This window comes from Peromyscus maniculatus, chromosome 2 (genome assembly GCF_049852395.1).
Source record: "Peromyscus maniculatus bairdii isolate BWxNUB_F1_BW_parent chromosome 2, HU_Pman_BW_mat_3.1, whole genome shotgun sequence".
Classification (NCBI taxonomy): domain Eukaryota; kingdom Metazoa; phylum Chordata; class Mammalia; order Rodentia; family Cricetidae; genus Peromyscus; species Peromyscus maniculatus.
This window is the reverse complement of record NC_134853.1, coordinates 139,981,810-140,093,112: the sequence shown is the minus strand read 5'-3', so window position 1 is coordinate 140,093,112 and position 111,303 is coordinate 139,981,810. Positions and strand designations below refer to the sequence as shown.

Below are 111,303 nucleotides of genomic sequence, written 5' to 3'. Positions count from 1 at the left end.
TGATCCCCAGCTCAGCATAAACTGGCTATAAATAGTACACACCTGTAATTTCAGCAGCTGGAAGGTGAAGATGGGTATCAGAAGTTCAAGGTTGCCAGGCGGTGGTGGCATGTCTTTGATCCCATTACTTGGGAGTCAGAGGCAGGAAGATCTCTGAGTTCTAGGCCATCCTGGTCTACAAAGCATACAGGACTGTATGCAGAGAAACCCTACCTCGAAAAAAAACAACAAACAAAAAAAAAAAAAGTTCAAGGTTATTCTTGGCCACATAGCAAGTTTGAAGTCAGTCTGGGCTATATGAGACCCTGAGTCCAAAACAAATGAAGGAAGGAAGGAAGGAAGGAAGGAAGGAAGGAAGGAAGGAAGGAAGGAAGGAAGGAAGGAAGGAAGGAAGGAAGGAAGGAAGGAAGGAAGGAAAGCTTGGTATTACATTGATTCACATTTCATCATCATCATCATGGGGGTGAGCAATCTCCCCCATTTTATAAGGAAGAAACTGAGGCACAAAGAAGTTAAGAAATTGCTCAAGGGCATCAGCTGGCTGTCAGTCTTGTGACCTGTCCTCCACTGGTCTTGTCCCTTTCCACAGCACTAGCTGCCTGTAGGGCTTTCTGAGGTGACATCTAAGCTGTCTAGAGAAGACCCTTCAGTGGTCAAGTACCCAGTCATATGAGTAGCTTGGGCATGGCCTCTTCAAGGCCCCAGAGCCAGGCCAGTGATATCACCCCTAGCTTGGGTATCATGCCATTACCACAGCCCAGAAAGAGGGGACGAGAAGAGAGCAGGACTGGCATTCAAGAGGGGAAAATCTGAGCTGGGCAGGCTGGCCTGGGTTCCTCTGTCTGGCTGGTGCTGAGGCAAGATCCAAAACAGCTCTTGCTGCCCTGCATGTCAAAGCCTCCTGCCCCTTCTTGGAGACCTGGCCTCCACCAAGCCTCTTGGCACCTGTGAGCTCCTAGCCCCTCCCCCTGGGCCCTTCACCCCGCCCCCCCCCAGGAAGTTTGTGGGACAGAAGCTTTCTAAGACAATGTACATGTCCAAATGTCTTCATTTTGCCCTTTGATTTCAAAGACAGTTTGGCAATAGATGGAAATGAAGGTTCCCAGTTCTTTGCCCTCAGCACTCTGAAAGATGCTCTTTTGTCTTTTGGCATCTGTTGTTGCTGATGAGAAGTTTACTGTCAATTCAATTATTGGACCTTTGTAGATAAGCCATCTTTTCTCTCTGGTGGCTTTTAGAATTTCCTCTTTATTCTTGATATTCCACACTTTTGACTAAAAGGTGTCTAGATGTAGTTTTTTTGTAATGTCTTACTAGGCAGTCTGTAGACTTCCTAACTAGAAATTCATGTTTTCCGTTCTGGAAAGAGCTTGGTTACTCATCAATATCTGCTGAGTAATGATACATACACTCGAGATTCCCATTCATTCTGTGATACTTCTCCTTTCACATGTTTATTTCCCTTATTCTGCACTTCATTCTGAAGGATTTCCCCAATTCTAGCTTCTAAGCCAGTGATTCTCTCTTCAGCTCTATTTACTAATTTGCCTATTGAGTTTGTTATTTTTCATTGTCAGTAACTTCTGTTTCTTAAAAATTCTAGATAGTTGGGTTCATTTCTGCTATATATGTCTGCTTGGTATCCTTCAGGTTTTATTCATAGATGCTGATTCTTCCTTTATATTTTTGAAGATTTTAACTGTATCAAGATTTTTAGACTTTCATTTTTTCTAGGTCTTTAGGTATGAATTCTCCCATGGCAGGAAATGTTCCTCAAGTTATTGTACTACTCGTTTGTTATGAAGTTTGTTCTCTGGGTTACTTTCAGCACATTTTCCTGACTGTGCCAGAGTGTAGCCATCATCCTGAGAAGTGATTTCTTGAATTGATGTGCCCAAGCCATGTGGGAGTAGCACCTACCTCAAGTGTCTTGGCTTAGAGTATTTGCATACCATGGATCTGAGTCTCCAATGCATATGGACCAGCTGAGGTGTCCCATTCACATGGGACTCTTTCTACCTAAAGCTGTGGCCGACAGGAAGAGATGGATTAGCACTACCCCAGATCTAGCCTAGGCGAGCAGTCTACTGTAGGCCCTCATTCTGCTCATGTGGGCCAGCTATACGGCTGTCCTCCTTAGAACAAAGAATCCTCTAAGGTACAGCTTCCACTCTTGTTCACAGGAAGGGGATGTCCTCTTACCTTTGCTCTTAAGGAGTTCTCAATTTTGCTTTAATGCTTGGATAACTATTGTTAAAAAGAAATACCCCAGGACTCTATTTCTGAGAAGCCCACATCCATGCTCTAGGTTGTATCTTTCTTCCCAACCATCTTTCTCTTAACCTTTGTGCTGAAGATGTATATTTAAAATGCCTTTTAATACCCCCCTAAATTGATAATCCAAAGCTGGATGTAGTGGCTCCTAACTGTAATCCCAGCCTTTAGGAGGCAGAGACATTATAGTAATTTGGAGGCTAGCCCAATTTATGGTGAATTTCAGACCAGTCATGGATACATAGCAAGGTCCTGTCTAAAATAAATAATAAATAAACAAACAAAAATAAAAATCCAGCATTTGTCTCCCATACCTAATATTTCAAGAAAAGGCTTCTACTGATATCTGATGAGGTTTGAGGACAGAGACAGGAAGGCTCCAGAAGCCTGAGATAGTTTAAGAGCAAGCTTGACCTGGAGGTACTATTCTCTGTGCCTCTCAACATTGCCACTCAGCCTCGTGCTTCTTGTAAGACCCCCTGAACTCCCCACCTGCCTTACCAAGTACTAACCATCTTCCCTCTGAATCCCTTCCCCTGCCACTCAAGGTCTTCAGTCCCGCCTACTATCAAAAATCTGCCTCCTAATATAAGTTTATTTTGTCAGGAGAGCTAGCTAGCTTGCTTGTTTTATTTGTTTGTACTGGGGATTGAACTTAGGTCCGTGTACATGCTAGCAAGCACTCTCCCACTGAATACATCCTCAGTCCTGTTTTATTTGGAGACAAGGTCTCACAAAGTTGCCCAAGCTTGCTGGCACTATTAGGAGGTGTGGCCTTGTTGAAGTAGGTATGGCCTTGTTGGAGGAAGTGTGTCACTGTGGGGATAGTCCCATATATGCTCAAGCCAGACCCAGTGTTTCAGACCACTTCCTGTTGCCTGCATGTCAAGATGTAAACTCTCAGCTCCTTCTCCAGCACCATGCCTTGCCTGCACGCCACCATGTTCCACCATGGTGATAATGAACTGAACCTCTAAAACTGTAAATTGCCCCATTAAATGTTTTCCTTTATAAGAGTTGCCATGGTCACGGTATCTTTTCACAGCAATAGAAACCCTAAGTAAGACAGAAGTTGGTACCAGAGACAGGGGTATTACTGTGATAAGCTAGACCATGTTTTTGTTTGGAGGAATATGGACCTTGGGATTGTGGAACAGAAAAGCAGCTGAAGGCTTTAAGTGCTGCTTAACTGGCCATCCTAGTAGAAACATGGAAGACATTGGTTCCGAGTGTGATTTGAACTGTGGGTACCTGGCTCAAGAAGTTTCAGAGGAGAAGAATGTTGCCTAGAGATCATTCTTGTAATATTTTGGTGAAGAATGTGATATTTTGGTGAAGAAAGACAATTTTGCCCTTGTCTTTGAAGAGTCTGCCTAAGGCTAAAGTGAAGAGTTTTGGATTAATTCTGTTGGCAGAGAAAAAATTTCAAAACAGCCTACTATTGACTCTGTCGTGTGGTTATTAGTGGTAATTCTAATGATGATGTATAGTAAAAAGGAGCAAGCTGAGCAGGGTAAATTACAAAATGTAATAGTTGAGGAGAAAAGGAGCACCAGGAAGTGGAATGGAACTAAGTCCTGTGTTCAAGGAGATAAACAGATTAAGAAATGGAATAAAGGGAGTCATGACCTCAGGGCAAGATTGTACCCAGCTAAATTTCCAGCTTGTGAAAGGAATTAAAGAAAAGCTTAGAGCCAGGTGTGGTGGTGCATGTCTTTATTCCAACACTCCAGAGGCAGAGGCTGGCTGATTTCTAAGTTTGAGGCCACCCTGGTCTACAGGGTAAGTTCCAGAACAGCCACGCTTAGGCAGTGAAGGAAACCATTGAAAACTGGAAGCTGGTAAAGATGTAATTGAATGAGAGGGGTCATGTTCCAGCCCCAGCAAGCAGCAGAACTTGGCAGCTTTGGCCACGTGGTTATGGCTGTAGAGTCAAGGATAGAACAAAGGCATTATGGAACCTTCCTCTGAGACTAAGGAGAGCCACTGAGGCCAGGCATGTGTCAGGGGTGTCCCTGAATGGAGGCCCAAAGAATCCATTCTGTGAAGCTGTGAAACCTGGATTGCCTTGGACACCCCAAAATGGTAGAGATGCCAGAGCCGAGGGATACCAGCCGAGGAGAGCTACTAACGGAGTGGAACCAGCCCAGGAGAAAGAAGTGTGTTGCAGTCAACAAAACTGAAAGGAGTTGGAGATCTGAAGAGCCTTTTGACACTATACATGAAGATGCAGAGTTTGGAGTTTGCCCAGCTGTTTTGCAGTCTTGCTTTGGTCCTGTATTTCCTCACTATGCTCCCTTCCCTATGTTTTGGAATGGTAATGTATATTTTGTGCCATTATATGTTGGAACGATGTGATCTGCCTTTTGATTTTGATTTTACAGGTGATTACAATTAAGAAATTGCATGAAGCCAGGCAGGGGTGGCGCACGCCTTTAATTCCTTTTTAATCAGGAAGCAGAGCCAGGCGGATCTCTGTGAGTTTGAGGCCAGCCTGGTCTACAGAGCGAGATCTATGACGGGCACCAAAACTACATGGAGAAACCCTGTCTCAAAAAACAAAAAACAAAACAACAACAACAAAAAAAAACAAAACAAAACAAAAAAAAAAGATTGTATGAACCTCAGAAGAGACTTTGAACTTTAGACTTTTTTTTTTTTTTTTTTTTTTTTTTTTTTTGGTTTTTGGTTTTTCGAGACAGGGTTTCTCTGTGTAGCTTTGCGCCTTTCCTGGAACTCACTTGGTAGACCAGGCTGGCCTCGAACTCACAGAGATCCACCTGGCTCTGCCTCCCGAGTGCTGGGATTAAAGGCGTGCGCCACCACCGCCCGGCTGAACTTTAGACTTTTAAATAAGTTTGAGACTATTATAGACTATAGGGACTTTTGAAGTTGAACTGAATGCATTTTTGTATTATGATATAAGTGTTTGGGTGCCAAGGAGTGAAATGTAATGGTTTAAAAGAAAATGCCCCCCAAAGGGAGTGGCACTATTAGGAGGTGTAGCTTTATTAGAGTAGTTATGGCCTTGTTGGAGAAAGTGTGTCACGTGGAGGGCAGCTTTAGATCTCATATATGCTCAAGCCATACCCAATGTCTCAGACCACTTCCTGTTGCCTGCATATCAAGCTGTAAAACTTTCAGCTCCTTCTCCAGCACCATGTCTGCCTGCATACCACCATGTTGATAATGGACTGAACCTCTAAAACTGTAAATCACCCCATTGAATGTTTTCCTTTATAAGAGTTGCCATGGGGCAGGAGAGGAGAGATGGCTCAGAGTTTAAGAGCACTGGCTATTCTTCCAAAGGTCCTGAGTTCAATTCCCAGCAACTACATAGTGGCTCACAACCATCTGTAATGAGATCTGGTGCCCTCTTCTGGCCTGCAGGCATACATGCAGGCAGAATACTGTATACATAATAAATTAAAAAAAAAAAAAAAAAAAAAAAAAAAGAGCACTGGCTGCTCTTCCAGAGGTCCTGAGTTCAATTCCCAGCAACCACATGGTGGCTCACAACCATCTGTAATGAGATCTGGCACCCTCTTCTGGTGTGCAGGCAGAACACTGTATACATACATACATACATCTTTTTTTTTTTTTTTAAGAGTTGCTTAAGAGTGGTCATGTTGTCTCTTCACAGCAACAGAAACCCTAAGTAAGATACTTGCCTTGAACTCCAGTGCTTGTGATCTCTCTGCATCAGCCTCCTGAGCAGCTGGGATGACGGATCTGAGCCTCCAGAAGACACTTGATGACTCAACACAGCCCTTCCTCTGTACTCCAACAGTTCTACTGTTTTTGTGACCCTTGCTGAGACCAGGGACCTGCCAGGAGACCCCAGGACCACACTCATCTGCATGGCCAGCCCTCCCCCACCTAGGGAAGGAGGAAGAGCCCCAAGGGTAGAGGAGTCCTGCACGTTTGGAATGAATTTGACTTTGTTTCCACACCCCTTCCCCTTCTTTCTCTTCTTCAGGTAACCCCACCACCCCAGGCCTGAAGATCAGTGGGCATTTACTTTTGCTGAGCTCAGAGATACTCCTCCCTCTCCACTTCTGTGACTCTTACCTGTCTGGCCAGACAAGCAAGGTCCAGCGGGGGAGCAGGCAAGTGACACACTCAGGCCCAGGGCCATCGGCTCCCGAGCTGGTTCTTCTGACCCCTGGGCAGCTTAATCCTTCTGTCCATTCTTGGCTGTATAGGGAACAGAGAGAAGGCTTCCACATCCCTCAGTGGCTTCCAAAGGCAACGATGCGACACTATCATCCTGTGAGCACCGTCTGCCACTTCTCACCTGCACAGTAAGATAAATGCCTCCTATTTGTACAACCCCAGCAGACCTGGGGCTTCATGAATTATTGTGTCTAGCCCTCCCGAGTCCTCCTCCGCTCTGGGCCTAACTCAGGCCCCCGGTCTGCTATCTGGACTCTTCAGTCTGGTGTTCAAGGCCTCTGCCCTGCTAGCCACGCTCCTTCCTCCCCTGTGCCCTAGAACACCGCCCCATCCCAGACCTACCTACTCACACACTGTAGCCTGGTGCTCCGCTGGGCAAGTCTTCGCCCAGCCTGAGGCTGCCTGACAGGTCTGAGCCTCGTGAGCTCCCAGCGTGTTTGGGAGATGCTGAAAGGGGAGCCGCAGAGGTCTTGTTCAGGCAAAGGTGATGAAGGCTGCTCTTCAAGCCCTCGCCACTCCTGTCCCCAAAGAAGGCTCCCTGTCATTGCCAGCCGCAGCTTCTCTGTTCTCGGGCCTCCAGCAATCCGGCAACCATAAGAAAACCCAGGGGAAAGCCAGGTGAGGTGGCACACACTGATAATCCCAGCACCGGGTGATGGGCAGGTGGATTGCCATGAATTCAGGACAACCTGGACTATGTAGCCAGCTGTGCGGGGAGACCAGCCAGAGATCAGGGAGAAACAGGCAGGTGGGCGGGGCCTGGAGCCCCTTGCCCCGGTCATTCTTTACCACCTTATGATTCTGTCTGTTAAAACAGGACTCCTGGTGCTGACAACGGGCTGGAAACTGCTGAGTGAAGCTAACCCTCCCACTCCAGCAAGGAATCCGAGCCGTGAAATGACCTGAGGTCATGGCAGGAGTCAATACCAGCCTTGAACCTAGCCTCAAGAACCAAGGTGCCAGCTACTTGATCCTTTCAGATCTGGGCATCCTACCCCCTGGCAGGAGCCAGTGCTAGAGACCCAGAATCAACTCTTACAATTCCTTCCCCGCCGGCACTCAGGGCCCAGCATGCAAGTGCTGGGAAAACTCAGGGCACTGGCTATCCTTAGGTGTGTCTCCCTACCTCTCAGCCCATTTCCCACAAAGCACAGGACTGTATTCTTTGCAAAGGATAGGACCTGACCCACAGCTAGTGCTCAGCAAATGGGAACATTCACCCTCCCCACCCTTCCTCTCAATCAATATCTGCTCCATTGATGGATGATGGGGACAGTGATGGATTACAGCAGCTCGGAGAGTTGGCCTGTTCTTATACAGCCATGGAAACTCAGAGCCAGGGAGAAACATGGGGCAGGGGATGAGTAAAGAGAGCTGGGAAGAGGGGCGGGGTTGCCAAGGAGCTGGGGCGGTGGTGAGAAAGTTGCTGAGGATGGAGTGAAGGGGATAGAGGGGGAAGGCAGAGGATGGGGTGTGGGAGACCACAGCACTCGTTACCCCATCCCCCTCCATCAGGGAGGCCAGACCTGGGATCGAGAGACAGCTGTCTGCTCAGAAAAGTGTCTTAGTCACTAAAGGCTGCCTGGGGAAAGTCCATTCTCTGTCATGTCCTGGGAATCCGGATGGGCACAGGAAGGCCACCAAGTGACTCTCAGAGTGGCCACCTGTCCTCTCTGGACTCTCTCTTCTGCCTCCTACACACACACACACACACACACACACACACACACACACACACACCACACCACACCATACCACACCAGCTCAACTTTGCCAGGCCCTCCTATTACCACCCCCCACACCTCAGGAAAAACTACCCCCCACCTCAGTACATATGACCCTCCATGCAGAGGTATGCCTACCTGCAGAGATGGCCTCTGGGACCCTGGAAGGTGCTTCTGAGCAGCCTCTTACCTCCCCCCAGCCAGCGATGGGTAATCTACAGCATGAGTTGGAAAAGCTAAGGAGACCCTCTCTCTGAAGAGAGCAGTTTACTCCAGGAGGAAAAGGAAGCTCAGCCGTCCCCCACATGCGAAGAGAGGCATGGGTTCATAGGTGATGCTGAACTGGAGGATCGGATTTCCCGGAACAGACCCAATTTTAGATGTTCCGAGTGCTGATAGGGACAACCTGAATTCAAGTTCCATTTCATCCAAGATCAAAACCTCAAAAGACTCCCAGCGACCACTTTCCATTGTGCAGTTTGAATCCCAGACTTGAGTCCCACCCCTGGGCCCCTGATGGAGGACTGCCAGTTACAGTCAGGAGAGGCAATGCCATATATGGGAAGGGGGATATACTGGTTTCAGCTTATAGGGAGAGGATGGCTCCATCTAGCTCTGGCACGGCATCCATAGTGGAGCCCTGAGATCTAGAAACCTCCAGTCGTCAGTAGGTCAGACCATGACCTATGCACGAGCGCCTGGCCCCGTGCACTTGGAGCACCAGCCGCAGTGGGAGAGATCCAGGTCAGACCTTAGGATGCACCCCAGCCGGGCAGGAGGGGAAAGGGCCACTAGGGGTTGGGGGTACGGCTGGCTGCCAAGCCTAGCTTGGGGATCTCAGATCCTGCGCGCCCTCCCGGCCCACAGCCCTCCCTCCCGCCCTCCCCTACTGACGCTCAGCAGATCAATGCTGCCTTTGCTGACAGTTGAGAATCGAGCTTGCAGCCCGCCCCCTCCCCCGCCCCTCCGGCTAGCTGTGTCCCCCGAGATCCTCCCCGAGGGGGGAAGAGTTTGCTGCGGAAGCGTTTCACCCTGGGGCAGGGCCTGCGGAGAGAGCGGCTGGTTTGGCCACTGCTTTAGGCTGGGGAAGAGGGAAGGAGGGCCAGCAAACCCGAATCACCACCTAGCACAGGGCGAAGGGAAGGGGCCAGCCAGCCCACACCTGGGGATGGCGGTCAGGCACCGAGAACTTTCTGCCGGGGAGGGTTGCTCCTAGAGAAAGTACGAATAGGATACTATGGGCTTTTGGGAGGGCTCTGTCCAGTCCTCCTAACATTTGCTCCGTGCTTACTTCTATACTTCCTATCTGCCTTAAACAAGGTTCCCTGGATAAATTGGAGAGAGGGGTGGGGTGGGGGTGGAGATTTCCACGGAGGCGGGGACGAGCTGGGAAGACGAGGTCAGGTCTGTGTTCGGGGGAGCGCCCCCTCTGCTCAGGGTGGTCAGCTGGGGTCTCCTCCATCATCACCAAGAAGGGAAGCTTCGAGGAGAGACTCCTCTGGGCCCAGCTGTGAGCTACACCGCCCCACGTTTCTCAGTAGCTGTAGAGCACCAGACCCTTCAGGTAGCGGCGGGAGGAGCAAGCAGCAGCCGCTGTCCCAACCTCACTCAGCGAACTTTAAACACCCTGCACAACCCGATGGGCACACCTCTCGCTTACACCACCCGTCGTGTAGCACTGCCCGGCTCTGCATACCCATCTTCCCATCCATCCATCCATCCATCCATCCATCCATCCATCCATCCATCCATCCATCCATCCATCCATCCATCCGTCCACCCACTCACAGTGAACCCACACAGAACACACCGTAGCCTGCCAGCGTGCACAAGTAGGCACTTCGCTGGATACACACACCTTCCCTGTACAGTATGAGTAGTGTCCCTCGCGCAACCGCGGCCACAACTCCACACTCCACGCCCCACTTTCCACAACCACACACGAGGCGTCCCAATCTCCCTCCCGAGGGCCGGCCGGCTACCAGGGACACCACTAGTACACGCCCGGCCTCGAGGGCCCTCTCGCTGCCCGCGCCACGCGCTCGGGGCTAGCACACACCGACTGGCCGGACCGTGCGCCCTGCCCCGCCGCGTCGGGCGCGGGTCCCCCTCCCCGCGCTCGCCTCTCTCGCTCCCTCCCGATTTGGGAAGGCGGCCGCGGGGCGGGCGGGGGAGGGGCGGGGCGGGGCGGGGGAGGGTGACATGTGAGCGGCGCGCCGGCGGCAGGTGGAAAGGCGAGCGGCATGGAGCGCGTAATAAGAGAGTTGGAGTCGGAAAGAGCCGCCCCAGTCGCCGGGGAAGCGGGCGGTCAGTACGGGCTCCCGCGGCCCCGAGGCTCCGAGCGACCGCCCCCGGCCCCCGCACGGCCCCGGCCCGGCCCCTAGCCCCCGCCGACCCCGTGCGCGCCCAGGGTCGCCTCGCCGGCCCGGGGTTCGAGCCATGCGCCTCTGAGCGGCCCGAGTGCGCCCCCGCCCCGCAACGCCCCGGCCCCCCGCCCGGCGCCGCCCATGGCCGAGGCCCCCCCGCGCCGCCTCGGCCTGGGCCCCCCGCCCGGGGACGCCCCCCGCGCCGAGCTGGTGGCGCTCACGGCCGTGCAGAGCGAACAGGGCGAGGCGGGCGGGGGCGGCTCTCCGCGTCGTCTCGGCCTTCTGGGCAGCCCCCTGCCGCCGGGCGCGCCCCTCCCTGGGCCGGGCTCGGGCTCGGGCTCCGCCTGTGGCCAGCGCTCCTCCGCCGCGCACAAGCGCTACCGTCGCCTGCAGAACTGGGTCTACAACGTGCTCGAGCGGCCCCGCGGCTGGGCCTTCGTCTATCACGTCTTCATGTAAGTTGGGGACCCCGCGCCCCTTCGCGTGCCCCAGCGCTGACCCCGCGTGAGCCGGGCTCCTTGGGGACCGCCGCCCGGCGCTGGCTCCACCTCCTGCCCCCTGCCCCGCGGCAGTCCCTCAGCCCTCCCTCTAGGACCTGAACCCCCTTTTCGGTCCCCCAGCTTGACCCTAACCCCTGATCTCCCAGCGCTGACCCCTGCTGCCCTCGCGCCTGACCTCTTCTGCCTCTTCTCCTTACTTCCATCCTGATCGCAGAGCCCTGCCGCTCTGTCCCAGCTACTCTCGGCATTCAGCTTCTCTGCTCTACCGAGTCTGAAGCCACAAAAGTGAGGCTCTCCTTTTCTCCACCTCTCCCGCACTGTGTCCCAGACACAGAAGACCCTGGCCCCCACGTTCTCCTGCCATCTCCTCTCAGATTCAGTAGCTATGTTGTGCTCCCACCTCGTCCCCTTGGAGATTTCCCTCTTCAGAAACAGGCTGTCCCCAGCTCAGGGCTGGCCTCTGATTGTAGGTGTCTAGGGTCCCTATGGCCCTGACAGGCCTGTGTGCTGTTTCCAACTTTATCTGTGTCTTCATTAGCCTTGCCCTGCACCCTCAACTTCGAAGCAGCGGAGGCAGCAGGCTGCCCTGGCTGCCCTGGCCCGTCTTGTCCTGCCTTGCCCTGCAGGCTGGGCCCGGCTCTCCTGCCTTGCTGGCCGCTGTACTAGGCCTGGCTCTGGGCATGGGGAAAAAGAAAGAAGAGAGGGGTATGTTTGGAAACAATGACGCTGTGGGGCCCCTCCTTCCCTCAGCAGGCTCCTACAACTTTCAAAACACTGACCCCTCTTGGATGTAAAGAGTGAATTTTGGCAGCTCAGAAGGCGGTCTTGGGGGACGGCCTGGCCCAGCCAGGAACATGAGAGGCCCAGGCCATATCGGTTAATGGGCTGGGCCTGGTGCTGGGATGCTTAGGAGTGCCCGGGAGGGCTGCTCTTAAGCATACTGCCAGTCTTAGGGTCTCCTGGGCGGCCCACGTTATCCACCTGCTGGTCACTTTACACTCTGTCTGTCCCTCTGCTAGACTTGAGTTTCCCCGTGTGTGTGTGTGTGTGTGTGTGTGTGTGTGTGTGTGTGTGTGTGTGTGTGTGTGTGTGATAGCCTGTCTGTTCATCTCTCCACCTGTCTGTCCCACAGCCTTTCTGTTGGTCTGTTTCCATGCTATGTGGGACTGTCCAGTTATTTATTGTGATGTCTGTGTGTCTGTCATCTGTCTATCTACCTGTCCACCTGCCTGTCCACCCTTCTACCTGGCTCTTCTCACCTGTCTTTCTGCTTGCTTCGCTGGCGTATGCTCACCTGTCTCTGCCCCACGGGAATAGGGGCCACAGAACCTGGGGAGGGCGGGTGGGGAAGGTGGCTCAAAGAAGAACAGAGAAAGGGAACTTTCTGTCGATCATAAGATGTGGAGGTGGCAACCATGACTCGTGCAGAGACACCCCCCCCCCAGATTACGATTCTGCAGGCTGTAAGGTCAGGCTTTGGGTCCAGGTCAGTGACCAGGAGCAGCCCACATCTCAGTGCGTCCCAATAAGACCTGGATAAACATCTGTCGGATGTAGAGGACAGTGGAGCGGTACAGTTCAGTGCTGGTGGGCTAGGGTTCCGGTGCCCATTGAAAGTGAATGCACCAGACTCAAGGTAGAGCTGGCTGATAGAGCCCTGGGCGCCACTATCAAAAGAAGAAGAAAAAAGAAGCACTGTGTGTGTGTGTGTGTGTGTGTGTGTGTGTGTGTGTGTGTGTGTGTGTAAAGGAGTTGCATGGCATGGCGGGCCCCTCATGTGCCCGTGGAGGCTAAGACACAGGACACAGCTGTGCCTTCCACAGTTTCCTTCCTGGAGGTGACTTTTCCAAGGCAGAGCTGGGCAGAGACATCAGTTGGCTCCAAGCTGGGTTCCTCAGCCTGCAGGCCTGGCCTCTTAGTCCCCGGGACAGTCATTGGAGATGAGGGCAACCTAACCCAGACCAGCCACTACCATGGCTCCTTTGGAGGGGCCTCCCCTTCCTCCCAGGAGCTAAATCTGACGACACCTTTGCCCCACATCCGGCCCTTTCCGGATGCCAGGAATGCCCTGGCTAGAGGCACCTATGTCCTGAGCACTTGTCTCTAGGAGCTCAGTGTGAAGGCATTCCTTGGAGCTCTAGGGGAAGAAACATGGTGTGACAGTGTCTGGATGTTTAGGGATCTCGGAGAACTGGCCGTGGACCTTGGAGGTCAGGGAGACTGAGATGCCAGGAGCCTGTTGAGTGCTGAGTGTCACTGTTAGCTTTAGAGTCTCTCGGAGCCTTAGATATGTAGGTCATCAGAGCAAGTAGAGACCCCCCAGTTTGTCTTCATGGGTGGGCTAATGGTGGGAAAGAGCCGGGCGAACAGCTAGGGGCTGTCTGAGCGGGAGGAGTGGGTGCTAGTGGTGGGGGTCGGGGAAGGAGCCTACACAGAAGCGTCTCCTGTCTCTAAGGGTTCCACACATGGAGTTTCTCAGCCTCTAACTGTAGGGTCTTGCGTGTCCTTGTCAAGAATTGCTTGTAGTTGCACTTCTAGCTTAACTTGCACACTCTCCAAGTTGAGTGTGTATGTGTGTGTGTGTGTGTGTGTGTGTGTGTGTGTGTGTTTCCACGCATAGCTTCGGTTAGGGCCTGTTGTCAGAGACCCGGGCCAGCACGGGTGGGTTCCCACAGAAGAGCCTCGGAGAGAGGACTTGAGGAGGAGGGGGCTGAGACACCTCCCTCACACCAGCCAGCTAGCCCACCAGGACCAGCACCTCCCCTGGCATCTAGGCGTAAAGTCGGCTTCTCTTGTCCTCAACGGTGCCCCCAGGGAATGAACATTGCCTGTCCTGTTTTCTTCTTGTGAAGACCAGAATGAAGAAGGGTCACTGGACCCTTCTCGGGTCTTTCTGTCTCGAGGCCCTTCGATCTGCCACTTTGCCCTTTAACCCCGTGCCCCGGCCACTGGTCTGTATCCCCACCCTCCCCAGGCCCTGTCCTCATTGCTGAGTCCCTAGGGGCAGACTCACTTCTTGTGGTACCCTCTCAGATCACACTAGCACCTTCGGAGTCCCAGACCTGGGAGGGTCTACGACTTCAGAGCGAGTGCCCCTTCCCCCAACCCCTCGGTGCTTCCCCGGCCACTGGGACATTCTCACCACTTAACAGTCCTTGCTCCCAGCCCCCAGCAAACTTCTCTAAGTGAAGGTTTAAGGCTCTGTAAACATCCTCCCTCAGCCTTGTCCCTGGGGTCAGAAACTGTGGGAATGGGGAGGGGAGGAGGTGGCCACAGCTTCTGGGCCCTGTTCGCTCCTAACCCGGGAGTCCCCCACCCCAACCTCCTACCCCAAGCCTGTGAGACACAACGTGGCCTGGGCTGGATGTCATCCCCACACAGGACACCCAGGCCAGGTCAGTTCTCACATTCTGGCTGCCCCATTCCGCCTCTGAGAAAACCACGGCTCTGGAGACCAAGATCACGTGGCAAATCGGTAGCAGATGCGGAGGGCCAGACTTTTAAGTCCACGCTCCCTGTCCAGAACCATTCCTTCTGCTCTCTGGGGCCACCTGATGGGGCCCTTGGAGTTGGAACTGAGGTTTCTGACTTTGTGTAGATGCACACCCTTCCCAGCCTGGTGAGGTGGGCCCTGTGATTCTCCCCAGTTGACAGATGAGGAACATGAAACCCAGGAAAGGCCATGTCATTCACAAGGAGCAACCTCACCCCAGAACTGTCATCCCTCGACCTGGGCTGGATCAGGCCCCAGACCCCTCCAGAGCAGCGCTTTGTGTCCCTAGCACCCTGCGCAGCTGCAGCCAGGGGGCAGTGATAAGGTTTTACAGACTCAGGTGGAAAGGTCTCAGCTGCTCCCAGGGCAGTCAAGCTCACCACCACAGCCCACAGACGGCACAGATGCCCATGCAGCCTCATCCAGAAGGAACTAATGCCCCACCTTCACACTGGCTTCAGAGACGGACATCCGGACCGGGACAGACCAGGGGTGACTCCCTTCATGCAGTTTCTGCCTTTCCTCTCCTAGGGCTTCAGATTACCCCCTGGTCAGCCTGGGGACCATGTGACTCAGCGGGGCCGGCTTGGGCTCCTCCCGTAGTGCCCCCTTTGCCTAACCCTGCAGCGTGTGGCTGTGAATACCCAGGCATGGAACGGGACACACTCCCATCCAAGGTCACACTTAGCCTCCCAGACAGCCCTGCAGAAACCTGATGCTCCAACACCTTCGCGCTGTGACTGGTGACTGACTTGGAGTGTGTGGTCCGTGGCACCTCAGTGCTTCTGTTTTTCCTCTGTGAGGAGTGGGAGAGTGACCCTCTTGAACGGCTTCTCCCTTTCGCTTCCCCTGGCACCTGCTGCTCCCCACGCCTTCTGGAGTTCTTCCTCTGGGTTAGTTCCTAGCACATTTCTTCTTCCCATTGACGAGGCCCTGCTGGATGGGATCGCAAGCCCCGCTGCTGAAGAAGCCCATGGCCACACAATGTTGGAGCCAGGCGCGCTTGAGGAGACGATTATTCTTTAGCTGGTGGCAGCACTTTGAGTGGGTGATTAATTTAAAGTTCTCTGAGCTATCAGAGTTACTGAAGTGGTCCGGGAGCAGGAGGAGAAGGCTCTGGGGCCCTGCCCCCAAAGGAGCCTGTGGGAAACTTTCCCCATTCCGGTTCTCCCCAGTGCTAGACCTGGACAGCCCTGCTGTGGAGATGGAGGGCTGGAGGGAAATGGGGGGCTTTTCATGTCCCCAGAGCTGGCCCCACGGGGACGTGAGAGTGTGGGCTCAGTCTGGCAGATAGGCTTTGTTTCTGCCGCTGCCCTTAGCTGTTCTGAAAGTTGCTTAGTCTCTGAGCCGCCTCGGGCCCTCCAGTCTGAACAGTGGGGATCACAGCCGCCTCCTGGGTGGCCAGAGCTGAAGAGGGACAGCAGCCAGTGCCGCACCAGGCATGAGTCCGCCGTCACCGTCGCCGTCGTCCTTGTGTGTATCATGTTCTGACTGTCGTCACTCTGTGCCTCCGATGGGAGGTCTGACCGAGGTCCTGGGCTCAGCAGCAGTGTGTGTACTGAGGAGGTTGTATGGACGGTATTGCCTTTGTCACTCATGTGTCTCCTGGGAGCCTGAGACTATGTCTTTGTGGCTTTCTGTGGAGCACCCTCCAGGCCCATTTGAGCCTTTTTTTTTTTCTTTTCTAGGACGAAGCTCCTTATGTAGCCCAGGCTAGCCTCAAAATCCTAGGCTCATGTTCTCCTGCCTCAGGTGGAGTCAGTGCCTCTCCCTCCCAGCTTCTTCCTTACATCATTCAGGCCTCACAGCACTGTGTCAGGGGACAGTCATCCTCACTTCACACTGAGTAGGGGACGTCACCCAGTTAGTAACTGGAGTCACTAGCCTGCGTCTCTGGCCTGCTTATGGATTTGTTTCTTCCTTTGTGTCATGAATGACATCAGCCAGCCCAGTGCTTTGCCAGGCTTGGGGAACCAGAGCCTTGCCTGCAGGGAGCAGATAGGGGGTGGGGTGGGCTATGGAGAAGCTGCTTGTCTTTAGGAACACTGGTCTCTAAGCCTCCTGGGGCCCGGGGTTCTGTCTGTCTGTCTGTCTGTCTGTCTCTCTCTCTCTCTCTCTTTCTCTGTGTTGTCTCTGCCCCAAAGTGCCATTGTGCAGTCAAGGTTTGGGTGTCATGGTTCATATCCCTCCCTCCCCGCCCCCAGCTAACTGACACCGTCAGAGAGGTACCCAGTAGCAGTGGTCTCTGGAACAAACCCAGGGACCCATCATGGGATGCCCATCCCCCTCTAATCCTCAGCCTCGTGTCCTCTTCTGCCAGATGGGCCTAGCAGGAAAGAGGACCCACTTAGTCAGGATTGCAGACACAGAGCTGTGCTCATGGAGAGGGGCTGCTGACTTAGGAGCTGGGATGTGAGAGGGGCATCTCATAATATCTTTTGCTGGGGCCCCTCAGAAGACAGGGGGACATTTAGAGGGGTACCCAGGAGGTTGCCAATCCCCTGGAGGCTCTGTGGGGGATGGGAAGAAGGTGTAGTCTGACCTATGGAACCCCCCAAGACTCTGGGCAGACTGGGCAACTCTGTCCCCAAGGCAGGATCTGTGTGCCCTGGAGCTTGGCGCCTGGGGGTGAAGAGCAGGGGGGGAGGGGGGTGGCGGGGGGGGGGGGGGCGCAGCCTCAGGCAACAGACTCATTGGGCTAAGAATCCGTGGGCTGTGCCTGAGGGAGGCAGGCAAAGAGAGCAGAGAACACAGTTATTCTTCTCTCTTCTTCTGTGGAGAATCGGGAACGGATGGTGGTCTGGGGGTCTCTGGCCTGGGGGCTGGAGGGAAATCCCCTGACTCCTCAGACCTCTGGTCCAGCTTGTGGTACAGGAGCAAGCTTGCTGGAGATGATAGAACTTGGTTCTCACAGAACCCAAAGGGAGAGAAGTCAGATAACAAGGAGGACTGCCAGATGAGGTTCTGTGGGATACACTTTCCAAAATGTGGGAAACCCTGTCTAAGCAGCGCCGCATGTGATTTATTCTAATCCTCCTCATCAGGCAAAGGGACAGCACCCCTCCACAGCATGGAGGACAGAGGGTAGATACCTGCTTCCTGTGAGCCCAATATTGGAAAGGAAATAAGATCAGGACCGGAAGGCTCTGGAGTAACGGAGGGGGGGGGGTCGCTACTGCTCTCACCCTCCCTCCCTTGCAGCTCCTCCCTGGAGTGTCCAGGTCTCTGCCTTTGGGTTTATTTTTTGCTGGGCTTGGCTGTCTCTGGGAGTTGGGGAGGGGGGTGGGAAGAGAAGAAGGGCAAGAAAGAATGGCTTTGTCAGCAAAACCCAGGTGCTGCTCCTCGGGCCCATCTGGGCGCAACCGCCACCCTCTGCCGGAGGGACAGCCCCCACCCAGGTGCAGTCTGGAGCCCCAGGGAGCATCCTCCTTTGGAGGGGCGGGCAGGGCATGCAGAGCCTCTGTGTAGTGTCTCCTTGCTACAGAGTATCGGAGCAGAGACCTCAGCGCTCCAGAGGCCCCGAACCTTGGGCAGACACATAGATAGCTTCATTTCACAGATGAGGAAATGGAGTCAGGAGACAGGACCCGATGGCCCAGGATACAGCTCCACAGATATCGTCATGGTGTGTGCCATATATCCCCGGGGAATGGAGCAGCCCCTGAGTACACATCCGCTCATCTCTTCTGCCAGCCTGTTTGGAGGCCACTGAGCAGGAGAGGTGGGATGGGGAGGAAAGGGGGACCCTTGGTCCAGCAGAAGGAGGAGGGAGGGCGCCTAAGCTAGGAACGGAGGGAGGCTGAGTGAACACATCAGCAGCTCCTTCAGGCACTCTTATTTTTGGTGTGTGTGTGTGTGTGTGTGTGTGTGTGTGTGTGTGTGTGTGTGTGTACATACAGGGTCTTTGTAACTGGCCTAGGCTGACCCTACTCTCTAGCTCCTCCTCCTTCCTCGTCTTAAGTGCTGGGATCACCACATCTGGCACTGTTTTTTGTAGGGGGTCTAGAATGGCTAGCAAGTGGTAGACGCAGCATTTGAACCCAGGACAAGACTCCTGGAACCATGTGCTTAGCCGTCTGAGTTTAGGGGCCCCTGTTATCCACTTCCTGTCCACCCAGGATGCAGGAGATCGAACTCAGGACCCTTGTGCTCCTAGGCAAGCACTCTGCCACTGGTATCCCGTCCCGCCCCCCGCCCCCACTCCTTGAGGCGGGGAGGGGCAGGGATGGCTCATGCCTCGTGCCTCTTCCCTCTGCCCCCTCTTCCTGTCCTTGAACTCTGGACTTCTGTCTTGGGCCCTTTCCTCCCCGTTTCATGGTGGGTTCAGAATCCCGCGACATGTTACCTTTTTGAGGACACTTTCGCCTTCAGGGTTTTAGCCCTTAACTCCCACATAGTACCCAGACTGTGAACACCTCAAAAAACGGTCTTCCTTCCTGGATCCAGTGGCTTTCACACCTCCAAACCCCAGGAGGTTCTCCCCAGAGACACCCTTTGTGCCTTCTCTTGGAAGTGACCACAGTGCGCTGTTAAGTGCTCCGTGTACTTTTCCTCGGGCTGGTCACTTACCCCCCCCCCACACACACACCCACTGCTGTGTTGCTGACGCCTATTCACCCTTCAAAGCCCAGTTTGAACATCATCTCTTCTTGGAAACACTCTCTGCCCGCTCTACTTCGGCTCTACTGGAGACCCTACAGTGTCCCCAGAGTTTAACTTCCGGCCCCATACATTCTTCCTTGGTTCTTCCTCCATGGGCTGTCAGACCTGGGTAGGGAGGGGCGAGCCCAGGGTGTGGCTCACACTTGGGAATGAGTTACTGCCCATGCATGAGAGAAGGATGGCGGCCAGGTTTTAAAGAGGAGAGGGGTTTTGCCCACTAGAGAGAAGTGGAGGACGGACCTCTTGGCCCTCCAAACGCTAGAAGCTCGCTCCTGCCGTTATCCTGAGGGCAGGGCTCCGACAGACAGGAATAGCCAGGATGAAGGTTTTGAGGCAGGCTTTCTGGGTCCCTTTGCCACAGGTTCTGCAGGGCCCTTGGTCACTGAGCCATGAAGGGGCCCCTACCCTTTGGTCCCCGGGAGCTGTAGGCGGGGCAGATGGGGGAAGGGCCCCACTGCTCTGCAGCCACAAGGCGTCCAGTCCCTGTGGCCAGCCCGGCTGTTATTCCCATTCTGCTGACGGGACGTGGAGGCACACCAAGTCGTGCAGCTTGTCTGTGGGCAGAGCCAGAATTCGAACCCATCTTCGTGACGCTCAAGCACCAAGCAGTTCTCAGATGTATAGGCAGACCCCAGGGTGGTTGTCAGTGGCCAAGGGAAAAACTGAGCACAATAAGGACAGCGTGGTGATTTTTTTCATTAAGCTAAATGCAGCCCATTTCAAAGACTGCCGTAGTCTGAGGTTATGTGCTTTCTTCTGTGAGGTGATAGGGCGGGGATTTTAAAAACTGTCCTTACTGGGCAAAATAAAAAGTTGACAGCCTTACATAGTCCCTAAAGTGTTTTTGGAAATTTGACCAAAACATGAAATCCCCAAGAGTTGGGGCCCTGTCCTGGCTCTGGGGCAATGGAGGCCAGAAGAGCTGGAAGACACCTGGCAGCTAGAAGGATTAGGGGGAGAGGAGGCCCAGGTCCTGCCCTCAGGCATCCCCCCCCCCCACTGTTTCCCAAGAGTGGCCTGAGGGGCTGGGCCTTAAACACTGGACCAGCAGTTTCCAGGCTGTGATTGGCTTCTGCCTCTGCATCCTGTGTAACAGCAACCAGGTCCAACTTTCCCGGGGTACTAGCCTCTTTCCACCCCAGGACTGCAGTCTCCTGCCCACCCATCAGGGCGGTCTGCTGTTTGAAGTCTGGTGAATTATTGGAGTGTTCTGAAAAACAGAGCGATATGATGACTTTCTTTTTTTCTTTATTTTTACATCTATCTATCTATCTATCTATCTATCTATCTATCTATCTATCTATCTATCTATCTATCTATCTATCTTTGGTTTTTCCAGACAGAGTTTCTCTGTGTAGCCCTAGCTGTCCTGGAACTCACTTTGTAGACCAGGCTAGACCCACCGGCCTCTGCCTCCTGAGTGCTAGGATTAAAGGCGAGCGCCACCACTGCCTGGCTGGTTTTCTCTTTTTTGTCTTCCCATCACAGGCTCCACTTCCCTGGAGCCTTGAAGCCCTCATCCATCTCTTGCTGACTCTAGTTTGAGCCTTGAGAAACTGCCATGGAGGAACAGATTGGCCCTGTAAGAACAGGTCAGCCATACTGGCAGTTCCTTTCTTGGGGAGCCCTGGACCACAGCTCAGAGATGCACCAGGCTGAGGTCCTCAGGGCCCATATTTAGTAACAAGGTCTTCGCCTGATGTGTAGCAGGAATTGTGTTAACTGGTTTCCACATAGTCCTTCATGAATCCCCACCAAGATCCCCATAAGGTAGCCATGTCACTGTGCCCATTGTTTAGAAAGGGAAGCTGCAGCTTGCGGGCTAAGGACAAGCCCTCATCACGACAAGAGGAAGTGGCAGGAAGGGGTGAGTGTCTGGAGGATGAGAATGTCCTAGGTTCATGCCGGACAGAGTGTCCAGGGAGTCTAAGTGTGCAGGAACCCTGTGCTGTGTCTGGGTAGGAACCCTGCGCATCGCTGCAGCAGGTCAGGCTTGCAGTGGGAAGACAAGAGACCCACGCCTGCTGGGCTGCAACCAGCAGCACCTCCCTTCCTGGGGCTCCTCCCCCTGCCCCAGCTCTCAGTAACAGTAAAGATAATAATAGCGAGTGTTTATTGAGTGCTTACCGAAAGCCAGACAGATGTTGCCCTGAGAACTTGCCTCTCAACAGCCCTGTGATTCGAGCCCTGTCAGTGGGCCCGTTTTCCAGATGAGGGCTGAGGCCCAAAGACGTTAGCAGGGCCAGGACCCAAACCCTGAGGTCCAGCTTTGGAGGCAGTGGCCTCGTGAACCTTCCTCATCCTCACAGTACCTGTTTCTCCAGGAGACTATCCTAAATAGCACTTCAGCCATCAAGGTCAAGATCCTGCTCCCACCCGCCTCTGCAGGGGACTCGTTCCTTCCCCTTTGTTCCTCTGCTTTCATTGAGAAGGAGCCACTGGCAGTTTCTGGGAGATGGTCCCTAAGCTATAAGCTGAGGATAGAGCAGTGAATCGGGACCCACACCCTATTTCCTGAGGGACATGGATGGGTCTCTGCACTGGGTGATAAGTGCCACTGTCCCTAGGTGCTGCAGATCCTGTGGGATCCCAGCATAGAGTGGTCCAGTGTAGCCCTAAACCAAGCCTTGGCAGGGAAGCCCTCCTGGAGGAGGCAGCTCACACTGCAACAGAAAAGTCCGATGGTGACAGGAGCCAGGCAGAGGGTCTGACACAGGCCAGGGGCCGGAGGTGAGACCAGCGTGGCTTTCGCCCAAGAGAGCAGAACATCACAACACAGGGAACTTAGCATGGTGTCCAGAGAAGAGGCTGGGACTTAAACTGTGCCTGGTTTGGTGGGGACAGTCCTGGCTGGGCAGCAGCTCCCGGGGGAAGAGGATGGAAGGGGCTGAGTGTGGGTGCAGGTGTGACAGGCAGAATTCTGTTAGAAATGCCTTTCTGGGACTGACCAGGACCTTGGTGGAGGAACGACTCCGAAAGGGACCCCAGGATGCCATCCCCATTGGCCTGTTCTTCCTCTGCTCGCCCCAGGACCCATATCCCAGAGCACGCTTCCACAGCTGCCAATGACTCTGTCTTGGGCCTGGCTGTCCCAGCCTGGCCTGCAGCCCTGGGAACTTTGCCTGTAGGGAAAGCTCCAGGCATGTATGCAAACCCTGCCCTGGGAGAGGCTGCAGAGCTGGGGCTGTGCTTGAAGCAGGAAGAGTGAGAGCAGGTCCAAAGACTGCTTGGAAAGAGCCAGAGGGTTTAGGATTGAGTCTGCGGGTATCCCCAGAGGAGTGGTCTTGAACAGTCCCGTGAGCACATGCAAGGATCGACTGAGACAAGTGTGGCATAGTCTGGAGGAAGAGTCAGGGCCTAGCTCCTCTTCCTCCTCCGGCCCCATAACTTAACAGGGCAGTGTCTACCCCCCCTACAGTACCCCACTCTGCCCTTCTGCTACTAAAGAAACCAGGGCTCCAAACTGGACAAAGGCTAAACTGAACTCAGCAGATGAGCTCAGACCAGAACTGAGGCTCGGCGTGAGTTTCAGTTATCCCTGGCAGTGGTAAGCCGGGGCGACGACAGCCTTCCTCCAAAGCCCCCCCACCCTCGGAGCTTCCCGTTGTGTTGGAAAGGAGGTCCCTGTCCCACGGGGACCCACAGAGCGCTTTGTGGTCAGCACCTAGCCTATTGTGGGCTTTAATTATTGTGTGTTCAACTAATCTCCCTGAATCCTGACGACAGAAATTCTCATGGTGGTATCTTCGGGAAGGAATGTTCCTACACCATTTCATCCTAAGGCTGGGAAAGGAGTTTAGGAATATAACTCAACGGTAGAACATTTGCCTAGCATGCACAGGGTCCTGTGTTTAAGACTTCAAAAATGAATGTGTGTGTGTGTGTGTGTGTGTGTGTGTGTGTGTGTGTGTGTGTGCGCGCGCGCGCGCGCGCACGCGTGCATGCCTGTCTGTCTGTCTGTCTATCTGTCTCAGATGATAGACTGGTCAGTAAAGTGAGTACCACCCAAGCATGAAGATTCAAGTTTGATCCTCATACACGTGTGTAATGGTACAAATTGTAACCCCAGCGTTGGAGAGCAGAAGCCTGAGGCTGGTCCATAGGTCTTGCCCAGTCAGCAGGCCCTAGACCCCAGTGAGAGAGATCTTGTCTAAAAAAATTAGGTGGGTGGCTCCTTAGGTTCTAGCCCCTCTAGACCCTCACCCTCACCCCAAATGCTGCAGACTGCACCTCTGTCCGTCCCAAGTACTCCAACATTTCCCTTCCCAAGACCTACTTCTCCTCAAAGTCTGCAAGGGTGGGAAGCATGAGAAGGGCAGGGGGGTCCCTGAGCAGAGAGCTGGGTGTGACTCTGAGGCTGACCTTCACACATAAGCACATATATGTGTGAGTGCATCTACACACACACACACACACACACACACACACACAGTCTATCTGCTCACACATGCACACAATTATTTAAAATAGAGTGACTTATACAAAATGGCTCAGCTAAGACTTAGCCCAGGTGTCTAAGCATGCTAAGATGGATACACTTCCTGAGTTAGCTGTTGTCCCAGGCAAGACCTACCAGACAGCTGCGCAGAGCTCTGTGAGAATGTGTGTGTGTGTGTGTGTGTGTGTGTGTGTGTGTGTGTGTGTGTGTGTGTGTGTTAGACTGGGCTGACCTGCTGACTGGAACTCACTCATCAACCCCAGCCCAGGCCTGGTGCAGCTGCTGTCCATGGGGAAAGACCCACTTGCCTGCTGCATCAATGGTCTTTGCCTTGGTCTGTGTGGCTGCCAGTGCATGATCAAGAGGGCACCTGCCAGCCCTCCCCATGACGGGTTTGGCCATCTAATGCTCTCACATGACAGGCATGGGATGAAGTGTGGGCTGGGGAAAGGGATTTGCACTCCCCTAATCTGGGGGCTGCCGCCCTCCCTGTGTCTTGGCCAGGGCCGTGGGAGAGGTTTGTCTCTGCTCTATACCCAGTGGCCCCAGCTAGATGCTGGCACACAGCCAGGGTTCTGCTCAAGGCCCTCCCTGCCCTTCTCATGATCCCCACCCTTTCAATCTTTGAGCAGAGTAGGTCTTGGTGGGGGGAGGCTGGAGCACTATGGGTGGGTAGAGATACAGCCTGCAGCATTTGGGGCTAGAGGAGGCCAGAAATGGCAGGGAGGTTTAGGGCCTCTGTCAGGCAGATGATCCATCAGGTGGGGTGTAAAGTTGGAGTGTTTAGGGCTAATCCTGGGCCACCCCTTCCTGGAGAAATTTGGCTACAAGTCAGGGAGGCAAATGTGTGGGTTGCCCGCCCCCACCCCCCCTCGCTGGGCAGTAAACACAGCCGTCGCCTGGGAGATGGGCCCAAACATCCCGGCCCCCCACTGTTATTTATACCAGGGCTCCCTTCCTTCTCTGGAGCCTGGTCCTGGCTCTTCAATCTATCTCTGAGCTGGGCAACCAGAGTTGAAGTCCGAGTCAAGGTCCCAGGTGCAAGCTCACTCACGCCTCACAGTCACTGCTGATGGCGCGGGTCTTACCAATCAGAAAAGTCTGCCTGGGAGGCAGGAGGGCTGGGATTGTGTGGTGAGTTTGTGCTTGCCTGTGGTTGCCTTGCTGTGGTGGCCCAGCCCTTACTTCCTCCTGCCTTCAACAGGCCAGGGGCTAGAGTAGCTGTTCAGCCTGTTTGAAGTGGTAGACCCGGTTCTCTGATAGGATCCTGAATGGTACACACACACACACACACACACACACACACACACACACATCAGATCAGAGTGGGGCTGGTTTGGGTGAACTCCAGGGTAAAGGCCTAGTATCCTGTCCATTCTGCCTATGTAGCCCTGCATGGGGACTTGTAACCTGCATGTGCTTCTCTCCCAGATAATCTGGCGGTGTTGGGGGGGGGGGGAGACTGCGGGGATACGAGGGTCTGCTGATTCCTAGTGAGTCCAGGCAGAGCCTGATGAGATAGATAGGCTCAGTGGGGGAAGAAAATGGGGATACACCATGCGCTGCCCAACCCTGCACTATTCCAGCACAGGACTCAAAAGAATCCCGGAACTGAAATTCAAACTTGGTCGTCCAGATCATTATGAAGGCAGACATGCCAGGAAGAACAGAACGCGTTTTATTTAACAGCTTGTTAACTTGATTTAAACTTGCAAATATTTAGACTTGCCATATGTGGGTCTCTCTCCATTTGAACTCTTTCTCCGCCCTGCCAGCATCAGAGGTATGCTCCCATCGCGTCGGCTCTCCCTCTACCCAGACCTCTCCGCAACAACTCCAAGGCAACTTTCCTCAGAACCCTCAGGTTCCACAAGGCTGGCCAAGTCCCAAGTCACCAAGGTTGAAGCCCTTGGCATCCCCTTGGACCAGCCTGGTGGACATGAAAGAACAGAACTGGGCTGCTTTAGAAAATCAGTGTCAGTGGGGTGGGACAGGGGAGCAGCTGACACAGTGCAGACCAGGCAGAGAAGACGGAGGGTGACGGAGGGTCCTGAGGGTGCCCAGCCGAGGCAGGCTTGAAATCCTAAGGGTCTTGAGGGGTACTTTTTCCCAAAGTAGAACAGGGATGCTTGGGAGTGGAGAGGAGTTTCCAAGGATGGCAGAGAGCCTCGAGGTCGCCAAGGTGGAAGTGTGGGGAGCAGATCAGGGCTGAGGGACTGACATGGGACAGGAGCACTCACACTGGGTTCCAAACCGCCTGGATGAGGGGCCACCTGACTCCTGGGAGGTTGGGAAGAACCAGCCGGAGGGACCAGACTGAGTCCTAGTGGGTAGTGGGGGTCAGGAGACAGACAATCTTAGCTCTGCCTCCCGAGAATGCCATCTCTCTTCTCTGTCTCCCTATCTGTCTCTCCTCCTGTCATGCCCCTTGCCCTGGGTTTCTGGGTGGGAGGGAACTCACCCTCCCTCCCTGCTCCCTTGACACAGGGGCTGCAGTTGTACGAGAGGCTTTCCCAGGCTCACTGGGCCTGCGCATTCATTCATTGATTCGATCACTCACTCAATCATTATTCACCGGGAACCTCCATCTCACCAAGCTTGTTCTAGGTGTTGGAGAGAGACAGCGAGCAAGATGAAGTTTTTGCATTCACAGAGCTTGCACTACAGGGAAAAGAGGACCAAAAACTCTCTAGAGTGTTCATCGCCTGTGCCAAGGCTCCAGGGAACAGGAAGTCTCTCTATTACCGCTCATACACTGAGCATCACGGAGATGCCCATGATGCAGGCCCAGCACTACTCCTCTCTGTAGGAGGAGCCCAGGCCTTCTCATTCAGCCAGTCTTTGAGCCCCTTACCAGGACCTTCCTGGCCTCGGGCTCTCCAAGGAGGCCCTGAGACCTTGGTCAGCACCCTTAGTTACGGTGAGAAGAAGAGGGGTACCTAGGAATTAGTACTACCACATCATTGTCAACACAGGTAATAGTTGCTACCTAGAGGTTTCTCTGTGAGCCAGCCTCCTTTATCTGTTCCGCACACGCTGCTTCTCTTCTCTCCATTTTCCAGATGAGGAAATCGAGTCTTGGCAAGGTGAAATGACTTGCTTGAGGTCACACGTGAAACTCCCTGACACTAGGAGCCTTTAAGGACGGTGCTATGAGGTGCTGCCTGGCACCTGCTGCTCGGGCTGGGCACTCAGCCTGTGAGTGGAAACCTAGCCCTAGCGCGCTCTCCCCTTCCCCCCCCTTCGTCCTCGCAGGGGTTGGCATTGTCCCGAGCCTGAGCACTGGGTGCTGCGACCCTGGCCAGAGCCGCACCGGGAGGGCTGCATCAGGCCAAGACTCCGCTGGGTCGCTGCCCTCTGGCCTTCATGGGTGGGCATTTGGTGGCGGGTCGGGGTGTCGAATGCTCTCTCACCGCCCCCCGGCCTCGGTGACGCGGCAGCACCTTCACACTTTCCGCTTGGCCCGCTGCTCGCCTTTCAGGCCGCCGCGTTTTCAATTGTTAATTTGGAAACGGAAAATAAGCCGGCCGGGCGGGGAGGCGGCGGGGAGGTAACCGGAGCCGCAGCGCGCCTGGAGCTTGCAGTGGCAAAGCCCCGCCCCCACAAGCCCCGCCCACCAAGGACCCCGCCCCTTCCACGACGTCTCGCCCTGGCCAAGATCTGGGGTCCGGTGGCTCGCACCCTAGAGCAGGTGGAGTTCCCCGTGGCAGAAAGCTCTCCTGGGCCAAAGGCTGAGCCGGGGAGGGGTCCCCAGGACCTTCCCCCAAGCACATCTTCCTCTCCCGAGGAGCCCCGCCTAGTGTCAGCCTCCTGTGTCCCCAGATGAACCTGAAAACCTTGCTCAGGCTTCATCCCAGGAGACCCCAACCTCCAGGCTGCAACATCTGGGATCATTGATCCCGCTGGACAGAGAGAGAAACTGAGTCCTAGAGAGGGACAGATCACGTGCTTTAGGCCCATCAGCCAACGCAGAGCTGAATTCAAGCTTGTTCTGGCGGTGATACTGGCAGGGTCTATCAGCAGAGGACGGCGCATCGGCACCAGAGACCAACAGCTGTCCCCTTTCTCCTTAATTTGCACAGCCCTGTGGCTAATGAAGTTCAGCTTTGGTCTACCCCACCCCTTCTTGAGGTCATTATTCAGTAACGGGAGAGTTCTGACGGCCCCATCTAGCTTCGGCAAGCAAATAAAATGTAAAAGACCCTCTTTTTGGGCGACCCCGGAGCACTCACTGACTTCCTAGAGAACAAGAAACAGGCAGCTTTAGAAGCTGACAGAGCCTCACTTCCTGTCCCGGAAGCCAGAGTAGCCAGCTGGACCAGCCACAAACAGGGCCCTTGATACCTTCCCTCCTGCAGAGGAGTACTGACACTTGGCTGATGGGTTAGCCCAGTTACCTAGGTTCCCGGCGCTCCCTATGCCCTCTGGTGCCCTCAATCCTGACACTTCTCAGAGCCACCAAGCAGGCTCTTGCCTTTTAGAGGACTCTGGTCGGCTGGAATAGTAGGCTGGGTGGTCCTCCGTTACCAAGAAGCTAAAGAAACCGAGACAGTGTCTGCAGATACCCTCCACCTTAAGACTCTCCCAACCCTCCTCCCACCTCAGCTATGGAACAGCCCACCCCAACCCCCAACCCCCCCACCCTGCTCTCAGCCTGAGCTCACAGGGCTTACTAGCTTCCTTCAGGCTGGTTCTGGCCTTGGGGTTCCTAGGGGGGGCACTCAGCTGCCCCGGGTGTGGCCTGTGAGTTTGCATGCTGCTTTGCTTATTCATACCCACAAACTTCGGTCTGGGTGGGGTCCTCAAAGGCTGAGTCTGCAGAACTACCAGGCTGGGCTCTGTCTTGGCACCTGAGCTCCCCAGGGGGCCCTGCCCTCCCCAAAGCTCCTGTTCCACCCTGTCAGCTCTTGCCAATGCAGTCTCAGCTTTGGGAGTACTGAGAACTAAGTGGCTGGGACTAAAATCCCCCCTCCCCTCAGCACAGACCTGCTGACTCGGAGAATAGAAGCTTCCTTAGAGGTGACCCTGACCCCTGTTAGACTCAAGTAGCTAGGGAACTGGGAAACCCTCAAACGGAGTGTCACCTGGGTCACGTGCTGCAGGAAGGGCCAGGACGGAACCATCCTGGCCCCTTGGTTTTTGGAAGGGTGGGTGGGGTGGGGCAAGTGCTGAGTCTTGCCTCTGCTGACATACACACACACACACACACACACACACACACACACACACACACACACACACACAAAGTTACCCTCAGGGCTGGAATATTCAGGCCCAGGCCCAGTACTGTGTCTGATCTACTGTAGGAGCACAGGTAGGCAGACCTCCTTCTGGGACTCAGTTTCCCCATCTAGAAATGAGAGGATTGGTAGCTTTCTAAGGGATCTTCAGTGCCAAAATTTAGCCCAGATCCAATCACATCACGGGAGGCTCCTGCTGGGATTGTACCTTTAGCCTCCCAGCCCAGGTGGGGCCAACATTTGCTGCTTCTCTCAGTGCGTCCCCAGTTCCCTGGGCCATGCTGCTCCTGCTCACACTCCTGTGTCTCCTGGGTGTGAGGAACCACATCTTCAGCTACCCAGAGACTGATACCTGCTTCCACCTCCCACCATCCCTTGCTTCTCCCTCTCCTTCCCTGATGGCCTGGAACACGCCCTGCAGGCTCAGGCCTTTTGCATTGGCTTTACCCTCTGCTCAGAGGCCTGCATGGCTCCCTACTTCCTCCACTGTGATCAAACGCCACCTTCCCAAGGCTGCTCTCCTGCCCCACTCTCTGTACAATAGCTTCCTCATTCCCACACTGGGACTTTTTTGTCCCTTAATTTTTTTCTCCACCATCATCTGATGACTTGAACCTTTACAAGTTTATTATCTCCTACCAAGAACGTAAGCTTGCTAAAGGCAGGGCTTGTGTGACTGTGCTTGGCTCATGAAGAGTCTTTAGTAAATGATCTCTGAATGAATAGTAAATGGTTACTGAATGAATGAATGAAAAAAATGAATGTGAGTGAATGAATGAATGAATGAATGAATGAATGAATACTTTGTGGATCTGGGCTGTGTCATTTCCCCACAATTCCTCCAGCTTCAGGGGGTGTTGAGGTGTGGAGTCAGGAGGGGCCAGTGTGCTGGAGAGGAGGGGCACGCCTTTCTTTTCTCAGGGAACTCACCCAGCATCTATTTGAGTCTGACTTGAGTTGATAAAAAGGATGGACGTCTGGGGCTGTGGCGGCAGCTATTTCAACAGAGGTTTTCACTCCACCATGGAAGGCCACAAGGAGATGGGAGTGGGGGAATCACGGGAGTATGAGGTGTCGTCCACCTAACCAGCTAGGTTAGAGGCACACGCATGCGAAGACGGTGAGGAGCGCGAGCAAAGCCCCGTGTGCTATGGTGGGGGAGCAGAGCATGCTAATGGAAAGGCTTGAGTCAGGCTGCCAGCCGGGGTCCGGAATAAGGTGGCTTGGTGGACAGGACCTGCCTTGCTACAGCACTTGAGCCTGAGTCAAAGGTCAATGGATTCACGTTAAAAAAACAAAACCAAAACAGCAGAGGTCTTCGATCTTCGTGCTAGTAAAACCTTGTGTCAAATACAGCTTGACTCAAAGCCAGCTGGGCCACGGAATACACAGGAACTATTTGATGGTGCCAGCGGGGACTTTCTACTGGCCGCCTTGCATACCTTCCTCAGATTTGGGCAGCTTGTGTTCCAGCCCTCAGTTCCTCTTCACCTAAAAGGCCTTAGCAGCTAGCTGTTAGAGAAGCCGGGGCTGCCTTGTTAGCCTCAGACAGCCCCCGTTTCCTCCTTGTTCCATGTTGTGCGGCTCCTTCACCTGCTGCCGAAGGTGCTCGGGCTGGTACCGCAGATAGAAGCAGAGAGAACAAGCAGAGGTTTGGTGGCTGGTCCAGCTGAGAAAAGAGGAGGCGATTCATTAAATTATTACCCCATTTTGTGTTACTATAACAAAATACTCAAAGCTAGGTGCTTCACATAGGAAAGAGCTGTTTTTAGCTCAGAATGCTGGAAGTTCAAGGGAGTGCCAGCAGCATTGGCTCAGGTCTAGTGAAGGCCTCATGGATGATAATATCACAGTCTTGGGAGTGAATGAGATTGGGTGATCAGGAAGGAAGGACAGGAAGCTTGGAGCTCAAGGAGAACTCTGTTAATGCCTCTAAGGTCACACTCTCAAGGGTCTAACAACCTCCCATCAGGCTCCCCTCTCACGATTGCCACACTGAGGACCAAGCTGGAGACCCGCAAATCCCTAGGAAATAACCACATTCCAAGCACGGCACTCAAGCGCCTTGTCCAGAAACCACCATTTCCCATGCCCTGTGCTCCAGAGGAGCTAGCTTAAGAAAGACTGGCCTAGCCGGGCAGTGGTAGTGCACGCCTTTAATCCCAGCACTTGGGAGATCTCTGGGATATCTCTGTGAGTTCAAGGCCAGCCTGGGCTACAGAGTGAGTTCCAGGAAAGGCATAAAGCTACACAGAGAAACCCTGTCTCAAAAAACAAAAACAAAAACAAAACAAACAAAGAAGAAAGAAAGAAAGAAAGAAAGAAAGAAAGAAAGAAAGAAAGAAAGAAAGAAAGAAAGAAAGAAAGAAAAAGAAAAGAAAGGAAGGAAGGAAGGAAGGAAGGAAGGAAGGAAGGAAGAAAGGAAGAAAGAAAGACTGGCCTAGGAGGTGGCGGGCAGTAAGAAAAGGGGATGTTACAGAGTCCTTGCAGCCACATGTGCATCTGGGATTCGTGGACTAGAGTGTGGGAGGTGCCATCGCTGCTGCTCTGGGCTCCTTCCCTCCACGGCTCATGGTTCCCTCTGGAGAGAGAAGCTGATGGAAGGGCGGATGAGATGGTTCAGTGAGTAGGAGAGGGCTTGCTGCACAGACATGACGACATGAGTTTGGATCCCCAGTACCCACAAGAAAAACACCTGGGCAAGGCCACATGTGCCTGTGACTCAAATGCTGGGCATGGGGCAGAGGCAGGAGGGTCTCTAGGGGCCTGCTGGCAGCAGCCTAGCTGAAAAATGGTGAGCCCTAGGTTCAGTGAGAGACCCCGTTTCAAGGGATTCAGGTGGAGAGTGACAGAGTAGGACATTTGAATGTCCTTTGATCTGTGCACATGCAGACCTGTGTGGGCACATGTAACATGCACATACCCTCCCACAGAAGCACACTAAAAAAAAAAAATCCTGTTGGCTCAGCCCAACCTCTGTTGTAAGTACACACACACACACCACCACCACCACCACCACCACCACCACCCTGATTTTATTTTTTGGAGACAAAGTCTGATGTACTTCAGACTGGCTTTGAACCAGCTATGTAGCTGACACTGGCCTTGAGCTCCCGATGCCCTTTCTCAACCTCCTAAGTGCTGGAATTACAAGCATGTGCCACCGTGCCCAGCTGGTGGACTCTTCTTGGTTCGAATTCCAGCCAGGAGAGGCTGTGAAGTCACCCCTGGGCTTTCCATGAGGTGCCCAGCTGAGCTGAGAGGACTCCAGTAGCTCAGGGGTGGGTCAGCCCACAGCAAGCAATTCCAGTTTCTAATGGAGCCAGCTCAAGGGGTCAAGTTTTTGCAACTTGTCCAACTAAAGGGAATGCATCTTCTAATTGGTCCTCCAAGAGGAGGCATTTTTTTCATAGTTTGCACTGTGTGCTGGCAGCTGCTGTCCCTCCAGGGACATCCTTGGAGAAAGTGAACTGAGCTGAGGGCTGCCTCTCTCCCCCCCCCTCCCCCCACTGCCCTGCTGGACAGTCATTAAGGGGAAGGACCCTTAGCCACTATTGGACTGCCTCTCCCTTTCGTGTTAGAGACAGGGAAACTAAGGCTCCTTTAAGACCTCGTCCCATCCCTGAGCCCCATTATGGACCTCTGGCCCAGAGATGCAGCCCTGCCAGCAGCAGCCTTGTGTGGGGCCCTGGGTCACGTGTTCTCACTCCCTCAGCCGTATTTAGAATCGCTGGATCAGGGGAAACTCTCCTCCCAGCCCTTGAGGATTCTTGGAAAGAATCGCTCTGAGGCCTGCTTAACGGCCCTCCCATCAAGACCCCAACCCACAAGATAAAGCAAGTGTTCACCCTCCTTAGAGGACGGTGGGACCCTTTGGGCTTTTCTACAACCCCCTTGTCAGGATGTGGGTGTCAAGTCTTTTGAAGTCCCTTCTCAGCATCAGTTCTGGTTTGGGGCTCAAGAAATACCTTTCTGCAGGCAGGTGGAATGGGGGTCATGGCCTCTGCCTTCCAGGAATCTTGGCTGAGTGGTGACACCCTGGCACCAGGTCCCATCCCCCCCCCCTCCACCCCTCACCCCTGCTGAGGGGAACAGAGCAGCCATGCTCAGGGGCCCTAGTCTGGAGAGCAAAGGAGTCACATATTTCCCAGGCCAGTGGCGAATATCAGGGATCTGGCTGCTAGGCAGGTCCCAGACACTGACTGGCAAGGCTCAGGCTGGGGGCCCGGACCTCGGAGGGAGGGAAAGAAGGAAGGAGGTTCTGGAGGAAAGAAGGCAGAGGGCCTGCGTCTGGTTTGGTGAGGGAAACATGCCCTGATTCCATCCACATAGGCTGTTTCCTCACTGGACAATCAAACGTGAAGAAACAGAAAAACCAGACCTGGACGGTGCAGGTTTTGACACCCATCAGCCCTCTCCGGCTCTACCCTGCAGCTCCTTTCTTAGCTCCTGGGCACCCACACTCAGTTCTCTCCTCTGACCCAGCCTGGTCTCCCACTGAACTGTCCCCTGCCTCCCTTCCCCTCACCCTGCCAACCTGGGAATCCATCCTGGGCTTACTCCACTCTCTCCAGGTCTTCAGCTTCCTGTTCTCCCGGCTCCTCCCACTCCTGCTCTCTCTTCTGAGAAAGATCCCTGCGTCCATCTTTCTCCAGCTCCTTGGCCTTTCTCCTTTGCAGTTCTGGCTTCACCCCTACTTATGTGCTCTCACTCCGGCTGGGCCTGCTCAGGTCCTTCTCTGCCTGTGAGGCTGCCCTGACCCAGGGACCCAGGGACCAACAAGTCCAATAGACATTTTTCAGGGTGAACACTGCGGTCCCCCCACCTCCTTCTTGCTGTCATCCACACTTGCTTCTCTTGGCTTCTGTGCCTCTCTTCTGGCTTCCTTTCCTGGGTCTACTCTTTTGGTCTGGACAGAGGGCTCCTCCCTTCACACTGCTAGATGTCACTGGGTTCTCCTCTAAATGTACATGCTCATTGGATTGTCACAGCTGTCCCCATGTCTACCCCAATATCTCCGCAACTGTTCTACCCAGCTCTGTCTTCTTACCCATCATGCCTTGTCCCCAGTCCCTGCATCTCCTCTGGGGTCTCCCACTTGCCATGTGCTACTCAGCACTTTCACCAGCCCAATGCCCTTTCCCCAAAAAGAGAGGTCATTCTTCCTCATTGTCCCCGAGTCCCCTTTCCTACGGTGCCGCCAGTCCATCCAGTTCCCTCTGTTCTCTGTTGCCACTTGCCGGTCCAGACCTCCGTCATTTCCCAGATGAGTTACCCTGGAGCCTTCTAGCGAGTGTTTCTTGTCTGCGTCTCCATCCTGCTCCATGGTCTATACTACCCAGGCGGTGGCCCTGAAACACAAGAGGGACATTGTCATTTCCTTTCCCTGAACTCCCCAATGGCTCCTGGTTGCCTTTAGGATCTCATTCCAGTACCAGAGGATGCTCTCATGGATCTCACCTCTGTTCCCTACGGGGTCAAGAACTGCTAGCCTTCTAGGCTGGCTTCCACAGATGCCCATATCTTTGCTGCTGGCATACCATGCGTCCTCTGTCTGGGTCACCCCCATCCCTGTCTGGTTACATCTCTACTTGGAGCAGCCTCACTCTCTTTAGGACAGTCACCAGCTCTCCTAGGGTGTCCCCACTGTTACACTCGCCAGTGTCTTGGGATCTGGATTATTTATTCCTGGCTTTACCATAAACCCACCTGAGTGCAGATGAGATTAGTGTTTCTGAAGTGAGTGTGGTTCAGATAACTCAGGGGGCAACCTCTTTCCTTCCTGCAGTGAGCTCCCCCTGTCATCCTCTTTCCCATCTGCCGTATGTCCATCTCTCTAGTCTCTGAACATCTTTCCTTCCAGGGATGTCTCTGGGGAATCTGGAACTGAGTTGATGGCTGTCTTCTCCCTCCCCATCCCACTACTGAAGAGTCACCAGGGTGATAAGAACCTGCTTATCGTTCAGTGTCCTCTACCTTTGTGTGGCGGGCTGGGAACTTGAAGCTCGGAGAAATAGTTTGACCTTGTGGTTCAGCTGGCCTTGGGCTCCGGTCTTGCATTATGACGTGGGGAAAGTTAACACCTCCCTCTCTCTCTCTCTCTCTCTCTCTCTCTCTCTCTCTCTCTCTCTCTCTCTCTCTCTCTCACACACACACACACACACACACACACACACACACACACAGAGTTTTGTTGAGAAGCAAGTCCCATTATATAGCCTAACTCCCGTTAAAGTGCATATTTCAGGACTCTGTGTGCACTCACAGACCGGCATAGCCATCCCTGGATACTTATATCTTATATCCTGTTACCTCACTTATGTGCTTGAGGAATCACAGTAGGGACTGGAGAGGATTTGATGGAGAACATGTGTGTGAAGGGGTTGATATTGTGCTGGACCAGTGGGATTGCACATCAGACCAGGGGTGATGCTGAGGTTGGCATGACACCTGCCTCCCTGACGGCCCCAGTCCTGGCCACTTCCGGTGGTGATGTGAGGAGGCGTGGAAGGGGAGACAGTAAGAACTGTCATTGTTGTAAAGGTGCTGACTTGGTGCCAAATGTGGAGGCTCATGCCTGTAACCCCAGCATTTAGAAGGTTGAAGGAGGGGTATCTTGAGTTCTAGGTTAGCCTGGATACATAGTGAGACCCTGTCAAAAGAAAAACAAATAAAACGCCGAGTTGGTTAGTAATCAAGCCCCATTTCCACCTTGAACTTTCTGAATCAGACATTGCCAAGGAAGTGCCCAGAAATCAGCATTTTTCTTTTCAAGACAAGGTCTGTGTAGTCAAGGATGACCTTGAGTTTCTGAACCTCTTGCTTACACCTTGTGAGTGCTGGGATTACAGGCATGTGCCACTATTAACAAGCCTTTGGGGAGTTCTGATGTTTTCTGTCGTTTGAGACCCACGGATCTAAGCAAATATCTACCTTTCTGTCCCTAATCTTCCTGAATGAGTAGGAGGAATAATTTCAGAATGGGGTATAGGGAAGAGGAAAGACCGTGATAGGCCTCCCGACAAGCCTACAGGCTGCCCCCATCTGCTACAGCTCTAACTCCAGGTTGGCTAAGAGGATACACGGGCCCACTTGCCCACAGATGGGATGCATAGAGATGTAGCAGAAAGGAGCCTCCAGTCTGGCGCTCTGCTAGGGAGGTAGCAAAGGCCCTGGCCAGCCAGCCCCTGTATACTATCTCTACTCTTGTAGCTGGAGAAACTGAGCCCCAGAGGGGCCGAAAACAATCCTCAGGTAATCCTATTTGTCATATAGTGAAGTCATACACCAGCGTGGCCAGACTTCCTCCATCTGCTAAGCTCTAAACATTGAGCTTGTGTTTCTCTGAGAGCATCTGGCATCTCTATGTGATGGCTAAGGCCAAGGCAGCATTGAGGCCAGAAGCTGAAGAGCATCTAGCCTCAGCCCTACCACTGAGGGATCTTTAACAAATCTGTCAGTCTTGGGTCTCATGTCTTCATTAAATTAGATTAAAGGGGTACACTGCCACTCCCAGCCGGTTCAAGGGAGCTGGGGTGTTGCAGTGAGTGTAGCAGAGAGGATCAGGTGCAGAGGTGGGCGAGCAGGGTTGAGGTGGGGGGCCTCTGAGGTGGGGGGCCTCTGAGGGCCTTGCTGGCAATGCTGAAGAGTTTGACCTTCACTTCCCAAGCGACACCTCCTAGTCCTTCCCAACAGTCCACCAACTGAGAACCAAGAATTCAACTATATGAGCCTATGTGGGCCAGTCTCATTCAAACCACCACGAGACCATAGGATCTGAGAATGGAGCCGGACAACTGAGCCCTTAATGGAGGGTACAAATAAATGGACGCAAATTAGTTTGTTATTATCTAAGCAGTCCATATTCATTCTTAAAAAAAAAAATCTTAGGAAGCACAGATAGGTAACAAAAGCAAAAACCCAATCACTTCATTTTTGCTCCACCAGAGATGAGCCTGCCACTTATTGGTGCCTATGTATCTTTTTAATCACCATGATCACATGACCGTTCAGGTTCTATAATCTGCTTTTTTGGCTTAGTCTACTGTGGATAGTTGATGCCCGTATAACTATTGGAATAGCAAGAAGAAAACAGAGGAAAGGAATTCTGGAGGTGCTCCACAGAGAACTACGGATGCCCACGGCAGCCCGAGGGCTTACCGACAGCTGGGGAAGGCAGTGGAGGAGCTGGGTTAGAGCAAAGGCCTGTGACGTTCCCACCGCAGCCCTGCCCAGCCCTACTCTGTGTCAGCTGCAGCTCCCATTCCAGGTAGCCTGGCTGCTGCTGGTCCTGCGGTTGGTACTGGAGCTGAGGGGTGGAGGGCGTGCCTCCCTCCCCCACTGGCCTTGTGTCTTTGCTGACTCAGCTCTGGGCTGGGACTGACCGCAGAGGTCTCCATCTTACTCATTCATCTCAAGTCCCTACCGACAGCTGCTTCTTGCCTCCTTGATCCAGGGGCATTTCCTGTGATGCAGCACCAGATCCTGCCCTTCAAGGAGTTGTAAGTGGGTCAGGGCCCAGCCAGACCCTACTCTCAATTGCCAATCAGCCCATGTAACAGAGAAGGAGACTGAGTAAAGAGGTCGGTGGTTTTCCTAGGTTACATACAATTCTCTCTCTCTCTCTCTCTCTCTCTCTCTCTCTCTCTCTCTCTCTCTCACACACACACACACACACACACACACACACACAAAGTGTACATGCATGCTTGGACTGGACATGGTGTTGCACACTTGTAATCCTAGTACTAGGAAGGCAGAGACAGGAGAGGAAGGTAAGAGTTCGAGGCTAGCCTGGGCTACATAGCAAGACCCTGTCTCAAAAATTAACGAAAGAAAGAGCAACCCCTGGGGCACACACAGGAAGGCAGGCTCTGGAAGGGGACTCTGAAGAGGAAGCCGTGAGCAGGAGTCAGAGGTTCTGGGGACAGGTAGAGTGTGTTAGGGCTGAAGGTGTGCAGGGGCTGTGCCGTGAGCAGGAGTCAGAGGCTCTGAGGACATGTGGGAAGGCTGGCGGGTCAGTGCATTGCGATGCGTTTCCAGGGAACAAGCTCCTTCCTTCTGGTGTTTTCTGGGGGCAAGTGCATGCTTAACACGCCTTGCTCCAAAGAACCCACATTCCCCTCGCTATACCTGCAGCCCGCCCGTGTGTGTATATACATGCCTCAAGGCACCTGCTTCTGGACTCTCCCCACTTCCTCTCAGCTGGGGACTCCCGGCTCCAATCTCAGGTCACCCCTGGAAACACTCAGCAACCTCGGGTGGACCCCTTTCCTGCTGTAGACTGTTGTTTCTTCATGGGCAGCTGACAGGGAAGTGTGGGATGAGTTCCATTCTAGAGTTCCCGTCTAACAGGGCCACTTGGTAGCTTCGTGCTGCCTATGGAGTCGTTCCAGGCCTTCGTCCCCAGCCCCTCCCTACCTGACCCCTCTTTCCTCTCCTTCATCCCTGTGTTGCTGCTCCTGTGCCCCTCGCTTTGTATTTGTGGTGTGTGTGTGTGTGTGTGTGTGTGTGTGTGTGTGTGTGTGTGTGGTCATGGGTGTGAGTGTCTACTTGTGGAGACCAAAGGAGGACATTGTATGCCCTATGATATCATTCTCTGCCTTATTCCCTTGGGTCGGGGTCTTTCAGTGATCCAGAAGCTCACTGTTTTAACTGAACTGACTGGCCCGTGAGCTGCTGTGCTCTGCGTGTCTCTGATCCCAACACTAGGGTTGTGGACACACGTGGTCACGCCCAGCCTTGTTACACGTGTATTCGGGGTTCAAAACAGGGGGCCTTAAGCCCTCACAGTAAGCGCTGTCACCGAGCCACCTCCCCAGCCCCTCTCTTCTCTAGCTGACTCACTATGAATTCCATAAAAACACGGAGGCAGAGCAGCTGTCCCTCTTCTTCAGTTGAGGCCGCAGCTTCTGAGCTCTGTTGACCTTTGGAACACTTTTCTTGGGCCATAAAATGGAGCCGGGAGCCAAGGCTAGTGGGTGGCTAAGCCCAGGGAAACACAGCCTCTCTGTTTTCTTGCTAGCCCAGACAAAACGGAGAGGCCTCCTCCCTAATCTCAGTCACATTAGTGTTGTCCGGGGAGGGCTTGGGAGGTGTCGGTGCTCAGCAGCCTGCAGCTTGCCTGTCCGTGACTCGACAGAGCTCTGCTCGGATTCTGTTTTCCAAAGAATTCCACCCAAATAGCGAGTCTCCTAGCTCGGCAGCCCCTGCCAGGGGACCCTCAGTTATTCTGTACCCCCAACCATCTAACCTTCCCCCATCATGCTCTAATTGCAGATTTTTGCTAGTCTTCAGCTGCCTGGTGCTGTCAGTGTTGTCCACTATCCAGGAGCACCAGGAACTTGCCAACGAGTGTCTCCTCATCTTGGTGAGTGCTGGGAGTCCCCTTTAGAGTCTCCTCCAAGGCCGAGCAGCATATGACGTAGCACCTCCCACCTGAGGAGAGAGGCTTCCTAGACTGCGGTCAGGGAGCAGATGGCTGCCCCTCTCTGGCCATCATTCCTGGTGCAGGGGGATCTCCTGTTCTAAGTGAGGCCTGAGGATGGGCCCAGGATAGACTAGGCGAGCAGGCTCCATTCTACACCAGAGCAGAAGCAAACCTCACGGTGTTAAACAAAAATACCCATAGAAGGCCCTTCCGCCAACGGAGAGCCGCCCTTAATGTCACTCAGCCAGGGCCAAGAGTATAGAATGGTTGGAAGGCTGCGGGCAGGGAGAAGAAATGCAGGCATCTTATGGAGCTAGACATTTGCGTATGGGGGCAGACTTGGGCTTCTCTTCTCCCTGGAGGACAAAGAGGAGGCCACCTCCCTTCTAGAATCCTCTCAAATCTTTCCAGGTATAAGAGGGACTTAACCAGGTGCTGGTGTTCCTAACATGGGGTTGGGCTCTGATCTGGGTCCTGGTCCCCCACAGGAATTCGTCATGATTGTGGTCTTTGGCTTGGAGTACATAATCCGCGTCTGGTCGGCTGGCTGCTGTTGCCGCTACAGAGGATGGCAGGGTCGCTTCCGCTTCGCCAGGAAGCCTTTCTGTGTCATCGGTATAAGCCTTCGCTACCCTGCCCACCCCAAGCCTCAGGGAGGCGTTTTAATCTCATCCTTGACCCCGATCCTGGCTTCTCATGAATTTAGCGGACCCTCCCAATCTGCACCCCCTCCCCCATTACGGTCCCAGGAGTCCCAGACCCCAGGTCTTGACGCGAGGTGGGCTGGTGACTTCGGCACCTCTGCCCTGCAGACTTCATCGTGTTCGTGGCCTCGGTGGCGGTGATCGCCGCGGGCACACAGGGCAACATCTTTGCCACGTCCGCGTTGCGCAGTATGCGCTTCCTGCAGATCCTGCGCATGGTGCGTATGGACCGCCGTGGCGGCACCTGGAAGCTGCTGGGCTCCGTGGTCTACGCACACAGTAAGGTGAGGCTGGGGAAAGGGGCGGGGGAACAAAGCTCCTGGAAACTACCCGAGGTGCAAGCAAGAGGCGGAGCTGGGGCGGGGCCAACGCTGGGGCAAGCGGGGCCTGGAGCCAGGCCGAGGAGTCCTACCTAGTCAAGGACTGATGCGGGATAGGCCTACTTTGAGCCAAGAACAATCGGGGCTTGGCAGGGGCGTGGCCTATCTGAAAAAGGGGCTGGAGCTGAGCAGGGGTGGGGCCTAATAATAAGAGACCTGAGGAGGGGGCGGGGCCTACGCTGGGGGGTGGGTGTCGACGCGGCTGGCGCCAGCAGGGGCGGGGCTTAGGCAGGGCCTGAGAGGTAGAGCTTAAGGATCGCATCAACAAGCACCTTGGTTTGGACAGGACCGCTCCCAATGGAGTGGGGGAACTGGGTAGTTTCTAAGGGTGCGTCTGGGAAGGGATCAGATGGGTTGAAACCTGAAAAGATTAAGGACAGGCCTGGGGTCTGGCTCTGGGGGTTCTGAGAAGGCCGGGCAGGGGCTCCATCCTTGAAGAAGGGGGGAGACTGGAGAAGTGTGTGCAGCTTTATGCCCTGACAGGCACCCCTCCTTTTTCCCTCAGGAGCTGATCACCGCCTGGTACATCGGGTTCCTGGTGCTCATCTTTGCCTCTTTCCTCGTCTACCTGGCTGAGAAGGATGCCAACTCTGACTTCTCCTCCTATGCCGACTCGCTCTGGTGGGGGACGGTGCGTGAGGGTCCGTGCAGGTCCGCCCTTCCCCCTAAGAACTTCCCTGGACACTTCCCAGGTTCTGTTCCCTTACCGCGGCCCGCCCCCCAACTCAGGCTTAGGTTGGCGCTTCTGAGACTAGTTCCTGTGCTTGCCCCCTAGCTACTCTGTTGGACCTGTCTGTGCCCCACATCCAGCCCTTCACTCAGCCCTTGTGCCCTGTACTGCTTTTCCTTAACTAGCGTGAGAACCCATCTGTACCCCTCCAGTCTCTCTGAGAAGTCCTTGAGATCAGTCCCTATGGTCGCTCTGTCGGGGAAAGCCCTTCTCTGGTCCTCAGTTTGCTGTATCTTCAAGTCCTTGTGGCTGGCCACTCTGCCCAGTCCTATGGGTAACCTGTTTCTATCTCCAGATTACACTGACAACCATTGGCTATGGTGACAAGACACCACACACATGGCTGGGCAGGGTTCTGGCTGCCGGCTTCGCCTTACTGGGCATCTCCTTCTTTGCCCTGCCTGCCGTGAGTTCTCTGCTGGTTGGAGAGGGAGGCTGGGACCAAGACCTAGCCAGCCTAACCTAAATTTGCCTTAGGCAGCCTGGGGTACCTCCGATGGGCAGGTATGGGAACGTTTTAGTCGTCTCTTGTCCCCCTTTCTACGTTACCTGCAGCCGTGCCCTATCCCCGTAGGGTATCCTGGGCTCTGGCTTCGCCCTGAAGGTCCAGGAGCAGCATAGGCAGAAGCACTTTGAGAAGCGGAGGATGCCAGCAGCCAACCTCATCCAGGTACATGGTGCTTAGGAGGCCCCGTGCTTGTCAGCCCTGTGGGCTGACCCATGTGTCCCAACTTAGGAACTACAAGTCTGCTTCAAAGCTCAGAGAGGGGCGGGACTTTGGGGGAGGCGGTGTCTTAGCCGGGGTTTTTATTGCTGTGACGAGACACATGACCACTGCAACTCTTTTAAAGGAAAAACATTTAATGAGGGTGGCTCACTTACCGTTTCAGAGGTTCAGTCCATTATCATCATGACGGGAGCATGGTGTTATGAAGGCAGATTGTAGCTGAGAATCCTACATCTTACAGGCAACAGGAAGTTGGCTGACTCCATGGGCGGGATCCTGAGCATAGGAAACCTCAAAGCCAGCCCCACAGCGACACACTTCCTCCAACAAGGCCACACCACTCCAACAAAGCCGCACCTCCTAATAGTGCCACTCCCTATGAGATTATGGGGGCCAGTTACATTCTAGCCTCCATGGGAGGGTCACATGCCACATTACAGAGCTGGGGTGCTGGCTGAATTATCAGTAATGTTCCCCTGCAGCAAATAGCTGGTTTCAAACTCCCTAGAGCCACCCTGTTGCCACCTGTGGCCATGACCTGGGATGGGGAGAGTCTGTACAAGAGCCCCCCATCTCCTAATGAAGACCTAACTCTGCCATCTTGAAACTGGGTCCTGTCGGCCTGCTCCACTCCTGGTTCCTTGATATATACTCGCTATGTCCTCAGGAAGTCGTACAATAAGAAGACGGTCCAAAGTTGGACTTTTAGTATTGCCAGCATTTAATGGGCAGGTGAGAAGGGAGCCAGCCAAGGAAATGGGAGTGGCCAGAGATGGGAGCAGGTGTAGGAAGCCAGGGTCATGTGACCTCAACTTCCCTCAGCGTGATGGCCGCGGTCTGAGTAGGCCCTGATCTGTGAGCCTGTCGCTGCCTTGGCTTCTCTCCAGGGTAGGGACGTGCAGGAGAACTCCCTGTAGGAAATAGCTGAGGAATCCTGACACAGCACACTTTTCTGCCTGCTCCCCAGCAACCTCTGACCCCCAAACCCAAGCCTGACTCGGCCCCTCCTTATCTCTCCTTCCCAGGGTACAGCCCCTTCTCCCCCCCTGCTATCTCCGACTACCAGCCCGGCCTTTTCTTCTTAGCATCCCTTGGGGCACAATGGCCACTGTCCTTTGGGAGCTGGCCTCCCTAGAGGCATTGTAGGGGCAAGCAGCTGGCCCTGTCCCTGCTGAGAGACAGCTGGTATTGTGGTACCCATAATTAATGAGAGCGCTGGCAGCTGCTGCTCCCCAGCCCATGCCAGGGACCCAGGCAAGCAGGAAGTAAAAATATTTCTGTCTTAGGAAGGCGCCAGGCTGGTGAGGTCACTCGTGGCAACCCCTTAAGGACAAGAGGCACCCAAAGGAGGGGAGGCATCTGGGGCTGCCCCAATTCTGCTTTGTCCTGCCTAACGGTCTCCATATCTCCCTGCCCTGGTGGATCAGTCCATTCACAGTCTTTCCCAGACTCTTTTTGCCTGGATAGAGAGAGGCAGTTTTTTCCCTGTCATCTAACTGTAGTTCCTTCTGCTGTAGAGCCCGTGACTGCCGAAGAGTTTGTGGTCAGTCATCTTCCCTGCTCCCCCTCAGGCCTTAGTAGTCCCATGGTAGCAGTAGGCGGCTGATGGAAATACAGCGGAGTCGCTGTTTGTAAAGCCATTCACTTAGTCAACATTTCCTCCCCAAACATTTGCAGAACCACCTGCGTGTGCCAGATACTGTACTTGGCACTGGGGATGCAGTGGTGCCCAAGACGAAGCTTATGAAGAAAGACACTAACCAGACACTGTGAATGTATACTTAGCTAAGGGAGCTAACGGGAGGGCTTAAAGGAGCCTGGCCCTAAGTGTGCCAGGCCCTGAGTTTGGCGTGGGGTAGACATCTGTCCATTTCATCCTCCTAACAGTTTGTTAGGTCAACAACGGTCAGCCTAGCCTGCATGGGAAAATGGGTTAGAAACCCATGCCTGCCTGACCACAGACCCCAGCTCTTACCCAGGGCTTGTAAGCCCCTGGCTCTGGTGCCAATTTACTGGGTCACCTTGAGGAAGTCACTTGTAGGTCTTGGTTTCTTGGCTGGCCCTGCTGGTCTATGGAATTAGACTTGGCCTCTGGTCCTGACATCATTCTCAGCTGGCCTGGGACTGGGTTTGCTCAGGGGCGGAGGGCTGGTGGGTGGCTAAGGACTCTATGGCACCCCATTCTCCCCACGCCTCCAGGCCGCATGGCGTCTGTACTCCACTGACACAAGCCGGGCCTACTTGACAGCCACCTGGTACTACTATGACAGTATCCTCCCGTCTTTCAGGTAGGTGCTGCTGGAGTGGGAGCGGGTAGGGACTGGCACTGATTCCCCTTGAGAAGATGCCCTCAGGGCTAAGAAAGGAGATTGCTCCCAACAGGGCATTTGGGGCTGGCGCTTCAGGTCCTGCATAATTTGGAGTCTGGTTGGTCCTCTCCCCAACTCCTCTGTGCCCACCGGGCTCAGGGTATTGGTGCAACTCTGCCCCTGAAGCTGAGCCCCACACATGGAGTGCTGCCAGACACGCCAATAGGCGATGCCACCCAGGGGAGCGACAGCCAGCTCACCCCGCCTCGGTCCTGAGTGGGGGTACATTAGCCCTGTACCAACCAATGTATTGATGGTTAGAGAGGATGCGATGGCAGAAACGTGTGCCTGCCCCAGAGCCCCTGTGTGTGACTGCGTGGCCTCCGTTACTGTTCTGGGCAGCAACCTCTGAGGCCAGCAGTGAGTCTGTTCTGCTGGCCCAGGCTGGGCTCAGGCTGAATGGGGGCGGCTCTGTGCCGGAGGTTATTAATAGCATCATCAAGGTGCGTGGAGCCAGGTGCCTGGCCAGGCCCTGGGGCAGGAGTGAAGACTGCAGAGCCGGCTTGGTTGGCTCAGTCCCACGGGCAGGGTGGCATGGAGTGCGTGCTAGTCCGGGCTGCTGTGCTCAGCGCTTCTCTCCATCGTCTTTGCCTCATTAGTTATCCTCCGGCAGCTGTTGCGTGATCCCACTTGCCCGCACCCGCACCTGGCCCCCTCTTCCTCCCTCCCTGTCCCACAGGCTTCCCAGGGGAGGAGCAGGAGGTAGAGGCTGGAAAGGGGGCTCCCCACATCACCCCTCCCTCTCCCCATCTCCACACCTGGGGGAGGCCAGCTCCTACCTCAGAGGCAGAGCTGGAGGCTGGATTTGAAGCAGCCCCTTTGGGGAGGAGGGGGATGTTGGAAGGGATCAAGGCCAAGCAAGAGAGGGAGCAGGGACTGGATGCTTAGAAGTTGCCGTGGAAGTGGGGGAACTCTGGATGGGGTAGCCTGGGTTTCCTGGTAAGAGGAACAGAGCCTGGTCTGGAGATTTGGGCTCCGCTGGAAAGGCAGGTGAGGGGTGAGGGGTGGATACCTTCCTTCCTGGTTATGGCAATAGGAAATGACAGAGTTAGCCAACCCAATCCCATTTCCAGGAACTCCGTGGTAGGAGGAACACCACAGGGCAGGGTGGCTGGACTGGCCACCCTATTAAATCTGTCTTCAGCTCCGGGTTCTCCTAAAATCCCAGTCAGGCTGGGAGACTAAGGATTTGAGAGCTGCTGATGGCCGCTGGGTAGGCACAGCTCCACGAAGAGGAGCAGCGTCAGCTAGATTCGAGCTCCCTCTCAGTGTGGGTGCTTTGGAGTTGTGCCCGACCTGCATAACCATACCTAGATTCCTTCCGATTTCCCAGAAACTCCTGCAAAGGGGGAGAAAGCTAGCCTCTCCACCCTGCCTGGTCTGACCTGGGGTTATTTGTGAGTGCCCTGAGGGGGTGGCTCAAGACTTGGCAGGATCTGAGCTCAGTAGCTCTGGGCCCACGGGGTGAGGTGGGTGGTGTCCCGGAAGCCCTGCCTGTAGCTGATGGCGCCCTCTCCTGCAGAGAGCTGGCCCTCTTGTTTGAGCACGTACAACGGGCCCGCAATGGGGGCCTACGGCCCCTGGAGGTGAGGCGGGCGCCGGTACCTGACGGAGCGCCCTCTCGCTACCCGCCCGTTGCCACCTGCCACCGGCCGGGCAGCGCCTCCTTCTGCCCTGGGGAAAGGTAGGGGCCCCCGGAGGCCACCACCTCCTCTTGCTTCTCCTCTTCCTTTTCCATTTTCTGTCTCACCCTCTCTCAGACCTCCTGCAGCCACCACACGGGTGTATGGACCTGTTTGGGGGAAATCTCTGGCATTGTTGTGAGGCCTGGTAGTTGTCGTCAGATGGCCAGACAGGTACAGACTGAGCGTCCTCTCTAGAGAGGCCACCCTGGACTTACCTTTCTGTTCTCTGGGTCTCCCAGGGTCTCAGAGGGAGAGCTGTCCGTACCATTCTCTCCTGTCATCTCCACCGTTCATACCATTGTCCTCTTTCTTTCTCTGTTTCCACGTCCGTCCCCCCACCCCCTTCCATCCCTGCACCCCCATCCCTCCCGGGAAGCTGGAGAGAGGAGGAGGCCGCTGGCCCCAGGTGCTTACGGCTCAGGTAATGGAGGGTGCTTTTTCTGTTCTGGGGTGTGAGGGCAGGGACCCCCTCCCCCGGCATGCTGCTGGAAGAGAGCTCTGTGACTAAGACGGCTACAGGACCTGCGTAAAACTCCACCAGTGTCTAACACGCTTATCTCTGCAGCTCTTCTCTGCAGCTTTGCTGGGCTGGGGAGGTCACCCCGGGGCTCTCTCCTTCTGGACTGAGACACTCTTTGCTGTCCCCAACCCTCTCTCCCAACTTGACCCGGAGCTTTGGCCTGTTGAAAGAAGAATCAAGACAGAACAGCGCTTGCTTCCTCCGCATGTTCCGAACTGGAGGAATCCCGGGCACGCTAGGATAATGGAAGCCCCTCCTCACGTCTTAGGAAAAAGCAGTTGCTTCTGTGAGGGTCTAGCTTTGAGGTCAAGGGTCAGCTTAGTCCCCTCATGCTCTCCCCAGCTTTGCCCATTTTTTTTCCTCTGCTTCACCCCACACATCATCCTCGAACTAGCCAGGTGGACACCGGCTCCCTGAATCTGGGGTTTCATTAAGCCCGGGTTCAACATTAGCAGCCAGGAAAGAGGCAAGTCCCTCTACACTCAGAGATGCTCACCTCGGCTGTGTGCCTGGAGAAAGTCCAGTAACTCTGCTCTTGGCAAAACATTGATGCTGGTCAGTGGTCAGGGTCGTGCCCAACCGGCATATGGTTATGCAGGCTGCTCAGGGGCTCTGGGTTCTCTGTTTGGGGCTGAAAGGGCTTGGAAAATGGATTGATGGGCATGGTTGCTCTCAGTGAGGGCTCTTACTGGCCAAGGGCTAGACAGGTCTGGAACTTCAGGGAGAGGAATGATTGGGCAAGCTAGACCGGGAGGGAGCTCCCTCTAAGAGAAGCCCATGGTGTAACCTGACGTGGGTTCTCCATCAGTGCCTGCAGGTACCGTGCCTGCCAAACCACAACTTACAGCCAGAAACTCACAACGTTTGGCATTCTGGCAACCCTGGGCAGGGCCAAATATGTGCTCTGAGCTTCCAGTTCATTCTTGTCTTCCTTCACCTGAATCAGAAGACACTAGGGATGGGTGAGGGCTTGGGCCCTGTGCCCCTTAATGATTCTGGGTCCCTGAGTCCTCAGAGGCCCGGGAACAGACAAACGCTGAAAGCCTGGCATTATTAACACTGTGTCTGTCTGTTCTGGAGTGTCTGTGTCTGTGTGTCTGATGGCGGAGGACTCAGGAACCTGTGGTGGGGCATTGAGCTGTGGCTTTTGGATCTGTCACCAGGCTCAAGCCAAGTGGCCATGTCCTTCATCTTGGCTATCTTGGCCCCAGGAAATGGGGTGTAACTCCTGCTAGGATATCCCCAAACACATGTGTGTACATATATATGTATACACACACATGTGTGTACTCTGCTACCTCCCACCCCCCACCCTGGTTTGGACACATGGAGCTTGGGGATGGCCCACACTGAGCATGTTTTCAGGAAGTGGGGCTCCAAGGAGCAGGACTTCCTGGGAGGTTTCCCTTTGAGGGTTATGGGATGAGTTCTAAAAGCCTGGCTTCCTGACCACCACATCCCATGGAGCATGTATTCAAAATGCAAAGGACAGGACTTCTCCATCCCACAGACTCGGTCACTGGAGAAGGGGCCCTGAGTTCTGCAGGCTCGACATACACCCAAGGGGTCGTATGCAGAGCCTGGGCACCTCTGCATCCTGGGGTTGGGACTGGGGGGTGGCTTGAGTGGGAATCCTTCTCTCCCTCCAGCCACAGGAGACCAGCCCCATCCTGGCAGCACTCCATGCTCTAACCACCTGTCTCTTTGTCACTAACCTCTGTTCGTGTCTTGTTCTCAACTTTCCAGCCAGATGTTTAGTAATAAGCGGAGTTTCTTTCGGATCCACGCCAGCTGGAGACCGAGGTACCCCCTCATCTGCTCCTCCTGTCCCCTTTCCTCCGTGCTCCCCCCCACTTTAGGGGCTGGAGAGGGGGACAGGATGGGCCAAGGACAAGGTGCATGTGCCTGCCGCCTGCAATCTGCCTTGGGGCCCTAAGCCCCCTTGCCTTCCTGGGGTTGCCTCTGCCAGGTTTAGGGCATGTGCCCAGTGCCAGGTTTAGGGCAAAGCACTCTCAGGGGCTTTGAGGATATGCTGGCTCTGCTGCTGACCCCTGCTCTCTTGACTTAATTACTTCTCTTCTTCAGACCTGTTTCCCTTCTGTGGGATGGACAGGTTGAACTAGAGGCTCTCTGAGGGCCCTTCCCACTCTGACCTGTGCCAGCCTTGGGATTGGTTCCCTGCCTCTCCCACCACCCACCTGGGAAGCCTGCAGGTACCTGAAGGGGCTGCGCCCAGCACCTGTGACACCAGTTTCAGAGCCCCGGCTCTTTCAGCTGCACCACGACTACATTTGTGGCACCTGCCCCATGCCAGGCCCTGCTCTGTGCACCGGGGAAATGGCGATGAATAAAACATGGTCCGCGGGGAGCTGCAAAGAGTAATTGTGGTTCAGTGCGTTGAGCACAACCCAAGAGGGGCTGTGGAGCCGAGGTCAGACATTTAGCCCAGAAGCAGTCCTGGAAGAGGTGGCTGCAGGGGGAGGGTGCCCCGGCCAGGGAGCTGCACAGATGGAGCTCGGGAGGGAAAGAGAAGGCGCAGCTGTGGGAGAGGAGCCTGCAGCCCAGTAGGGCGTGATCTGAGAGTGGCCCCTGGAGCCACTCTGGGGCAGGATGGGGTCAGGAAGACCCCAACCACCAGGATGAGCCTCATCCTGTTGGCACTGGGGTGGCCTAGGTTTGGGGAGCCTTGTGGTTGGAGACAGGGCCAGGGCCCCTACTAGGCTTCTGCTGAGAGGCAGCCCGTTCTTAGAATCGTCGTTTCAGGCCACCCTCTAGCTCCAATTTGCTAGCTATGTGTCCTTGCACACACCACCTAGCTTTCTAGGCCTCAGTTTCCTTCCATGTAAAATAAAGGTGCTAATGGGGTTTGCTTCTGCTAAAACTGACTGGCTTCTGTAAATGTAAGTTGGCCTCATTCAACCTAGTAGGCTTGTCAGTTAAGAAGGCCTTTGGGGTGTGGCTCAGTTGGTAGAGTGCTTGCCTAGCATGCATGAGTCTGCTTCCAAGTGCTGCATAAACTGGATGTGGTGGTGCATGCCTACTGTTATAGCACATGGGAGGTAGAGGCAGGAGGATCAGAAGTTCAAGGTTGTCCTTGGCTATATATCAAGTTTCAGGCCAGACTGGACTACACGAGGTCCTATCTTCTAAATGAATGAATGAATGAATAAATAAATAAATAAAATAATAAAATAAAAGCCATACTTTTGAAAAGTAGTTTGGAAGCTGAGAAGGATATAGCTTTATGGCAGACCTCTCAAGTTCTATTCCCAATCTTGGAAAAAGAAAAATCAAAAGCTTCTGAATATGTCTGTAGGAAATAGGGGCTCCCCGAAGGTGGCGCTGAGGAGGCTGGGTTAGACCTGCCCGGTGTAGGTTGGAGGTCAGGAATGTCCCAAGGTAGAGAGGCCAGTGGTAAGGCTGTTTCCTCATAGTCCTTGAAGAGGGGCTGTGTGGAATATCACAGGGTTGGGTGTCTGCCTTTCTCAGCCTGGGCTGTGGTGGGCAGAGTTCCCTATGGCTGGGTTTTCAGGGCACTTGGAGAGCAGCCGATGAAGGGTTTACTCCCTTCCTTCCCCTTCCCCTACATCTTTCCACCCCCATGCACTAGTGCAGCCACCCCCATCTGTCCAGGCACCAACAGCCCCCCTTTTTCTATCTCAACACTGTTGACGTTTTGAATCTGATGATTCTTTTTTCTGTGGCCTACGGCATGCATCTTGGGATGGTGGACAGAATTTCTGGCTTCCACCCAGGAGGTACCGGGAGAGCACCTTTACAGAGTGATAACCTACAGTATCTCCATTGTCAGGTGCCTCCTGGTGGGCAAGACCGCCCCCAGCCGAGGACCACTGCCATAGTTCCCACACTAAACCCTGGTCCTGGGAAAAGGCAGTTTCTAAAGACAGAGAAAATGGATCCTGATGTTGTTCTTGTTTTAGGTGAATCGTTTCTTTCTTTCTGCATCTATAAACTAGGGATGGCAAATTCAAGGACCATACCAGGGGAGGCTTAGAGACCTAAAGGCACCAAAGCCTGCAGATGGACCCTGTGTGCTCCTAGGGGCCTAGGAAGAAAAGAGCTCTTTGGTGCCTACCGTGTGCCAGGTTTCTTTCCATTTTCTTTGAGCTTTCAGGCTCCAGAGAGGCTGACGTGAGCCTTTTTCTGGTTCCTGCCCAAGGAATTGGAATCCAGGGCTGCTCCAGGGGAAAACAGTGTCTTCTTGCATTCAAGAGGAGCCAAGACCTTTGACTGGCTGGAAAGTTACAGAATCCCTAAATCAGGCCAGAAGCTCCCTCCACCACCAGGGAATTAGAGCCAGAAAGGGACTTTGTAAGCCCCAGTGCAAGCCTCGGTCTCCTTCCTCTGAGAGCTCTGCCAGGTGCAAGCATAGCCTTGTACACTCCAGTAATGGAGGCCACGCTTCCCCAGAACTTCAAGAAGCAATCTGGAGTTCCAGTCCTTGGGCCGAAGCCCAAGGACTCCTCAGTCTCCTCTCTCTCAACATTGGAGGAGCAGAGGACAGGGTGGTCCTGCATGGCCTGGGTGGGTATGGGTGCTTGCCAGCATGAGGAGAGCCCACAGGAATGGGGCTGCAGAGGCAAGTTTGGGAAAGCCACACTCAAACTTCTCTTAGAATCTTTGGGGTGTGTCAAAGAGATCCCAGGATTCCAAAGAACATGATGGATTCCTTCTAATAGCCCCAAGCTCCCAACTTGTGACCTATAACCTCTACCCCTAGGCAGGGACCCACCCTTCAGGTTGGCCCCACATCTGGGACACCTTTCCCAAGGTGGCCCTGGTTTGGTCCACTCCCCCACCTCACCACGCTGGCTCTGCTCTCTGCTCCATGCCCTAGGCATGGGGGCCCTGCCTCCCACCTAATACGGAAACCAGATTCTGTTATCTGCTCAGCCCTTGATCTGAAAGACCTCAGGCAGGGGCTAGGACCCCCTCTTCACCTCTGCCTCTTCTCCAGCCTTATCTGATGTTTTCCTGCACTATGGCTCTAGACACTTGGTGTGGGAACCCCTGGAGGTGTGTCAGCTGGGGTTCTCCAGCAGGGGAAATGCTGCAGGGTGTCGGGTGGAGGATGCTTGCTGAGGTCTTACCAACAGCATAGCATGGTTCTCGAACCTCTTGGACACAGAGTTGCTCTACCAGGTATTGGTTAACTGGGGCCTGTCTGAGGGAAATGGAGGCCTCCTTCTGTTTGTCCTCCAAGGTTTGGGGGAAGTGACGGGGAGCAGGGTGCAGGAAGAGAAGCGAGAGCAAGCTTTCTTGCACACACGTGTGTTCACAAGCACACAGGTGAGTAGGCAGAAAGATGAGCCTTCCAGGTGCTCCAAGACCATGTGGGTAGGATGTCAGTCTTGGAAAGCAGAACTCAGGCAGGGAAAACCACAGGAGAACAGGTTACCACACACAAATCCTCATGGAGGGGACCAGCACCTGGTGTGCCCTGGCCATGCAGAGCCTCAGCGGGCAATCATATCACACAGCCACCCAGCTAACAACACATGGAAATCTGGGATAGAGACCTACGTTTGCAGCGTCCTGTTTATGCAGTCGCTCCAGGTCCTGAAGCCGCCGTGACCTGACCAGTGTGGGATAAGATGGCTCCAGCGGTGGGGGGAGGAGGTGTCAATGGACACATGTATACACACTGTGTATACACATGGGGGGCTGTGTACCCGGGTACACATGTGCACACACTTTCGCTTCCACAAAGCCAACCCCTGGGTACAAGGAGGCCCGGAGCCTGGCTCTGTGTGCCTGACCAGTGAGCTCCTCCTACAGTGTATCTGTGCCCACAGGGTCTGCTACCTCCACTCCCCACCCACCTACCTGGGCTGGTCCGGGGTCCTCTGTCCTCCCGTCTCTCACTTCCTTCTGGTTTCTCTCACTGCTTTCACTCTGTCATCTGTCTCCTGTGTGACCCTTATGTGTCGGGGGATGGGGATGGGAAAGAGTGGGAGGTGGGGCTGGGGAAGGGATGTGTCCCCATTGACCTACTTAGCTTCCTGTAGGCATCAGGGCCCCCTCACCACACCCAAGGAAATGACTGGTGGGAAATCCAGACCCGATAGCTAGCCCCTAGGTCAGCTTTGTCCCCACCTGCCTGCCGACCTGCTTCAGCACCAGCTAACTTGACCCTTTCCCTGGCCCGCCATGCCCCGCCAGCAGCCGGATGGGCATCAAAGACCGCATCCGCATGAGCAGCTCCCAGAAGCGGACAGGTCCCTCCAAACAGCACCTGGCACCTCCGCCAATACCCACCTCGCCGAGCAGTGAGCAGGTGGGTGAGGCGTCCAGCCCCAGCAAGGTGCAGAAGAGTTGGAGCTTCAATGACCGCACCCGCTTCCGGGCCTCTCTAAGACTCAAGCCCCGCAGCTCTGCTGAGGGTAAGCCCCAGAGGTCAAGTGCATCTGCTGGAGGGGGCGGGGGTGTGGAGGTGGGGGTGGGGTGGGGAGGAGGCTGGCTCAGGTCATCTGCTCTAGAAAACGGGCATCAGAACTTCCTCTTCGCTATAACCCAGTCTCCAGACTGTAGGATAATCAAATGAGAATCTAGAGAGGGCTTTTTGGCAGAGCACAGGATTGGAACCAGGCTTCCAAGAACTGATTACTGGCTCTGTTAATTTTTTTTAAATTAAATTATATTTTACTTATTTATGGTGTGTATGTGTCCATGTCTGTGTGAGTGGAAGTCAGGGGACAACCTGTGGGAGTTGGCTCCCTCCTACGTGGGTCCTCCGGATCAAACTTGGTCATCAGCCTGCATGCCAATCACTCTTCTCCCTGGGCCATCTCACTGGCCCTCCGTCACCTGTTTTAGATAAGTGACCACATCACTCTGGGTCCCACTTTCCCCATCTGTAAAATGGAGGCCATAGCAGTATCTATTTCGGAGAAAGATTCTGAGGCGTAAGTGAGGTGATCCTCGGAAGTCGAACAGGAGGGTGGAATTCATAGTGAGTGCCCAGCAGCAGCCAGCTCTCGGGGCATCTGGAAGGAGTCATAACCCTGTGTGCAGCTGCCCACTGGACAGTCTCCATTGCTTCTCTCAGCTACTCCGTTTTGCCTCCACCCTGTAGACATGGAAACTGAGACTCTCAGCATGTGAGTGGGAGAGCTCTTATCCGAAGCAAGGCTGGCCAAAAGTGCCGTCTGCTGTCACCTGCACCAGCCTGGCCTGATGCCGCTGTGGCTAGGGGTCTGGCAGGGGCCATTTCTCCACTGTTAGAGGAAGATGGTCCCTTTGGGTTCTAGCTTTCACTGGAACTTAGGCAAGAGGCTGCTCTGTTCTATGCCTCAGTGTCCTCTTCTGGAAAATGGGAAGGATATATGGGGTCTCCTGACAGACTCCTTGCCCCTGCTGAATGTACTGTAGGCTCTTGGTACAGAAAGAAAGGGTAAGTATATCCAATGGCAGATGAAGACAGGAAGCTATGGAGGAGAGGACAGGAAGCTATGGAGGTTGAGGACAGGAAGCTATGGAGGATGAGGACAGGAAGTTATGGAGGATGAGGACAGGAAGTTATAGAAGAGAGGACAGGAAGTTATGGAGGATGAGGACAGGAAGCTATGGAGGATGAGGCAGGAAGTTATAGAAGAGAGGACAGGAAGCTATGGAGGATGAGGACAGGAAGTTATGGGGGATGAGGACAGGAAATTATGGAGGATGAGGACAGGAAGTTATGGAGGATGAGGACAGGAAGCTATGGAGGATGAGGACAGGATGCTCCTGTTGTTCTTGGAAGGAGAGATCAGCTCAAAGCGTCTGCCTGTGCTGTGCCAAGATGCTGAGGACGGAGAACTCAGCCTTTTCCTGGAAAGTTACTTAACACCACAAACCAGTGGTTCTTTGGGAGGCCCTGACCCATGGAAGTTGCCTGGGGTCACCTTCCTCCTGTGTGGTGAGCGAAGTACACCCTCCTGGAGCACAGGGTACCAGCCTCTGAGAAGCTGTTTTCCCATCCTCGCTTTAAGGGCCTTTCTTGTAGCAGATATTGGCAGGGGCACCAGCTGGAGTTCCTACCCTCCCAACCCACCTCACTCCCAACTGGAAGAGGAGACCATACAAGACTCTGTAAAGAGTATCAGATAAATGCCTTTTCCTTGGGGCTTCCGGCCCTGCAAGGAGTAGCACATGGCATGTCCTCCAAGGCTGTGTGCATCACCTTTGTCCCAGGCTAGACCATATGTCCTCTAAAGCAGCCACCTGTCACCAGGCAGATGTCTGCCCTGCCCAGCACTAGAAGAGGCAAAAGGACATGTAACACAGAGCGATGAGAACCACCAGCCAGGAAGGCAGGAACCTGGCCTGCCTTGAGCCTCAGGAAGGTTCTGGACCCTTTCTACCTCTCTGTCCTCTTATTAGCACTGCTAAAGGACATGGGGACTGGGGGTGCTTTCTTCTCCTACCCCTTGGCCCTCATGTACCATTCCTGTTTTTCCAGAGGGCCCCTCGGAGGAAGTGGCTGAGGAGAAGAGCTACCAGTGTGAGCTCACTGTGGATGACGTCATGCCTGCTGTGAAGACGGTCATCCGTTCTGTCAGGTGAGGCTGAAGCCCAAGGTGAGCAGCTCTCCCACCTGCTACCCGTCACTGCTCCCCATCTGGGCCTGTCCTCATGGCCAGGCCTGGCACAGCTCCCAGGGTGCCAGCTGCTACCTGCCTGGAGTGCAGGAGGTGTGGGCAGGGAGCATATGGCTTCCAGCACCGTTTGCTCCTACACGACACACAACGTGTCCAGAGGGCCTGGCTCTGGGGGCCAGTGGCACAGCTGCCCATCAGTCTCTGTCCTTACACATACCATGTCCTCCCCGTCATCCCAGCTCAGCCTCTCTGCTCCTCTTTTCCCGTTCTCCTTCTCCACCCGTGTGGCAGCCTCTTTCCTTCTCGCCCCAGAGCGGTGACAGAGACCCTTGACAGGCTCTACCTACTCTACACGTGTTTTTCTTCCCAAGCTCCTTCTGTCTCTATTTCACAAACTTTCTCCCTGGGTGTCTTGGCCTCTCTGTTGCTCCTAGGACATCCTCAAGAGCAGTACTCTTCATACCACAGGTCTAGAACTCAGTGATACTGCCAGTGTGTCATGGCAGCATTTAAAAACAAAAACAAAAAAACAAAAAAAAAAACCTGAAGCTGGGCATAGTGGCACAGTTCTGTGTTCCTAACACTTGGGAGGTAGAAGAAGGAGGCTTGGGAATTCAAGGTCATCCTTGGCTACATCGACAGTTTGAGGCTATCCTGGACTGCAGGAGTTCCTGCTTCAAAAATCAAATAAAAAGAAAAAAAATATGAGACTGAATGTCTCATACTCAGGGTGATAATGCTTATGAAATTTGTATTTCAATCTGTGTGTGTATGCGTACTAGTTTGCAGGATAAGGTGTGTTTTTTATGTAAGTCTTGGTCAAACAGTTTGAAAGCCATGATATATTGGCTGCTGTGATGATTCAGCAGGGACTGGTCTCCTGTGTCCTGTAGCCATTGCCCAGTGTGGATCTGGCCCCAGCTTCCTGGCGAGGAGTCCTGGCTAGGTCTCCATTCCTAGCCTGCAGCTGGGCTCCGGAGGCCACTGAAGCTCAGCTCCCTTGACCTGTGCCCTGGCTCATGCCCCTGCCTACCCACAGCCTCTTCTTGAATTCCTTTTCAGATCAGCCAGCTGGGTCCCCCTCCCAGCTCAGTCAGGCCTGTCCTCACCTCTTTCCATACATCCTGTTTCTCCCTTTCTGTGACCACCATCTTGGACACGGTATCTGAACTGTGAGGGCACAGCTCTCCTTGGCACCCTCACAGCACCCCCTCCCCCACACACACCCAGAATGCCCCCAAACTGCTCCTCTGTCCACCTCCCCAAGTCAGGCAGTTGATGATACCACTGCCTACCCTGTCTCCAGCCATAGGAGTCAACTTAGATTTGGACTCAGAAGTCTCTTGTCTGACCTCTGGGTTGCTCAAATCTGTCTCCTCCCAGCTCAGGCTCATCCTGAGAACTGGTCTTCGTGCCTAGACCACGGAGCACCCCGGCACATTCTCTCCAGGAGTTGGCAGAGCAAGCGTGTTGAGGCAGACTGATGACTCCTCCCCAGCCCGGTGCCTTCTCCACCCAGCCCCCGCCCCTTCCTCACACTTAGTCCTGTGCCAGGCTCCCCTGCCTGTTTCTGGGAAGCTCCTTTCTTCAAAGCAGGAGCAGCTTTCTTGCCCCTGGCTGGAAAACGCCACCCAAGGCTCTGCCTGCTGAGGCCTTCCCTTCTCATGGATCCGAGCTCTCCTTTCCTATTCTTTGAACCTGGCTCTAGTCTCCCCCAACTGCCTGTACCCTCCCAGCCTCCCACCCTAGGCCTGGGCTTTCTGTAGCCAGGGATCGAATCTCCCTTTGGGTGTCCAAAACCCTGCACGCAATTGCCAAGTATGTGTAGAGTGAATACAATGTTTCTTTCCTAAGCCGACAGCAGCAGTTGGTGTTCTAGAAGCTCCGTGTCCCACTGAGCTGAGAGACAAGGGGTCCATTCCCCGCCTCCTCTGTTAATGAGGCTGTAGAGGCAGGCATATGAGAGACACCAAGCCAGTCTGTGGGTGTGCAGGGCAAAGGGGAGCCTGGTGGTTAGGTAAGGAGGCTGGGGACCCAGCAGAGGTTGTTTGGAGTGGTCCAAGCAGATGACCTGGATCTGGACAAAGGGGCAGAGAAGGGATTGGAAAAGTGTCCCCTGCTGGAACAAGAGCAACTGCCAGAGATTCCCCCTCCTCTAACAGGATTCTGAAGTTCCTGGTAGCCAAAAGGAAATTCAAGGAGACACTGCGGCCATATGATGTGAAGGATGTCATCGAGCAATACTCTGCAGGGCATCTGGACATGCTGGGGCGGATCAAGAGCCTGCAAGCTCGGTGGGTATGCAGGCGTCGAGAAGGAAGTGGGAGGGAGTTGAGGGTTCCAGCCCAGGTGAGCCGTCTGTGCTTTCTAAGGGCACTGCCCAGGTGGGCAAGGTCCTCTAGGAGGCTCACTGTCCTACACCTGTAATCTCAGCACTGGGGAGACAAAGGCGGGAAGACCATGAGTTCTAGGCTAGCCTGGGCTATGAGATGCTGCTTCAAAAGAACAAAGAAATCAGAAATCCAATCCAAACCAAAAGAGCCCTGGCTTGCAGTTCCCAGGCTGCTTGGCAGCTGAAAAACAAAACAATCTCAGTTGTAGTTCTCCGGATGAGTCCAGTCCATATTCATGCCTTGACAGCTTCCTTAGGAGGCCTGTCTCCAGGTCTGGAAGTAACTGACCCACAGTAACCACTGACTTCCCGTCTCCCAAGTAGCAATGTGAAGCAAGTTACCTTTCGATTCTTGCCTCTAGAATCCTGCATGTCCCCTAGGTCCAGAATCAAGGAAGAACTTTTATATCCAGTCCCAAATCGCCTAGAGCTTTCTTTTCTCGTGTGCCCTATTTTCTCACTGTCTGCTCATTTATTAACTCAAAAAATAACATTCGAGGTGGGGCCTGGTGGGGCCTATCTTTCATCCCAGCACTGGAGAGGCAGAAGCAGGTGGATCTCTGTAAGTCTGAGGCCTGCCTGGTCTACAGAGAGAGTTCCAGGTCAGCCAGGGCAACACAGGGGGGCCCAGTCTTAACAACAACAGCAGTATTAGTGGGGAGGGGTGCTAGAGGCAGGAGGATCAGTGGTCCAGCCTTGGCTATTTAGAGAGGTCAAAGCCAGCCTGGGTCACAAGAGACCCTGTCTAAAAGGGGGGAGAAAAGAACAAATAAAGGATTGTGGGAAGAAAGAGTGATCAGATGTGACCTCTGCTGCTGTTGGGTCGAGTAAATAAGGACTGAGTATCACTGGATTTAGCAACATGGAGTTCACTTGGGGGAGGGGAAGTCTGACTAGAGTGGCTTCGGAGGGAAAGGAAGCAGGGCTGCGGGCAGAGGGTCAAGATAACACTTGCATTGCTGTGAACTAGCGAGCCTGGAAGAGGCTGGGATCCGCTCCGGCCTTGTCCACCTTCCAACATCCCCTTTCCCAGCCCGTCATTTCTCACCTCGGAGGCTCCGCTTGTTATTTGGAGAATTCTCAAAGCAAGGGACTGGTGTCTCCCAGGCTCAGCCTCCCTTGGGCAGGGAAGTGGCCTCTTCCCACCAGAACTTCAGTCTGTCTTCCCTGTCTGCGGTCAACCAAGGGTTCTGGAAGGGAGGCACAGTGCGACTCAGTCTCTTGGATAGTTTATTTTCTCTCCCAACAGGGTGGACCAAATTGTGGGTCGAGGGCCCGGGGACCGCAAGACTAGGGAGAAGGGCGATAAGGGGCCTTCGGACACGGAGGCAGTGGATGAAATCAGCATGATGGGGCGCGTAGTCAAGGTGGAAAAGCAGGTGAGTGTAGGAAGGACTTCCATTGCTGCACAGCAATGCTGCAGTGCCGAGCTTTGGCCCCTGGGGGCCCTAGCGGGGCCCACATGCTGAGTTCTGCTCCGCCAAGCTCCCTCCCACAAACAAGCCCGGCTCCAAGAAAGCCCACTCACCCCCATTCCTGAAGGATCCCCAAGGCGTAAGCCGGTCCTAACCACGCCTCCTACCTGGCGTCCTAATCGTTTCCAAGCCCCGCCTCCTATATATGCTCCGCCCCCGAGCTCCGGCCCCGCCCCGTCCCCAGCGGCGCCCCGCCCTCGGGTCCAACACCCTCTCTAGCCTCGCTCCTCATCCCCACCCCCACCCCCCCACCCCCCCCACCCCCGCCAGGTGCAGTCCATCGAGCACAAGCTGGATCTGCTGCTGGGCTTCTACTCCCGCTGCCTACGCTCTGGCACCTCGGCCAGCCTGGGGACCGTGCAAGTGCCGCTCTTTGACCCGGACATCACCTCGGACTACCACAGCCCTGTAGACCACGAGGACATCTCCGTCTCGGCACAGACCCTCAGCATCTCTCGCTCAGTCAGCACCAACATGGACTGAAGGGCTTCTCAGGGGCTGGGCAGCCTTCGGTCTGCCCCTCGGACTCACCCCGCGGCCTCACCCCTCATACTTGAACTCGCTCCCTGGCAGGGAGAGAGGCCATACACAGTATTGAGCTGTCTGGGTGGGCGAGATACCCGATGCCAGGTACCAGCGCCCCAGGAGCACGAAATGCCAGGCCACGTGGTGGGCCGCAGCAGTGGCTGCCCGGAGGCCTCTGGACACTCCCGGACCCTGCCGGCTCCATTAAGGTCCAATATGACCCGCCTGGCCGGGGCTCTGTCCCGGGAATGAGAGCAGGGCGCTGGGGCCCTGGTCCCTGAACCAGCTTCTAGCTATGCAAGGTGAGGTCTCCAGGCCCGCCCTTCCAGGCAGAGCAGGGAAGTCCTCCTGCCAAGCCCTGCCCCACTCGGGGATGGGCCCAAGGTGCCCCCACAGGTGCCCACAAAGCACAGGACTCTGCCATAAGGTAGATGGGCACCATATATGCAAACTATGTTAAATATGCAACTTTGGGGACCCCCATGGGGTTCCTCTGCCTCTCCCGCACTGGGAGATGGGCCCCAGCAGTAGCTGGCCTCAGGCTGCTTGGCCATACCCAGCCTCCATTCTTTGGCTTATCATCCACCCCCACCCAGCATGGGGCCTCAACTTCCCTGTCCTCTCCCAAGGACAGTGCCTGGGCCTTTCTGCTCTTTGCAGGTGTCACCCAGGGGCTCCCTCTTGCTGCTGGATGTCCTACTGGTCCTCCAGACAGTTCTGACAGCACAAATTCTTGTATTTTCCCCAAACCTACTAGTCAGTGGCCCACCCCCAGGAACACAAGCATGGCCCTTTTATTTCTCCATGAGAACGCCTCACACAGTGACACACACGACCACACACACCTGGAGGCGTGAGCACAAAGCCACTTGGTCTCCTGGGCAGGAAAGGGAGCATCCAGAGGTCTCCCCAGACCCAGCCTCAGAGTTTTTCTTGCTCCCGGACAGGAGTCCTCTGGCTGCCCTGAGGACTGCGTTGGCATCCTCACAGCATAACCCAGGCCTGGGCCTCCAGACCTTGCACACCACTGGAGAGAACCCAGGCACGCACGCCCTCTTCCTAGTCCCAGAGAGAACACACTGTCCAGTGCTATACCAAGTGCAGCTGGCTCTCACCTTCACCGGCCTCTGCCCCACCGGCTCACCCCAACCGGCATATCGGCACAACCGCCCAAACACGGCAGGCCTCAGCACCAGCTTTGGATCCCCCCCCCTTTGGTTCCTCTTATGCGAGGCCCGTGCAGGTGGCAAGGGAGTTGAGGTGGTGGACCAATGAGGACACTCTCGGGGGTGCGTGGGAACAAGGGGCTGAGGCCCAACTGTCTGCATCTCATACTGGGACCTGCATGTACCAGTGCCGGGGCCTGGGTGGAATCGTGCTCAGCCCAGTCTCTGCCCTACCATCTGCATGTACCATCATGCCCTGGATGGAGCCCATCCTGGCTCGTCTCACTCGCACTGCACCGTCCCCAGAGAGCCACTCCACCTCCTCAGAGACAGCTGCCCAGAGGGGCTGGAGAATAAGATTACCCTGTGACCAAAGGAGACATGGGAAGAAGAAGCCCTCCCTCCTTCCACGATCGAGGTTCCCCCACCAACCCCGTTCTCAGATGTGCAAGTACCTCACTTTGTTAACTTATTAACTTATTGGTTTCATTAAAGTTTTCAGTAGGAGGTGATTGGTCCTGGTTGTGGTCGGTGGCTGAGGGCTGAGGCTCCTGATTTGATGGTAGAAATGAGAACTGGAATTATTGTAAGCCATACAGGCCCAACTCCACACGGCCCAAGGAAAAAGAAAAGACACATTGTCCCGGATAACTGAAGCATCTAGGGGAATAGATTTGACTTCACGGACAGGTAAATTTAGGTGCTGGAACATTTGCTAATCCCTCTGCTCGGCCCTCCTCACAGCCAGGTGGACCACTTGTGAGGATCAGTGAGAAGTGAATACTACGTTCCTGGTGGTTTGTCCTGTCAGGAAACCAGAAACAGTGGTAGGGGACTTTTTGTTTGTGGGGGGTTGTTTATTTTTTTGTTTGTTTTTGAGACAGAGTCTCTGATCATATCTCAGCCTTATGGCAGATAGTAAGGTTTTCTCTTTGACTTCTAATAATTTACATAATTCATTTTGTTCATTTACACACAGAAGCACTGGTAATGAGGGAAAAAAGAATGTGGCTGTTTGTACATTTAGAATCAGGACACAGCCAGTGCACCCAGCCCTTTACTTTTTCAGACAGGGTATTTAGGTATTTATTCAGACAGGGTATGTAGCCCAGGCTGGCCTCAAACATGCATTCGACGCTACTCCAGCACACACAGCCTTTTGTTCGGTCGGCTCTGGGAAGAGAGAGGAACCAGTCACTGGAAGCGTTCACTGCTAGCATCACTTCAACTTCTAGGGAGATTTAGGCCAGATACCTAGGGCTCCTTAGCCACGGGATTCCCGTGGGGCGGGGGCATGATAAGCAGTGAACAATCCAAGTTATTGTCAATATTTCATCATGATTCTCCAAAAAGGCTCAGCGGTAGGAAAGTCATGTCCTTCCCCTTCTTCATAGAAGCAAAGGTCTCAATAAACTTAAGCCACCCGGGAAGCACCACCCTGGCGTTTATGGATCTTGCCAAATGATACTTACCACCCAGAGGGCTTCCTCCGGTCTATACCAGCTAGTCTCTAATTGTCAGAGTGACCCAGGTGATCTGAGAGATGGGATATTTCTTCCAAATTCACATCAGACCCAGAATGTTACTTATTCCACAAGGAGGATTTACAATGGAGAGCTGTGGTGCAGGCAGAGCAAGGAACAGAAAATCCAGGGTTACCTAGAGAAAGTTGTTGGACACAGCAACCCTTCCTGAAACAGCAAAAATGTAGGAAGCCATTGGGACCATCGAAACTCACAAGCGTGGTACTGGCGGTGTGGCCCAATGGTAGAGTCCTTGCTTGGCATGTTCTAAGTCCTGGTTCAGTTCCTAGCACTAACACACACACACACACAGACACACACAGACACACACACACACACACACACACACACACACACACACACACACACACACACACGGACAGACGGACAGACGGACGGAGGGAGGGAGGACAAGTTTTGGAGTTTGGAGATACGTAAAGGAAGTTCTGCTAAGGATACAGGGAGGCCTGCCTAGGCATGCACATCGACCACAGAGCCTTGTGGGAAAGAAAGTAAAAACGTCTCTGCATCTGCCTTCTGATCTTTCCCTGCTATTCCTTTTTTTAAAGTCATAGTGTCACAGAAGCTCTTGGAATCTAAGGATGACAACAGACCCCCCCTGAACAGTCAATAAAGGTACACATCAACCCACACGTATCAGACAGCCATATGACAGTGTCCACCACCAAATAAGACAAAACTATGCTTCACACAAACAAGATCCTTCTAACTCTCTCCCTGCAAAAGAAGACACAAAGTCCCACAGCCTTTTAAAAACTATTTTATGTATTTGTTTTATTTTTTACCTATATGTATGTGCCTGTCTCTGTGGGTGTGTGCATGTGAATGCCCCTTGGAGGGTAGAAACTCCAGATCCCCCTGGAACTGGCACCGAACTTGGGTCCTTTGGAAGAGCAGTGTACACTGGTAACGACTGAGCCATCTCTCCAGCTCCCAAACCTCAGTCTAACAAAACCGTCCATCTCCAGGAACTAGCCAGCCAATCTTATTGGGCTGGCGTTAGCTGCTCTGACTCAGTGGCAGCCCTAGTGCAACCAAGCACGGACCTCACACTACGATCTCTTAGAAGACTGTTCACAAAGGGACCACCCTTGTTCCAAAGGGAAAAAGAACTTATGCTGAGCCAAGTATAAGTGACCCTGGTTCAGGGATACAAATTCAGGTTGCCCTGAGTGACATCTTTATTGTGGAAGCGGTTACATGAACTTTTATAGTCATAGACCAAAAGACAGTCATAAATCAATGTGTTTGCCAGATCCATCCCTAGGGACAGCAGGTGGATGGGATACAGCGAAGCCGCGGGGACGTCTTTGCAGAGGTGTCAGATCTGATCTGATGTCATTCTTAACTTTTGAGTTGGTGGAAGCTACTTAGAGGTGACAGTTTGCAAAATTTTTACCTAACAGACACAACTTTCTTTTTCCTTCTTCTTCCTCTCTTAGTCTCCCTCTTCCCACTCCCTCTCCATTCTCCCCTGCCTCTCCTTCTCCCTCTCCCCTTCTTTCTTCCTCAAGCCCTCCCCTCCCCACTTCTATCCCCAGGGTTTCATGTATCCCAGGCTGGTCTCAAACTCATAGCTAAGAATGACCTTGACTTTTCTGATCCTGGTACCACTACTTCCCAGGATGCACCACTACACTCAGTTTATAAGGTACCTAAGCTTTTCATGTATGCTCGATAAGTACTCTGCCAATGGAATTAGTCCCCAGCCCAGAGGGCAGCAACTGTATTAGTTATTTTTCTCATCCTTTAAACTGCAGCTGCCAGAACAACTTAATAGAGGAGAAAAATTTAAAAAGAAGAATGGCGTATGGTTTCACACAGTGTAGTCTGTCCTGGTAGGGAAGACTTGGCTGAGTTCACAGCTTCCGGAGCATGTGTTTTTTTTTATATCTTGTCAGAGCAGTAACCAAAGACCTCAGGCTGGGAGCTGAGTTCTTATGACTTATAGCTTCTAACTCTCAAGCCCTGTTTCTGTGGCCGTGTGCGTCTGCAGCTAGGCTCCATGTCCAAAAGGTTCCACAATCCCGCCCCCAAACAGCGCCACCCTCTGGACCAAGTATTCAGACATACAAGCCTGTGCAGGGCATTTACATTCAAAGCGTAACAGTGATAAATGGCGATTAGATTAAGCGGACTAAAGATAGTACGAGATAATTGTGGCTCTTGGTCTGCAGCATTCCAAACTCCACAATCAGGGTTCTAGTCAGTCAGTCTGCAGAGTCTTCAACACAGATGTGGCTTTTAAAGGGAACTTTAGTTCATGGAATAGGGAGGGGGGGGCAGGAATAAATTAATGCTATTGAAAAATAAAACAAAAAAAAATTAATGCCACAACATCCCAAGCAAAGAAGAAAACATGAATAGCTATTATAGACTTTTTTCTTTTTTGGTGGTAACTGATCTTTCATAGAGACACGTTTCTTTATGCAAACTATGCCATAGCTGGCGTATAATTTATTAATCTTTACCTGCTCCCCCTCCTTTTTTTCCTTTGCCAATCTCTCTGTTGGTTAGGGGTTGATGGTTTTTTTTTTTATTTTATTTTTATTTCCTGTATTGCCTCTGTGTGCACCTATGTACCACACACATGTCTGGAGCCCACAGGGGCCAGAAGAGGGCACTGGATTCTCTGGAACCAGAGTTGCAGATGGTTGTGAACCATCATGTGCGTGCTGGGAACCAGGTCCTCTGCAAGGGCAATCAGTGCTCCTAACCACTGAGCCATCATCTCCAGCACCTGGTTAGGGTTCTCTATGTGATAAAGTGACCTAAATTATCTCTGAAGGGTCTGAATCCTTAGCGGTCCTGCATGGCTTGGGTGTCATAGCTTTTCGTTAACTTTTAGTGTTATCTATGGAAGTACAGTAATCATGATGGGTTGGCTGCAGGATCTACTCTAGAGACTAAAACTGTGGAAATTCAATTTTCATTATAAAAGAGTATAGCATGACTTACACACATCCTCCTGCATGCTTTAAATCACCTCTACCCTATAATCCCCAAATACAGTGTAAATGTTATATGAAATAGTTGCTATACCGTGTTGTTCATGGAGTGATGAGAGAAAATCCTGTACATAGCCAGTATAAATGCAATATCTAGCTACTTGTCATCTATCTATCTATCTATCCATCTATCTATCTATCTATCTATCTATCATCTATCTATCTATCTATCTATCTATCTATCATCTATCTCTGACACCGTCTACTCTGTGTATCTGTAGACAACCACCTACATACCTACCGTCTATTTATCAGTCATCTATTTATCATCCTATCTATCTACTCGTCATCTGTCTCCACAGTTGGTTGGAATTATGGATGCAGAACACACAGATACAGAAGACAGAGGGCTGACTGTCAGAGGGGCCTTAGTGCGTCCCCTGGATTCCAGACGTAGCCTGCCTTGCCCTGATGTGTAGCCCCTCAGCTTCCCCTTGTAGGGAGCAGGCCATGCAGCCAGGACATTAACTCTTCCTTTGATTGCTGGTTATGTGGCCTGAGGAAGTCAAATGACATGAAAACTCATCCCTCCCCTTGAAGATGAAAACTTCCCATGTAGCAGGGGCCAATATTATAGGAGCCAAATGGAGAAGCTTGGTAAATAGGTATAGTAGATTGAATAATGGCACCAAAAGGAGGAATTTCTAATCTGTGTAGACTGTCACCAAATAAGGAGAATAAGGAGAAGGGTGGGAGGGGGTATTAATAAAATTTTTTTGTTTGTTCAGTACCCCCCTCCCCCCGTCTCACTATGTAGCCCAGGGTGGTCTCAGAACTCTTTAAGGCTTTTAGAAAATAAAACATTTATTGACGTGTGTGTGTGTGTGTGTGTGTGTGTGTGTGTTTGTGCAGGAATGTACACACCCCATCCACAGCATGCATGTGAAAGTCAGAAGATAAATTACAGTAGTCACTTCTCTCCTTCCACCATGGGGATTGAACTCCTGTCATCAGGCTTGGTGCAAGCGCCTTTACCCACTGAGCCATCTCTCTGACCTAAAGCCTCAAACTCGTGATTTCCTTGCCTTAGCCTCTCTGGTGCTGGGATTGCACCCTGAAATTTAGGATCCTGACAGGAGAAAATTGTCCTTTGTTAAAGACAGACCATGAATGTAATTAAATAGTGTGCCTCTGTGTGTGTGTGTGTGTGTGTGTGTGTGTGTGTGTGTGAGGTGGCGGTAGTGGTGCTGCTGAGGACCAAATCCAGGGCCTCTCACATGCCAGGCAAGCACTCAGCCGCTAAGCCAGACCTGCAGTCCCATGACTGTCTTTAAGAGAGAGGTAGGAGGAGAGCGCACTCACAGAAGAGCAGGTGAGTTGAAGACAAACAGAGGCAGAATGATGAGGACGCCCTAGCAAAGGAAGGCTGGCAGCCACCAGCTGGAAGTCAAGGAGTGGATTCTCCCCCAGTGCTCTGGAGGGAGTACCCATGCTTTGGTTTAGACTCAGTGAAACTGGCCTTGGACTTCTGCCCCCAAGAACTGTGGGAGAATTTGTGGTGATGTTTCAAGCCACCAAGTGTAAAGTGTCTCATTGCAGTAACCACAGGAATCGATACTATGGCCTGGTGAGATGGCCATTCTCATGACCTTGTCTTCCTGGAAGCTAACATCCTGTGCTTGTCGGTGAGGATAAGCCAGGCCCCTCCATGACAAGAAGTGTCCAGTGGGACCCACATGACACCAGGTGTGGGGGGCCCACTGTGGAGGGGGGACATATTAGGTCTTTCATGTTTGCCTCTGCTGGTAACAGATGAGATGTGTTGGCGCTGGCCTCATGAGTCTTGGTGAGGTAAGTCCATGTGTTGGACCCACAGCCTGCATTCTGGCCACCGTGTCTGAATTGTACATGGCTGTACTGAGACAGCACAGGAAGGGTCTGGAGAAAGGTGGGTTGCTAGCCATGGAATGCGCCATCTTGTCTGGCTACCGAGAGCCCCCTCTGACATGAGTCCTTTTCAGTAAGATTTTCTTTGAAACACAAATATCTTTGAATTTTGTGCCACAGCTGAAAGCCAATCTGAATTCCTCTTCCCGTCTTCCTTATGGACAGTCCTTCAGTTCTGCACTTCCCCAAACCTGGACCATTCAATCTAACTGATATCCACTGTCCACAAATCAGTGTCCACCCATACTTCCTGTCATCTCTCAATCCAGACAAAATGGACAACCAAGCAGAAAGAAGGCAAACCTATAATCCCAGCACTTGGGATGTGGAGGCAGGAGGATCAGAAGTTCAAAGTCATCCTTAGCTATGGAGTAACTTCAAGGCCAGTCTTGGCTATATGAGATCCAATCTCAAACAAACAAACAAAAACAACAACAACAATAACAAACAAACAACAAAAAACAGGACCAGCAAGATGGCTCAGTAGGGCCAGATGTGGTGGCATCGATTATTCAGGAGACAGAGCCAGTGTATCTCTATGAATTTAAGGCCAGCCTGGTCTACAAAGTGAGTTCCAGTCCAGCCTGGGCTACATAGTTAGACCCCCATCTTGGAAAAAGAAAGGAAGGAAGGAAGGAAGGAAGGAAGGAAGGAAGGAAGGAAGGAAGGAAGGAAGGAAGTAGAAAGAAAGAAAGAATGCTCACCAGGTAAAGGCACTTGCCACCAAGCCTGATGACCTTAGTTCAATCCTAGAACCCACATAGTAGAGGGAGAGAACTAACTCACGCTGTCCTCAGATTGTCCACACCTGTGTCAAGGTTCACACACACACACACCCCTCCAAACATAAAACAAACAAAAACATTGCCAGACAAACAAGAACCCTGAAGAGTGAATGGGATCTAGCCAAGCATGGGAATGAGGTCGGTGGAGACTGTGCTAGCTGGTGGGTATAGCATGTGGAAAACCCAGACACACTAGAAAACGCGGCAATGGAAGAAACATAAAGAAAACCCCATGATAAGGCTCGGATTGTAGGGGAGGGGGCTGCTCAGGGAGGGAGGTCAGGATGGGACGTTAGAATTGGGGGTTGAGAACTTATGAGAGTTTGATATGGCCCTGCTGCACACTTGTGATTTAAGCACTGGGGAGGCAAAGGCAAAGGTGGGAGTTAGAGTCTAGCCTGTGCTACATAGCAAGGCCCTGTCTCAAGAACCCTAGGGCTGGGACTGTACGTAGCTTGGTCATAGAGCATTGCTTGGTGCAAGGCCTTGGGCACAGGCACACAGTCACACTCACAGATTTTCAGTTCATAAATCATCCCAAGGAAGCAGGAAGCGAAGGATTAGTTCGAGTAGGAGCCACACTGAGGTAGATTTGTACTTTTTAAAAAGTTTTCTCTCTAGGATGGCAGGTGGGTTTTCGGGAACAAGGCTGGGTGTGGGAGGTGGCAGTTAGGGACCGCTACAGGCATCCAAGCAGGGATGTTAGCAGCCTGAACAAGTCCCAAGGCGGGTCACTAATTGAGTAAATGCCTACTGGGCACCTGCTATATGCCAGACCCTGGCTCGGCACATATGCAGGATGAATGGGCGCAGGGGGATGAGTTCCAGCCCTGGGGTCACCCAGCTCCTGGGGGAGACAGCTGCTCCATTAGTCAAAGCACAGCTCGCTGTTTGCTGTTTCTCTTCTAGGTTTGTCTGGCTCAGCAAGGAGAGTTTGCAGGTGGCCATGGGAGTCCCTGAACTACCATCACCTGGAGAGCAGATACGATTTTTTAGCTCGGTGTGTCATTTATCTATTGCTGTGTAACACCGTGACTCTTAATGACTTAAAACGACGATTGCTTTATTTATTCTTGATTTCGTGGCTCAGCAGTTCCGTCTTGGAATCAGCTGAGCAGTCTTGCTGGCCTCACCTGGGATCACTAATGTTCTTGTAATCATCTGGCATCTAGCCCGAGGCTGGTTGCTTGCTGTGGTTTGACTACGTCCCCCAACGGTTCATCCACTGGAAGCTGCTCCAACTCTATGGCAGTGTAGAAGTGGTATAGAGCATTTTAGCAAGAGGGGCCTTTGTGGAAAGTAACTAGGTTCTAGGGAACCACCCTCAGAAGGGATTAGTGAAGGTTTTCTGGGATTGGATTAGTTCCTTCCAGATCTAATTAGAATTAGTTGGGAGCCTGCCATCTCCCCTGAATCCTTCTCCCACATAAGCAGCTAACATGCTCATGTGTATTCCCACTACCATGATGTCATTCCCAGTGAGGCCCTTGCCAGCATAGATGCCAACACTGTACTCTTGTGTATCCAAAACCCTGAGCTCCTTCTTTTATATAAGTTCCCCCTTCCTTTATACGGTATCTAGCACCCAGTATTTTGTTACAGCATCAGAATGGGCCAAGATGATGACCTAAGATGGTTTATATGTCCAGTGTTTCATGTACCCTCGTTGGTCCACAGGTTGGATTGTTTATCTGACCCCACATAGCTTCTCATCCTCTTGTAGGCTAGAGTGGGCTTTTGTTTTGTTTCATGGCCAGAGCGCAAAAGCAGATACCTCTCCAGTTGTACTAAGCAGCCTGGGATTGCAATGTGTTAGAGCTCAGCTCATGTGGATGGCCCTCTGAAAATGTTGCAATTTTCATGCTCTTGCAGAGCGATGAGAACCATACTGCATATTTCTTAAGTTAGATGACGTCATGCTCTTTTGACAGGCCCTGCGATAAAAGAGCATCTTTGTCTCCCCTGAGAAGCTGGAGAGCACACCTTGCCTTGCCACCCACCTCTTGTGGGCAACAGGATTGTGAAGGCTGCCACGGGGGTGCATTAGTCTCCATACCAGATAGCACAGATCTGGCAGATCTGGCAGCAGACCTTTATTTCCCCATGGTTCTGAAAGCTGGGAGTCTCAGATCTGGGGACAAGCAGAGTTGGCTTCATCCTTAAGCTTTCTTCCTGGGCTTGCAGTATTTTCAGTTGTTTCTGCAAGAGCCTTGCATTCTTGAGTGTCTGGTGCCTTTGGTCTCTGCTTCTTTTAAGGACACTATCCATGTGGCCCTTGAACCCATAACAACCCCACAGAGACTCAGTCACCTCCAAATCCTGTCTCCCAATACAGCTGCATTTTCAGGTTCTAGGGATTAGAACTTCAACTTGTGAGTCGTGGGGAGCTGCAAACTTCCCCATCCCACCTGGAGCGGCCTTAAATCCACCTTTGCGCAAATGTTCAGGGGCTGAGGGCTGCTTTGCGGCTTGCTCTTCTTGCCAAATGTGGACACATGAAGACATCATAAAGCCAACCATTTAAAAACCTTATTTGGGGGCCGGAGAGATGGCTTAGTGGTTAAGAGCACTGGCTGCTCTTCCAAAGGACCAGAGTTTGCTTCCCAGATCAGGTGGCTCACAACCTTCTGTAACTCCAGCTTCTGGCCTACCCCAGCACCTGTGTCTCACATGTATGTATCATGTGAAGGCACACACACACACACACACACACACACACACACACACACCCTATGTACAATAAACAATACAACTATTTGGGTGTGGTGGCACTTTAGTCCCAGCACAGAGGCAGAGGTTCCAGGCCAGCCTGATCTACACAGCAAGTTCTAAGCCAGCTAAGGCTACATACATAGGGAGACCCTGTCCCAAACAAACAAACAAACAAATGAAATAATGATAATAATAATAAAAGTACATCTTTAAAAACCTATTTGTTTAGACCTAGAACCTGTGCTATAACATTACATGTTTGGAGCCCCCATATATCACATGGTGTCAGTGCAAAGGTGGCCTCAGTTCTAACCATGCCACAGGCATGGAACATGCGCCCGGCATCTTATAGCTATCCAAATAAACCAGGTCTGTCTCCATGATGCATGGTTTACCTAGCGATTAGAGTAGTAGTCTACCAAATCTGAAAGTCTGTGCGAAATCTTCCACGGCTCCCCTTGTGGGGCAGGCAGCTGCTGATCTGTCTCATGGCAGATCTCCTGGAGAGTTCGGAGACCATGGTGTGTGGAAGGTACAGGGAGGAATGTGCTGGGAAGATCCACCCAGAAGGAAAGGGAGGGAGAGGGAAGGGCTGGCAGGGGGAGACATCAATCTTATCTGAGATAAGGAGTGGGCTTGTTTGGCAGTGTTATCAGAGGCCTGTCTGACAGTGAGGCAATTTTACTAGAAGCAGCGACAGGGGAAAACTCATATTGTACCTAATGAAAGATTTTTCCCAAAGCCTTCTACTCATCTTTGGTTTTGTCCCTAATGGCTTCTCTGTGCATTGGATACTTCTCCGCTCCCCCACCCCTTTCCCAAATAGCCTAAAAATGGGTGGAAGACATGGAGGATTTCCCAGGAGGGGAAGTTGCTGGGAGGAGGTACCCAAGGCTCGAGCCCAGACTGCTGCACCTGCTCAGAACTGAGTGGAATCTGCCTTACATCCCCCTCATGGCCCAAGACTCCCTCAGCTCCTCTCCTGGTACCAGGACCTCTCCACTTTCTCAGGTGTGATGTCAGCTAGATGGAGGACAAGAAACATCGATTATTTCCTAAGCTGTTATAACATTTGTCTATGGTGTGCGTTGCGGGGCCGGGGCAGACATGTGGAAGTGAGCTGACAACTTGCAGGACTTGGTTCTCTGGTTCTTCTTTCCATTGAGTGGGGTCTGGAGATCCAATTCATGTTTTCACTTGGTGGCAAGTGGACTCACCTGATGAATTGCCAACGTGTGTGTGTGTGTGTGTGTGTGTGTGTGTGTGTGTGTGTGTGTGTCACACACATGCATGTGCAGAGGTCAGAGAAGGTATCAAGTATTCTGCTCAATCACTCTCTACCTCGATTCTTTGAGACAGCTTGTCTTAATGATCCTGGAGCTGGATGGGTGGCCAGCAAGCCTTTGCAGTTCACCTTCAACAGTGCTGAGGTCACCCAGCTTTCTACGCAGATGCTGGGATCTGAACAGGTCCATAGTTACACAACAGCACTCTTACCCACCGAGTTCTCTCTCCAGTCCCTGAAAGATACATTTCTTGTTTGCAACCATCAACATACTCCACAGGAGACAAGGCAGGTAGCTGCAGGTAGATGCAGGTTGGAAGAGAGCGGAGCAAAGCCAGGTGGGAGTGATTGTCTGCTACCCAAGAAACATCCCCTAGTCCCTGTTATGTGTCCCCACGGCCACAAGGGGTCAGTAAAGACCTTGGGTGTCGCAGCACCAGCCCAGAGTTAGGAAACAAGCTGGGCTCTGGGGTCTCAGACACCCTACCTGGAAGGGTTAGAAGGTACGGGCTGTGTTCTCAGCCCTTCATTTTTATTCCAGTTGTTTGTTTTTCTCTGACACACATCCAGCACTGTTAGAGCCGCCGTGGTTGTGGTCCCAGCCCCTCTTGAGAACTCCCAAGTCCCTGCTTCCCCGGAGTCGGCAGTAGACTACTGTCTAGATAGAAATCAACAGCAGCAACAAAGCTGAGATAACTCAGAAGGTGATAAGAACATAAGTGAAATGAAATAGTGACAGTGTTGGGAGAGGCCTGGGAGTGAGGCCACCAGGAAGGTCCGAAGGCTTCCAAGGCCTCCAGGAGCCCTGGATCCAACCGACCCAGTCTGCAGAGGAGGACGCTGAGACTCCAAAAGCCAGTGCAGAGCCCAGAGAGGAGCCCGAGTCTCTTAACTTCCAGATGGGTCCCTGAACGGCTCTTCTTCCTTTGCTCCTTAGCTTGCCTTGTGTCATCTTGGAATGGGGTGGGAGAATAGATGTGGGGGTGCTTTGAGAATGTGTATGTTAACAGTGCAGTGTGTGTGTGTGTGTGTGTGTGTGTGTGTGTGTGTGTGTGTGTGTCTGTGTAAAAATTTCAGAAGCCTCAGAGCAAAAACTGCACAAAACCACACAGTGATAATAAAGCAGTCCCACGGAGTTCTGATTTTGGTCTCGTGATTCAACTTCAAGGCCTCTCCACATACTACACATTAAATTCTTTCCCAGATTTTGAGTTTGGTGCTTTGCCTATCTGAGGGTGTGGCCCTGGGAAAGTTATGTCCTCAGCTCCCTCATCTTTAAATGTGAACCCCAAAGTCACCTCCCTCTCCACACCTCGGGTCATTTGCATGACTGGGCACTGGGCTGAACCCTGCCTGCCTCCTGCTCCGGAACCCAGCCTGCTTGCACACACCAGCCCTAAGCCCGTCCACACAAATGTCAAACCCAGTCACGCTTGTTTAGACACTCACAGTGACGCTATGATGTAGGTTCGGGTGTGATCATCCTGTTTGCCAACTAGGAAGCAAGCTCCAGCAGGAGAGAACTTGTTCAAGGTCACACTGAGTAAGTGGCAGAGCCAGGATTCAAACATGTAGTCCCCTTCTCTTTCCCTACCCAGAGCTCCATCTAAGAGAACGGAAAACATCAAAGCTTTGGTGTTTGAGGGAATTAAGCTTCATTCCCCTAAAAATTATCTGCATAGGTGGTCCAGTAAGCCTCACTTGGTGTGGTACTGCCACCTTCAGAGCAAAGGGGGTTATTGCACCCTACATCAAGCAGGTGTCATCAGGCCATCATTGAGATTGCAGGATGATTATGTTAAATAACAAGAGAAGACGCTTGTCCATGGTGGACTGCAACATTCCCTAGTATAGAGAGAAAAATGTGCACTAATAGACATGCATTCATTCATTTCTCTTTGCTTTTGATTGTGGATGTGATGTGACTGTTTGAACTTCCTGTCACCTTGATTACTGCACTGCAGGGGACTAAAACCTGAAATAATAAGTTAAAATAAGCCCCTTCTTCTCTAAGTTGAGTATGGTGGACTGAAAGAAAATGGCCCCCAAAGGGAGTGGTGCTATTAGGTGGTGTGGCCTTGTTGGAGGAAGTGTGTCACTGTGGAGGCAGGCTTTTTAAGGTTTCATATATGCTCAAGCCGCACCCAATGTCTCAGACCACTTCCTGTTGCCTGCCAATCAAGATGTAGTACTCTCAGCTCCAGCCCCATGTCTGCCTGCACACTGCCATGTCCCACCATGATGATAATGGACCAAACCTCTAAAACTGTAAGCCAGCCCATTAAATGCTTTTCTTCATAAGAGTTGGCAGGGTCATGGTGTCTCTTCACAGCAATAGAAACCCTTACTAAGACTTTGAGTTTTTAATTGGTTATTATATCACAACAATAGGAAATGAGACTAGAACACCCATGAATGACAATCCTGTGTGTGTGTGTGTGTCTGTGTGTGTGTGTGTGTGTGTGTGTGTGTGTGTGTGTGTGTGTGTGAGGGGAGCAGCTAGGTACTGATACTATGGATAACACCACGAGTCCTGGACCCCACCTTGTTCATTATTCTCAAGCCACTGTATTTCATCACTGAAAGTCACATAGCCATCTAAATAATCTAGATGTAGTTTCGTGTTCTGCAAAAGAGTACCTGCTTGTTCAGACCTCTCATTCTGCCTCTGTCTCTGCCCGCTGGCTCATGCATTCCACATTCTCCTCCTTTGTGCTAATGTGCACATACTGCCACTGCCTTGGGATCTCCTTCCTTCATGCACTTGAGTCTACATTCTACTCCATCCATTCTATAATGCGATCACCTACTCTGTATCCTGATTTATGGGGCATGCTTCCACAGTCTTAATTTATGGGCAAGTCTCCTTATGATTTTCATTTTACAGACAAGAAAACTGAGACTTGAAAAAAAGAAGGTTCCCAAGATGGGTGTTCATAGTAAAGAATGACTAATACCAGGAATACTAAATTCAACCGGAGTGGTCATGCATGCCTTTAACCCCAGCTCTTGGGAGGCAGAGGCAGGTAGATCTTTGTGAGTTCAAGGTCATCCTGGCTTACATAAAGAGTTCCAGGACAGCCAGAGCTACATTGGGAGACCCTGGCTAAAAAAAAGAATACTGAACTCCAACAGTTCAGGCTGCATGAGACTCAGGCCTCTGGCATCTTCTCAACCTCACCAAGCACCCTGGAGTCTGGGTGCCACTTACCACTGCTGTCTGTCCATGCTCCTCTTCCATAGTGCCTGAGCTGCTGATAGATACGCGACTGCTAGCTAGAAACCACATTTCCCGGCTTCCTTTGCAGCTAAATGTAATTAAATGTGGTCATGGGTCATGTGACATGACTGCTGGACCCCAAAGCCTGGGTGTGCTCACCACCTTACCCTCTTCCTGCTAAGAGCTGGACATGGTGTGCTCATGTAGCTTCCATGCTACAAAGATAAAAAGAGATGCAAAATCTGGTTTGAACTTTGAACAGTCGTCTCGGTTCATGGGGTTGGGAGGTTCTGAACAGTGGAGCAACCAGGAGCAAGTGATACAGTTATGAATGATGGGGGGCGGGTCTCAGAAGAGCTATTTTTTGCTCAATTCACTTAAAACTCTTTCTGCCCCCCTTTTTCATAGTACTTCAACTAACACTTGAAAAATCTATGTACAGGATTCTGCCCCTCTCCCCATGGTTTTGATTTGTTTTTGTTTTTGAGACAGGGTCTCATGTAGCCCAGGCTAGCCTCCAACTTACTATGTAGTTGAGGATAGGACCTTGAACTTCTAATTCTCCTCCTCCACTTTCTGGGTTTGGGGATCAGAGGCATGCACCGCTATGCCTCCTTTATGTGGTGATGGACACTGAAGCCACAGCTCCGTTCTGTGAGGTTAGCACTCTACCATTGGAACCACAAACCCAACCCACCACCCTTTCTCCTCTGAGACAGTGTCTTGATATATTGCCCGGAATGGTCTGGAACTCACCGTGTAGTCCAGGCTGGACTTAAACTTGCGGCTATTCCCCTGCCTCTGACTTCCAAGTGCTGAGATTACAGGTATGTGCCACCATGCCTAGCATGAAGTTCTCTCTTAAGTAAACTAAGTGTTTGAAGTCTGTAAGTTAAATTACTAGGTGTGTGCTCGTGGACAAGTCAGCACACCTCTGTGAAGCGAAGCTCCTTTATCTGAAGTAATGATGCGCTGGGTTAAGTTACTGGGAGACAGCTGAGATACTCTGAGTCAGTCCTGGCTGACGAACAAGCAGAGAGTGCATGGGTGTGCAGTGCTGGCTGAATTTGTGGGTGCTGGAGAGGGTTTTTGTTTGTTGTTGTTGAATTTTTATTGCGTTTTGTTTTGTTTTTGAGGTAAAGTCTCTCCATACAGCCTAGGTAGACCTCAAACTGGTAATTTTCCTGCCTCAGCCTGCTAATTGCTAGATTACATATGTGTGCCAGCAAGCTCAACCTTATCTGCAAATTTGATAAACTCATATTTTTAATTGTTTTTCAGATGTATTTCTCTCTCTCTCTCTCTCTCTCTCTCTCTCTCTCTCTCTCTCTCTCTCTCTCTCTGCACACATGCTGTGGAGAGCAGAGGATAACTTACCATAATCAATTTTCTTCTTTCACCATGTGGCTTCTGAGGGCCAATTGCAGGTCTTCAGGTTTGCTGGCAAGCTCCTTTACCCGCTGAGCCCTCTTGCTGGCCCTCAGTAGACTTTTATATAAGAAGAAAGGGAGAAGGAGACGAAGCATCACCATTTCAAACCAGCCATGGGAAAAATCCAGAGTTCGAGGGTGGGTCTTTCTTCTAACTTCAGAACTTAGCATTATTTTATTTCAAACAACACATAGAGGACAAACACGCTTACTCAAACCACACAGGCTAGAAATGAGAGAGAAGTGGTTCCTCAGTGGAAATTTGGGGACACCTTCTTTCAGGGGAAAGGACCGGCCCCTAAAGGCACGAAGGTAGATGTCTCGAGAACTGAAGGGCCCTCCGCATGGGGTGGGGTTTGAAGTCACCGCTCCCCTTTCCAGGACCCTTTCTCTGGATGTGTAAACAGCCCCTGCTCCCTCAGCCCAGGCAGTTAAGCTGGAAGCGGCTATCACACACACGAGGTTCTTATCACACGCCAGGCACTGTGCTGAGCACGTAGCAGCCGATAGCACACGTGAGCCGTCGGTTCAGTTTATCTGTATTTAAACATGCTTCAGATGAAAAAGAAGAAGAGACAAAGAGAAAACCCAGTGGCTCAGAGAACAGCAAAGTGGCCAAGTGGCCAAATATCACGTACGGAGTTTGGAAGCAGAATTTAAACCTCGGTCTGTATGGCACCAGGGCCCAGGTTTGTCCTTCAACCACAGCTGTGTGTGTTGTTCTCTGAAACAAAGTCCAGGCAGAAACAAAACAAAGCCCTGCAGGTGACCGTGGTGATCCCGGAGGCTGGAACTGCCGGCCGCCACCCCTGTCAGAAGCTCTTGAGGGGCAGAAAGATCTGGTGGATAAGAAACCAGAAACTGCCGGGGCGAGGATGATGACTCCGTGGGTAAAGTGTTTGCCACAGAAACACGAGGAGCTGGGTTCAGATTGTTCACACTCACGTGAAAAGCTAAGCATGGCCACAGGCATCTGTACCCCTAACACAGGGGACAGAGATGAGGGATCCCCAGAACTTGCTGGCCAGTCAGTCTAACCAAAACTGTGAGCTCCAGGTTTAGTGAAGGAATTGATAAGGAAGAGAGAAACTGAGGAAGAAAGTCTGCAAAGACTTCCTGCTTCCACAGATGAACACATGGTCTCCTTCACACACTGTAGCACACACATAAATGCATAACACACACACACACATACACACACACACACACACACACACACACACACACACACACACACACACACACGAAGAAAATTGATGACTTCCAAAAGGCAAAAGATACCAGATGTCAAGTTAAATAACCCATCCCCCAAAGGGTTTCACTAGTCAGTTTTTTTTTATGATTTCTTTATTTCATTTTATGTGCATGAATGTTTGCTCATGTGAATTTATGTGTATTAAATGTGTGCCTGGTGGCATCAGAAGTCAGAAGAGGGAGTCAGATCTCCTAAAACTGGAATTACTGGTGGTTGTGAACCTTGGGGTAGGTGCTAGGAATCAACCTGTGTCTCCTGTAAGAACCAGTACTCTTAACCACCGAGCTCTCTCTCTCTCCAGGCCCAAGGGCTTAGTATTTATAATAAATAAGGATTTCTTATGTAAGCTGGGTCCAGCAACACAAACCTGCTACCCAGCTACTCAAGAGTGTGGTAGGAGGACAGCAAGTTCAAGGCCTACCTGAGCTACAGAAAGAAGTAACGATCGACCAGAACAGCTTAGTGAGACCTTATCTCAAAGTAAAGAGAGAGAGAGAGAGAGAGAGAGAGAGAGAGAGAGAGAGAGAGAGAGAGAGAAATGATGTTGGAGCTACAGCTCTGTAGAAATTGAACCAGCAGCTCACAAAAAAAAAATTACACGGAGAATTATTATTAATTAAGAAAGCTCAGCCTTATCTTAGGCTTGTCCCACTAGCCTTTACAACTTAAATTAACCCATTTATATTAATCTATGCTTTGCCTCATGGCTTTTACCTCTCTTCTATCTTACATTTACTGTTTCCTCTCAGTGTCCTCTGGTATTTCTCCTGTACCTAGATTCATCTCCTCTTCTTCTCTCTGCTTGGAAGTCCCGTCTAAACTCTTCCTGCCTAGCTATTGGCTGCTCAGCTCTTTATTAAACCAATCAGAAGGAGCCTTGGCAAAGACACATCTTCATAATGTACAAAAAGATTATTCCACAACACAAGTCAGCGACAGAACCTATCGTGTGGGAGGCAGTAAGTTCAATCTCTAGCACAGTATAAAGTTCTTATAAACTATTAAGAAAAAGCCACACAACCCCAGCAGAACCCCCAGACAATAGCAGGACTGCTAAAACATGGAGAAAGAAATACAAATGGACGGTATCTTTATTAACATTCAAATAAATGGAAACTAGCTTTGAAATGTTCCTGATGCCCAGGATAGCCAAGGGCATGAGCCTGTAGGATTTCTTATACAGAGCTGGCAAGGGGCAAGATGGAGTCACTTTACTTCAGGGAATATTTTATTTGCACATATCATCAGATCAAGTAATCCCCTTCTAGGAATTCACCCCACAGAGCCCTTCCCACAGGCAGGCAAGGTAAATAGACAGGTCTCCTGGTAGCATTGTTTCTTACCTCAGATTTAGGAAACATCATTGGAGGCTGGGGAGGCAGACTGCACACAATGTAGTCATTAAAAACAATGCAGCTTTAAAGAAAATACTACGGGCTTGAAAATAGTTCAGTCGGTAAAGTGCTTGCCTAACAGGCACAAAATCCTGGGTTTGATCTGCAGCACCCCACAAACTGGGAGGGGTACAGGTCTGTCATTTATGTCATTCCCAAGCTGACCCCATCTCACCCTTCCTTTGAGGCAGAGTCTCACGCAGCCCAGGCTGGCTTTGAACTCAGTATGTAGTCTAGGCTGGTTTTGAACTCCTGATCCTCTTGCTTCCAGTTCCCAAGTACTGGGATTACAGGCCCATGCTATCGCATCCTTACCATAAATGCTTAACCTTCCAGACTCCAAACTGCTCAGCAGGGCCTGCCGGGAATCCTTCCTGTGTGTCCCTTGTCTTGTGTGGCTGCAGACCTTAACACCCAAAGTGTGCAGTCCCCTAGGCCAAAACCAGATGCAGGGTAGCTGCTGTGACTGTCCATCCTCAACCCTACCCCAGTCAGGCAGTACTGCACCAATTTTATACACATATACATATGTGCATATGTACACATACATATATACACATATGTGCATATATGCATTTATATGCTTATATATGCACATATATCCATATATATGTATGTATATATGCATGGGTGCTTGGTACCCATGTGTGCAGCATCTGTGAGGCCCAAAGAATGCATCAGAAATGGAGTTACAGACCATTGTGAGCCTCCATATGGGTGCTGGGACTTGAACTCAAGTCCTCTGGAGGAGCAGCTGGTGCTTTTACCTCCTGTGCCGTGTCTCCAGCCCCTCACTGCACCAACTGCAATGTGCTTCTGGGACCCAGATCTTTTGAGTCCTTGTAACATGCACCCATGTTGGCGTTACTCTTCCCTCTCATGAGAGAGGGAAACCAAGGCCTTGGGAGGCTCCGCCTCTTCTGCATCTCACAGGCAGTGGCAAGCTCAGGCTGGGACTCTGGTTTTGTGTCACTCAGATTCGATTCCTTTGCCAGACTTAGCCTGGGTATGGGACAGGCCCTGCTGAGCTAGGGTGTGCCTTGGACTAATTCACTGTACCCTAGTTTCTTGACCTCTTGAATGGAGACAAATTACCCAGAAGAACTCCTTCCGAGATGGGCGGAGACTGAAGCAGAGGCAGGAAGACAATGAGCATCCCCTGGCCCTCCCTGTTCGTTTCCATCATTCTTGCACACAGTAGGCACTCACCAGGTGCTGACTGTGTCTTTTAGTTGGCACTAGTCCCAACCCAGCGCTTCTAGCATCCAAGTGGCATGATGAGTTAGTCCAGGGTGGATTAGGAACTCATGCAGATCAGTCAGTAATCAGCTAAACCGCTTAAGCCGCCTGGGAAAGGGCTGAGACCAGGCTGCTCATTAATTTATTCAGCAGTGACTGTTGAGCTCTTAGCTGAGCTGGAAGGGTGCTGACCCTGATGTCAGTGCCGTTAGTGAGAATCTAGTGTACCACGGACCCTGTAAGGTACCTTCAATTGTTTTTCTCTTGTTCTCTAATAAGGAAAGTGATACTTGGGGATCAAGGGGCAGCCAATGAAGTGTGTGGAGCATAACTGTGAGGAGACGTTTGTTATGACCCTGGTGTTTGTGGGGGACACTGTGATGTGCCACTCAAAGTCCCTTTCCACGGAATTGTTGCCCTAACAGGGAAGTGGCAGCCTTGTCCTGAAGCTCCTTCAGGCATGTGGAGTTTGTCTATAGAGGGCTGACCGACCCAGGGCCATACCAATTCCAGGCACCCCACATTTCATGGTTGATGAGGACAGGAGCATATAAGAGTGCATTGGGTCAACTTTGAAGAGCCCTTCTAGCTTCAGAGCTCTGCCTGGGGCTGGCTGAGTCTGCTGGGTGACTTCTGCTCCATTGGGCTTCCTCCCCTGCCTGTGCAGCACAGATCCTGAAGACAATAATCTCTTGCAAACAGAACACCTTCTCAGAGTCTGCTTCCTGAGGACCTGACAACAGTCTCACTGTTGTACTGACCCTTCACTAGGCGGGGAAGACAACCTCCCTCAAGACTCTAGAATAAAGGTGTCGTCCAAAGTCAAGATTCAAGAAGAGCATCAAGCACAAACTCCATCGTCCTAAACACGTCATCAGCTTCAACTTTGCATGTGTATGTGTGTGTTTGTACGTATCTGCCATGTGTGAAGGCACCTGCAGAGGCCAGAAGAGAATGTTGGAGCTGGAATTAGGTAGCTGTGAGCCTCCTGACATGGGTGCCGGGAACTCTGGTCTTCTGAAAAGAAGCATTATTAACCACTGAGCCATCTTTTCTGTCCTGTCTTCCTTTCTTCCTTTCTTCCTTCCTTTCTTTCTTTCTTTCTTTCTTTCTTTCTTTCTTTCTTTCTTTCTTTCTTTCTTTCTCTCTCTCTCTCTCTCTCTCTCTCTCTCTCCCTTCCTTTCTTTTTCTCTCTCTCTTTCTTTCTCTTTCTCTTTTTCTCTTTTTTTTTTTTTTTTTTTTTTTGAGACAGGGTCTTATGTATTCCAGGCTGGCCTTAACCTCGGTATGTAGCCAAGGATGACCTTGAACTCTTGATCGCCCTATGTCCACCTCCCAAGTGCTGGGGTTACTAGAAGGCACCGCCTTCGAAGCTTTCACCTACCTCCACAGCAGCTCTATGGTAGTCATGCTATCAATTAGGACCCCATTTACGGAGAGGTTCTATCTGTAGAAAAACACAAGGCATGGATGATAAAATATAAATAAAAACAAAGAGTGTTGGTATGGGGAAGTGGGAGAATAAATTGACAACCATGATGACGAGGAGGAAGAGGAGGAAGAGGAAGAAGAAATGGAAGCAAGCTTTGTCTGCACCATGACTGAGCTCCCATCCTTTAGTGAGACTAAATTTAAAGACCCAGCAGACTCGGCCCCAGCAGGAGAGCCAGATCCTCAGGACCCAGGGGCAGCAGGGTGTTTTAGGAGGCAGGCACACAGGAAGAGGTGACAGACACTGTGGAGGGCTGTATACTTATGCAAAGACTAACACTCAGAGGATGAGGGGACTTCATTTGAGGCCACGCAGCTCCTGAGACTGTTCTTGAGCTGATGATGTGGTGATGAGACTACAAGTCCATTGCTCTTTCTCCTTTAGCTCCCAGGGCCAGGACCAGGACCAGGTGAGCTGTCCTAGTCTTACATCTCTGTCCATCTGTCTGCTAACCAGCTTGTCAGTGGTCCCTCTGGGGAGGACAGCAGGCTTTTTTTGTTTGCTTTTTGGTCCTGGGAATTAAACCCAGGACCTTGTACATGCTAGACAGGTATTCTACCATAAAACTGTATCTAGGACTCCCCCACCTGTTTGTTTTTTTTTTACTTTTGAGACAGGGAACTTACCAGGTAGCCCAGATTAGTCTAGAACCCACTCTGTAGTGCAGGCTGGCTTCAAACACAGTATCCTCAGTGCTGGATTACAAGTGTGAACCACCATGTATGGCTTGGTGTGGTGCTATTGTATTCCCTTCTACTTGGGAGGCATTGAGAGTTTACCAACTGCTTATTAGCTCATTCCTGAACTGGTTCCTCACTTATGAAGAAGGTTATTGCCTTGTAAAGTAGCAGGGTAAGGCTTTTAGCCTCTTTTTACTGGTGGAAAAACCAAGGCCTTGAGAAAATGCAATCAAGGAAGTGTCCAGCCCAGGGCCAAACCTTCCTGTCCCAATTCGATTCCTTGGTTTCTGTCTTGGTCCAAACCACTCTGAGCTCAAAGGTCAGGCCAGTCCGAGGCCAGAAGAATCTCTTCCTTTTTCTTTCCATCTGTCCCAGAAGGCTCTGGGATCTAAGAGTGGCCCTTCATTCATTGGCGGAACACTTCCTGTCACCCACTCTCTGCTCATGTCGCTGGCTTCAGAGCTGCTGCCCACACAGTAAACCCTGGGATAACTCACAGCTGCTGAAGCCATATGCACAAGCACTTGGCACTAGAGCACAGGCCAACCCCTCGGAGACAGAAAGGCTCGGTGGCATTGCTCTCTAGTCCCTGGAATGTACTGTCTCGTGGAGAATGCCCCACTGCCGGGCCCTAGCACTGTGGGAAGCATGCCTGGCCAGGCCTCTTCCTCCTCCCGACTTTCAGCCTCACTCCCACACAGCAGGGGAATCTTTTCAGAGTCAACAGCAGAGGGTGCACTGGAGATCTGGACTCGAAGGACAAATCTTACCAGGCTGGGGCCAGCACCACACCCTCACCTGTGGAAGGAGGACCCAACCAGCCACATAAAGTCGTCAGGAAACCATCTGCTCTTCCCTGTCTGTTCTAGCTGCTCCTTGTCATCCCATAGATCCCACAAACGGGTATGTGGCCCTTCCTTTAATCAAGGTCTTGTCCTGTTCCTTAACGCGTTTGTCATGCCACAGTGTCCATCACGTCAGATGTCACCGCCTCCCCGAAGCTGAAACAACCTCCATCCCAACCGCTGAACTGATTCCATCCTTTTTTCTGGACAGTTCTCTGCCACGTTCCCAGAATGATCTGTTTCCAGGTCTGTCCCCGACCTTGTGCACCAGTTTTCAGAATAACCATCTCCACAGTTTACTGAGTTGACTAAGAGTGTGAAAGTGTGCTACAGCTGTCACATGGATGAAGCGTGTGTGAGGCTTTGGGTTCAATCCCCACCCCCTCCACCTATGACAGCATCATAACCAAGACCACCCCCTCCAAGGGAACCGGAAGGGGTAGTGTCGTGGACAAATGAGAGAGTCTCTGCACAAAACTAGTGCTGCCTAGGTCTTCAGGTACTCTCCAGTCCCCGGAGTCCTAGCAGCTGGGAAGTCCAATGGGTTAAGCTGTCAACTGGCCTATCAGTGGCCCGGGCCTCTCAGGTTATGACATGACAATTGCACAACTCTCGAGACATTTTCAAAAGAATCTATCAAGTTTCCTGTCCTTCGGGCTTCTGGGGTCCATGGCCTCTAACATCTAACAGCCTCGGGCTTTTACAAGTTTCACGTACTTGAGAGTGGAGATGAGAAGGAAATGGAAACTCAAAACTGTAAAGCAACCCACTTTTATTTTGGTTTTAGAGGCTACTGGGAGCATCGCTCCACTCTGCAAGGGGTTAGGTGTAAAACCTTCCCCTCCCCCAGGCCAAAGGCCCAGGGAAGATGGGGGTTTAGGCAGATGGCTCCGGAGACCCAATCCGGTTAGTGGGCAGCGCGAGAAGGTCAGGCAGAGGCCTGCAATGGCTCAGATTGAGGGGAGGGAGCGGGGAGGGAGGGCACAGAATTCAAGAACGTGGAATCCAAAGGCTGGTTCAGTCTCCTTTTGACTTCTGAGGCTTGGGTGAGAGAAGCAAGACCCAACTGTCATCCGGAGGAGGCAGAGCCTGGGGGCAAGGCAGGCGTCCCAGGCCAGAGCCGTCTCGGCGAGTAAACCCGGCGCCTCCACCCTCACGGAGGGTGCGTGCGGGCTGGGCCACCGGCTCACAGGGTCCCACAGGTCTCGGCGGTGGCGCTCAGCAGCTCACTGAGCCGGCGGGTGGCGCCGACCCCAGGTCCGAGAAGCAGTCGAACTCGCTCTGGCCGAGGAAGAGCTCGGGCAGCTCGTGCACGCGGTGCAGCCCGAGCTCGAGCTCCAGCGACTTCAGCGCCTCCTCGTCTATGAGCTCTGCGTCCATGCAGCCCAGGGAGGAGGGCGGCGGCGGCGGCAGGGGGGACGCGGCTCCCGGCGTGGGCTGCAGAGGTGAGGGGCCTCCGGCGGCTCCCGGGGACGCGGCGGTGCGGCCCGGGGACGGAGTGGAGGCGGGCTGCAGGTGCGCGCTACCGGGGCCCGGCGGCTGCGCGACGGGGAAGGGCTGGAAGGAGGCCGGCGATCCGAAGGAGCCGTATGCCCGAGTCCCGGGTGGCGGCGGCGGTCCCAGCGGGGCCCCCCGCGGCCGCAGACCGCTGTCCAAGGCCGGGCCTGAGTATGGCTGCAGAGTCCGGGGCGCGTGCGGGCCGTGGGCGTGCGGCGGCACCTGCAGCAGGCAGTAGCCCTCGGCGAGCATCAGGTGGTCGGCCATGGCAGCGGGCGGACGGTCAGCGCGCGCCCCGGATCCCGGCCAGCGGCTTCTCTTGGGCGGAAGACCAGGACACAGCGCTGTCCCTGCAACTCAGCCAGGTAAAGGAAGACCGAATCGGATTCGTCCACTGTCTCACCTGGATCTTCCGGGTCCCCTCTCTCCTCCACTGCCCCAGTGCCGCGGTGGCAGGCCGCAAGAGAACCGGACACTCTATGGTCAAGGTCCGCAGACGTGCATAGGGTGCCTCGGAAACAGGCGACTTTTTATACCAAGAGGCGGGCCTCCACGCCCCCTGTCTGTCATTGGCTGGATGAATCCCTTCTGGGCGGTTCGCGCGTCCCTCCAACAAGTCCTCGGTCCCGCCTTCTACCAGAGCTCCGCCCTTTGGGCTCCCGCGGCGTCCCAGGTTGCCGGTGCTTTGGTAGGGCAGAGTGGTTGACATTTCTCTGGTCAGGCTTTCGAGGTTCTGGCTAGTGGGGAATGTGGGAGTAGCTTAAATTTGCCAGAAGATGAAGTGGGAAGACCAGTTCCTGGAGCTGCAGGATCTTGGGGTCCATTCAGCTCCTTAATTTTCCAGACCGAGGTTCAGACACTGAAGATTTCCTGGAAACACACAGTAATGCCTTCAGGGTTCAAACTCAGGCCTTTGGATTGCACTTCGGCGAAGCAGCGTCGTTTGGAGAGTTCAGCTCTCTGTCCCCATAACCCCCAGGGAGCCAGTCGCTCCTTCTCTGGCTCTCACTGTGCTGTCTGTTGAAGCATGTCCCCAGTTATTATTGAAGTAATTTATGGGCATGTCTCCTGAAGGACTTGTTCATCTTCTTACCCTCAGCATTTGGCCCACATCCTGGTTCGGAGCTGGCTTTCTGTAAAAGTGGAATGAATGAGAGAATGATGGCGTGAATTGCAGCTCATTCACTAAGCTGCTGCTTCTTCCTCTCTAGGATGCTGGCAAGAGCAGCAGAGACCACACCACACTTATGGTGAGGGTTAGCCGAGGCTCTGTGTGTGTGTGTGTGTGTGTGTGTGTGTGTGTGTGTACAGAGCCCTCCATAGTACCTGGAACATACCTATGCAAATGTTCCTCAACTGAGTGAAAGGCTGGGTATAGGGTTGGCTCTAATGATCTTCCAGTGGGGGATTTTCACCCCTTTGGATAACAGTAATCCTAACTTGGACTTTTAGAGAGTTTTACATTCTACAAGCATCTTCCTGGAAGCAGGGTATGAATTTTTAGCCCTATTTTGCAGATAAGTAGACTAAAACACACAAAGCAAATGGCTGTGCAGAGGTCCTATGCAAAAAAAGGTGTAATAGGCCTATGCATTCCAAACTCTTTGAGCCACAGGCAGGCCAAGAGACAGATTCCTCGAGCCTTGACTTCCACAGGTTGATTTTTCCCTCTCCTGGCTCCCCTCCCCCTGCAGCAGCCTCTGGACTTCCTGGAACTTTGGTTTATCTAGCTGGTGTAGAGGGGAGAAGCTTAGCCAGGGAGTTCAGAGGGGCCCAAGAACTAATCATAGCTCTGCCACCCACAGGCGTGTGACACTGGGCTGATGGGTGGGGGTGGGGGACGTCTGCATTCCGCAGGGCCACAGGGCCTGGGCTGTCTGCTGTAGTGGTCCCTGCTTGGGTGCCCGGGAGCTTGCAGGTGGTCACAAATCTTCCCCCTTTCCCAGCCTAGTGTGATGAAAACCCTGGGCTATCTCTTTCTCTCTGAATAAGGCTCCACACAGAGATTCCTAACCCCAATGGACCTCTGTCTCCTCTGGAGGTATGCATGGTTAGGGGGAACGCTAACCTCCTGACTCGGACACTAAGAGTTTGTTTGTTGTAGACAGGGCCTTGCTGGGTAACCCAGGGCCATTGCTGTCCTTGCTTCTGCCTCCCTAGTGCTTGGGCTGTGGGTGGTTTGAATCATGAGACTATGTTTAAAAAATCATCCCGACATGGCTGGTCTAAGGATACTAGTGTTTGCATCACAAGACAGTTTCCCTTAAAAGAAAAAGTGTGTGTGAATAATGCTCTAAAGAGCTCTTTCATTTGGGGCTAGAGAAATAGCTCAGTACTTGCTGTATTTCCAGATGACCTGAGTTCGCTTCCCACTGTCCTCATTGGGTAGCTCACAACAAATGCAGCTCCAGATGACCCAACACCCTCTTTTCACTTTTGTGAAAAGTCACATACATGTCACACACACACACACACACACACACACACACACACACACACAAATTTAAAGTAAGACTTTTTAAAAGGTCTTTAATTTGGTAAATAAATATCAAATGTCTACCCTTCATCAGACATTAATTAATTTGTGACTTTCAAGGTCATGAAAACTTCTGAGAATCTAATCTGCAGACATTGTGGCCACAATATAACTGCACATGATCTGGTGAATTAAGTGCTGGAGTTGGCGTGTAACAACTCACAAGGGGAACTGGAGAGGTTCCCGTGGAAACCTGCTTGCTATGCAAGCTTGGGGACTTGCGTTTGGACTCCCAGCACCCACATAAAAAGCTGAGAGTGGTGTCATGTGCTTGTGAGCACGGTGCGATGGAGGGGGAGTGAGGAGGACCCTAGAGCTTGCTGGCCAGCCAGACTAGGCCAACCTGCAAACTCCAGGTTCAGGGAGAGACCCTGCCTCCAAGAGTAACATGGGCCAGTGTGATGGCTCAGCAGATAAAGGTGCCTGTGTGTAGCTTGAGAGTTTTCTCTCTGGGTCCCGCCAAATCCCGGCAGTCCCTTAGCCCACTTATAAAATAAACATACAGATGCTTATATTATTTAAACTGCTTGGCCATTATCTCAGGCCTATCATTGTCTAGCTCTTACTCTTATATTCAGCCCATTTCTATTAATCTATACTTTGCCACGTGGCTCGTGGCTTACCGGTACCTTACATCTTCCTTGTCCTGGCAGTGGCTGCAGTCTCCTCCTCTCCGCCTTCCTGTTCTCTCAATTTTCCTCTCTGCTAGTCCCGCCTATACTTCCTGCCTGGCTACTGGCCAATCAGTGTTTTATTTATACAGAGCGATATCCACAGCACCTGTGACCAAGCCTGATGACCTGAGGTCAATCCCTGGGACTCACATGATGGAAGGAGAGAGTCAGCTTCCAAAGTTGTTCTTTGACCTCCACCTACACACCACAGCACACATGCACATGCAGGCACACGTAAGTAAATAAGTATGTGCAAAAAATAAAGTGGAGAAGGATAGAAGGAGACACCAGACTTTGCCCTCTGGCTTCTGCGTGTGTTGTACACACACGAGCACACACTTAAACACAGACGCACCTATACAGCACATCCATGCACACAAACCTATTTGATACTTGGAGACAGACAGTAAACAACAGAATAGGTAAAATGAGGCCCTACGTGCTAGAAAGTGGTAAGTAGCATGGGGATAGAGAGAATGAATGCAAGGGGAAAGCAGGCATGCAGGAGAGGAGCATGCAGGCTGCAGATTCTATGGGGGAGTGAGACTACGAGGTCGGGGCAGAGATGGAGGAAGAGTCGGGATTGGCTCACGGCTGTAATCCTGTCACACAGAAGCTGAGTGTTCAAGGACAGCATGGGACATAGTGTCTCAACAAGACTGAAGAGGAAATGGAGAAGAGAAAATGAAAGAAGAAAGGCTGTTAGCCACGTGGGGTCTGGGGGAGGAGCTACCAAACAGCCATCCTGATGTCATTTCCAGCAAGTTACACATTTAAGAGCATTTTGGATTTTTATGTGTGTGTAAGTGTGTGTGTGTTTATGTGTGTGTGTGCATATGTGTGTGGGCCAGAGGTGGATGTTTGGTGTCTTCTTCAACGTTCGTTACCCTCAGCATTTTTTTTTCTGGTGTCAGGGATCTGAAGTCTTGGGTTGGATGCACACATGCCTGGAGCCCTCAGAAGTCAGAAAAGGGCTTCAGACCCCTGGATCTGGAGTCAAAGCACCATACGGGTTCTGGGAGTTGAACCTAGAACCTCTGCAAGAACAATAAGTTCTCTTAACCACTGGGCCATTTTTCTAGCCCCAACTTTTAAAATTTTAAATTAAAGATGCCCGAGTCTATGCAAATAATCTAAAATTCAATAAACTTCCAAAATCTGAAGCATTTCTGATCCCAGGTATGTTAGACAGTCAACCTGTGCTACCATTCCCATTTCACAGAGGAGGAAAGAGAAGAGACCATCCAGCATCATTCAGCTGTTGTTGGAGGAGGGAGTGTGGTGCCCTATTTACACCCTGTTGCCTCCCATGGGCCACTCTCTTTACCTTTGTTGCCGGAAGGTCCGGGGCCACAGTTCTGGTGACTTGTTATCTTAGTTAGGTTTTCTGTTGCTGTGAAGAGACACCATGACCATGGCAACTCTTACAGAAAAAGATTAAATTGGGGCTGGCTTATAGTTCAGAGGTCTAGTCCATTATTGTTGTGGCAGTTCAAATGTAATTGGCCCCCCCAAAGCTCATAAGGAATGGCACTATTGGGAGGTGTGGCTTTGTTGGAGTAGGTGTGGTCTTATTGGAGCAAGTGTGTCTCTGTGTGTGTGCGCGTGGGTTCTTTGAGGTCTCATGTGCTCAAGATACACCCAGTGTCTCAGTTCACTTCCTGTTGCCTATGCAAGATGTATGCCTATGACGATAATGTACTGAACCTCTGCACTGTACGCCATCAATTAAACGTTTTCCTTTTTAAGAGTTGCCATGGTCATGGTGTCTCTTCACAGCAATAGAAACCCTAACTAAGACAATCGTCATGGTGGGAAACATGGCCGGATGCAGGCAGACATGGTGTTGGAGAGGTGGCTGAGAGTTCTCCATCGGGATGCACATTGGCAGCAGGAGGGGAGAGTGAGACACTGGGCCTGGCTTGAGCATCAGAGACCTCCAAGCCTGCCCCCAGTGACACACTTCCTCCAACAAGGCCACACCTCCTAGTAGTGCCACTCCCTAGGGGCCTAATGGGGACCATTTTCATTCCAACCACTACACTTGCTCTGCCTGGAGTGTCTCCTCCCTAGGTCAGCTTGGCCAAGGCCCTCCCCAGCTCAGTTCTTACTCATATATCACCTTTCTCTCACTCTGGCAGTCCTAGCTGTAGTGGTTTTCTAATGTGTCCACAAGTCCTTGGACATTTCTGTCTTCAATTCCCCTCTCCCTGAATGTGGAAGAGACGGCATGGCTCACTTCCCACAAGTAGAACAGAGTCTGTGGAGATGCTTCTAAGACTAAGGCATAAAAGATGCTGTGGTGTGCTCTCTCCTCCTCCTTCTCCTCTTCTCTTCTTCCTCCTCCTCCTCCTTCTTGAGGTGGGGTCTCATGTAGCCCAGGCTGGTCTCAAACTTCCTATGTAGCTGAGAATGGCCTTCAAATCCCGATCTTTGGGCCACTGCCTCCCAAATCTAGGGATTACAGGTGTGTGCTGCCACATCTGGCTCTGGCTTTTTCTTGAAACTGTCACGTGTTCTAGGGGAAGGGAGCTGGTGTGGTATGACAACACTCAAGCAGCCATGGAAAGGCACACAGGACGAGGAACCATGACACGCAGACTTTCGCCAGCCTTTGCATTAGTCAGTGATCTTGGATGGGAACCCCCAGCCCCAATTCAGGCCTTTCAATGTCTTCAGCCCTACATCCTGTTTGCAGCCTCATGAGAGACCCAGATTCAAGTGACTTCTGGGTTCCTGCCCCCAAGTAACAGAGGTATCAAATGTGCGTGTTTTACATTGCTAAGTGTTGAGATAATGTGCTAAATGGCTAGAGAACTATGAGGCAGTCTGTCTCTGTTCCATTTCTGGAATGGAACTCACCATGCTTTGATATTATTATTATTATTATTATTATTATTATTATTATTATTATTATTTTGGTTTTTTGAGACAGGGTTTCTCTGTGTAGCCTTGGTTGTCCTGGAACTTGCTCTGTAGACCAGGCTGGCCTTGAATTCAGATATCCACCTGCCTCTGTTTCTCAAGTGCTGGAATTAAAGGCACGCATCACCACCGCCTGGCTGATTTTTTTTAAACATTATATCTGAACACACTACACAATTCACTTATTTATTGTTTGATTGTTTATATCCCACCATGTGTGTGCCAGTCCCATAAAGGCAGGGGATTAGCCATTTCATTTAGGCATCTAAAAGAGTGCCAGACATTTCATTAAATATGAAATGTTATCAATATCAAAATATAAGATCTTACCCCAAAAATCTGTGGAAGGAAATCTGTGTGTCTCCGAATGAATAAAATGTGGTTGTAAGTACTCTGAGTTTTCAAATGTAGAACAAAAAAAAAATTAACCTGGCATAGTGACTCACGCCTGTGAACCTCAGCTCTCAGGAGACTGGGTCAGGAAGAACAAGAGTTCAAGAGTCAGGCTAGCCTGGGCTACATAGTGAGACTCTACATTTAGAAAAAAAAAGTTGATTTTGTTCACAGAAGCAATGGTGTCTTTGGTTTCTATTGCTGTGAAGAGACACCATGACCATAGCAACTCTTATAAATAAAAACATTTAATTGGGGGTGATTCACTTACAGTTTCAGAGGTTCAGTCCATTATCATTAGGATAGGGAGCATTGTGGCATGCTGGCAGATGTGGTGTTGGAGCTGAGATCCCTACATCTTGATTTAGAGGCAACAGGAAGTCAACTGGCTGTTACACTGAGTGAAGCTTGATAAAAAGACCTCAAAGCCCACCTCCCCAGTGACACACTTCCTCCTACAAGACCACACCTATTCTAACAAGGCCACATCTTCTAATATTGCTACTCCCTCTGGGGGCCATTTTGTTTCAAACCACCACAAATGTGCTCAGCTAAAAAAGAGATACAGTACTGGGCAATGAGGTGTGAGCAGAGAAGCCTGAGTAAGCATCCTGGAAGGCTCTTTAAAAGTAGACGGAATTATCCAGAAGTAATAAATCATAGAGGCCCAACACAGATTTACAGCTGCCAGGGGCTGGGGGATGGAAGAATGGGGAAGAACTGATGGGAATGGAGTTTTGTTTTGTTTTGTTTTGTTTTGTTTTGTTTTGTTTTGTTTTGTTTTGTTTTGTTTTGTTTTTCGAGACAGGGTTTCCCTGTGTGGTTTTGGTGCCTGTCCTGGATCTTGCTCTGTAGATCAGGCTGGCCTCGAACTCACAGAGATCCTTACTGCTCTGCCTTCCAAGTGCTTGGATTAAAGGTGTGCACCACCACTGCCTAGTTTTTAGTATTTGTTTTTTTGGGGGGGTAGGGAGTAGGTTTCTTTTAGCACAGTAAAATGTTTTGCTAGTTAGATATGGATGCCGGTTGGAGAACAGGGCGAATGTGTTAAATGCCATGGAACTGTTCTCTCTAAAACGGTTCATTTCAATGTTATGCAACTTTCATCTTAACTGGGAAACAGAACAAACCACCAGCCAAGCTCTGCATGGATTCAGCCAGCACTCACTACCTTCTTTTGCATTTGCTCTTTTCTGGCTGGGGAGGGAGATGTGATGCCTAGAGGAGTGGCAGTTAATTTTCAAACCTGAGGAAGAAAAAGGAGGAGGCAGAGGGGAAGAGGAAGAAGAAGAAGAAGAAGAAGAAGAAGAAGAAGAAGAAGAAGAAGAAGAAGAAGAAGAAGAAGAAGAAGAAGAAGAAGAAGAAGAAGTGCTAATGCTGAAGAAGAAATGCTAATGCTTATGGAGCACTTACTATGCACCAGATACTGATGTGAGCTCTTTTTAACAATGTTTAGAATGATTTATTTATTTTTATTTTATATGCATTGGTATTTTACCTGTATGCATGTCTGTGGGAAGATGTCAGATCTCCTGAAGTAGGAGTTATAGGCAGTGGTGAGCAGCCATGTGGGTGCTGGGAATTGAACCAGGGCCCTCTGGAAGAGCAGCCAGTGCTCTTAACCAGTTAGCCACCTCTCCAGCACCCCCAAGCTCTTATAGATACCAACTCATTTAATGTTCACTACAACCCCACAAGGAAAATGCTGTTATGCCCATTTCACAGATGAGAAAGCGGGTGCAGAGAAGAGTCTCCGCCCATACTAAGGATAGTAGTGTGGAATCTAGTTGGACCCTGCACTCTCTGTGCACCATGGAACTTCTACAGCAGCCCGCCCCGTGTTCCTTGGGAGGTAGAGAGGGCTCTCCCTGACAGTGAGGTCCCATGCCCAGCAGGGTCTCCTCTGCACTTAACAGTACGTGTGGTGTAAGGTGTGCAGTGGGCAAAGCATCGTGGAGGGCCGGGCTGAGGTGGGGAAATGGGTTTTGCCAACCAAGGGCACAGGGAAGCTGTGACTGCACAGGGCAAGCTTCATGAAGCAGGTCAGGTTAGAATAATGGGCGTTTGTGTTTAGGGGGCAGGGCAGGCCTGAAAGGTGAAGGCCTGTGATGCTGAAAATTGTAGCACGAATCCTAATTGGTCTTAATAATACAAACCCAGAGTCAGATATCAGGGTGAAAGCTGAAAGATCAGAGAAGCTGAGCAGCCAGCCACTAGGAAGATTTCTTACCTCTAGGAATCCTCAGCCTGAGAGGGACTTGAGCTCCCCCCTCCCCCCGCCCCCACGCCTTATATTCCTCTTTCTGCCCAGCCATAACTTCCTGTCTCCACTTCCCTGGTGCTGAGATTAAAAGTGTGAAATCCCAAGTGCTGGGATCAAAAGTGTGTGCCACCACTGCCTGGCTGTTTTTCTTTTAGACTGGATCCATCTTGTGTAGCCCAGGGTGGCCTTGAACTCCTGAATTTCCTGCTTCCTCCTCCCAAGTACTGGGATTAAAGGTGTGTGCCACCACTGCCTGGCCTCTATGGTTATCTAGTGGCTGGCTCCACCCTCTGATCTTCAGGCAAGCTTTATTATAGAGCATAAACAAAATACCTCCACAGAAAATCGTCCATGCACAGCTTTCGGGACTTCTCACTGTAGCCCGGGAAGGAGAAATAGCAGGATGCTTTCACCCATTTCATAGAAAAGAACTGAGTGTCGGAGAGGCGCTGTCCAGCCAGCAAGGGCTCAAGGGCGGGACTGAGCCTGGTCTTCTAACTTCTGTCCCACTCTTATTCACCTGTGCAAGCGATGAGCACCCTGACGCCTTAGAGAAAGAGGGGCCACAGAAGGGTTCTGAGCAGAGGAAGGTGCTCCTACTAGAATGTTCTCTCTTGCAGACAATAGGATGGGTTGGGTGTGAGAACTGCTGAGGCATGACAACAGACTCATCCGTTCACTTATTGATTCATTTATTCAAAGATACATCCTGAACTCCTGCTGTATGCCAACCACTCCCTACCACAACGGAACACACAATTAAGTGACAATCCCTAGCATTGCATGAACTGGGTGTGGTGGTGGTGCACACATCTTTGTTTTGTTTGGTTTTGTGTTTTTTTTTTTGTTTTTGGTTTTGGTTTTTTTTTTTTTGAGACAGGGTTTCTCTGTGTAACAGCTCTGGTTGTCCTGGAACTCAATTTGTAGACCAGGCTGACCTTGAACTCACAGAGATCTTCCTGCCTCTGCCTCCTAAGAGCTGGGATTAAAGGCATGTGCCACCACCGTCCCGCTGAGGTGGTGCACACTTGTAATTCCAGTATTTTAGGTGAGGGTAGGAGAATCAGAAGTTCAAGGTCATTCTTGCCTACATATTGAGTTTGAGGTCAAAATCTGCCTGGACTACATAAGAAAGACCCTGTCTAAAACAATGGAGGAAAAAGGAGAGAGAGAGAGAGAGAGAGAGAGAGAGAGAGAGAGAGAGAGAGAGAGATTGGAGAAAGGCCCCCTCACAAGTGGCTGTGGCTGTGGTGGGAATGGCTTCCAAATAGTCTTGTTTGAATACTTGGTCCTCAGTGGGTGGAACCGATTAGGAAGGATTAGGAGGTGTTGCCTTGTTGGAGGAGGTGTGTCATTGGGGGTGGGCTCCATTTTGAGTTAGCTCTCTCTGCCTCCTGGTTTTGGTTTAAGATGTGAGCTCTCAGCTGATCCCACTGCCTTGCCCTCACTTTACCATCATGGACTCTGACCTTCTGGAACCACAGCCGAATTAAACACTTCCTTTTATACATCTCTTTGGTCACGGTGTTTTGTCATAGCAATAGACTAGTAACTAACTACCACAGTGGCATTGTGCTGAAGTCTGAAGGAGAGCAGGAACCAATTCTACCAAAAACAAAGGGATATGTTCTGGGCCAAGGAGCACTGTGTGCAGAAGGGCTGGGGAGGGAAGGAGCTGGCAGGTTGGGAGTCCTAAGCAAGGCTCAGGGGTTGGAGGCTGGTGAGTCCAAGTCAGCAATCAGACAGGTGAGCAAAGGTCAGGCTGTGAGAGTGTGAGGCCAGGGAGCGTGCTGGGTTTCAAGGCTCCTATTGAGTCAGGAGTCACTTTGGTGTCCCATCAGACCCACAAGCCTGTGGGAAAGAGACGAAGGAGGGGACAGGGGACTCAAATACCCCCAGTAAAGTCAGCATTGAGGCAAAAATCAAATTGAGACCTCAGAATTCTGCTGATAATTTATAGCATGTGTTTTCACAGGTTCATTTCTTATTATAATAGGTATGTTTGTGCATACTTTGTGTGATAATATACGGCACGTGAAAAGCATACACCACGAAAGCACATGTTATCCACACTGGGAGGTTCTCAACGCCCTTATGTAAAATGGTGCAAATAGGCTGGATGTGGTGGTATATGCATTTAATCCTAGTCCTCAGGAGGCAGAGGCAGGCCAATCTCTGTGAGTTTGAGGCTAGTCTGGTCTACATAGTGAGTTTCAGGACACCCAGGGCTACATAGAGAGATTCTACTTCAAATAATAAATGGTGCAAATAACTGAGAGCATTAAGTCAATAACTTATACCATTAAGTCAATAGCTGAAAGCGTTAAGTCAATAACTTATACCATTAAGTCAATAACTCACAGGTGTTTTTGAGTCATCTCTAGGTAACGCATACACCTAAGACAGTATAAACATATAAATGGTTGTTGTATGCTGCCTTGCTTAGGGAATATTGACAGGAAGTTTCTCTATGTGTTTAGCACGGACACAGTTTTGGGGTGAATACTTTTGGTCCGTGATTGTTTAAATACATGCATACAAAGCCCAGGGGTGGGCAACTAATTTAAAAATCTTTAGACATATAGAAAGAGGGAAATGAGAAGGAGTAAGGGGTGACCATGGAGCTGACCGTAAGGATTAAATACACAGGTTGCCCAGACTCCCTGTCATGGCAGTCACCGGGTCTAATCAAGTCCAGATCCCAGCCTTCCTTCCCTACTGAATGGCCTTCTGCAGAATGGAAGCCTTCCTTCTCAGCCAGCTCAGTCCCTGACAGTGCTGGGGTCTGGATATAACCTGGCTCTGGGGCAGGGGGTGCCCCAGAGTTCCCTGAGGGTCAGGCTGGGATCATAGCCTTGTTTTTCATTTTTCCTTTCTCTCCCTCTCTCCTCTTCTGAGAGCTCTGCTTCCGGAAAAGCTGACCTAAGACCCGCACATGATGGGGCTGACTGTGGGTGGGAGGCTGATGCACACTGTCTCAGTCTGTCTGCATAAGAACCATGTGGGGGGACCCCTCTTGATCATGGCAATGCTCTCTGAGATGTCCCCTTTCTTATTTTATTCCCGGGGCTCCTAGTTGCAGTAGTGACCCACCTTTTCTGGCCACATCCCTCTATGCTCTCACTCATCAGACTAGAGTGGAGCACAGGTTCCACTTGGGCTAAATCCTTTCCCTCTGGAAATTTGGAATAATGCCTGAAAGACAGCAGCTAGTGTGAATTCGACTATGACAACTCTCCACAGGACACCCAGCTTTTGCCACAGGTAGCAGATAGATAGAAGGTGCTTGTCTGTGAAGGCAGAAGGATGAAGTAATCAGCAGAGAGAAAAGGGGCGGGTGGGGCTGAGAGGGAGCCTGGCTGGATTCCTGATGGCTTACCAACCATTGCCCCGTCCCTCCTGTGGCCTACTGCCCTGGGGTCAGTGATGATCCTGGATTCCTTTTGATGCAGCCCTGACATGCTTCGGCCGGCCCAAGATACACAAGAAGCAGCCCTGAGATGCAGACGTCTATCCTCATTCTTCAAATAGGGAAGGAGCCTGTTCTTGCCTGCTCTTCCGCTCACGGGAACCACAGAAAAGGATGGAGTGAGAATTTGCAGAGAGGGACCAGTTAGTTCCAAGATCACCCTCCTTCCCCTAGTCCTTCTGTGTCCCCAGTGCCCGGGCCTTTCGCAGGGCATAGGTCTGTGGACACATGCTGCCGCACCTTTTGGCATTTCTGCCCTGGACTGGCAGAGACTGCTCCCACGGGCCCAGGATCTGCTTAAGAACGAGACAAGCATGCCACCTACCCTTGGAAGCTTACTTCTAGCCTGGTATCTGAGCTTGTACTGTGAACAGAGTCTGTGCCCAGCGTGGCAGCCAGGCTTGAAGAATGCCTCAGAATCCTTGGCTCTCCCCTAATGACATCTGTTGCTGTGGGACCCGGACTCAGAGACCAGATAGAGCTATGGGAAGGGGAGTCTGCCCCAGGAGGCCTTGTCTCACCAACCTTGAAGAATCAAGCCGTCAGTGGAGAGCCCACACCGGGCAGGGTCTCATTACCTCTTCCCTGTCACAGCTACTGCCGCCCCCATCTGAGTCATCTGTGTCCCTAGTACCTGCTCAGATACCAGGCACAGAAGAGATAAAAAGGGGAATTGACTAAACGGCTGTCACTCAATCTTGTTCTATGGGTGCCGTGGCCACTCAGGTGCCATGGCAACACGTTGAGCAGGACAAGGGCCAACAGAGTCACATCTGCTGTTTTGCATGGGAAGGGTTAGGATGGTACAGTGCAAGAGGATGGGGCCCTGGGAACACTCTGGGGTCATCGGTTTAAATTTTTACTTCAGGGTCTTGAAATATGAGAGATGTCGGGCTGGAGTGCTGGTTCAGTGGTCAGGATCACGCTCTGCTTCTCTACAGGACGCAAGTTTGGTTCCCAGATCCCTTATCAGGTGGTTCACAATTTTAACTCTAGTGCCAGGGGATCTAAAACCTCTGGCCTCTGTGGGTACCTGCACTCACATGCACAATATTCACACACAGATGAACACACATAATTAAAAAACAATAAAAAAACAAATCTTTTTGTTGTTGTTTATTCAAGACAGGGTTTCTCTGTGTAGCCATGGCTGTCCTAGAACTCCCTCTGTAGACCTGGCTGGCCTCGAACTCACAGAGATCCGCCTGCCTCTGCCTCTGGAATGCTGGGATTAAAGGTGTGTGCCACCACCGGCCAGCAAAACAACTCTTTTACAAAAGGAAATATTAGGGAAGTTATTCCTTCTCTTTGAGCCTCAGTTTCTTTATCTGTACAATGGGCGCGATATTAACAACTATCTGATGGAGTAACTAGGAGGATTAGATTGCACTTAGCATTAATATCTGCACAAACTAAGAACTCACAAAACATTTTCATCACTCTTATATTTTCCATAGCACCTGGCACATGGCAAAAACATTCAGAAAAATGCTAGATCAGCTTCAGGCCACCTTGGGCTCTCCAGCCTTGGTTGAGCATGGACTGGAACTCCATGAGAAAGTCCAGGTAGAGGCGGGCAGATGAAGGTCCTTGCTGAGCCCAGGTAAACACAGCACACAGAGTCATGAGCTGATCAGTAGCTGGTCCCTGCTTTAAGGTGGAGGTTCACCACTGTCCCACAGCGGAATCTAGCCGATTTTAAACCACAAGGTTACAGGACGAGTTGTATGATGGTAATAAGTTTCCATGGTTGATGTGATTATATTTGGGATCACCCTGGAAGCACAGCTCCGGGTGTGTCTGGGAAGATGTTTCTAGAGAAATTTATCGGAGGAAGGAAAGCCCGCCCTGTGGAGTAGGGACACCATCCCGTGTACTGGGGTCCCAGGATGCATAAAAAGGAGGGAGCGAGCAGAGCGCCGGCACTCATCTCTCTCTGCTTCCTGACTGAGGACATGTGACCGCCTCCCTCATGTCCCACTGCCACGCCTTCCAGCCCTGACGGGCCACACCCCTTCTCAAACCCCGAGACAAAACAAACTCCCCCTTCTTTTAGCTGCTTCTGCCAGGGTTTTGTTTTGTTTTTTCTTTTACAACAATGAGAAAGATAACTAACAGAGGCCAGGATGGAACTGGTCCTCAGGGCCAGGTGGAACCAGGGTGTTCTCCGTGTGTTTCTTGTCTCTGATTCGTTTAGGGCACGTGAATGTCATCTTTGTCACAGTGGCAGACCATCCCCCCACCATAGAAAACATTGGTTTTCATACCTTGCAAGTTCAGCTAATGACGGAAACCCAACTTCCTCCTTTACACCCCACGTCTAAGACATCCTTGGGAAGAAACCCACTGGCTCAACTCAGGTCAAGCGCCTGGCTGGAAAATTATCAGGTGACGAGGCGTGACGCCACGCGGTGAGGCAGGAGCCAGGTGACACATGGCAGGCTCTGTGCTGAGCTTAGTGTGTGCTAACTGACTTCAGCCTTACAGCACAACAGGCCGGTCAGAGCCATTACCCCTCTTCTGAGGAAAACTGAGGCTGAGGCGACTTCCCCGGGACGCACAGCCGGAAGGCAGCGCAGCTCGGACCCTTCCCGAGGCGGCCTGACTTCTGAGCCCACACACCCCTAATAACCAGATGACTCCACTTTTCTCCCATACCAGGTTTCTGGGAAGACCCAAAGGGCCGAGGGATGGGCAGGATGGAAGAGCTGCCCAGAAGGAACTGGATCCCAGCCCAGAGATGAGGAAAGGCTAGGAGCTCTTAATCAAACTGCATTCAGATCTCTGGACGTCTGTCACGTAGTGATGACACTGGAAGGTGTGGGAGGATCGGGGTGGACATTACCAGGAAATAGTTTCAAGTCAATGGAAGGAATTTCATCAGTCAGGGAGGTGAATGTTCCAGGTTACCCAGCAAGTCACTGGCTGACCGTAACTTTAACCCCCTCATTGGAAGAATTTTCCTCGGGTTACGATATTAACTACGGGGCTCAAGTTTTATTTCTTTCTCAAAGTGTGGAGAGAGATGCTTGTGGGTGTGGGGTGGGGAGAAACAGCACCCCATCTCTGTGCCCTGATCTCCCTAAGGACCTGCTCTTACCCAGGAGAAAGGGGCTGTGTGAGCACCTCTACTTGTCTTGTGGGTGGGATCACGACTGCTTCTTCCACAAATGTGCCAATTCGCAGAGGGAGGAGAGAATCCTGTTCCAGCTCAGAGCAGTCCTGGCTGGGCCTGTAAGAGGTGGACAGAGGACTCCATGTGATCTGAGTCTTGCTCCCCGCAGGTGCCTTAGACGACCAAGGGGAACAGGATTGGACAGTAATGTGGGCTTTGGTTTTTGTTTGTTTGTTTGTTTTTACTCTTTGGGGGCCCACCACCCAGCTCCCAAATAAATACACAGAGACTTATTCTTACATATGAATGCCCGGCCTTAGCTTGGCTGGCTTCTAGCCAGCTTTTCTAACTTAAATTATCCCATTTCTCTTTAACTATGTTTTGCTTCTGAGCTTTGTACCTTTCTTTATTCTATATATCTTTCCTTCTTATTTCGTGGCTGGATGTGTGGCTGTGTGGCTGTGTGGCTGGCTTCTGGTGTCTTCCTCTCCTCCTTTTCTCACTCCTAGCTCCTTTTTTTTTTTTTTTTTTTTAGATTTCTCCTCCTATTTATTCTCTGCCTACCAGCCCCACCTAACCCTCTCCTGCCTAGCTATTGGCCATTCAGCTCTTTATTAGACCAATCAAGTGTTTTAGGCAGGCACAGTAACACAGCTTCACAGAGCTAAACAAATGCAGCATAAAATAATGCCACACATCTTTACATCATTAAACAAATATTCCATAGCACAAACAAATGTAACACATCTTAAACTAATATTCCACAACACAGTAAGGGGCCACCAAGGTGCCTATGGGCAGCATGATTCTCAGTCTGCTGGGGACTACCCCCAGAAGGAATTTACTAGGTACATCTCAATCACTTCCATGAAAAAAGAGTGGTGATGGAAGGTGGTCTCTTTGTCATGCTCTGAGCAAGTAGCACCTTGAGTGGAATCAGGAAAACTGGGGTGCAATTATTTTGGGGAAGCAAACAGCACTTCCTCACAAGGTGCCAAGGTCTGGTGTACCCCTCTTAGGAAGGGAGCAAGTCCTTCATACCCCAGTGTTCATGGTGACTGGGGAAGAAGTCTTGGCTCAGCTGGCTGACTCTTTAATCAGAGCTGTGTACTAGAAATCTAAATGTGAGTCATACATGCATTTGAAAATGTTCACATGGCCACATCTTACTAGGCATGGGCTTTAACCAGCTAGGTAATGAGCCCGTACTGGTAGGCACATTTTAAAGGGAAAGGAGAAATGAGTGAAATGGATTTCATTGGCCATGTGTAGTTTAACCCCTTCCATTCAAAATAACTTCATTATAATATGTAATTAATGTAAAAATAATAATAGTGTAGTGCTGGTGATCAAACCCTGGGCCTTCAGCACTCTACCATTCAGCCACATTCTGGCCTCAGTATATAAAGCTATCGTGGGTTTTTGTAATAAATCTTGAAAGCAGTTGTGTGTTTAATGCTTACAACACCATTTTTAAGAACATTTATTTGTGTGTGTGTGCATGTGTGTATGTGTGTGCACATTCACACATGTGTGGAGTTCAGAAGACTTGGCTTTTGCTCTGCTCCATGCAGGACCCGGAGAGTGACCTCAGGTTGTCAGGCTTGCTGGCAATCACCTTTTTACTCAGTGAGCCGCCTCACCAGACCCACTACACCACAGTTTTGATTTCCCACCTGCCAAATGCTCACTCACCACATGGAGTGAGCGGCTGCCGCACCAAACAGAAAGATTTTTACAGCATACATTCTAGATGTGAAGACCAGAAGCCTCAGAATTTCTTCCTTCTGGGGGCTGCTCTTGGGAGGACTTCAAGGCCATGTGATCAAGCTTCTTAGACACAAATGGCTTTCCTCAAGGAGTCCTAGCAAAGCTGATCTCTACAGCCCTGTGTCCCATCTCCCCAACACCTCTATCCCTGCTGTCTCCTCCTGCCGGGGGAGGTGGTTTGTTGGCGGCCACCATCACGTGTTAAAGTGGTAAAGAGAGGTAGCAGATGGCAGCAGAAAGAGGCGGATCGGATTCTACCCTGGCAGATGCCCTGTCCTCTGTCACCTTCTCCTTTGGAGGGAATGCCGTTACCTGGGCATAGAGTTGTCAGGAAATTTTGGAGTGACTCTCTAGACCTGACTGGAGATGGACTGACGACCCCTGCCCTTGATGACTCCTGTTTTGATGGCTGTTGCTGCCTACAATGAGCTAGCCCCAGCTCAGGAACTACAGGTCCAAAGATAAAAACTAGAGGCCCGGGGACTGTGCTTATACTTTCTGGGTAAGCAGTATTCCACCATACCTGGGGAAACATAAACATGGCCATTCTTAAGAAGGCCAGTGCCTACCATGTGCCCAGCAAGCCTTTGCTAGATACGTGGAGGAGGGCAAGGATAGCAGGAGTGGAACACTGCCCAGGCCAGGCCAGGCCAGGCCTGCTGGGGCACCAAAGGCAGGGGTAGAGGGAAGGGTAGACGTGTCTTAAGCACCTGGTCTGTCCCCTCATCTGCAGACTCTCGCTCCTTTCCCAGCAGTGGGAGGTGGGTGATGGTGTCCATATTTGGCAGAGAAGAAAATGAAGGCTGGAGAATTTTGGTGAGCTTCTGGGTTCAGGGCCCATTTGATCTGATTTCAAAGGCTGGCCTTCCTAGGTGCTTGTTGACATGATTTCATGTGGCTATTGCCAAGAACTCAGCAACGACCAAGTCCTAGGCTGGCACTGCTGTGCTTGAGAAGGAGGGGGGCAGTCCCCTTCACTGGCATTCCTGAAAAGGCCTCCTACAGCAAAAGCCACCACTCCACGGGCTTGGAACTCACTGTCACATACATGTTCTCTCTCTGGCTTAATCACTCATTCTACGAAAGAGTGAAGGATGGCTCCCAGAGGCACATTATCTTGATCAGAGTCCCATGGAGATTGGGCAGCTTCAGGTGGTTTTTAGTCCTCTGCTTTTGGGCAGCTGTGGAAAGCCATGGCCAGACCTGCAGCCTTGACTTCCCCAGCCAGGTAACGGGTAGCTCCAGTCCTGTATACTTGCCTAGGCCTGGAGCCAGGAGGCTGGGACAAAAGCTGAGCATAGCATATCACCAGGACCTCTCCCTCTCCCTATCCCCAGGGCCAACAGTAAGCACAGTGCACACCTCGCTGCAGGCAGTAGCCTTTGCAGTTAGTTCCCAGAGGGACCAGGCCAGGCTCTGATGTGGCTTGAGTCTCCAGCATCTGGCACAGGCAGGACAACCAACCATACCAATCTACTCAGGAATATTGACTTCAGTACTCCAATTCCTCCATCCTGGGGTTCCTCAGGGCTGGGTAAACCCCATGGCTGATTACCAGGACCCTGGTACTGAATTCATTAGTTGACAGTTAAGACCTAAGTTCTTGCAAAGGACCTGGGTTGGATTCCCAGCACCCACATGGCAGCTCCCATCCATCTGGAACTCTAGTTCCGGGGAATTGGATGTCCTCTTCTGACTTCTTTGGGCATCAAGCATGCAAAACAACATATAACATAAAATAATAAAATTAATAAATCTTTAAAATGTAACGAAATAATAAATGGATGAAATTGATGAACTGAATAATAGCAAATGAGCAAGGGAGGCAGATGGGGCCTTCTTAGGGTTATCATTGCTATGACGACACCATGACCAAAGCAACTTGGGGAGGAGAGGGTTTATTTGACTTATACTTCCACATCACTATTCATCGCTGAAGAAAGTAAGGACAAGAACTCAAGCGGGGCAGGATCCTGGAGGATGCTGCTTACTGGCTTGCTCCCCGTGGCTTGTTCAGCCTGCTTTCTTATAGAACCCAGGACCATCAAGTCCAGGGATGGCACCACCCTCCCTCATCAATCACTAATCAAGAAAATGCCCTACAGGCTTGCCTACAGCCTGATCTTACGGAGGCATTCTCTTAATTGAGGTTCCCTCCTCTCAGAAGACTTTAGCTTGTGTCAAGCTGACATAAAACTATTCAGCTCGGGGACCACTGTGCCCCTCTTACAGAGGAGGAACTGAGGCCCGGAGAGATTTTGTATCCAGGTTAAACCTCTCTGCTTCTTGCCTTCCTGTAGTGCCTGACACCAACCCCCCCCCCCTTGTTTGTTTGTTTAGCAACACTGGAGATCAGGCCCAGGGCTTTGGGCATGCTCAGCAAGTACCAAACCAAGGCGCTTTCATCCCCAACCTTCAGCTTTTTCTTTTTCTTTCTTTCTTTCCTTTTTTTTTTTTTTTTTTTTGGTTTTTCGAGACAGGGTTTCTCTGCGTAGCTTTGCGCCTTTCCTGGAACTCACTTGGTAGTCCAGGCTGGCCTCGAACTCACAGAGATCCGCCTGGCTCTGCCTCCCAAGTGCTGGGATTAAAGGCATGCGCCACCACCGCCCGGCCTCAACTTTTTCTTTTGAGACAGATCCCACTAAGTTGTCCAGGCTGGCCTTGAACTCATTTCTTTCAAGCCTCCCAAGTAGCTGGGATTCCAGGTCAGTCACTCAAAGCCCTGTCTGTTTCCTGTGTATTTTGAGGTTGAGGATGGTGTCGAGGGTCCCTAGAGTGGGAAGCTGCTGAGTGAATCGGTGTCCTTGACTTGAGACTGACAAGGACCCCCAAGAGGGAGGTGGGGGGAAGGGCTGCTCTCTGTCCATTACACAGCAATGAGTCTCAGCGGCCCTGTCGGATTGGTTCCAAACCTCATTCCAGCCACTCTGGTTGTGCGGCCTTGAGAAGTGGATTTATTTTCTTAGCTTCAGATTCCTGCAGCAAGGATTAAAGGGGACAATGTGCAGACAGCGCTTTGCATGGTGCCTGGTGCCAACTGTCCCAGAAAAGCCAGCTGCTGTCGTTTTTTGTTTTTTGTTTTTTTTAAATCTGGGGTCCTGGGCGTCAACTGCACTCTCACGGTGTGGTGCAGTAGTGCCCGCTGACACACCTGCCATTGTGTGACTTTGACTAATCCCATCACTTCTCTTGCCTTTATATAAAGTGGATTCTACCTCATCCAGGATTGGTGTGCCAAGCGAGCTAGGGTGCAGCTGGAAATGAATGGGTCGATTACTCAGTGGTTTCTCTCATCCCTCCGGTACCACCTAAACCCCATACGATAATGTTATTATTCCCTTTACACAAGAGGAAACAATCGTTAGAAGGGACGCAGAAAACGTTTGTTTAGTGAATAAATGAATGAGTGGGCGTGTGAATGGAGGAGCGGGGGAGCAAGGTGCTTTGCAGATGTGGGATGTGGGACGCATTCCGGCAGCAGGGCGCCGCCGCATCTCTCCTGGGAACCTCTTGGCCTGCCTGCGTAGCCACTCGGCTTCGCCTGGCAATTGGGGCTGCGGGCCCGCCGCTGCTCTCCACCCAGGTGTGGGGGCTGGGGAGTTAATGGGCGCGGGGCGCTTGGGGACCTGCTGATGAAAGGGGCCGCGCTCCCAGAGAGGCCCAGTCATTAGCCGGGCAGGAGTGGCGGGGCGGGCTTATCGCGCATCGCGGCCTCCCCAGCGGGCGGGTCCCCGACGCTGCCGCCGCCGCCGCCGCCGCCGCTCCAGGCGGAGGGCACCGAGGTTCCCACGCTCCGGCCGGGGACCGGGGGCGTTCTCAGGCCGGCGTGGCCCCGCTCTCCACCGCCGCCGAGGCCGGGCTGTAATTAGGGTAATGGCGCGGCTCCGCGCCTGGGGCAGTGCAGGACCCTAGCTGTGCAGCGCTGGCCAGGGATGGGCAGGGACAGGGGGAGGGGAGGGGCGCTGGGAGTGTCGCAGCCTGGTCCTCCAGACAGGTGAGTCAGAACACCTGGGTGGTCTCCATCCGGAAGGGGCTCCTGCAGCCGGTTTTGTGGGAAAATGAGAGCAAAGAGCCAGCCTGGATGGAACACCTACTGTGTGCTCCGAGGTGGTGCTGAGGGGCAGCACAGCGTGGGGAAGTCTATGAGCAGAAAAGGGCATCGATCCTGACCCGTGGGGGTCCCGGCAGAGAGGTGCCCACAACACAGACGAACATCCCAAACTGGCAGTTTAACTGGTGGGCATCAGGAGTCTCAACAGGTGTTGGTTTTGCTCCTTGAAGCATTCCAAATTCATTGACTAGGCAGTCCACCTCGATCCTTTGGTTCTGGACTGGCCTGTTAAAAACCAGGCCCTAGCCTGACTTGCTGAGCACATGTCTAGCACTTAGGATGTAGAGGAAGGAATCCAGCATGGGAGCTATGAACTGTCATAAATGACTACCATCACCCACAAGAAGAAAGAGAGGGGGGGGGGAGGGGGGGAAGGGGGAGAGAAGGGGAGAGAGGGAGAATATATGAATCTGGACTCTTTGCATTTATAAACTCTGCACTTGGGAGACTGAGGCAAGAGGATTATCTAGAGTTTGAAGCCAGCCTTGTGTACACAGCAAGAACCGATCTCCACAAACAAGATACAAATAAATACACAAACAAAAAAACTTTCAAGGGGAAAAAAAATAGAGAGAATTATATTTGAAGATCTAAACCTATACTCAACCCAAACCTAAACCTTGCACCATACCTAACTTCCAAATTAATCTTGCCCTTGGCTTCTGCCTATGTCCCCAGACTTCTCTGACATGATCCTCACCCTTCCTCCTTCTCAGATAGCCTCCTATTTACAGTCCTTTCAAGCATTCTTTGCGAATGTGCACACTCAGTTCAGAATCCTGCTTCCAAAGCCCCTAGCAAGCCCCTTTCACCTTCCAAGGTCAACCACAAGCCTTTTGTGTTCTGCTCCCTCCCTGAGTCACCTCATCCCCTGGCCAGGTGGGCTCTTCCTGGGTTTTCAGCTTGTGTGGAAGATAGGGGTGGACTCCAGGAGCAAAATTCTAAGTCCAATTACTAAGTGTGTATGAGTGGGTGAATGAATGAATAGAAGAATGAGGAAGTAAATGAATGAGAGAATAAATGGGTGAATGAATTATTAAATAAGCCAATGAATAGCTGTGTTCTGAGGGTAAATTTTAATGCCCAGTCTGGATCCCTTCCCAAACAGGGAACAATTACAAAGACCAAGATTTCTCTACGCCCAAATACCTTGAGTTTGGTGCATACCTCTGTGTGTGTGTGTGTGTGTGTGTGTGTGTGTGTGTGTGTGTGTGTGTGTGTGTGTGTATACCTTGACCCAGAATCAGACAGGCTTGGAGTCTGATTGTCACAGTTTTTGTCAGCTGCGATCCGAGCGAGATCCTTGAGCAAGATCTTTAACCCATGCTGGCCCTCATGAACCCGAGACATGCTAACAATCACATCGGCCTTGCCTGTGACAGGCTTAGTGTTAGGTGCCGCAGAAACAAGTGTGGGAAGAGCCACACACACCCCCACTGCGTGCGCACTTGTGTGCCCCCCCCCTCCAGACATTGGTGAGGGAGGAAACAGATCTGTAGGGGAGGGGGCAGTCTGGGCAGGCAGGGAGGCTTCACAGAGCTTGTGAGAATCACAGGGGATTGCTGTTGGACAAGTCAAGGCAGAGGCTGCCACATGTTCAAAGACAACAAGCTAGGAACAAAGGGTTTTCTATGACTGCTGGGGGGGGGTGTAAAGTAGGAGGTAGGGGTAGCAGAAGTGGGGGCTGGCAAGGGTGGCAGTGACCACATCAAGAAGGGCCTTCAGGGCAGTCGGTGAAGTATGGATTTCATCCTGCCAGCAGCAGTCACTGCGGCTGTGAGCAGCAGAGACAGCTAGACCTGTGGCTTCAGGAAGTCACTCCTATAGGCGGCGGCGTGGAGGATGGCATGGGGAGCTGGCCATGGCAGGAAGCTGGGGGTGAGTGCAAGAGACATAAGGTGACGTGGAAGACAGCCAACCTGTATTGAGTGCCCACTGTGCGAGGCACCAGTTCAACACTGCAGTGTTTCAATTTGAATTTTTTAAATCCCCATACAAAGTAGGCGTTCTCACGATTTCCTTCCTAGAACTCATCCATGCACTCAGGTCTGCATTTCTGTCTCCAGCTTGGACCTCCCTGCTGAACCACACACCCAACAACCCTCTGGCTTTTCCACTGGATGGTCAGTAACATCTTCACCCTCACGGGCCTTAAAATGATCTCCCAGACCAGCTTCTCCCTCCAGCATCCCCATCTCAGCCCATGGCGATTGCACTCTTTCAGTGGCTCAGGCTGACCTCTCTCTGGCCACCCCTGCCCACTCTGCCCACCCCTGCCCACCTTGCCCACCCCTGCCCACCCCTGCCCACCCCTGCCCACCCCTGCCCTGGCCCTCTCTACCTGTCTTGTCTCCTCATCTGGTCTCTCTGAAGAGCTTGTGACTTCCAGCTACAGCAGAAATCCTCTCTCCCCAGCTCTACCTCCGCCGCTGTGGCTTCTTCTTGCCTAGATCCCACAGTGTCCCTTCCTTCCACTCTCTCAAGCCTCTGCTCAGACTTGCTCTCATGTCTTTGGAGTCGCCCGGCGTCTTGGCTGTAGCAGACAGATCACCACTGGTTTTGTCCCTCTCCCCCCCAGTTCCTTATCAGATCTTTCCTTCCTCACTCTGCCCCAGCTGTACAAACTTGTGATTGCCAACCCCCAAACTCTCCAAGTATCCATTAGCTTCAGAACTGTTTTCCTACAAATATTTGTTGGCTTATTTTATGGGTGTGGGTGTTTTGTGTGTGTCTAAGACTGTGTACCATGTGTGTGCCTGGTGCCCTTGGGGACCAGAAGAGGGCATCAAATTCCCCAGTATTAGAGTTACAGATGATCATGAGACACCATGCGGGTGATGGGAATCGAACCCTGGTCTACTGTAAGTGCTGCAGTGCTCTTAACCACTGAGTTGTCTCCCCAGCCTCAGCCTCAGGATTCTTATGCTTGCTATTTCCCATTTAGAACGCTCTTTTCCCGGAAAGTCGTATACTTTTCTCCTTCGAATTCCGACTCCAGCATCACCTGCTAAGCCCCTTTCTCCGTTTTTACCTCAAAGCACTTAAAACGTTTTTGCATGTTATATAGGTTGACCTATCTCTTCCTGCCTGGTGCTGGGATTAAAGATATGTACCACCGTGCCAGGGAAATTGAAGCCAGGCAGTGGTGGCACATGTCTTTAATCCCAGTACTCAGGAGGCCGAGGCAGGTGGATCTTTGTGAGTTCGAGGCCAGCCTGGTCTACAGAACTGGTTCCAGGACAGCCAGGGCTACACAGAGAAACCCTGTCTTAAAAAACAAAAACAAAAACAAACAAACAAACAAACAAAAATCAGGGTTGAAGATGAAGGCTCATGCCTATAATCTCAGAATTTGGGATCTTCCTCAGTTCAGGAAGATCACTATGAGTTAGAAGACAGTCTGAACTAGAGGGCAAGATTTTGTATAAACTCACCATGAATAAATAAACAGTAACTCCAATCTCAGGGGATCTACCTTAAGACCAGGTATGGGGGCAGTTTCTCGGGATGGCCCTTCCCCTGGCTGCAGCCACACTGTCATCCAGAGTTCTCAGATGTCCCTCCCTGAGTCTCTGGAGGCCAGAAAGGAGAATCCCTAGGCTAGGAAGACGGGGAGAGGACTGCCCCCCACAAAGTGCAGAGTTGCCTTTGGAGTTTGATGTCAGGGCCTGCGAAAGGTCCTGCTCTCTGGACACCTGGGACCCATCAGTCAAGATGAGGGACCTTGATTATTTGCTACTCCCAGGACACCAAGACTTTGATGGCACTCTATGGATAAGACCAAAACCTGGTGATCGGGGAGTACCAGACTCCTATGTCCCTGTTCAGAAACACAGACTGGAGATAGAAGATAAGCCCATGGAGATGTAGGGATGGGTACCTGAGGGACACTTCTAGGGGGCCAAAGGCCAGAAGCATGCCATACCATTTCTTCCAACATGGAAGGAAGTCGATGTACTGTAAACCCCTCCCTCTAAGAGAGAAGCGTGGCAGGAGGGGACAGCGGGACATGGGGTATTGTGTTCCTCACTTGGGTGTACAGTCCAATGCATTTTCCAAGGTGTTCAGAGTTGGGTCCAGAAAGGGAAGGTTCCCCGTGGTTCAATCTGCAGAGCAGACCGCACAGTACCACTGGAACTTCTGACCCTGAAGAGCAAGGTTTCAGCCTGACGGGTGTGCAGAATGCTGTATGGCCCACATTGAGCCCCAAACAAAAGAATTATAGGGAAGACCCTGGCCTGGCTTGTTAAAAAAAAATAACTTGATAGAAATGTAAACTAATATAGTCACTTAGGAGTATAGTATAGAGTTTCTTCAAGACACTAAAAATAAAACTACCATTTAGACCAGTTATCAGACCTCCAGGAACATAACCAAAGGAAAGGAAACCATCATATGAAGGGGGCATGTATGTGCCTGTGTTTACTTCAACTGCTCACAATGGCTCAGCATGGATCTGAGTAGATACCCACCACTGTATGAACAGATAAAGGAATTGTGTTTCCCATGCACACGAAATAGTATTCAGTCATAAAAAGCCCCAAAGTGGACAGAACCAGAGGACATTTTGTTATGTAAAACAACTCAGACATAGAAAGACACATCACATGTTCTCTTTGCTATGTGTAAGTGGAAAAAAGTCAGTCTGGGCCTGGGGCAATGGCTCAGTGGGTAAAAGTGCTTTCTGTACAGGCAACCTGAGTTCAAATCCACAAAATCCATGTAAGAAGCAGTGTGCCATGCACTGTAACCCAGAGCTGTGTATGTGGCATGCACCTGTAACCCAGAGCTGTGTATGTGGCATGCACCTGTAACCCAGAGCTGTGTATGTGGCATGCACTGTATCCCAGAGCTGTGTATGTGGCATGCACCTGTAACCCAGAGCTGTGTATGTGGCATGCACTATAACCCAGAGCTGTGTATGTGGCATGCACCTGTAATCCAGAGCTGTGTATGTGACATGCACTGTATCCCAGAGCTGTGTATGTGGCATGCACCTGTAATCCAGAGCTGTGTATGTGACATGCACCTGTATCCCAGAGCTGTGTATGTGGCATGCACCTGTATCCCAGAGCTGTGTATGTGGCATGCACCTGTATCCCAGAGCTGTGTATGTGGCATGCACCTGTAATCCAGAGCTGTGTATGTGACATGCACCTGTATCCCAGAGCTGTGTATGTGGCATGCACTGTAACCCAG

General features: G+C 51.9%; 2 protein-coding genes across 4 annotated transcripts; one reads left to right on the top strand and one right to left on the bottom strand.

Moving 5' to 3' along the window:
- Positions 1-10,562: 10,562 nt before the first annotated feature.
- Positions 10,563-61,082, top strand: Kcnq4 (potassium voltage-gated channel subfamily Q member 4). 3 transcript variants are annotated; one of them, XM_016005818.3, is made up of 14 exons: positions 10,564-10,995; positions 39,152-39,242; positions 39,791-39,917; positions 40,115-40,290; positions 40,892-41,017; positions 41,412-41,522; positions 41,691-41,786; positions 44,043-44,131; positions 45,735-45,896; positions 52,601-52,821; positions 54,879-54,978; positions 57,180-57,311; positions 58,659-58,788; positions 59,155-61,082. In XM_016005818.3, the coding sequence occupies exons 1-14, from the start codon at positions 10,682-10,684 to the stop codon at positions 59,365-59,367; spliced, it is 2,088 nt and encodes a 695-aa protein (XP_015861304.3). In that variant the 5' UTR covers positions 10,564-10,681; the 3' UTR covers positions 59,368-61,082. The 3 variants fall into 3 exon arrangements, with proteins under 3 accessions (XP_076421083.1, XP_015861304.3, XP_076421084.1); XM_076564968.1 differs by lacking the exon at positions 41,412-41,522 and having other exon boundaries at positions 10,563-10,995; XM_076564969.1 differs by lacking the exons at positions 10,564-10,995; positions 39,152-39,242; positions 39,791-39,917; positions 40,115-40,290 and adding an exon at positions 40,628-40,714.
- Positions 61,083-84,106: 23,024 nt separating this feature from the next.
- On the bottom strand, positions 84,107-85,381 carry Cited4 (Cbp/p300 interacting transactivator with Glu/Asp rich carboxy-terminal domain 4). Its single transcript, XM_006987257.4, has one exon. It carries the CDS (start codon positions 85,113-85,115, stop codon positions 84,570-84,572), a length of 546 nt encoding a protein of 181 aa, XP_006987319.1. The 5' UTR covers positions 85,116-85,381; the 3' UTR covers positions 84,107-84,569.
- Positions 85,382-111,303: the final 25,922 nt, after the last annotated feature.

Coding starts and splice junctions, on each gene's coding strand:
- Kcnq4 (XM_016005818.3), top strand. CDS start 10,682: ATGGCCGAGGCCCCCCCGCGCCGCCTCGGCCTGGGCCCCCCGCCCGGG. Junction 41,523..41,690: donor CCTTCTTTGCCCTGCCTGCC/GTGAGTTCTCTG, acceptor CTATCCCCGTAG/GGTATCCTGGGCTCTGGCTT. Junction 58,789..59,154: donor TAGTCAAGGTGGAAAAGCAG/GTGAGTGTAGGA, acceptor CACCCCCGCCAG/GTGCAGTCCATCGAGCACAA.
- Cited4 (XM_006987257.4), bottom strand. CDS start 85,115: ATGGCCGACCACCTGATGCTCGCCGAGGGCTACTGCCTGCTGCAGGTG.